This window comes from Bufo bufo, chromosome 2, assembly GCF_905171765.1.
Source record: "Bufo bufo chromosome 2, aBufBuf1.1, whole genome shotgun sequence".
Taxonomy (NCBI): Eukaryota; Metazoa; Chordata; class Amphibia; order Anura; family Bufonidae; genus Bufo; species Bufo bufo.
Genome location: NC_053390.1, coordinates 112,068,244 through 112,212,422, shown reverse-complemented (window position 1 = coordinate 112,212,422; position 144,179 = coordinate 112,068,244). Strand labels below are relative to the sequence as shown.

Genomic DNA, 144,179 nt, shown 5'->3' with positions numbered 1-144,179 from the left:
ATCATGCAGAAGTCATAGCAGTTCTTCCTTTTTTGCCCCGAAGAACATAGTTCGCTCTAGCCCTATCTCTCTCCAAGGACAGAATCTGGAAAATCCCTCCTCGCCCAGACTTGCTGATCCAGAGAGGATTTCTTCACCACAATCCCAACAGCCTACAGCTTGCGGCTTGGAGGCTGAGCGGCAGTCATTAACATCACTTGGTTTTTCTTCTGAGCTAGTTAAAGGGTTTCTACCACTTCGTTTTTCACATAATTAGCTTTCAGACACTAGCGATCCGCTAGTGTCTGCTCTACCAAACAATCCTAATATAATAGCTTTTTGTGCAGCCGTTTGCTAAAAAACTAACTTATATTGATATGCTAATGAGCCTCTAGGTGCTATGGGGGCGTCATTAGCACCTAGAGGCTCGGTCTACCTTCACAAAATGCCGCCGCCCAGCGCGTCCCTCCAGCCCGCCCATCTCCTCCGGAATGCGATCCTCCCTGTGAGCCAGCGGACGAATTCTCGCGCATGCGCCGTGCGCGTCTGTATTCGGCGCAGGCGCAGTTAATGTCTGACCGCTTTCTGCACAGACATCTCCACTGCGCCTGTTCCTCAGAGCACTATGACGTCAGGGAGCGGTCAGACATTCACTGCGCATGCGCCGAATACAGACGCGCACGGCGCATGCGCGAGAATTCGTCCGCTGGCTCACAGGGAGGATCGCATTCCGAAGGAGATGGGCGGGCTGGAGGGACGCGCTGGGCGGCGGCATTTTGTGAAGGTAGACCGAGCCTCTAGGTGCTAATGACGCCCCCATAGCACCTAGAGGCTCATTAGCATATCAATATAAGTTAGTTTTTTAGCGAAACGGCTGCACAAAAAGCTATTATATTAGGATTGTTTGGTAGAGCAGACACTAGCGGATCGCTAGTGTCTGAAAGCTAATTATGTGAAAACGAAGTGGTAGAAACCCTTTAATACCATGCTAGCAGCCCGTAAACCAACAACTATTAAAATATACAATAGAGTATGGAAGACCTTTAACGACTGGTGCCAAAGAACTTCTTCTCTTCCTGAAGATTTAAAATCTGTTCTGCAGTTCCTTCAAGAAGGTTTTAGTAAAGGTTTAAAAACAAACACCTTGAAAGTACAGTTCACTGCGATCAATGCCCAGTTACAAGGGAAATTTTCAAATAATCAAATAATGCGTACATTTTTTAAAGCTTTGAAAAATCTAAGACCTCCTACCATTGTGCCGGTCCCTTCCTGGGATTTGTCTGTGGTATTGTCTGCTATGTTAAAAGAACCTTTTGAGCCAATAGAATCCTCTTCTCTGAAGCATGTATTTATGAAGGCCCTCTTTCTGGTCGCAATCACTTCGGCCAGACGTGTTAGTGAACTTCAAGCTCTGTCACATAAAGAACCATATTTTAGAGATATGGGCGACTGTATTATTCTACGAACCATGACAGGTTTTCTCCCGAAAGTAGCATCAGTAGTAAACATTAACCAAGAGATTTCTCTTCCAGTTCTTCACTCAGATCCTCAAGGAAAAGTGCATTGGCATTTATTGGATGTCAAAAGAGCATTGCAGGCATATCTTCAAAGTACTGCCTCACTTGGTCCTTCTTACAGATTCAAGGACCAAATAAAGGAAAGAGCTAGTAAAGCAACACTAGCAAGATGGATCAAGCGTGCAATTGAAGAGTCCTATAGGGCTGCCGGCCTAGAGTGCCCTATGGGGTTAAAAGCACACTCTACGAAATCTACAGCTTCATCTTGGGCAGAATTGGCACAGGTTTCTCTTGATCAGATCTGTAAAGCGGCTACGTGGTCTTCTGTGTCCACATTTATGAGGAATTACAGACTTGACATATTAGCAGCTGAAGGGTCAACATTTGGCAAAAGAGTGCTTCAAGTGGCAGCCAGTGCTCCCTCCCAATGAGTACTGCTTATCAAGTCCCTTTCGTTATGTGCTGCCAAGGACGATCAGGAAAATGAAAATTTACTCACCGAAATTTTTGTTTCCTGGAGTCCGTATGCAGCACAACTCTCCCCCCCTTTTAATAAATGTATTGCTGCATACAAATACAAGGCTCTGGTGTCATGTGTTATCCTATATAGCCTGCTAATTGCCAATTAATCAAGTCTACTGCTTTCTAATGTGTCTCTATCCTGGTTGTACCTAGGGGACTTAACCCTTTCGTTATGTGCTGCCTACGGACTCCAGGAAACAAAAATTTTGGTGAGTAAATTTTCATTATACTTTTATAATGAGTCAAAAACACATAGATCTATATAGTGATCACCTGGAAGGCAGGGGCCTAGGGGCTAGGGGCTTACTAGGGCCATTTTTATATAGGGTAAGGTTCCGGACGAGGTCGCTCTTATCAGAGCGGGTGGTCTGTGGTTAGGCTATCAGGGCCAGAATAGCACCCCTCTGTAGGGCAATATCAGGGACAGTTCTTTACCCAACCTGTCCTTCAATACCATATCATCATCTAGCCCAGGGATGGATGTTTTTTTGCTTTCCCTCCTGGATTCATCGATGTGCACTGGAACCCCCCAGATTGTGATAGGACATATGGTTTCTGATTTGGTGCCGCCGAGCACCTGATTTAGTGCCGCCGAGCACTTGTTATTGCCTACCACATCTATGCTTTTTGGTTAACTTTAATAATTTAATATATTTTCATTTTGAGGGATATCTTTTCCATTCACACTTCCGCAAAATGGGTCCGCATCTGTTCCGCAATTTTGCGGAACGGGTGCAGACCCATTCATTTTCAATAGGGCCGGAATGTGCTGTCCGCATTTGCGGATCCACATCCGCATTTGCGGATCCGCACTTCCGCATCTGTGCTTCAGTTTCCGCAAAAAATAGAACGTCCTATTCTTGTCCGCAATTGCAGACAAGATTAGGCATTTTCCATTATAGTCCCGGCGTTGTGCGGTCCACAAATTGCGGAATGCACATTGCCGGTGTCCGCAAAACACTTACGGACGTGTGAATGGACCCTCATAGTAAAATTATTAAAGGTTACGTTTTATCTTCATGTACACTGCTCAAAAAAATAAAGGGAATACAAAAATAACACATCCTAGATCTGAGTTAATTAAATATTCTTCTGAAATACTTTGTTCTTTACATAGTTGAATGTGCTGACAACAAAATCACACAAAAATAAAAAAATGGAAATCAAATTTTTCAACCCATGGAGGTCTGGATTTGGAGTCACACTCAAAATTAAAGTGGAAAAACACACTACAGGCTGATCCAACTTTGATGTAATCTCCTTAAAACAAGTCAAAATGAGGCTCAGTAGTGTGTGTGGCCTCCACGTGCCTGTATGACCTCCCTACAACGCCTGTGCATGCTCCTGATGAGGTGGCGGACGGTCTCCTGAGGGATCTCCTCCCAGACCTGGACTAAAGCATCTTCCAACTCCTGGACAGTCTGTGGTGGATAGAGCGAGACATGATGTCCTAGATGTGCTCAATTGGATTCAGGTCTGGGGAAAGGGCGGGCCAGTCCATAGCATCAATGCCTTTGTCTTGCAGGAACTGCTGACACACTCCAGCCACATGAGGTCTAGCATTGTCTTGCATTAGGAGGAACCCAGGGCCAACCGCACCAGCATATGGTCTCACAAGGGGTCTGAGGATCTCATCTCGGTACCTAATGGCAGTCAGGCTACCTCTGGCGAGCACATGGAGGGCTGTGCGGCCCTCCAAAGAAATGCCACCCCATACCATTACTGACCCAATGTCAAACCGGTCATGCTGGAGGATGTTGCAGGCAGCAGAACGTTCTCCACGGCGTCTCCAGACTCTGTCACGTCTGTCACATGTGCTCAGTGTGAACCTGCTTTCATCTGTGAAGAACACAGGGCGCCAGTGGCAAATTTGCCAATCTTGGTGTTCTCTGGCAAATGCCAAACGTCCTGCACGGTGTTGGGCTGTAAGCACAACCCCCACCTGTGGACGTCGAGCCCTCATATCACCCTCATGGAGTCTGTTTCTGAACGTTTGAGCAGACATGCACATTTGTGGCCTGCTGGAGGTCATTTTGCAGGGCTCTGGCAGTGCTCCTCCTGTTCCTCCTTGCACAAAGGCGGAGGTAGCGGTCCTGCTGCTGGGTTGTTGCCCTCCTACGGCCTCCTCCACGTCTCCTGATGTACTGGCCTATCTCCTGGTAGTGCCTCCATGCTCTGGACACTATGCTGACAGACACAGCAAACCTTCTTGCCACAGCTCGCATTGATGTGCCATTCTGGATAAGCTGCACTTCCTGAGCCACTTGTGTGGGTTGTAGACTCCGTCTCATGCTACCACTAGAGTGAAAGCACCGCCAGCATTCAAAAGTGACCAAAACATCAGCCAGGAAGCATAGGAACTGAGAAGTGGTCTGTGGTCACCACCTGCAGAACCACTCCTTTATTGGGGGTGTCTTGCTAATTGCCTATAATTTCCACCTGTTGTCTATCCCATTTGCACAACAGCATGTGAAATTGATTCTCAGTCAGTGTTGCTTCCTAAGTGGACAGTTTGATTTCACAGAAGTGTGATTGACTTGGAGTTACATTGTGTTGTTTAAGTGTTCCCTTTATTTTTTTGAGCAGTGTATATTCTAATGGATTGCCTTCCTTGTACAATGTTATAATATACTTTCTATGTTATAAAGTATATTATAGTGCATTTGTATTGTGCGGCAGTTGTGTGCGGTTCTGCTGCGATACTGCAGGTATATAGAGGGACAAGCGTTATTGGAACAAATAATTTCTATTGGTGTGATATACCAGTCGTCCCCCAAAAAAACTGATTGCAGCGGGGTGTTATATACCAATATACTTTCTTTATAGTGCATTTCGGTACTGTATAGTGCATTTGCGCATGCGCGTACGCGAAAATTGAATTGCCGATATTTCGCATTGAAAAAAAAAATTCGAATAATACATCTGGTATGTCACTGTCCATATTGTGGGACTATTTGTGCACTTCTAGTAATTATTTCTTGCCTACAAATATGAGCTGAAGGTTTTTCAGGTTCGCCTGCTATTAAAATGAATGGGACCTCCCGCGAACTTGCGGTTCAAATGCGATCAAATGTTCGCGTGATCGCTTCGCGAACCGTCCCGGCAGATGTTCATCCATCACTACTCTCCATATATACTCATAGGAGCCTGACTCTGTGGCTGCTCAACCCCAAGACAGGGATCTTGGGTCCCAGTATCTCTGTAACACCTGGGGATTTTGCGGCTGCAGTAGGCACTCTTCTAGCCTATTAGGCGTATTCACATTTATATACATCTATATATTCACGGTATGTGCATATATCATTCTAATGTAGAAATAATCTATTAGTTAGACTTCAAAGTGCCTTCCCAAATTTCCCCAAATTTCCAATAGGGGATGCCTGGGGGCCACAAATTAGCTAGTATTTAGCCATAGGACAAAAGGGACCCAGATGTTATTTACAAGGCCCCATAGGGTTTCCTTCAACTCATTAAGGATTTAGCACAGCTCCAGTGGGCCCTGAGAGATGGTGCAAAGGGGCCTGGCCCCTCCAAAATGTCTGAAGGGTGGGCGGCTGCAATTGGTAAGCCCCTAATCTATTAGATGTAGCTACACAACGCCAAACACTCATATGTATATACCACTTTGTTAATCAACATAACCTATGTGCATCTTTTAGGGTGTTCCAATGGTTCCTCCCCAGAAAAGGGAAGGAGTCACGATCCGGACAGCAGTTAGCCGTAGGCCAGATGTATTCCTGTTTAGAATATCTAGGGCACGGGTCTGAGATGCCAGATCAGATTGCCTTTCTCCCACCCCCCACTCCCACATACTCTCACATAGTATCATCTCAAAGCTTACACATCTACTGGTTTGAGTATAATTTCTTTGGTTGAAAGTTTGTTTATACTGTTTTTGTGTTTTATTACTGTTCAGGTCACTCTCGGGGATTAATATCTCATCTATCAATGTGTCTCCCAACCATGGCTTTCATACCCGTCACATCTTTCAACAATAGAGGTTTTAACACACCGCAAAAAAGGTCCGAAGTACAGACTCTCTTGAGGAAGAGCAAATTTGACATTTGCTTTCTGCAAGAGACCCATTTAAAAACTAACAAAATTCCCAATATGCCGCTCACATACTATAAACAATGGTTCCACTCAACATACAAATCATCAGCAAGGGGAGTTAGCATTGCTATAGCTAAACACATACCCTTCGAACACGTCCTGACTCAGTCAGACCCAGACGGACGATATGTCTTTGTTAAGGGAAAAATCAGTCACATTATGATCTCTCTCGCCAATCTTTACACCCCCAACAGTAAACAGCATTATTGGATTAAAAACACATTATCCAAATTCCATAGGAGGGAGTGAGACTAGTGGGGGGGCGACCTAAATATCCCACTAAACCCAATCATAGACACCTCTAGAGGAACCTCCGCCAATTCGCAAAAGGCCTTGGGAACTATCCAAAGGGCCTTGAGAGAAAGCCATTTAGTGGACTCCTGGAGGACTTTAAACGCCTTCACTAAAGATTTCACATTTTATTCAAAGGTACACCACACTTTTCAGAGACTAGACTATATATTCATCTCAGATACTCACATAGATATGCTCCTGAACTCTACCGTCGGTTCCATGACGATATCAGACCATGCTCCTGTTCACACCTCCCTATCTCTCTCCTCTCTCCCCATCAGAGAATAGACTTGGCGTTTAAATGAGACCCTTTTGGGTTCAGAGGAGGCTATAGAAAATATCTCACAAAAACTTGCCTCCAATTTAAAAAAACATGACCCCTTGGACATCTCCCATGCCATAGTATGGGAGGCACACAAAGCATTTATAAGAGGAGAATTCATAGCTCTGGGGACAAAGGTAAAAAGAGATAGACAAAAAATGCTAAATTCCAAATTGCTGCATTAGAAACTATCCAAAAACAATGTAAAGCAAGAGCTATGCAAGATGAACTATCTGCTTTACGCCAAAAATCTGCTTAACATCCAAACTGCTAAGGCATACCAATATGCAAGGTTCAAATATTATGCCCATGGGAATAAGGGCAATAAAATGATGACCTATCTGATCAAAAAAAGAAGAGAGGCTCAACACATAAAGAGTATCAGAACGAATTCAGGGCCCATAACCACTGAGACTAAGTATATTGCGGAAGAGTTCAGCCGTTTTTATCATCAGTTATATACACTGCCTGTCCAAAAAAAAGTCGCGAGCTGGATTTAACTAAGCAAATAGTTATGAGCCTCCTATTGGATAATTACTGCATGGGCGATTATCTTTCAGCTGGCAACAAGTTATTTAACCCCAACTGGTGCAATGAGTTACTTCTCATTTCTTAAACAACCATGTCGAAAGACACATCTCGTGGTCATGGAAAAGATGTTAGTCTGTTTCAGAAGGGTCAAATCTTTGGCATGCATCAAGCAGAGACAACATCTAAGGAGATTGCAGAAACTACTAAAATGGGGTAAGAACTGTCCAATGCATTATTAAAAACGAGGAAGATATGTGGTGGGAAAAAAAATCCTGAATGATCGTGATCGGTGATCACTTAAACGTTTGGTGAAATTAAATCGAAGAAAAACAACTGTAGAACTATGTAGGCTATGTTTAATAGTCAAAGTAAGAGCATTTTCACATGCACAATGCGAAGGGAACTCAAGGGATTAGGACTGAACAGCTGTGTAGCCGTAAGAAAACTACTAATCAGTGAGGCAAACCAGATAAAAAAGGCTTCAATTTGCTAGGGAGCATAAAGATTGGACTCTGGAGCAATGGAAGAAGGTCATGTGGTCTGATGAGTCAAGATTTACCCTGTTCCAGAGTGATGGGCGCATCAGGGTAAGAAGAGAGGCAGATAAAGTGATGCACCCATCATGCCTCTTGCCTACTGTACAAGCCTGTGGGGGCAGTGCTATGATCTGGGGTTGCCGCAGTTGGTCAGGTCTAGGTTCAGCAACAGTATGTGCTCCAAGAATGAGGCACCTGACTACCTGAACATACTGAATGCCCAGGTTATCCCATCAATGGATTTTTTCTTCCCTGATGGCACGGGCATATTCCAAGATGACAATGCCAGGATTCAACAGGCTCAAATTGTGAAAGAGTGGTTCAGGGAGCATGAGACATCATTTTCACTCATGGATTGGCCACCACAGTGTCCAGACCTTAACCCCATTGAGAATCTTTGGGATGTGCTGGAGAAGGCTTTGCGCAGCAGTCAGACTCTACCATCATCAATGCAAGATCTTGGTGAAAAATTAATGCAACACTGGATGGAAATAAATCTTGTGACATTGCAGAAGCTTATCGAAACAATGCCACAGCGAATGCGTGCCGTAATCAAGGCTAAAGGCGGTCCAACAAAACACCCTGATGTCCCGGTACTTAAGGACACAGGGCGGTGATCGGAACAGAGTGCCTGCTGAAATCATTGCTGTGACAATGCCTAAGGCCCAGAAAAAAAAAATATATATATATATAGCTCTCTAAAACAAAAATATATATTTTTTTTTCCAAAAATGATATTATTTTGTAAAACTAAAATAAATAAAAAAGTAGACATACTAAATATCGCCGCGTCCATAAGAACCTGAACTATAAAAATACCCCATGACCTAACCCCTCAGACCCAACCCCAAAGTAAAAAAAAAACTAAAAAAACGGTGTCACAAAAATAGTGCAATAAAACCGTCCTCTCATCCCGCAAAAAATGAGCCCCTACCTAAGACAATCAGCCAAAAATAAAAATAAAAACGACTCAGACTATGGAGATACTAAAATGTTTTTTTTTGTTTAAAAAAGGATATTATAGTGTAAAACCTAAATAAATTTTAAAAAGTAGACATATTAGGTATTTATGCATCCGTAAGAATCTGCTCTATAAAAATACCCCATGACCTAACCCCTCAAATGAACACAGTCAAAAAAAATTAATAAAAACTGAGCCAAAACAGCTATTTTCTGGCAAATTTTCCATTTTAATCCATTTTTTCCAGTAACAAAGCAAGGGTTAACAGCCAAACAAAACTTAATATTTATTGCCCTGATTCTGCAGTTTACATAAACACCCCATATGTGGTCGTAAACTGCTGTATGACCAAACGGCAGGGCGCAGAAGGAAAGGAACGCCATATGGTTTTTGGAAGGCAGATTTTGCTGGACTGGTATATTTACACCATGTCCCATTTGAAGCCCCACTGATGCACCCCTAGAGTAGAAACTCCATAAAAGTGACCCCATCTAATAAACTACACCCCTCAAGGTATTCAAAACTGATTTTACAAACTTTGTTAACCCTTTAGGTGTTCCACAAAAGTTATTGGCACATGGAGATGAAATTTCAGAATTTCTATTTTTTGTAACCTTGCCTCACAAAAATGTAATATAGAGCAACCAAAAATCATATGTACCCTAAAAATAGTCCCAACAAAACTGCCACCTTATCCCGTAGTTTCCAAAATGGGGTCACTTTTATGGAGTTTCTACTCTAGGGGTGCATCAGGGGGGCTTCAAATGGGACATGGTGTAAATAAACCAATCCAGCAAAATCTGCCTTCCAAAAATCACATGGCGCTCCTTTCCTTCTACACCCTGCTGTGTGCCTGAACAGTAGTTTACGACCACATATGGGGTGTTTCTATAAACTACAGAATCTGGGCAATAAATATTGAGTTTTGTTTGGCTGGTAACCCTTGCTTTGTTACATGAAAAAATGGATTAAAATGGAAAATTTGCCAAAAAATCTAAATTCTGAAATGTTATCTCCATTTGCCATTAACTCTTGTGGAACACATAAAGGGTTAACAAAGTTTGTAAAATAAGTTTTGAATACCTTGAGGGGTGTAGTTTCTAGAATTGGGTCATTTTTGGGTGGTTTCTATCATCATGTAAGCCTCACAAAGTGACATCAGACCTGAACTGGTCCTTAAAAAGTGGGTTTTGGAAAATTCTAAATTTCTAAGCCTTGTAACGTCCCCCCCCCCCCCCCCCCCCCCCCCAAAAAAAAAGGCATTCCCAAAATGATTCAAACATAAAGTAGACATATGGGGAATGTAAAGTAATAACTATTTTGGAGGTATTATTGTATATTATAGAGGTAGAGAAATTGAAACTTGGAAATTTAATTTTTTAAAAAAAAATTAGGTAAATTTGGTATTATTTTATAAATAAAAATGAAATTTTTTGACTCCATTTTACCATTGTCATGAAGTACAATAGGTGACGAAAAAACAATCTCAGAATGGCCTGAATAAGTAAAAGCGTATTAAAGTTATTCACACATAAAGTGGTCAGATTTGCAAAAAATTACCTGGTCCTTAAGGTGAAAATGAGCCCGGTCCTTAAGGGGTTAAACTACCCTCGCTATCCAGAGAGGATTGTTCTACATTACTTTCTCCCATTACGTCAGAAGAAATGTCAAAAATTATCACCACTCTACCACAGGGGAAGGCCCAGGCCCTGACGGCCTACCGGCTGGGTATTACAGAAAGCTTCTACCCACCTTACTGCTCCGCATAACTGCCTGGTGCCAAGTATTTCTGAAAGGAGAGCCTCTCCCAAAAAAAGCGCTTGAGGCAACCATCACGATTTTGGCCAAGGAAGGAAAGCATAGGCTATTATGTTGAAGCAAAATAGATATATCACCCGCAGGGGATATGGGACATAAGCGCTGGTGTACACAATCAGAAACAGCTAGTCCTTTAAGTTGGCACTTTAAATTAGTACCAGCCTGAATGGCTGAGTCGTTAGCTGCAAGAGTAGGTTATGCCAAGATAAATAAATATAAATAAATATGGGGATCGGAGCATATAATCAATTGGTGAGAGTGACAAGAAGCAAGTAAAAGATAATATGAGTATTTGCACTGGGAGTTGAACGGTGAGGGAAAGATTAATATTGATATTACTAATATCGTTGGTACCTTGTCTCTCCTCCAAAATGTTCCCTTGCTTAATGTTCAGCTATGCCGTTTCTTGTTTCTGAGTTTCTCTTGTTGTTCCTATCGAGATGCTGTTATCCTTTCAAATCGCGGCGTCCTTCTTGCTCACCTGCCAGCAGCAGCGCGGCCCCGGCCGGAAGCACGCGCGGCGCGAGGGAGCTTGGTCTGTTACCCGGGAAACCGCTTGCGGTGACGACACCGATACGAGTACAGGGGCCTCCGTAGGACAAAAGACTGTTACCTACGTGTTTCAGAGCCTATCGGGCTCCTTCGTCATTATGTGGAAGCTATAGACCTATATCTCTACTTAATGTAGATATAAAAATATGGGCAAAAATTTTGGCGAATAGACTTAACAAACTCCTTCCCAAGATAATACATCGAGACCAGGCGGGATTTGTGGCAGGGAGGGAAGGGAACTTCCATTCATGTAGAGTGCTGAACGCCATCACATTAGCACTCCCTCAACTATTGACCCTATTCGTAGAATATGGCTTTCTATCCAATTTTAAGATTAATTATACTAAATCAGAGGCACTAAACATTACAGTTCCCTCTCAACAAATCCGCCAGTTCCGAACCACTTTTCCCTTTAAATGGCAACAAGACAAGCTCAAATATTTCTTAACAAATAAACCTTCCAAATTATACTCAATGAATTACTTAACTCTCTTAAAATAGATTAAGGAACAGTTGCATTCATTATCATTACCTTATGTCTCCTGGATGGGTAGGAAAAAATTATTACAAACTTACATTATGCCGAAACTTTTATATTTGTTACAGATGGTTCCAATACACCTACCTCAGTCCTTCTTCGCATCAATACATACTCTATTTATAACTTTTCTACAGTTCAACAGTTTAACAAGAGATCGCCTTCATGGAGGCTTTGGCCTCCCTGATGCAAAACCTTACTACAGAGCGAGACTGCTGGTATTCAGGGAAATAGGGGAGGGGGTACCACCTTTAACTCACCCATGGCCCCTTTACCCAACCTTGACCCATAACAACACCGACAACTGTGTCACTTTATTGCTGGGTGGTGATCGGCCACAGCTTCTTTATTAAAGCGGCAAACCTTAATAAACCATAATATCGGAGCGGTAAGCCAAACGCTGGACTCCCAGCTGGCAAGTTAAACCGTAATCATCAGAGCGGTATGCCACCGCTGGACTCCCAGGGGGCAAGTACGTCATCTGCTACCACCATATCTCCGCTGTACTCAAATGCCGCCAGCTGTGACTTCATAAACTCAACTAGAACTTGCAGCTCTCAAAAGCCGAAATCATCGGAGCAATATCCAAACCGCTGGACTCCCAGCGGGGGCTCTTAAGAATAGAAAAGCAAAACAGAGTAACCAAGTATCCATAACTAAACATAACCGTGCACCTCGACCCGCCTCCCAAGAATAGCCACAAAGGGAGGGAGGGCCAATGCAAGAGGAAGTGACCGGAACAGGGAGGGCTATATGTAACCTTCAGGATTTCCTGCACCGACCCAATCCTGTCTAAGGAGGATCCCCAGTGAATTAACCCTTAATGGCCGTAATCTGCCACCTACTTAACCATTAACGTGACGGGGCCAGACTCCCAAAACGCCCTAGGGGGAAAAAGGGGGGTGGGAGGACCATCAGTCCCTGAGCACCCTCCCTATACAGTCGGGCGCTTGCCATATTGTTGAGAAGATGGCTCCAACTGTGTATCCCACAATATAGAATATTGGGCTCAGACTTAGAACTAGCTAACTTATCTGATTACCAGCTTGCTGGTCTATGGGGCATAGGTGGAACCTTATCTCCTCCGTTAAATAGTCTAACCAGAGGTGTTCATGGTGTTATCAAATTTCTTCAGGTTAGTGGCAAGCCATTCTCTGATCCCCCAAGACATCTACCTTCTTCTCTAATCCCTTTCCTACTCCATCCTAATGCCACAGATGCTCCCTCTTTCTGGTACCGCCTTGGAAATATCAATGTCACTGAGCTTAGAGATAGCTTTGCAACGCCTGTAGACATGGAACGCCTTTGTTCACAACATATAAACAAGCACAATTTCATAGATCAGAGGGAATTTAGGAACTCTTGCCACACCTTACAAACTAAATACAGCCAAATACAAGAAGCAACATGGTTTGAGAAATTAGCGTCTAACCCTACGATTCCTAAACACACGATTTCACTATTATACAAGAATCTGCAATCCATGGTTGCCATGGGAATCCCTGCTTATATCAGGCAATGGGAGAAGGACCTAGAGAGATCCTTTTCTACAGCAGAAATAGACTAAATACATTTAAGATCCCATGGCTTTTCACGCTGCGTCAGAATCCAGGAACACTCATATAAAACAATGACTAGGTGGTACAACGGCCCTCACAAACTTCATAAAATGGGATTACGGGAGTCGGGCGACTGCTGGAGATGTTCTCAGGAAGGGGGCACATTAGGCCACATATTCTGGTTTTGTCCTCAAATAAGGGGATTCTGGGAACAAGTAGAACACAAATTAAACCAAATATGTGACCTCCATTCATCTATCATCCTCGTCGGTCTTATTGTGGATCCCATCAGACAACTGGACCCCAAAGGCATCTGATTTGCATACTTGGATGGTCCAAGCAGCTAGGTACCTAATCCCCTTGCACTGGCTTAGCCCCAACTCCCCAACTATTACTCAATGGCAGCAAAAAATCTGTGCCTCATGGAGGAATTAGCAAGCTGGGCAAATAGAATTTACTCTAGATTCCTAAAAACTTGGGCTCCTTGGAAAGAATACAAAAGCAAAACCACGAGTTAAAAAATGTCCTCACTCTTTCGACGCTCAAAAGTGACCTATCTCACAGACCCTCTGACAAGTTGAAAATATAGAACACACACATGGTTAAATGGAAAATCTGAGAGGGATTTCTCCCTCTTCCACATCTATAAACCACAAAACCTGTAGATTACTTACTTTGTTTGCCTGACTGCCCCGGGTGCGACCACATACCTACTGTCACTCTTTGTTATATGAATAGTTTACTCTGTTATGTTCAAGGGTGTCTACGACTGCTACAAATGAACATTGGCAAAAACCTACAAGGAGCTCCTGCAAGTTACTCTCCTTGACCAGAGGTCTATTGAAAAGTACTGAAAGATCTGTAGTTTGTTCATTCTGCTCCACTACTATTATATGACGCACTCACACCTTTTACATGTTATGTACTCTATATAAAATATCACTAAAAAGATATTTGAGGGGGAAAAAAAGAAAGAAAAAAGAGCCCTGAGCAAGTATCGAGTGCATATACTTGACATAACTTTTTGTCTGCGTTGTTGGGTCTGGTGTCTCTCATCTTCCTCTTGACAATATTCCATAGATTCTCTATGGGGTTTAGGTCAGGTGAGTTTGCTGGCCAATCAAGCACAGTGATACCGTGGCTATCATGTGTCTGTCTTCTGGTCTGCGGCTTGTTTACTTCCTCTCTGGTATGATCATCTGCTCCGCTGCAGCCAATGACTGGATTCAATCCACAAGAGACACATCACCGCTGCAGCAGAGTATATTATAATGCCCATACCGGGAACAAATTAAACAAGCCACGAACCAAAAGATGGACACACAGGAGCTGGCACGCAGGACCAGAACCTACTTACCAGGGAGTAGGTAAGTATGATTCTTTCCATAGTGGATGCAGACTGCAGGTTCCTGTGAAAAGTTACTAATTCGCAGACAATACTTTCATGATGTCTTCCTGCTCTGTCTACCAGTTCTGAAATGACTGCAGGCATGTCCAGCACAGTTTTAGGCACTGTAACTAAGGCCTTGGAGCAGCATGAAGATAGCTGGTATAAGGGATAGAAGAGGTGAGAACTGATTGTCTATCACCACTAGAACAAAGTTAATAAATAAATTATATAATATTAATAACTGCTATATTTTTTTTTAAGCTGGAGCCGGTACATTTCTACCGGCTCCAACAAACACTAACTTTGATTTTGGCTCCACAGCCCTGGTAAGGATGACTAGAAATAAGATGGGTCAGGGTGTCAATACCAATAGTGTTCAACATCTGCATTAGACATGGCACAGTGTACACCAGATGTTCATTGAATGTCTCTTTAATACATTTCTTGGAAGGTAAACTCACTTATCAATCTGCACACAATTCAGAGCAGCCCTGCCCCTAATGTAATTTTACTTCTCAGCAGAAGAGGTAAGTTCAGTTCATGGCAGCACAACTCCCATTACTTAACAAGAATACTATAAAAGAGAAACAATAAATAAAGACACAGACACTTCTATGTGTGGATAAAATTGGCCGCAATGTTTATTTAGGGTTAAATAATTAATAAATAAAAACCGGAATAAAATATTATAAAATATATATAATTTATTAAATAACTAGTTGAAACCAACATACCATACTGCAGTCATAAAACAAGTCTACCCAGCAAAAGCTGGTCGACAACACCTCTACAACTAACATCTCGACTGAACAGGGTGAGGGTGGGCGGGGCACAGTATTTAGAGATGAGCGAATCGAATCCCACGAAGTGGAATTTGATCCGAATTTCAGGATAAATTCAATTCGCCTAGAAGCCGAATTTCTTCTTGCTTCGTGTCAGCGAATCGATTTTACCTGAAATAGTATAAAAAAATAATAATTTCAAACTTACCTCCTCCATTTGCTCGTGACGGGCCACCAGACTCCATCTTGCTTGCAGATCTCATACAAAATCCCTTGTGGTGCGAAATTACATGATCACGCCGGCAGGCGTGATGACGTAATCTTGCGCCACACAGGATTTCGGCCAAGATCTTCAAGCAAGATAGTGGCGGCTGGCCCGTCGCGAGCAAATAGAGGCGGTAAGTGTGGTAAAAAAAAAGTTTATTGCTAATTTTACATTCAGATGCCGCGATCATGTATGAACGTGACATCTAAGGGGTACAATGACGGGGGCGGCACTATCGCAGCTCCCTGTCATTGCACCTGCTACTTACAAAAAAATGCGCTTCGTGACAAAGTAATTCATCACGAAGCAAATTTTTTTGTGAAATTCGTCAAATCAGCCGAATCGAACTTTTAAGAAATTCACTCATCTCTAACAGTATTATAACTCTTCTGCGCCCCAACTGACATGAAACACCAGATAACCGGGTTTAAATAAAGGAATCCTTCCCGCCATTGTTAGATGACAACACATCACAGCTGTCAGATTTTTCCGCTCTGGTTCAAACATCCAATTAAAACCCCTACAACCAGGGGCAGATTAGGACAACAGGCTCCTACTTCAGTACAGCTGACCTCAAGTTGACCCATCTCCTCAGGTTCAATTACCTGCAATAAATGACTCCACATACATATATGAGAATCTGGATGGGGGGGGAGAAATAGCGAGAAACCCGAAAAATGTACAACCATATACATATAGTTCCGAAACCACAAAAAATAGCAAAAGCTCTGAGGGGGCCCTGACATTCATGCAAAATTAAAGAAAACACATAGGGGGTCATTTATTAAGACCGGAGTTTTAGATGCCGGTCTTCATAAGCCTCTGTACTGGCCGCAGATCTGCTAAAGTTATGTAGAGGTGCCAGCATATCCAGCGCCGGTCTAAATGTAAGCCAGCTTCCTAGATGGCTGTGAAAAAAAATTGATGTGTCCTTTATTTTATTTTTGAGACTGGCGGTACTTGACTAGATTATTTTGGTAATAATTATCATCATTTTATAGTTCACAGTAAATGCTGGTAATGAGTTCTTCTCAGTCTATTGAGCTATAGACATAATTATTTCTTATCTTTATCATTCATTATGGTTTTCCAAAATGTTGGTTGCCTGTGATTTTAGGATAAGTTGTCCAGAAAAAAAGAAAAATTCTGGTTGGAATCCCTATCTGGATGGTTTTGGTAAAGGAGGCCTATGTATGTTTTTAGAAGTTATCTACCTTGACCAGAGTTATCACTTATCAGATAAGCATCACATAGTAATCTACACTACTAATGATTGGTTAATTTAGGCAAAAGCCACATATGTTTGCTTTAGTTTTCATAAAGAGGCTTCCATAAAGAAAAGGTATTTTGCTACAGTCAGGCTAGCCCTCAAGTATCCACAGTATTTAACTCTACCATTACTTTTTCTATTACACTTTTTCTGTAGTTAGGGGGCATTCCTGGTTGTGGCCTTAAAAATGAAAGCAAGACTAAAACCTCACTGTGTGGGCCTGGTTAAGGCCTGGTTATTCTTAGGGGCTTCATGGCAGCATATTGACTAAGTGGGTGTATCAGAGTCAGAACCCGAAGTGCGGTTTACAATTAGGCTCCAAATACTGGTGGTGGCACAGTAGTAGTAAAGACCTTTTACTACAAATAGGATAGTTGTCAATACCAACAGTCTTGAACATCTGCATTAGCCATGGCACAGCGTATACCGGATGTCCCTTAAAGGAAATGTGTAAGCAAAATTTTTATCTGCCAGGTAAAACCAGATAGTAACGCCTATACTTTTTTTGTAATCTGTTTTTATTTTCTGATTGCAGATTTTTTTATTCTGTTTCCTGAACACGATTATGGAGGCAGCCATCTTGCCTGAGCCGTTCTTAACAGCATTAAGAAAGCATGAAGAAAATTGCTTTACAGCAGCCCCATGGGCCATAGACCCAATGGTCTGGAGGTGATCACATTAACTTCTATGGGAGAGTTTTCTAGGCCGTTCTGTGCCCTGTGCAGAGGTCATTGTACAAGGAAAGAAGAGATAAGATGTGACAATCATCTATTGTGAATGGAAGATCCTGTCTTATCTGTCATTCTAATCCTGCCTGTAACGATATCACCTCTGTGTATAGATACAAAGATTACTGCAGTAAGGCTACTTTCACACTAGCATTTTTTGCGGATCCGTCATGGATCTGCAAAAACGCTTCCGTTACAATAATATAACCGCATGCATCCGTCATGAACGGATCCGGTTGTATTATGTCTTCTATAGCCAAGACAGATCCGTCATGAACACCATTGAAAGTCAATGGGGGACGGATCCGTTTTCGATTGTGTCAGAGAAAACTGATCCATCCCTATTGACTTACATTGTGTGTCAGGACGGATCCGTCTTACTCCTCACACCACAATGTGGACAGAAAAACGTTGCAGGCAGCGTTTTTTTGTTTGCCTCCAGAGCAGTATGGTGACTGAACGGAGGCAAACTGATCCTTTTCAATTCAGAATGCATTAGGGTAAAACTGATCCATTTTGGACCGCTTGTGGGAGCCCTGAACGGATCTCCCAAATGGAAAGCCAAAACGGCAGTGTGAAAGTAGCCTTTAAGGGAACCTGTCATCAACTTTATGCTGACCTCACTGAGGGCAGTGTAAATTAGTGACAGAAATGCTGATTTCAGCGGTGTGTCACTAATGAGCTTAAAGTAAGTGATTGCCGAGAACCAGCATCATAACCATTGCAGCCCAGACCTTGAGAAGAGTCACATCTACCTAAAAAGAGTCATGATTATTCCTAATCTCCTGCTCTCTCACCCATCTGCTGATGATTGACAGTTCTCTCCTAGAGAGAAAGGGAGAAAACTAGGTAGAAGCCTGTCAGTCATCAGCAGGTGGGCGGGAGAGCAGGAATTCATGAATAACCAGGACTCTTCTCAGGTGGCCGGGACTCTTTTCCAGGACCAGTCTGCAAGGATTGTGATGTTAGTTTTCAGCAACTACTTACTTTTAACTTTTAAATGACAGACCACTGAAATCCACTCACCTGTCTCTACTTTATTCTGCTGTTAGTATGGGCAGCATAAGGCCTCATGCTCGCGGCCGTTATTTTGGTCCGCATCCGAGCCGCAATTTTTGCGGCTTGGATGCAGACCTATTCACTTAAGTGGGGCCGCAAAAGATGTGGCCAGCACTCCGCGTGCTGTCCGCATCCGTTGCTCTGTTCTGTGGCCCCGCAAAAAAAATATAACATGTCCTATTCTTGTCCGTTTTGCGGACAAGAATAGGCATTTCTACAAGGGGCTGCCTGTTTCGCAAATTGCGGAAGGCACACGGGCGGCTTCCGTTTTTTGCGGTTCCGCAATTTGTGGGCCTGCAAAAAACGGATCGGTCGTGTGCATGAGGCCTAAAGTTGATGACAAGTGGCGCTTATTATTAGGTTTAGTGGCCAGTGTGAAAACGATAGGATTTTATCGGTTTTGTTTAAATATAGATAATGATATGGAAAATTAAAAATAACATAATCATAAAATCATTAAAAATATGATTAAAAACATAATGTAAACAATAGGTCATTTCCTGATGACACATTCCCTTTAAATGTCTCTTTAATACATTTCTTGGAAGGTAAGCTCACTTCTCAGTCTGCAGACAATTCAGAGCAGCCCTGCCCCAATGTAATTTTACTTCTCAGCAGAAGAGGTAAGTTCAGTTCAGTTCATTCATTCATTTACGAATGAAGAAAACACATACAGGTGCCCCTCAATAAATTAGAATATCATCGACAAGTACATTTATTTCAGTAATTCAATATTATGTAGATTTATTTCACACAGTTATATTTCAAGTCTTTATTTTTAAATATTGATGATTATGGTTTACAGCTAATAAAAATCCAAAAGTCAGGATCTCAGAAAATTAGAAGATTGTGAAAAAGTTCAACATTGTAGACTCTTGGTGTCACACTAATCAGCTAATCATCACAAAACACCTGCAAAGGTTTCCGAAGCCTTTGAATGGTTCAGTGGGCTACACCAGGGATGCTCAACCTACGGCCCTCCAGCTGTTGTAAAACTACAACTCCCAGCATGCCCGAACAGCTTACAGCTATCAGCCTACAGCAGGGCATGGTGGGAGGAAGGTGAAAACAGGCCCGGGGTTGAAGGGGTTAATTCACCTCCTCCAATTGATCGCGTAGCTGCCGGTCTCCTGTTCTTTCTTCACCACAGGTCCTTTAGCCGGCAGCTCATGATTAAAGAAGTAAGAAGAGACCGGCAACTACGTGATCAAGAGGAGGAGGTGAGTTATTTTTTTTATTTTTTAACCCTCAATTGACCTTCTACTAAGCATTCTGTATTAAAGAATGCTATTATTTTCCCTTATAACCATGTTATAAGGAAAAATAATACAGTGAATAGACTGTCATCTTAGCAACCATGTGTGAAAATCGCACCGCATCTGCACTTGCTTGCGGATGGTTGCGATTTTCTTGCAGCCCCATTCACTTCTATGGTGCCTGCGTTGCGTGGAAAACACACAACATAGAGCATGCTGCGATTTTCACGCAACGCACAAGTGATGCGTGAAAATCACTGCTCATGTGCACAGCCCCATAGAAATGAATGGGTCCGGATTCAGTGCGGGTGCAATGCTTTCACCTCACGCATTGCACCTGCGCGGAAATCTCGCCCGTGTGAAAGGGGCCTTAGTGTCAAAATCACACCATTTTCCCTAAACGCACCCTGAACGCATCCGGCCCCAATCCGCAACGCCCGTTTGAAAGGGGCCTTAGGGGACAGAATATTGCATATTGACTAAGTGGGTGTATCAGAGTCAGGACCCAAGGTGCGGTTTACAATTAGGCTCCAAATACTGGTGGTGGCACAGTAGTAGTAAAGACCTTTTCCCACCAATAAGAATTTCTAGAAATAATATGGGTGTCAATACCAATAGTGTTGAATACCTGCATTAGACATGGCACAGTGAACACCAATTGTTCCTTATACTGTATGTCTCTTTAATACATTTCTTGGAAGGTAAGCTCACTTCTCAGTCTGCAGACAATTCAGAGCAGCCCTGCCCTTAATGTCATTTTACTTCTCAGCAGAAGAGGTAAGTTCAGTTCATTCATGCAAAATTAAAGAAAACATATAATTGGGCTGCGTGTAAAATGTAGAGCAGATAACCAGTGGCACTACACCAAACCTAAAATTGTCAGGATGCGACTGCCGAGGAGTGGTGCCTCACGGAGGTGCTCAGCTTGTAGCTGCAGTGAGCATATGTGATAAAAAGAAAAAGAAAACAAAACGAGCGGCACTCACCGTTGATAGGCAGGTAACTTTATTCCATGGCAGGAGGGGGGTGCAAGGGTTGCAGATACAGCAGCAAATAAGCAACAGCCGTTTCACGCGTGTATGCGCGTGAAACGGCTGTTGCTTATTTGCTGCTGTATCTGCAACCCTTGCACCCCCCTCCTGCCATGGAATAAAGTTACCTGCCTATCAACGGTGAGTGCCGCTCGTTTTGTTTTCTTTTTTCTTTTTATCATATAATTGGGCTGCAGCTAATAGATATTCTCTAGATATAGTAGATAGGTTTTGTTGTCTGGGACTAGAGTAAAGGGTCTTTTTACTCCAGAAACGGTACCACTGTAGTCCATGTGCTGTGCCTTTTTATTGAAGATCAGTGCCTGTTACTGGAATGGGCTTCAGCTGCAGTACCAGGCACAGCCCATGGAAAGTGGTCCTGTTTCTGGGTAAAAGGCAAACATTTTGTTATGTTCCTGTACAACCCCTGAAAACAAGACGCTGGTTAAGGGTTAATTCACACGTCCATGTGTTTTGCGAATCCGCAAAACAGAGACATCGGCAATGTGCTTTCCGCATTTTGCGGACCACACATTGCCTGCACTCTCATAGAAAATGGCTTTTTTTGTCCGCAATTGCAGACAAGAACAGGACATGCACGATAAAAGAAATGCTCCAGCACCAGAAGTACGTAATGAAAAATTCCCGGTCTTTATTCAGATCACCAACATAGCGGTGCATACAGCGACAGTGACACCATGACCCACTTGTCCCCACGATCTACGCGTTTCGGACGATGTTGTCCTTAGATCATGACTAAGGACAACATCGTCCGAAACGCGTAGATTATGGGGACAAGTGGGTCATGGTGTCACTGTCGCTGTATGCACCGCTATGTTGGTGATCTGAATAAAGACCGGGAATTTTTCATTACGTCCTTCTGGTGCTGGAGCATTTATTTTATCGTGCATCTACTTCTGGACTGGCTTGTGTCCGCCCCGTGCACCATCACACAGGATCGGAAAGTGAGCTGGCTGTAACCTTTCACTACACAAGAACAGGACATGTTCTATTTTTTTGCAGAACGGAAGTGCGGATCCGCAAATGCGGATGCGGACGGCACATTCCAGCCCCATTGAAAATGAATGGGTCTGCACCTGTTCCGCAAAATTGCGGAATGGATGCGGACCCATTTTCCTGACGTGTGAATGGACCCTAAGGGCTCATGCACATGAACGTATTTTCTTTCTGTGTCCGTTCCGTTTTTTTCGTGGAACCATTCACTTCAATGGGTCCACAAAAAAACAGAAGTTACTCCGTGTGCATTCCGTTTCCGTATGTCCGTATTTCCGTTCCGCAATAAAATAGAACATGTCCTATTATTGTCCGCTGTTCCGTACCACAAAATACGGAATGCACACGGATGTCATCCTTTTTTTTTGCGTACCGCAAAATACATACGGTTGTGTGCATGAGCCCTAAGGTGGACATACAAGGACTAATGCAGTGTTCAGGCAGAAAGTCAAGGTGCACATGGTGGCAATAGCACTTCTAACAATAAGACATACCTGACATCTGAAGAAGAGCAGTGTGACATGTTGGAAACACTTTACATGTACATTTTCCTTTCTGAAAGGATAAAGATTGTATTCCGGTATCACTAGTGGGTCTGGATGGATTTTTTTTTTTGCCAAACACCATTATCTATAAGGTTGTAAAAAAGTGAGAAAATGGTAAACTGTCAACTGGCAGGAAGTGAAAGGACTTTTCTTCACTCTCACTTCAGTCTGGCAATCATTTGACATATGTTCGACCCTCCCATTTCTTTTCACTCACTTTCCACACTTGAGGGAAACCAGTGATGAAACATCCTATAATTGCCTATGACATCAGTTGTGATGTTAGTTTCTTGAGCTGTTTAGAGAAATTTTGCATGTAACCTACAGATAGACAGATGCACTAATAAATTTGGACAGGACAAAAATGAAAAGATTGAAAATAATTTAGCCATAGGGACATGTTCAACTAAGATGTGTCTTGTAATTAGCATCACAAGTGTCTTCAAACTTGTGATAAGTCAGTCTGCATATAAAGGGCAAAAAGTAGTCACTGTGCTGTTTGGTATCATGGTGGGCACCACACTGAACATGGACCAAAGAAAGCTAAGGAGACTAGAACGAAAAAATTATAGACAAACATGTTAAAGGTAAAGGCTGTAAGACCATCTCCAAACAGCTTGATGTTCCTCTTACTACAGTTTCACATATTATTCAGAAATTTAAAGGAGTTTTTTGGGCTTTTAATATTGATGACCTAGCCTCAGGATAGATCATCAATATCAGATCGGCGGGGTCCGACACCCAGCACCTCCACCGATCAGTTATATGAAGGGAAGGCAAGCAGTGTGAACCCCTTTAATGTCTGTTTACACCTGATAAATCTCCACAAACGTTATTAACCCATGACTGGTTACCATATGCAACTATTTGACTTTTCCTGTCTACCAGTTTTAACACATTAGGTCCTATTTATCAAAACGGTGTACTATCTTAGCAGCGCACAGCAACCAGTCAGCGCTTAGCTTTCATTTTTCCTGAGCAGTTTAAGAAATGAAAGCTGAGCTCTGATTGGTTGCTATGGGCAACAAAGACAGTTTGACTGTTAGACAGCTTTTATGAATCTTTTATGAAGATGTGTTTTTCTTTTCCGGCATAGAGTTCCGTCCTAGGGGCTCTATACCGGAAAAGAACTGATCAGTTTTATCCCCATGCATTCTGAATGGAGAGCATTCCATTCAGGATGCATCAGGATGTCTTCAGTTCAGTCTTTTTGACTGATCAGGATGGAGATAAAACCGCAGCATGCTACGGTTTTATCTCCGGCCCAAAAAACTGAACACTTGCCTGAATGCTGGATCCGGAATTTTTTCCCATAGGAATGTATTAGTGCCGGATCCGGCATTCAAAATACCGGAATGCCGGATCCGTCCTTCCGGTCTGCTAGCTTAATAGGGTTAATTCTGATGACAGAAACCCTTTAAAAAAAATATATATATTTAAGTTTATATACACACATACTATAAATATATATATATATATATATATATATATATATATATATATATAGGAAAAAAAAGGAGACAATGCGGCAGCACTCTGCAAATCAGACAAAGTACAACAATGCTTACAAAAATTATGGTGCTAATACTACGCTTAAAAAGCGAGATGCTTGGTCAATGCATTTAGTACAAAACCATCTAAGCCCGTATGCCAAACGTCAAGGCGATCTCTGTTACACGGGTCCTAACACTAAATACTACCTGTTATGCGCCATAATGACCGCCATAAAATTCAGGGAGTGTTGGACCCACATGCATGTTGGATCCACTCTGCCTTTTTCCGTTTTTTGTGCCAAAATGGCCTCCATTACAAGGGATGCAGGTACCAACATGCATGCTGAGCCCACTCTATACCCTTCCTGGTGCTAAACAGCTTCCAATGAATGTAGTGAGAGCAGGCCACAGCTTTATACTGAAAATAATTAAAATCAGCCTATGGGGCAGACAGGCTAATCAGGAGTGCACGACTCGCTGGAGTGCCACATCTCCAGCATTGTAAATCTGCAAAAAAAGAGGGTTAGTCAGCACCTCCCAGTGCGCAGGTGCACGCCGCCATGGCAAAGACCTAGAGGAAAAAAAAGGAGACAATGCGGCATCCCTTGTAATGGAGGCCATTTTGGCACAAAAAACGGAAAAAGGCAGAGTGGATCCAACATGCATGTGGGTCCAACACTCCCTGAATTTTATGGCGGTCATTATGGCGCATAACAGGTAGTATTTAGTGTTAGGACCCGTGTAACAGAGATCGCCTTGACGTTTGGCATACGGGCTTAGATGGTTTTGTACAAAATGCATTGACCAAGCATCTCGCTTTTTAAGCGTAGTATTAGCACCATAATTTTTGTAAGCATTTGTCTGATTTGCAGAGTGCTGCCGCATTGTCTCCTTTTTTTTCCTCTAGGTCTTTGCCATGGCGGCGTGCACCTGCGCACTGGGAGGTGCTGACTAACCCTCTTTTTTATATATATATATATATATATATATATTTGTGGTCGTGGCTGCGGAAGATGAGACACTGTGGTGAAAGGAACGGCTGGGTAGCTAATAGTAAACTAACTGAATGGCTGGTGGTGTGCCCTTAGCAAAGTGCGTGGGTAGGCCTATAAGGGGGCAAAAAATCTAACGTAGGAGATATATATATATATATATATATATATATATATATATATATATATATATATAAAAGAGAAAAAAGGGCAGCACTCCACTGGATTAAAAAAATAAACTTTATTTACCCAAAGGCTGTGGCGACGTTTCGGCTCTTACACAGGAGCCTTCCTCAAGCACTGCTTGAGGAAGGCTCCTGTGTAAGAGCCGAAACGTCGCCACAGCCTTTGGGTAAATAAAGTTTATTTTTTTAATCCAGTGGAGTGCTGCCCTTTTTTCTCTTTTATATTTGTTGGATTGGCTTATATCCACATTTGGGCCTGTGCACCCTTCTCTTCCAAGTTCTATTGTGACGGTGCTGCCATCCCCCTTTTTTCTTTTTATATATATATATATATATATATTTTTTTTTTTTATTTTTTTTTATTATTATACATGCATGCTCAGAGAGCCAATTGACAGAAGGCTTTGGATATTTCTACATATGGGTTAGGGATATAAAGGACAAAACATGAGGATTTCCAGCGACCCAACTTTCGGATGACATGCCTGGGCACCCCATGCCTGGAGGCTGCAGAAGCTGCTCCGATTCAGAAGGAATGCCCGGATATGACATTAGGATCAAAACCTAAACCGGAAACTAAGGATCGGATATGCGAGATGAACTGTGAGGATGTGAGTGAGCCATTTTGAATGGAAGTAAAGGAGTAGCAGGCGGAGCGTCACCTAACACGGTGAGAAGTTTTTTCAACACTTGAACGGGGCACCATGCATTGAAGGTCTGAAAATATTTAATCGCCACCGGGGAACCGGTTTGGGAAGTTTTGGAAGATGCAAGATGGAGAACAAAGTGATCGGACTGCCATTCTAATTGGTCCTTTGTCAATCCTCTATTCCTGAGTGAGGTGCTGGTAAATTCCCCGGGTCTTAAGAAACCATAAAAACTTAAATACATGGCAGCCTTAATAATGGTGCTAGGATATGGCCCAAAAGGATTCCCGTCTAGTGAATTAGATAGCTACCTGAACAGGTCGCCTGATACTGGCTGTCTAATGGAGGTGGAACCCTTGCAACTTTTCTGAATACCCCTTAGGGTTGCTTTTACTGCCTGAGACGAAAAAACTGAAGCACTATCCGGATGCTTGAGCATAAAATAATGCTGGACTCCAGCCAAATACAATCTGATGGTATTGTAGGAGAGCTTAAGCTCCGTGTGACAGTAAGCCAGAAACGCCAGAATGTATGTAGTTTTATCGGTGTTGGCCCCAGGATATGAAAGCGAGAATTTGTTAAATATTTTCCATGCAGATCCGTAGTTCCTGGCGGTATTGGCTGACAGTGACCTATGGATGAGAGCTTTTGCGGAAGCAATGTGGGAATTTAGTCCATTGTCAGGGTAGGGAAGGCTGGCGGGGTTAGTCCTGTTCGATCCGCTTCTGGCATTACCTGGAAAAAAGCGGGAAAGTTAAATCGTGAAAGGGCGTCTACCGTCAGGTTCTTAGAGCCCTGGATATGCCTGCAGGAAAAATGGAAATTGTAACTCATTGAAAGCCAGACCAACTTGCGCAAAAATACATAATTAGAGGGGATCTGGATCTTCCCTTGGCGAGTATTTCAACTATAGACTGGTTGTCTGTAATAAAGACAACTGGGGAATTAGCCCAGTGCCTACCCCAAACTTGGGCTGCTGCTACGTTAGGATAAATTTCTAGCAACGGTGAAGATTTTAGGGCTTCCTCGTCTGACAATATTTCTGGTGGCCAAGGACCTGCGAACCACTGTCTGTCAAAGATTGCAGCAAATCCGCAGGAAGCGGCTGCATCCAAGAAAACAGTGGAGGAAGCAGGGCTCCATTGTGGAACGAACAGGAAACACCATTCCATTGGGACAAAAATCTATCCCACATTGCCAGGTCGGCTAAGGCTTGTGAATCCAAATGAATGGGAGAGTCCTGTTCGGCGGCCGTGGGAAGTAACGGGAGCAGCCTGGAAATGAAGGCCCTGCCTTGGGGCATGACTCTCGTGGCAAAGTTTAACATGCCTAATAAGGACTGCAGATCTGCCTTGGTGAGGGTATTAGATGTTACTGATTTGGATATGGTCTCTTTAATTTTTGCCAACTTTTCTTCCGGAAGCCTTGCTTCCATCTTGAGGGAATCCAGAACGATGCCCAGAAATGTGACGGTTGTGGAAGGACCCTCTGTTTTTGAATCTGCGACTGGAACGTTAAGTTTTGAAAAAAGTTGCAGTAGGGACACTAGCCTGTCGGGCTCATGACCTGGTTCTTCTATCAAAAGAAAGTCATCTAGATAATGAATAACCATTGGGCAGTGGCAATGGTTAACCAAAATCCAGTGCAGTGCTTGCGCGAACTGGTCGAACAACCATGGACTACTTTTGGATCCTAAAGTCAACCTGTTCGTGAAGTAATATTTATCCATCCATTTGATACCATAAAATTTCCAAAGCTGTGCCTGAACAGGCAGCAGCTTGAAGACATCTGCGATGTCTACTTTTGTTAACCATGCGCCTCTTCCTGCCAGCAGGATCAACTGGGTAGCTTTGTCTACTGAGGAATAGTGCATGGAAAACTCTTCGGATGGAATCAAAAAGTTAAGACTGGGTATGTGAGAACCGTGAGAAGCTGAAATGTCATAAATTAAGCGTTTTTTATTTGAAAATTTCTTTGTGACAATTCCGATAGGGCTAACCCTCCAGTAGTCGAAAGGAACTGTAGAAAAAGAACCGATAAGAAAGCCCTTTTAGAGCTCGGACTGTAGCAGGGTACTTACAGAATCAGGATCCCTAACTGCAGACAGAAGATTATTCCCCTCCCAGGTGGACTGAGGCAGGGCTACGAGCCCCGTGTGAAAACCCCCCGTGAAGCCAGAAACCAAAAATTGGACGAAGGAAGGATAGTGGTGATTCAGCAGAAGGGATGCTAACAGCTCTACATTGACCCCGACTAGTCAGGAATGCTTGGAAGATCTATGAGGGCAGGTGGTTTGGGGGTGGGCCCTGAAGCAAACTGAGCAGACATGGAGAGCTCGACACTTGTTAAAATTACAAACTGCGAGATTATAGTTATTACAGATTTGACTTTTGCCTAGAAAAACTATGGGTCTACCCAATTTATCCACTGCTGGAGCCTGCCTTTGGAGGCCGGATGGACCAGGGACGTGCCTATCTTGAGAAGCGGAGGCTAAATTGGGGTACCAATCGGACGAATGGAGAATGGACTGGCAAGATGCGCAGGAAGGAGCCTTGAGACCTGCAAAGTGCCGGCAGAAAAGCTCCATATCTAATACGGCCCAGTTGGTGACGTGCCTAAACTGAGCTAAGGCGGCGGCGGCTTTGGCTGAGAAGGAGGGGTGGTAGTCGTAGAAAGCAAAACTACCATACTTATGCCCCAGGTCGGTGACCCTGTAGAGGTAAATGTCCAGTTCCTCCCGTCTCTATGGCTGGGCAGAGCAAACAATGTACCTGAAGAGACTGAAAGCCAGAACAAATTCTGGTATAGACAGCTTCTTATTTAGACCGGCGTCTTTAGACTTGAGGATTATGGACACATCGCCGCAGGCGATTGTCTTATTCTCCATGGTATCATGGGTGGCGAGATGTATGGAGGCTAGATTGACATCCTTCCCTGCCAAAATATCCTTCCTAATATTCTCGTGAACAAATGGGAAGGTGCGATGGCAGGGGTACTGGGAATCCTACTTGGAGAGAGGCAGCGGGAAGTGGAGGGGACTGAAACAGGTGGTACTGAAGTATCGGCCGTGGAGATGCGGGACTCGACAGCAAGCAGCCGAGACTGCATATCTGATACCGCGCAGGAAATGCTTTTAATGGATGTGTGCAACTGTTGCAGGGAGAGTTGGATAGAGGACATGGACACTTGATCCTCAGCAGGAGCTGATGTGCTGGTAACCAAAAGTCTATATAGTTCAGCCTTCCGAGCGGAAGCCGGATGGCGAATGCCTCAATGGTTTAGTTCCGCAATTAACCTAGGTACAGTCCAGCTTCGCAGGGACATGCAGCTAGCATGATCAGAGGGTTGAGATTCCGGAACTGAGACAGCGTCCTCGATATCAGATACGTGCGACATGACTGCAACTGTGAAGCAAGAAAGAATTAAGCCTAGGCGTGACCTCAAATGAACTAGAGCAACCCCGAAAAGTGCAATAGAATAGAAGATGAATTGGTTTGATAGCTTAGAGCAGACGGTAGCGAACCCACAAGACTGCGAGATAGCGACTCGGGAGGACGTGGAAGTAAGAAAATTAAGGCGAAGAGAGGAGAGTGACCGGCTGTTGGGTGCACTGTTACCTGGGTTGAGATTAGCTGAAACCTGGAGAAAAAACACGAATTCAGGACCCGGCTAGAGGGACGGCCATACTGGACTTAGTATTAACCAATAGGCCTGACAGAACAACAGACATGCAGGTTGGGGGACACCTGGGAAATAGTGACCATAAAGTACAAACCGGATTCCCAAAAAGTTGGGACACTATACAAATCGTGAATAAAAACTGAATGCAATGATGTGGAGGTGCCAACTTCTAATATTTTATTCAAAATAGAACATAAATCACGGAACAAAAGTTTAAACTGAGAAAATATACCATTTTAAGGGAAAAATATGTTGAATCCGAATTTCATGGTGTCAACAAATCCCCAAAAAGTTGGGACAAGGCCATTTTCACCACTGTGTGGCATCTCCCCTTCTTCTTACAACACTCAACAGACGTCTGGGGACCGAGGAGACCAGTTTCTCAAGTTTAGAAATAGGAATGCTCTCCCATTCTTGTCTAATACAGGCCTCTAACTGTTCAATCGTCTTGGGCCTTCTTTGTTGCACCTTCCTCTTTATGATGCGCCAAATGTTCTCTATAGGTGAAAGATCTGGACTGCAGACTGGCCATTTCAGTATCGGGATCCTTCTCCTACGCAGCCATGATGTTGTGATTGATGCAGAATGTGGTCTGGCATTATCTTGTTGAAAAATGCAGGGTCTTCCCTGAAAGAGATGACGTCTGGATGGGAGCATATGTTGTTCTAGAACCTGAATATATTTTTCTGCATTGATGGTGCCTTTCCAGACATGCAAGCTGCCCATGCCACACGCACTCATGCAACCCTATACCATCAGAGATGCAGGCTTCTGAACTGAGCGTTGATAACAACTTGGGTTGTCCTTGTCCTCTTTGGTCCGGATGACATGGCGTCCCAGATTTCCAAAAAGAACTTTGAATCGTGACTTGTCTGACCACAGAACAGTCTTCCATTTTGCCACACTCCATTTTAAATGATCCCTGGCCCAGTGAAAATGCCTGAGCTTGTGGATCTTGCTTAGAAATGGCTTCTTCTTTGCACTGTAGAGTTTCAGCTGGCAACGGCGGATGGCACGGTGGATTGTGTTCACTGACAATGGTTTCTGGAAGTATTCCTGAGCCCATTCTGTGATTTCCTTTACAGTAGCATTCCTGTTTGTGGTGCAGTGTCGTTTAAGGGCCCGGAGATCACGGGCATCCAGTATGGTTTTATGGCCTTGACCCTTACGCACAGAGATTGTTCCAGATTCTCTGAATCTTCGGATGATGTTATGCACAGTTGATGATGATAGATGCAAAGTCTTCACAATTTTTCGCTGGGTAACACCTTTCTGATATTGCTCCACTATCTTTCTGCGCAACATTGTGGGAATTGGTGATCCTCTACCCATCTTGGCTTCTGAGAGACACTGCCACTCTGAGAAGCTCTTTTTATACCCAATCATGTTGCCAATTGACCTAATTAGTGTTAATTGGTCTTCCAGTTCTTCGTTATGCTCAAATTTACTTTTTCCAGCCTCTTATTGCTACTTGTCCCAACTTTTTGGGGATTTGTTGACACCGTGAAATTTTGAATCAACGTATTTTTCCTTTAAAATTATACATTTACTCGGATTAAACGTTTGATCTGTCATCTACGTTCTATTACAAATAAAATATTGACATTTGCCATCTCCACATCATTGCATTCAGTTTTTATTCACAATTTGTTTAGTGTCCCAACTTTTTTGGAATCCGGTTTGTAATAACCTTCCAATTATTATTCAAAAGAGCATTTCTACAGGGAGGAGCAAAAATACCAAACTTCAAAAAAGCTAAATTTAGCCAACTTAGAGAGGCCATAGGCCTAACTAACTGGGACAAAGTCCTCAAAAATAAAAATACAGCCACAAAATGGGATATCTTTAAAAGCATCCTAAATCCTAAAATCTCTTTGTGAGAGGTACATACAGTATGGGAATAAAAGGTTAAGGAACAAAATGAAACCAATGTGGATAAATAGAACTGTAAAGAAAGCAATAAAGGACAAACAAAAAGCATATAAAACACTAAAACAAAAGGGTAGCACGGAAGCACTGAAAAACTATGAGGAAAAAAATAGAACAGGTAAAAAACAAATAAAAGCGGCCAAACTAGTGACCGAAAGATTAATTGCCAAAGAGAGTAAAACTAACCCCAAAATGTTCTTCAATTATATAAATGTTAAAAAGTATAAATCTGAAGGTGTGGGCCCTTTAAAGAGTAATGAGGGGGTAGTCGCAGAGAGTGACGAGGAGAAAGCAAAGCTGTTAAATATTTTTTTTCTCCAATGTATTCACTGAGGAAAATAAACTCTGTCAGATGACATGCAGAATGTAAAAATAAATTCCCCATTAAAAGTGTCTTGTCTGACCCAGGATGAAGTACAACAGCGACTTAAAAAGATTAAAATAGACAAATCGCCAGGACCGGATGACATACATCCCTGTATCCTAAGGGAATAAGTAATGTCATAGCCAGACCCTTATTTCTGATATTTCGGGACTCTATACTGACAGGGAATGTAACACAGGATTGGCGCATGGTAAATGTGGTGCCAATATTCAAAAAGGGTCAAAAAACAGAGCCTGGAAACTATAGGCCGGTAAGTTTAACATCTGTTGTGGGTAAACTGTTTGAAGGTTTTCAGAGAGATGCTATCTTAGAGCATCTCAACGGAAATAAGCAAATAACGCCATATCAGCATGGCTTCATGAGGGATCGGTCATGCCAAACTAATTTAATCAGTTTCTATGAGGAGGTAAGTTCTAGACTTGACAGCGGCGAATCAATGGATGTTGTATATCTGGACTTCTCCAAAGCATTTGACACTGTACCAAATAAAAGGTTAGTATATAAAATGAGAATGCTCGGACTGGGAGAAAACGTCTGTATGTGGGTAAGTAACTAGCTCAATGATAGAAAACAGAGGGTGGTTATTAACGGTACATACTCAGATTGGGTCACTGTCACTAGTGGGGTACCTCAGGGGTCAGTATTGGGCCCTATTCTCTTCAATATATTTATTAATGATCTTGTAGAAGGCTTGCATAGTAAAGTATCAATTTTCGCAGATGACACTAAACTGTGTAAATCTGTAAAGAATAAATCAAGGCAACTGGACTTACTGTAGATTTCTTGAAAACGTTTCACTCGTTATTCCAACGAGCTTTCTCAATTCTGAGTGACTGTACAAGAAGTCTCTGGGAATAAATATGTAACTGAATCAACATCTGGTAATTATTCCCAGCATGGGGTCAGAGGTGTTGATCCCATTATCCTAATTGGAGTCAGTAGGTGATAATGACCTCCCAGAAAAAGGTGTCAAGACAGCATTGTATGTGACAGACAATAGATGTCTAACCCCCCCCCCCCCCCTCCGCCTCTATTCAAGCTTGGCTTCTCCATTTTTACGTAGATGGGCTCCTTCACACCTCGTTTGTACCAATCGGCCTCCTTATCCAAAACACGTACTTGACTGTCTTCAAAGGGGTGACCTGTTTCTTTTAGATGTAAGTACACGGCTGAATCTTGACTAGAGGTTTTGGCTCTTCTATGCTGAGCCATACGCTGATGTAGTTATTGTTTTGGTTCGCCGATATACGGTTCTCAGCATTCCTCATTGCACTGGACTGCGTACACAATGTTGTCCATCTTGTGTTTAGGCGTTGGGTCTTTTGGGTGTGTAAAGTAATTAACACTGAAGAGGACAGTATACTACTACAGAGGGATCTGGATAGATTGGAGGCTTGGGCAGATAAGTGGCAGATAAGGTTTAACACTGACAAATGTAAGGTTATGCACATGGGAAGGAATAATGCAAGTCACCCGTACATACTAAATGGTAAAACACTCGGTAACACTGACATGGAAAAGGATCTAGGAATTTTAATAAACAGCAAACTAAGCTGCATAAAACAGTGTCAGGCAGCTGCTGCCAAGGCCAATAAGATAATGGGTTGCATCAAAAGGGACATAGACACACATGTATATATATTTATATGCTGTGTTTATATATATATAGTTGGTAAAATCTAGACTCCGCTCAGTTTTCGTTAGCCCCGCCTATTTTCGCGTCAGGACAGCGACCCAAAAAAATCTATCAAATGCCTACTGTATGCAGGGGCTCAGGAGGGTTTTGTGGCAGGGAACTTCGGGGAAGTGCTTGTCCTCCTCCTCCTCCACTAACTGCTGATTTCTTTCACACTCGGAGGGCACCAGTGATGGGAGCAGACTATGCATGCTCTGCTCTTACAGGTTAGGGAGAAGTGCGCAGGCGCAGATTGACTGAACAGATCATCTGGCATGGACGACCTTGTTGAAGCTCCTCCATGTCGCGTGCAGCTATGGAAGGTTTCGGCTGCAAGACAGAGCGGGCTCAGGGGGCGTGGCTTCAGATAATAGAAAAAAACTGGCAGATCTGCTTAATGACATATATTAGGAAATTAAGGCCTCTTTCACACGGGCGAGATTTCCGCAATGCGTGAGGTGAACGCATTGCACCCGCACTGAATCCGGACCCATTCATTTCTATGGGGCTGTGCACATGAGCGGTGATTTTCACGCATCACTTGTGCGTTGCGTGAAAATCGCAGCATGCTCTATTTTGTGCGTTTTTCACGCAACGCAGGCCCCATACAAGTGAATGGGGCTGCGTGAAAATCGCAAGCATCCGCAAGCAAGTGCAGATGCAGTGCGATTTTCACGCATAGTTGCTAGGAGATGATCGGGATGGGGACCCGATCATTATTATTTTCCCTTATAACATGGTTATAAGGGAAAATAATAGCATTCTTAATACAGAATGCTTAGTAAAATAGGGCTGGAGGGATTAAAAAAATAATAATAATAATAATAATAATTTAACTCACCTCATCCACTTGTTTGCGCAGCCCGGCTTCTCTTCTGTCTTCTTCTTTGCTGTCCAGGAGGAAAAGGACCTGTGGTGACGTCACTGCGCTCATCACATAGTCCGTGCAACAATGGTCTTTGAGACCTAGAATTCCTATAGGGGTCCCTAACTAATATTAAAATTATATCTTTATTAGTTAATTTAAAAAAAAAACCTTGGTAAACACACACTCTAAAGAAGGAAAATTGTTAAAATTATCAGTGTCTAGTGTCATATGGGATTATTTTGATTGGAGTTGTGTTGTTACATTCACAATTGCTTTGTCAGGGTCCCTTAGTTGGTGTATCTCATCCCACCTTTTTCTTATGGGATGGTATTCATACTGTCAATGTATTAGTATTGATTTGTCATGTAATCACATACGGAGCACTGGTGGAGGTGTCGCTCCTGCAGAGATTCTCCACTGTCTGTCCCCTGTGCCCAGGTTGACAATTCAACTGACAATGTTGCTATCCTTTGATAGTTGCCGCTGCTTATCTCCACCGCAGGTCTACCTCTGGCTCCCTAGTCTCTCTCTCTACTAAGGCTGCGCTGGATCCTCTATTACTATTCATAGAGGTCTAGTTGACACTGTGGATACCTATTTGCCTCACTCTAACACTCTCCTGTTTGCTATGCTGCTGCTACAGCGTGCTCTAAACGGTTACTCCCTGCAACTAGACACTGTATAAAATGTATCACACTATACCACCCCTCCCGACATGTTTCGCCACATGCTGTGGCTTCGTCAGGGGATGTGGGGTATATGTGTGCGCCCGCTCACTACGACCTTCCTTTATGCTTTTACAGGTCCCGCCCTCCTATCCAAACTCTCACTTGCGGCCAATCACAGCCACTTCCTCCGGTCAGCTCCACCATGCGCAGACTGGACCCGTCTGACGACGCATATCCTGTGCGCTCCCCTGTTTCTCCTCGTCACTTGTGCCGCCAGGTAAACAAGGCATATTGCATGGATGGGGAGGGGGGTTGCGGTCTATCTATGATGGATATAATCGCAACGAATCTCCACCCCTTTTTCTCATCGTGCCCCCTCCTCCTCCTCGGTCGAGCTTTAACCCATTCAATACCGGTCAGTAACGTTAGCCTACACGTATTGAGTATTATCCTACACGTATTGTATATTATTACTCAAACTAAGTTGTCAATGGCAGTTCTCAATCACCACTATTGCTCCAAATTCCGGAGAGATTTGTATGTTGCAATTAATCAGGTATCAGATTGGAACTGTCATTCACCTGTAGGTAAATCAGGTGTCAGATTGATACTGTCATTCACCCGAAGGTAAAGACATATATCAGATGGGGCTTGTGATGTCACCTAATGGTTGGGGAGAGATCCAAATTTTTTATCAGAGCTGCCAGGGTATAGTCCATCCTCCATACTTTATACTATTCTATGGACGTGACACTGTGACTGGCCTTTTTTGACATATATGACTGTCCTACGATTGTTCGGCGGTACCAATCTGTAAATAAGCTGAGGTCTATAGTAATATTCCTTCTAATTTGTTGTTTTGCTATAATATTTTTTGCTTTTTGCTTTTTGTGCTTTCTTATTGTGCTATATTCAATTTAAATGAAGGCCGTATATGAAAAGCCCTCATTTAGGCCGCCTGGGCTCAGGGTCTGTAGTTTGTATATCCATCTGGCCTCTTCCTGCAGAAGTTTTACATCTAAATTACCTCTTCTTGGTCCCAGAGTTTTTTTCTCCAGTCCCCAGAATCTTAGGACCATGGGCATATGTAATATGCCTATATAGTGACGTGTCTTTGCCCGTGTTTATGGCACTTATGTGACCAGATATTCTCCGCCTCAGCTCCTGTGTGGTTTTGCCCACATACAATTTGGGGCAATTGCAAGAGGCGATGTAAATGATGTCACTACTACGGCAGTTGAAAAACTCTCTGATCACATACTCACGTCCATCTATGGGGTTTTTAATTTTTTTTACTCTAGGTAGATATTTACAAAAGGTACAACCTCCGCAAGGAAAAGAGCCAGTGATACTGGATTTTAACCAATTCGCATTTGTCACCTGTCTTTCCGGAAGGAAGCTATGAACAAGCTTGTCCCTAAGATTTGGTCCTCTCCTATATGTGACGCTGGGATATGATGGTAGTACAGTTCTCAATTGTTCATCACTGGTAAGTACCTTCCAATGCTTCTTTAGAATCTTCATCACCTGTTGATTACCACAATCATAGGTCCCTATGCACCTAATCCTTTTATCTTTTCCTTCTTTCCTCTGATTTGCTTTGTAATCCTGAGATATTAAATCATCCCTATTTATGCTTTTGACACGATTAAATGCCTTTTTTAGGCATTTTCATGGGTAACTTCTGCTCCTGAATCGATTATAGAGCTCATGAGCCTCTTTCTTAAATGTCTCTTCTGTGGTGCAGTTCCTTCTGGCTCTCAAGTACTGCCCCACTGGTATTCCTTTCCTTAAAGGGTTTCTGTCACCCCACAAAACTAATTTTTTTTTTTTTGGATAGTTAGATTCCTTATAGGGCGATATAGGAGAATACAATAGTCTTACTTACTTTCATGCGGCCGATTCTTTATAAAACGAAGTTTTATAATATGTAAATGAGGGCTCTACCAGCAAGTAGGGCGTCTACTTGCTGGTAGCCGCAGCAGCAATCCGCCCCCTCGCCGTGTTGATTGACAGGGCCAGCCGGGATCTCCTCCTCCGGCCGGCCCTGTCAGTATTTCAAAAATCGCGCGCCTCTGGTCATTCGGCGCAGGCGCTCTGAGATGAGGAGGCTCGTCTCCTCAGCACTCCCTCAGTGCGCCTGCGCCGATGACGTCTTCTCTTTCGGTGATGTCATCGGCGCAGGCGCACTGAGGAGACGAGCCTCCTCATCTCAGAGTTTTGTGGGGTGACAGAAACCCTTTAATGCCACTGGATGCCAGCTTGTCCAGTGGAGAAGACTGTTGTTGAGGTGGGTTTTCGGAATATTTGCGTAAGGATTTGCCCATCCATGTCTTTCTGGATCAACAGATCCAAAAAGCATATTTGACTAGGGTGGATTTCGAAAGTAAAGTGCATACCTATTTCATTGTGGTTTAGCCTATCAACAAAGGTGACGAACTCCCATTCCTCCCCCTCCCAAAACAACAGAACATCGTCGATGAATCAACCCCAAAATAAAACTTGACTAGTGAATTGTGCCATTCTGTCAATAAAAACAATAGTGTCTTCCCACCACCCCAAAAACAAATTAGCAAAAGTCGGTGCACAAGGAGTCCCCATCGCGGTACCCTTCATCTGTTGATAGAAGGCACCGTTACAGAGGAAATAGTTGTGAGTTAAAATAAATCTTAATAGAGATATAATAAACTCGTTGTGCTCGTGAAAATTAGTGCTCTTAGGGCCCTTTCACACTTGCGTTCTTTTCTTCCGGCATAGAGTTCCGTCGTCGGGGCTCTATGCCGGAAGAATCGTGATCAGTTTTATCCTAATGCATTCTGAATGGAGAGAAATCCGTTCAGGATGCATCAGGATGTCTTCAGTTCCGGACCGGAACGTTTTTTGGCCGGAGAAAATACCGCAGCATGCTGCGCTTTTTGCTCCGGCCAAAAATCCTGAACACTTGCCGCAAGGCCGGATCCGGAATTAATGCCCATTGAAAGGCATTAATCCAGATCCGGCCTTAAGCTAAACGTCTTTTCGGCGCATTGCCGGATCCGACGTTTAGCTTTTTCTGAATGGTTACCATGGCTTCCAGGACGCTAAAGTCCTGTTTGCCATGGTAAAGTGTAGTGGGGAGCGGGGGAGCAGTATACTTACCGTCCGTGCGGCTCACCGGGCGCTCCAGAGTGACGTCAGGGCGCCCCACACGCATGGATGACGTGATCGCATGGATCATGTGATCCATGCGCATGGGGCGCTCTGACGTCATTCTGGAGCGCCCCGGGGGCCGCACGGACTGTAAGTATACTGCTCCCCCGCTCCCCACTACTACTATGGCAGCCAGGACTTTAATAGCGTCCTGGCTGCCATAGTAACACTGAACGCATTTTGAAGACGGATCCGTCTTCAAATGCTTTCAGTTCACTTGCGTTTTTCCGGCAAATGGAGTACACGCCAGATCCGGACAACGCAAGTGTGAAAGAGCCCTTAGTGTCCAGAAAGTGCTTTGTAGCCTGAATGCCCAAATCATGATCTATATTACTATAGAGGGCTTCCACATCCAAGCTTGCCAGGAATGTGGATGGAGATAAAGAGATTCCCCTAATTCTTGTTAGTACATCGGTCGTATCTTTGATATACGAAGGGAGAGATGACACAAAAGGCCTCAATATCTCATCCACATATTCGCTGGCAGGTTGGCTTAGAGCAGTGATGTCGAACCTTTTAGAGGCCGAGTGCCCAAACTGCAACCCAAAACCCACTTATTTATCGTAAAGTGCCAACACAGCAATTTAACCTGAATACTATAGTTTAATATAGTATATATTCCATGTACTTTATCATTTAGCTATTAAAGCCTGCCTACATTCAGTGCCCTGCCTGTGCTGTTCATAGTGCGCCCTGCGCTGATGAATGGCAAGAAAAGTCTAAGGCATATTGGTACACCATAGACTTTTTTCACAGTGCAGGTGCCCACAGAGAGGGCTCTGAGTGCCGCCTCTGGCACCCGTGCCATAGGTTTGCCATCACTGGCTTAGAGAGTCATTCCCCGAAACTATCGGGCGCCCAGGTATTGGGTGCTTCCTCTTATGCACCTTCGGTAGTGCATAGAAGGTAGGGATCGTGGGGCTTTTATTATATAGGTAATCCAACTCATCTTTGGATATGAGATTATTTACTCTGGCTGTTCCCAAAATCCCTTTGAGGTCCTCCAGGTATCTCCTGGTTGGATTTTCCTGTAGGATCTGATATACTTCTTTATCCTCCAATAGCCTGTTTACCATATCTTCATAGTCATCCCTATCCAAGATAACTATGTTACCCCCCTTGTCACTCGGTTTCACTATTATATCTTTGTTGGCTCTCAGTTCATCCAATGACTCTCAAGTTCTTCCTTCGTTAAATTCCCAGGAATCAGGTCCTTGTTTATTCTAACTTTATTGATGTCCTGAGATACCAACTGTACAAAGGTGTCAATCTTTTCAAACTGTGAGAAGGAGGGGGGGGGGGGGGTCCACTTGGACCTTGGTTTGAGATCTGTTAGTGGAGGTGTGATCTCTACACTAAAGCCCTCACTTTCCAATTGTAGGCTCTCCAATATATCTAATGCTTGTTGCTCTTTCTGGATTAGTTTTCCAGTTTCTGTATTTGTACTGGAAAATTGCTTGTGCAGTGCTAATTTACGTGTGAAGAGGTTAATATCTTTTATCCAGTTGAATTTATCAAAATTCGGTACTGGCGTGAATGTGAGTCCTTTTTCCAATAAAGTGACTTGTGCTTTTGTGAGAGACTGTGATGAAAGGTTTATAATTTGGGTAGATTCAACATTTCCATTCTGTGCTATTTCGTGTTGTATCCCCACTTGTCCCTGTCCCTCAACTGGACATTGCTCTGTCCTAAAAAAAGAGGGGCTATGGGTGGTGTGCCAAATAGGTTTGATTGCCCTGGCATAATTGGGCCTTGATTTTGTGATGCCACTGCATTTGTACCACTCATGCTTACATGTGTGGGTACTGATGATGTTGTTTCCAAGAGGGTCGGTGTGGCGGAAGGTATTTTTGACCTCACTGAGACCACCTGGTCTATCTTGTTCTGAGCTCCCATGTTTGCATTGGAAAATGCAAAACCACCCAAGAAAGAAGGTGCCCCACTTATTTGGGGCTGAGTACATTCCGATATATAATTTTTTGGATTACCAGTTTTTTTCTGGTTTCTGAATCTGTTATATCGCACCTTTCTTTTAGTTCCCCCCCTAATTCTGGGGTCTTGATTGTTTATACGTTCGGTGCCAGATGTATCAGACTCAAAATAATCTGTGTATCGTGTACTTCTAGTCGGGTAGTTCTGCCTATTTCTCCAGTTGTAAATACGATTAGTGTCAAAATCCAGTCTATCCCGGATGTATTTACGGTGTTTCCTTTCTTTTATTTCCTCTTTTAGGATTTCCAAGTTTTTCTGCAATTTTAATTCCTGATTTTTAAATTCCGGATGTTCTCCAAAGGTAAGTATCTCTTTTACTTCCTGGTTTAATTGTTCTACTGTACGTTCGAAGCACTGTTTTTCATACTCCACCATATATCTCATGAGCTTCAGCGAGCTCTCTGTCAGGATATCATCCCACCCCTTTATATATTCAGGGTCCTCAGTGTGGATGTTAGGTCTCAGGGTGCTTCTTAGGCCTCTATATACTATTTTCTGGTTCAAATAGGTCTCAAGACTAGCTATTTCCCACCAGGATCGGTAATATTGTTTATAGGTTTTGCTGAGATTTTTGAAACCTGTTGAAATATCCGTACTATTGAGAGGAATTGCCTGCTGTGAAAATACCTGTGTAGCTTCTAGATTAAATATATCTTTACTTATGCCCTGGGCTAGGAAACCTGCCATAGCACGGCTATTATACTGGAATTGATTTTCCAAAAGGTAGGGCTCAATTTTAATGGGGGGTAACCCCTGTTTCACAATCTATTGAACAAAGTCCCTTTTAGACACCCTCGGGATATTTATATTAGTGCAACAATGGTCTTTGAGACCTAGAATCCCTATAGGGGTCCCTAACTAATATTAAAATTATATCTTTATTAGTTCATTTAAAAAAAAAACCTTGGTAAACACACACTCTAAAGAAGGAAAATTGTTAAAATTATCAGTGTCTAGTGTCATATGGGATTATTTCGATTGGAGTTGTGTTGTTACATTCACAATTGCTTTGTCAGGGTCCCTTAGTTGGTGTATCTCATCCCACCTTTTTCATATGGGATGGTATTCATACTGTCAATGTATTAGTATTGATTTGTCATGTAATCACATACGGAGCACTGGTGGAGGTGTCGCTCCTGCAGAGATTCTCCACTGTCTGTCCCCTGTGCCCAGGTTGACAATTCAACTGACAATGTTGCTATCCTTTGATAGTTGCCGCTGCTTATCTCCACCGCAGGTCTACCTCTGGCTCCCTAGTCTCTCTCTCTACTAAGGCTGCGCTGGATCCTCTATTACTATTCATAGAGGTCTAGTTGACACTGTGGATACCTATTTGCCTCACTCTAACACTCTCCTGTTTGCTATGCTGCTGCTACAGCGTGCTCTAAACGGTTACTCCCTGCAACTAGACACTGTATAAAATGTATCACACTATACCACCCCTCCCGACATGTTTCGCCACATGCTGTGGCTTCGTCAGTGGATGTGGGGTATATGTGTGCGCGCGCTCACTACGACCTTCCTTTATGCTTTTACAGGTCCCGCCCTCCTATCCAAACTCTCACTTGCGGCCAATCACAGCCACTTCCTCCGGTCAGCTCCACCATGCGCAGACTGGACCCGTCTGCCGACGCATATCCTGTGCGCTCCCCTGTTCCTCCTCGTCACTTGTGCCGCCAGGTAAACAAGGCATATTGCATGGATGGGGAGGGGGGTTGCGGTCTATCTATGATGGATATAATCGTAACGAATCTCCACCCCTTTTTCTCATCGTGCCCCCTCCTCCTCCTCGGTCGAGCTTTAACCCATTCATACCGGTCAGTAACGTTAGCCTACACGTATTGAGTATTATCCTACACGTATTGTATATTATTACTCAAACTAAGTTGTCATCACATAGTCCATCACATGATCCATCACCATGTGATGAGCGCAGTGACGTCACCACAGGTCCTTTTCCTCAAAGAAGAAGAAAGAAGAGAAGCCGGGCTGCACGAACAAGTGGATTAAGGTGAGTTAATTATTATTATTTTTTTTAACCCTTTCAGCCCTATTTTACTAAGCATTTAGAATTAAGAATGCTATAATTTCCCTTATAACCATGTTATAAGGGAAAATAATAAAATCTACACAACACCTAACCCAAACCCGAACTTATGTGAAGAAGTTCGGGTTTGGGTACCAAACATGCAGTTTTTTCTCACGCGCGTGCAAAACGCATTAAAATGTTTGCACTCGCGTGGAAAAATCGCGACGCACCCGCATCTTATCCGGCCTAAATCCATGACGCCCGTGTGAAAGAGGCCTAACTTTTTTTCTGCCTCCCATACAGTAGTAGCAAATACTTGGAGAGTGGCAAACCCCTTTAAATAATGATTTACTGCAGCCCTAGTCAGGAGCATGTAATGATCTGTCAGAAGCTTCCTGACCGTGTCCTGTGACAGACGGCTCCAGACCAGCTCCTCCAGCCTGTAATCTAGGAAACTGGGGAAGTCCAATTCTCCTTTGTATTTCTAATCCCTCGGAGCTGCTGAGTGGAGAGAACATGACAGCATTTGGATATCTTAGAGCTGAACTTTCCATCACTGGGAATCCCCGACCTCTGGTCCCTTATGCACAGATTATTCAGAATTTAACCCCATCCATTCCTAGAGGGCTTCAGTTAAAGTATTTGACTCAGTGTGGGCAATTTTAGACCGATTTGGGGTGCCAGAAGAATTAGTTAGGTGGGTGAGGCTGATGTTTGACTATCTATGGGCTAGGGTAAGGGGAGAAGGGTGTTTTTGGCTCTTTTTCTATTTTATTTTCTATTATAAGAGGCACACGAAAGGGATGGGTTCTGCCCCCTTATTGTTTTGTGTAGTTGTTGACGCTTTTTTCCCTGGTGGTGATACAGCATCAAAGCATTCAGGTAGGGGTGGTGACAGACCCTTAGGGGCCCTTGTGCAAGAACCATATACGGGCCCCTGGGTCATCATAGATCACCCTCTTAAATCTCTCTAACAATCCACTAGTTCAGGGATCAGCAACCTTCGGCACTCCAGCTGTTGTGAAACCACAACTCCCAGCATGCTCCATTCTCTTTTATGGGATTTCTGAGAAAAGCTGAGCAAGTATACATGCTGGGAGTTGTAATTTCACAACAGCTGGAGTGCCAGAGGTTGCTGATCCCTGCACTAGTTACTATGAGCTATGAAACTAATTAGTTCAGTCCCTTACGTACAATCTGTTGAACGGTAGGAAGATGCTTTTACGGTGGTGTTATATCAGCAGCAAGTGAACACCTCCTCTCCTCTAAAGTAAGGAGGAGGGGAACCTCTCTGCCCTTATAGGGTTCTCTGGGCCAACCCCCTTAGGTGGCCTTTTAAACTAACCTGTTCAAGAGAAAGCTTCTATACTTACCCTCCGCGACGCTGTTGATTTCTCGTTCCGGAGTCCGGTCACGTGGCCTCACTCCAGATGAACTCTCCTTCTGGCAGTGTCCCGTTCTCTGCCTCCCTGGCCGTTGCAGGCCCTGCAGTACAATGTATCATAAATGATAGGTTTAGATACCCACTGCACAAGACTGTATCAAACGATAGGATTAGATACACAGCTAAGCAGTTGATATCTAACATGAGCAGCTTTGATACAGGCTCATGTTTTGCACATGATAGAGACACTGCGGACAGTATTGGACATGACAGACTTGGATACAACCTTCAGCAGGCAGTAGCAAACAAGATGGGATTAGATACACAGATCAGCAGGCAGTATCACACATGATAGAATTAGATACAGATGTGTTTTGGTGTGCTGGGTGGTTCAGGCTGTTCAGTGCAGTTGGTGAGGGAATCACCTGTGGGGGGGCACTGATGTTATCCAGCAATGCATATAAGGATAATAGCAGTATTCATGTTAGGGTTTGGTTACATGGCCACATAAGATAAAGCGGGGTATGGCTGCTGCATACTGGACCGTATGGCAGGCGGTGCCAGCCTGTGGCTCCTCACTCTGCACAGCAAGTTAGGTTTGTTTTTCCCTGTGGTAAACAGGAAGTGCTGAATGTAAACATTCCTGCTGAGCCGCTCTGATGCCCAGAAAGGGAGAGGCACCACATGAAAAACAGGTGTTTGGGGGCATAAATATGCATTTTTAGGGGCCTTAGGAGCACATAAAAAAATTACCTCGGGACCACAGAACCTCTTAAAGCTAGAATGTATTTTTTTTTTTGGCTATGCAGTTAAAAGGGGTTGTCAGTTCAATTTATTCTATGGCTGACAGCAGGGATGGTGTTGAAATAATAAAAAAAAAACTGAAAGGGTTGTTCCACCTGGACATTTATGTGACAGAATATCCCATAACTGTCCAGTAGGTGCAGGCCCACTTCTGGCCCTGCCCCTGTCTCAAGAACGGGCCCCCCATAAATGAAAAGAATGCTGGGAATTTGTGGTTACCTTTCTGACATGGGTGATGTAGAAATTATAGAGAAGATTCAATGGGGGGACATTTGTGCCACAATTGTCTGCCGTAATTTGTAACTTTTTAAGTGTCAAGAAAGAAGCAGGGCTGCTTTGTGTGGCCTGCTGGATTTACTGTAAGGCCTCATGCACATTACTGTGCCGTTTTTTTGTGGTCCGCAAACAGAGGATCCGCAAAAAATGGAAGCTGCCCGTGTGCCTTCCGCAATTTGCGGAACTGAACGGGCAGCCCATTGTAGACATGGCTATTCTTGTCCGCAAAACGGACAAGAATAGGACATGCTATTTTTTTTTGCGAGGCCTCGGAACGGAGCAACGGATGCGGACAACACAGGGAGTGCTGTCCGCATCTTTTGCGGCCCCATTGAAGTGAATGGGTCCACACCCGAGCAGCAAAAACTGCGGCTCGGATGCGGACCATAACTACAGTCGTGTGCATGAGCCCTAACTTTTACCAGAAACTAACGGAAGTTATAGCTGAAGTTTGTCCCAACATTTCTGGCACTCTTCAAACACCTAATGTATTAAAGAGATTGTGCAGGCAGTATATATTGGTGACCTATCCTCAGGATCCATGGGGCTTCGCCACATCTGTTTGAAGAGGAGGCAGCACACAATGCAAGTGCTGCTTCCTCTTCTCCCTTTTATTATTTATTTTATGCACTTATATAGCGTTACTATATTCCGCAGTGCTTTACAGACATTAGCATCCAACTGTCCCCAGTGGGGCTCACAATCTAAGGTCCCTATCAGTATGTTTTTGGAGTGTGGGAGGAAACCGGAGGAAACCCACGCAAACGCAGGGAGAACATACAAACTCCATGCAGATGTTGTCCTTGGTCGGATTCAAACCCAGAACCCTAGCGCTGCAAGCCACCAGTGCTAACCACTGAACCACCGTGCTGCCCATGCATTTTAGTGGTGCTCCATTCAAGTAAACGGAGTAATTACACTGCGTCGCCAAGACATCTGAGACAATGGGCATTGTAATGAAGAAGCAGTAGTCCTCCTTTGGAGCGCCACCTACTTTTCAAACAGCTGATCAGCGGGGGTACTGGATGTCGGATCACCAAAGATCAGATATTGATAACCGATCCTGAGGATAGTAGTAACAAATAATACAGAGCAGCACCATGTACTTTATATGACTCCCTCGGAATGCATCAGCTTGTCCAAACCACCGATCTTCAATGGTTAACAGATCAGCGAAAAAAACAGAAGATGACAGCAGCATGTCCAAATGAGGGTCCTTTATTAACCGAACTTCCATGTTCAAAAAAGTGCAACGTTTCAGCTACTCAGTAGCCTTTATCAAGCATTGCTCATTTGGACATGCTGCTGTCAGCTTCTGTTTTTTTTTCGCTATCCTGAGGATAGGTCATCAATACAAACTGCCTGCACAACCCCTTTAAAGGGAACCTGTCACATGGATTTTGTGTATAGAGCTAAGGACATGGGCTGCTAGATCTCCGCTAGCACATCCACAATATCCAGTCCCCATAGCTCTCTGTGCTTTTATTGGGTCAAAAAAACAATTTTATAGATATGTAAATTAACCTTAGAGGAGTCCTGTCTCTTCCATGCTTGAGAGATGAGTCCAGCGTTCTCTGACTCTGAGCCCAGCCACGTCCACTGTGCAGGAGCCCAGCACCGCCCCGCATCCTCCGAATCTCCTCCTTGCTCCCCGACGTCACAAAGCTAGAACGCCGTAATCTCGCGATGCGTGAGCTAGCGCATGCGCAGTTCATCCCCTGAGGCTGATGCCAGCACAGGGAAGGAACACTATGCCGACACTGTGCATGCGCTAGCTCGCACATCGCGAGATTACGGCGCTCTAGCTTTGTAATGTCGGGGAACAAGGAGGAGATTCGAAGGATGCGGGCGGTGCTGGGCTCCCTCACAGTGGGCGTGGCTGGGCTCCGGAAATGTTAGTAACAGCTCCTTGGGCTTCTTACTTGCCTCATTTACATATATATAAAATAGTTTTTTTGACACAATAAAAGCACACAGAGCTATGGGGAATGGATATTCCGGATGTGCTAGCGGCGATCTAGCAGCCCATGTCCTTAGCTCTATACCCAAAATCCAGGTGACAGGTTCCCTTTAAGAGGTATTTGCATCTTAAAAAATAGACCCATCTGAGGCCAGTGCAGGAATATCAAGGTTGGCATATGGGCATGCCAGTCTATGTGAATGTCCCTCATTAATTATTGGTGAGGGTAATAAGATACAGTGTATATCTAATGTAGTAATGATAAAAATGCAGCAGTTCCATACATAAAGTCATATACGGTGTAGATTTTTTCGCCCAGGTTCACAGGCAACGTTTCAGCTCCTCATTGTTAGCATTTTTATGCAGAGTGTTACGGCACTGCTATATACACCCATAGGACAAAATGTAATTCCAAATAAGTGTGCAAACAGGATAAAAATACTTGTTCCTTATTCAAATGTCTAATGTATTTAATATTTATATAGAGCGTCCATATCATATTTTGTTGTAATCGTCATTATCATACATTTATCCAATACAAAAAGTGTTAAAGGGGTTTCACGGTCCTTCAATATCTGATCGGTGCTAGTCCAACGCCCCACACCCCTGACTGAGTTGAAAAAATTAGTGCTGGGGGTTCACTTTGTATTACCAGTTGTGTCCGGAAAACATGTAACACCAAACTGCGCTCATCTAGAGAGGTTCGCAGAAATCCCTGCTGCGCATGCTTGATCCAATGTATGGAGACGTGATAAACTACGCCTGCTCAGTAACAAAACTGAGGGGCCGCGAGCCATGTTTATTATGGAATTTCGGATCAGACATTTATGGTAATGGCACTCTGATACAGATCACTCTTATATACCAGCAATATGGTGCTCGATTCAATAAAGGTTAATGAGGTTAGGTTAACGGTCCCCATTATAGTTTAGGGCTCATGCACACTAACGTATTTTCTTTCCATGTCCGTTCAGGGTTTTTTGCGGACCGTATGCAGAACGATTCATTTCAACGGGTCAGCAAGAAAATGGAAGTTACTCCATGTGCATTCTGTTTCCGTATGTCCGTTCCGCATTACGGACAAGGATAGGACTGTTCTATTAGGGGCCAGATGTTCCGTTCTGCAAAATAGGGAATGCACACGGACGTCATCCGTATTTTGCGGACCACAAAATATATACGGTTGTGTGCATGAGCCCCTAATGGGGCTGGGCCGCAGCGTTTAAAGGGGTTGTGTCACTTCAGCAAATGGCATTTATCATGTAGAGAAAGTTAATACAAGACACTTACTAATGTACTGTGATTCTCCATATTGCCTTCTTTGCCATTTGTCATGGTCTTACCTTCTTGCTGTTCTCCTTCGTTTGACATGTGCTGGCGGCCATCTTGGTTTCTGGGTTTCTTGTAGCCTTCCACCCTGCGGCTCCTCCTTCCCACTGGGAGGAGCTGGATGCCTAGCTCATATATATAGGAGGTCTGTGGCTTCAGTTCCTTGCTTGGTCCTCCTGTGTTCACATGCTTCTAAGACTGCTGCTGCTTCTGGTTCCTGATCCTGGCTTCGTCTGACTACCCTGCTGGTTCCTGATCCTGGCTTCGTCTGACTACCCTGCTGGTTCCTGATCCTGGCTTCATCTGACTACCCTGCTGGTTCCTGATCCTGGCTTCGTCTGACTACCCTGCTGGTTCCTGATCCTGGCTTCGTCTGACTACCCTTCTGGTTCCTGATCTCTGGCCTCTCAAAGACTCTGCTTCGGTTTCACCATTTGTTTGGACTTTTGCTTTACAGCTTTATTTTCAATAAAGCCTTCTTATTTTCACTTATCTCTTGTTGTACGTCTGGTTCATGGTTCCGTGACATTAGGACCAAGACATGAGTTCTGACGGTACAGGGCCATCCTCGCTACCCATGCTGGTTGCCAGACTTGATCAGCAGGATCACCTGTTGGGTCGGTTCGCTGTGGCGTTGCAAACCCTGCTTGAACGCACGGCTCATTTCGCTCCCGTTGCTGATGGGTCGGTTGTCGCTCCTACTGCCGCTCCGGTTGTTGCGCCAGAGTCTACCCCGACACCTGTTGTTGCGCCTGCGGTGTTTCGGGGTATGACCGGTTCTGCCCCTCTTCCACAGCGCTTTGGGGGAGAGCCAACTCAGTGCCGAGGTTTCCTTAACCAGGTGGGCATTTATTTCGAGTTGCTGCCACATGCCTTTCCTACTGAGAGATCAAAGGTGGGCTTCTTGATCTCGCTGCTCTCGGACAAGGCCTTGGCCTGGGCCAGCCCTTTATGGGAGAGCAACAATCCGGTGTTTGCCGAGTTTTCCGGTTTTGTTGCTTCTCTTCGGAAGGTATTCGATGTGCCGGCTCGTGCTGCCTCTGCTGCGAAGCTCCTTATGTCCATCAGACAGGGTTCACGATCCGTAGCTGAATACGCCATTGAGTTTCGTACCCTGGCAGCAGAGGTGGGCTGGAATAATGAGGCTCTGGTCGCTGCTTTCTCTCATGGTCTCTCGGATGCCTTGAAGAATGAGGTTGCAGCTAAGGACCTACCAGTGGAGCTCGAGTCTCTTATTTCTTTCCTGATTTTGATTGACACCAGACTCAGGGAGAGACCTTCCTTTAAGGAGAGCCTGCGGAGGTCTTCTAACAGATTGGCACCTACGTTTGCTGTCCCACCCGTGCCTCCCTCTCCTCCCACGCCTCCTGGGGATGACTTGTCTGGGGGTGAACCCATGCAGCTGGGGTTTGCTCGCCTGTCCGAGGGGGAGAGGGTACTCCGGAGACGCGAGGGTCGATGCATGTACTGTGGTCTCGGTGGGCATTTTCGGTTGGCATGTCCGAACCGTCCGGGAAACGCTCGTACCTGAGATCCTGTCGGGGGCAGATCTTGGGTGGAGTCTCCTCGTCCCCGGTTTCCCGTGTTGACAAACCACTGATCACTGTTGTCCTCTCCTGGGTCGGGGGCTCGGTGACGACCCAGGCGTTGGTGGACTCTGGTGCTGGTGGTTTGTTCATTGATAGTGTGTTCGCTGCCGCCAATTCCATTCCTCTGCAGGCTCGAGGTTCCCCACTGGCTCTTGAGGCGATAGACGGCAGACCCCTTCTGTCGTCACACGTGACTCATGAGACCCTTCCAGTGGGGATAGCCATTGGTGCCGTTCACAGAGAGTCGGTCTGCCTCCAGGTTATTTCGTCTCCACACTACTCGGTGGTCTTGGGGTACCCCTGGCTCCAGAAGCATAATCCGACTTTCGATTGGAGATCGGCCGAGATCCTCTCGTGGTCACCGCAGTGTGGGGCTAGTTGCATCCATGGGTCTGTCAAGTTGCTGTGTACTTCCTCGGACTCTCTGTTGCCTCCTGAATACGAGGAGTACCGGGATGTATTCGATAAGGTGCGCGCGGTTGCCCTACCTCCGCACCGCCCATACGATTGTGCCATAGAGTTACAACCTGGTGCCGTTCCTCCTCGTGGCAAAATCTATCCACTGTCGGTAGCGGAGAATGAGGCCATGGAGGAGTACGTGAGGGAGGCGCTTTCACGCGGACACATTCGCAAATCCTCGTCCCCGGCAGGGGCTGGATTTTTCTTTGTGAAAAAGAAGGGCGGTGAGTTGAGGCCTTGCATCGATTACAGGGGTCTCAATCGCATCACGATCAAGAACGCTTACCTGATACCCTTGATTTCCGAGCTGTTCGATCGCCTTAAAGGGGCCACGGTCTTTACCAAACTCGACCTGAGGGCGGCATATAACCTGGTAAGGATCAAGGCGGGCGATGAGTGGAAGACCGCGTTTAACACCAGGACCGGTCATTATGAATCCTTGGTTATGCCCTTTGGGTTGTGCAATGCGCCCGCAGTCTTTCAGGAATTCATCAACGATGTTTTCCGTGACCTGTTGCAGCAGTGTGTGGTGGTCTATTTGGATGACATCTTGGTATATTCTGAATCCATGGAGGCCCACATTCTGGATGTCAGACGAGTGTTGCAACGGTTACGAGAGAACAAGCTGTTCGGTAAGCTTGAGAAATGCGAATTTCACCGATCCCAGGTAACCTTCTTAGGTTACATCATTTCCGCTGAGGGGTTCTCCATGGATCCTGAGAAGGTTTCGGCTGTCTTACAGTGGCCCCAGCCCAGTGGTCTTCGTTCCCTGCAGCGCTTTTTGGGCTTCGCCAATTATTATCGGAAGTTCATCAGGGACTTTTCCATGCTGGCCAAGCCTCTCACGGATCTGACCAGGAAGGGCAGTAATTCCCAGGTCTGGCCGCTCGAGGCCATCCGAGCTTTTGAGGCCCTAAAGTCCGCTTTTGTGTCGGCTCCGATTCTGTCGCATCCCAACCCTGGGTTGCCCTTTGTCCTCAAGGTGGACGCGTCTGAGACGGGAGTAGGCGCCCTTCTGTCTCAGCGTAGAACACCAGAGGGTCCTCTGCTTCCTTGTGGGTTTTACTCCCGGAAACTGTCTTCCGCGGAGTGCAACTATCAGATTGGTGACAGGGAGTTATTGGCCATCGTGCAGGCCCTTAAAGAATGGAGTCACTTGCTCGAGGGTTCGGTGGTTCCGGTTCTCATCCTGACGGACCATAAGAATCTGACCTACCTTTCTGAGGCCAAGAGATTGACACCACGTCAGGCCAGATGGGCTCTGTTCTTGTCACGTTTTAATTACGTGGTCTCCTACCTACCCGGTTCCAAGAACATCAGGGCGGATGCCCTATCACGGCAGTACTCCGAGCTGTCCAGGGAGGAGTCGATTCCGACTTCGGTCATACCTCCGAATCAGATCCTGGCCGCCATTCGCACCAGCCTGACCTCTCCCCTGGGTGAGCAGATTTTGGCGGCTCAATCTGGTGCTCCCTCTGGGAGACCCAACGGCAGATGTTTTGTGCCTGAGGAGTTGCGCACTCGGTTGTTGCGAACCTACCATAACTCCAAGACCGCGGGGCATCCTGGAAAGAATCAGCTGTCCTGGGCTGTTTCACGTCTGTTCTGGTGGCCTTCCCTACGTTCCGACATCGCCGCATATGTAGCGGCATGCTCCGTTTGTGCCCAGAGTAAGTCCCCTCGGCACCTTCCGTTGGGCCTTCTGCAACCCATAGCCACCGGGGAGCGCCCATGGTCACACCTGGGGATGGATTTCATTGTGGACCTCCCTGCATCCCGAGGCCATACGGTTATTCTCATGATTGTGGATCGGTTTTCCAAAATGTGCCACTGTGTTCCTCTCAAGAAGTTACCCTCTGCACAAGAGTTGGCCACGATTTTTGCCAGGGAGGTCTTCCGGTTGCACGGTTTGCCCAAGGAGATTGTGTCGGATCGGGGGAGTCAGTTTGTGTCCAGGTTCTGGCGCGCCTTTTGCTCCCAGTTGGGGATTCATCTCTCCTTCTCCTCGGCCTACCACCCTCAGTCCAATGGGGCCACAGAACGATCCAATCAGGCCTTGGAGCAATTCCTTCGTTGCTATGTCTCCGATCACCAAGACAATTGGGTTGACCTTCTGCCTTGGGCTGAGTTTGCCAGGAACACGGCGGTGAACTCTTCCTCTGGGACGTCTTCCTTCATGGCCAATTATGGGTTCCAACCTGCCGTGTTACCGGAGGTATTCTCTCCCCAGGATATTCCGGCTGTGGAGGATCACCTTTCCGTCCTACGTGCTTCTTGGGTACAGATCCAGAAGTCCCTTGAGGCCTCTGCGCAGCGCCAGAGACTCCAGGCTGATCGCAGACGAGCGCCTGCTCCTTCCTACCAGGTCGGAGACCGTGTATGGTTGTCCACCCGCAACCTCAACCTTCGAGTGCCCACTCCCAAGCTGGCGCCTCGCTTTGTTGGTCCCTTCCGAGTGCTTCGCAGGGTAAACCCGGTAGCCTATGCCCTTGCGCTTGCTCCTGGCATGCGGATCTCTAACGTGTTTCCTGTCTCCCTGTTGAAGCCACTGGTGTGTAATCGTTTCACTTCCTCGGTTCCTCGGCCTCGTCCGGTCCGAGTGGGCAATCATGAGGAGTATGAGGTGAGCAATATCCTGGACTTGCGCCTGGTCCGCGGTCGGGTGCAGTTTTTGGTCCATTGGCGTGGTTATGGTCCAGAGGAGCGTTCCTGGGTTCCCTCCGCAGATGTCCATGCTCCTGCCTTGCTCCGAGCCTTCCACGCACGCTTCCCTCAGAAACCGTTTTTTGCTCCGCGGAGGAGGGGCCCTTGAGGGGGAGGTACTGTCATGGTCTTACCTTCTTGCTGTTCTCCTTCGTTTGACATGTGCTGGCGGCCATCTTGGTTTCTGGGTTTCTTGTAGCCTTCCACCCTGCGGCTCCTCCTTCCCACTGGGAGGAGCTGGATGCCTAGCTCATATATATAGGAGGTCTGTGGCTTCAGTTCCTTGCTTGGTCCTCCTGTGTTCACATGCTTCTAAGACTGCTGCTGCTTCTGGTTCCTGATCCTGGCTTCGTCTGACTACCCTGCTGGTTCCTGATCCTGGCTTCGTCTGACTACCCTGCTGGTTCCTGATCCTGGCTTCGTCTGACTACCCTGCTGGTTCCTGATCCTGGCTTCATCTGACTACCCTGCTGGTTCCTGATCCTGGCTTCGTCTGACTACCCTGCTGGTTCCTGATCCTGGCTTCGTCTGACTACCCTTCTGGTTCCTGATCTCTGGCCTCTCAAAGACTCTGCTTCGGTTTCACCATTCGTTTGGACTTTTGCTTTACAGCTTTATTTTCAATAAAGCCTTCTTATTTTCACTTATCTCTTGTTGTACGTCTGGTTCATGGTTCCGTGACACCATTGCATTATACACTGCTCGTTTCCATGATTAAAACCACCCTGCAATCCAGCAGCGTTGGTCGTGCTTGCACATCGGCTCTGGTGGTCGGGACCAGGGGAATGCACACAGCCTGGTGCTTTTTCCTATAGTTTGTAAGCACGGCCACTGCTGATGGATTGCAGGGTGGTCATAACAATGGAAACGAGCTGTGTATAATGTGATGGAAAAACCAATCCAGCCAGCAGAAGTAAGCAATATGGATAATAACAATACATTAGTAAGTGCCTTGTATTAACTTTCTCTACATGATAAATGCCATTTGCTGAAGCGAGACAACCCCTTTAAGCCTCCGGCAATGCCAGAGTACAGAGAGATCCGGAGGGCTGTTCCTCTGCCGGATCCTGAGCTCCGTGTGAAACCAGACTAAGTTGACTTTGCATGTGAAGATGCACGTGGTAGCTGAGAACTTACCCTGGGATATGACATCTGTATTCATACTATTATATTATACTGATTTATTCTTATTTTTTATTTGATTGATTGAATACAGAGAAAAATTAACCGATCAACTCTGCGCTTCCTTAAAATGCATTCAGGTGAATTTATGATGCGTCCTCTTATCATGAAGAGCAATTATGTATTATGTACTACAGTTTATTGGTACATCTTTTTGTCATTATAATTCGTCACATGGGTGTGACTGTAAGCTGTAACATTGATTTACTTTGCATGTAAATGTCTCCAATGAGGAGCTGAAACGTAATTTGTGAATAAATTTGCACAGTATTTAGCCTTCTACGTGGAGCTGCTTATTTCACTTGTCTTATACCTTGGAGTTCAGTCTTTGGGAAGCACGCACCCTCATCTTGGTGACTACTCACAGTTCTGCTCCTTTATTACCGATTGGGGATATGCGTCTAAGGTATTGATATGATATCATGTATCCTATGATCTAAGATCTCGTTTAGGGTGATTTGTCACTAGTGAAGAGAGTTATTAGAAATGTATTATCTCTTTCATGGAATATGATTGCTTTTACATTGGGTGTCTACCACTTGTCCTTCAGTAGAGGAGAAGGTTACATATGTCTCCAGAATGAATTTTTTTTTATTGCAATTTAGATGGAACAAAAAAGGCCAAGATTAAATACAAAAATGTGTTTGCTGGAAAGGCGTCATCAATGAAAAAGAAATACGTTGGCATTCAGGACGACTCTGACTCTGATGGGACATAATTGTCCTCCACCAATCTTATACAGCACCTTTGAGATATAGTCACGAGCACTGATGTGCCATTTATGTCTGTTACATAGTTACATAGTTAATACGGTTACAAAAAGACATATGTCCATCAAGTTCAAAAAGGGATAGGCGGGGATGCGAATCCCAGAAGGAAGTGAGACTCAGATTTCTACACATTTTCATAAGCATTAATGTTGTTTACTTTTAAGAATTCGTCTAAACCCTTTTTAAAACTATCCACTGTTCCTGCTGTGACCACGTCCTGAGGAAGTCTATTCCACAGTTTCACAGTTCTTACAGTATAGAAGCTTTGATGCTTCTGGAGACTGAACTTTTTCTTCTCCAGTTGGAGGCAGTGCCCCCTTGTCTTTTGAGGGCATTTTACATGGAACAGTTTTTCACCCTATTTTTTGTATGGCCCATTTATGTATTTGTATAGGTTAATCATGTCCCCCCTTAGACGTCTCTTCTCAAGATTAAATAAATTTAATCTTTTCATCTTTCTTCAGAACTAAGACCCTCCATGCCCCTTATCAGTTTAGTCGCTCTCCTCTGTACTCTTTCCAGATGTCATAGGGGAAAGTGATGAGCTCTATAATGTTGTCCTCGTAGATCAGATTAACAAGAATTTCTAAGTATGACCCCAGTGTTCATTGGGAATCTGTATGTTCTTGAACTTGGTGCAGGTTGGGTCCAAGGACAAAATGATAATGATTAGTATTTAGAAAGGTTCCAGTAATGCAGGGATGGCCAACCTGCGGCTCTCCAGCTGTTGCAAAACTACAACTCCCAGCATGCCTATACTGCCTACAGCTATCAGCTTACAGCAGGGCATGGTGGGAATTGTAGTTTTTTCAACAGCTGGAGAGACGCAGGTTGGCCATCTCTGCATTAATGTATAACTGTACGTATCTCTGTTATATGTAAGCCAGGTGAAAAGTACAGACTTCAAGGCCCTGAGTAGTCACTCGTAAAGGTGGATTGTGTATTCAGATGAATGTAGATGATATCTGATGCAGACAGGAGGTCCTGAAGGACAAACTGATGTTACGTCCAGGAGAGAAAGTGAAAGTCATTGGGATCTTGGACTGAAAGCCCTGCTGTAAACTGAGCAAGTTTGCAGTAAAGCCTGACCGCCTCCTGTTCACAAACTATAAGAATACTTTACTGTGGACGTCAGCCTTTATCATTATAAAAGGGGTATTCCCAACTCCGGAATTTAAAGTGGCTGGGTCCAGCAGTGGGGTGTAGAAGTAGCACTGTACATTTGATCTTCTGAGATTAGATGCTGTGGTTGTAAGTAAGCAGTCTCTGGTTTCTCCTGTTCATACAGGGCATGTGAGGTTATTGAACTCGAAGGAAATAATCCTCTCCTCTTTCCCTAGGTCACCAGTAGCCGTGAAGATGTTGTCCAGATTGTTTCGTATGCATGGCCAGTTTGTGGCTACCCATCCCTGGGAGGTCATCGTGGGTACGGTGACCATCACCATCTGCATGATGTCCATGAACATGTTCACAGGGAATGATAAGATCTGCGGCTGGAACTATGAGTGCCCCAAGTTTGATGAAGTAAGTTCTGACACTTTGCCATATAAAGTCTTACTTTACATTACTGTAGGGCTCTAGAAATCCTAGCAGAAGCCACCTAAAAATTGGCTAGATCCCCATTCATGTGTGTGGAAGTTATTATAGAGTAATTTGGCATCCCTGCATTATTCTCTGTACTTAGTTTTATATGGGTATGACATGGACGTTGGTATTTTCTGCTATTATAGTGTGAATCCAGCCTCCAGATAATGCTTTATATGCATTTCTGTAAAATACACTCATGGGCATGTAACGCTTTTGTGTGAGATGTCAGACAGGATGATATCGGGTGAAATAAGCCTTTGTGAGGAAGAGATAGTCTTAAAGGCTTTGGGGGCATTTATATTATTGCATTTTACTCATTTGGGGCTAAAAATCATTTTCTCAGTTGGTCTTTATTAAACATTTAACAGTTGTCCTTCTACAGCTTTCAGTTTCAGCACAGGCTCCCTGCTTCACACTTACTCCATCAGAAGGCTGCTTTGTCACCTGGATCTGTAGCCTTTATCTCTGAACTCCTGACAGTACATAAACACTTGTTTAAGCTAAATTCTTATCGAACCGATACCAGTTTAGCACTAGTTAGTGTTTATGAGCTGTAAGGGCTACAGATCAGACCATCAGAGCAGTTCTCTGATGGAGTCAGAGTGAAGCAGGGAGCCTGTACTGAAACAGAAAACTGTAGAAGGGAAACTGAAAATTTCTAATATTGTTAAAAAAAACTGTTAAAAAATAATTTTTTATTAGCCCCAAATTATTAGATTGCAATAATAATAATGCTCCCAAAAGTGTCCACAACCTTTGGTGCTAATACTTTAATATGGAGGAGCATATTATGTATTACTTCTTCTACAGTGTGTATTTATTTAGCATGACTTGCCTGTGGCCTCTTCACATGTTTTTGTTTTTTTCCACTTTACAGGATGTACTAAGCAGCGACATCATCATCTTAACCATCACACGGTGCATTGCCATCCTCTACATCTACTTTCAGTTTCAGAACCTCAGGCAGCTTGGATCTAAATACATTTTAGGTGAGTATATGTGTCCTTTGAGCTCCATAATCCAGTGTGATTGATCTGCTTCTGTCATTGACATTTAATCACGTTTCAGGTATTGCTGGCCTCTTCACCATCTTTTCAAGCTTTGTCTTCAGCACAGTGGTCATTAATTTCCTGGATAAAGAACTGACAGGCTTGAAGTAAGTATAGCACCCAGGTCACTGTTGGTTCATTTTATCTTTTTGCCATCTATATGTATATGTAACTTTTTTCTTTTTTGTCTTCTGCAGTGAGGCTCTTCCTTTTTTCCTGCTGCTTATTGATCTCTCAAAGGCCAGTGCATTAGCTAAATTGCCCCTTAGCTCCAACTCACAGGTGAGCACCTAAATCATGCCAGTAAGCAAACATTTGGGTTCACTGTATGTAAATCACGCTTGTAATTTTACCTGATTCCTTTTCCAGGACGACGTTCGAGACAACATTGCTCGTGGCATGGCCATCCTGGGGCCTACATTCACCCTGGATGCGCTTGTTGAATGTCTAGTGATTGGAGTGGGAACAATGTCAGGTTAGTAGCAGAATAATACACACAACATCTTCCTTTAGCATCGTCTTGCCTGAGAAGCGTCACCTGGGGGGGAGAGTGGGGGGATGGATTCTCCAACATACTTTCGACAGATGCCACGGTATAGGCATACAGTGGCATTTGTCACCCGTGGGCCCCCATGTTAACAGGCGCATGCCATGCAGTGTATGATTTAATTTTTTTGCTGGCAGCCTCTGTATGTGCTATAATTACAACGTTAAAAAAAAAAGTATACCCGACTAACGGAGGCCAAACAGATGCTTTTTTGGCTTCGTCGGGTAAGATGGAGGGCCTGTAGATACATTTGACACAAATGTACACTGTGACAGCAGCCTTAGAGTTTTCTTACATCCAGTTATAAGTTAGTCTTGGCTTAACAGTCTCAAAATGTATCAAGGAATTGTTCAGAGTACATAGGGTCGGTGCACATATAGAATTGTTCTAGGTTTACAATTCACATGCAATTAAAGCAAAGGCAGCCAAAGATATGATGGCTTGTGACAACTGACGTTTGCACATTGTTACCCATTATCCATTTTCTAACGAGTCTATGAACGCAGGTGTGATATCTGCATTAAAGGGGCTCAATTACATTAAAGGATTCTAGAGCTTAAATTTTTTTCAGTCTTCATATCTTCGTTGTGATTATGTTTATATTGTTCATCCTGTTATTACCTGTAATTTATATGTGAAATTATCCTCATTATGCAGGCGTTCGCCAGTTGGAGATAATGTGCTGTTTTGGCTGCTTGTCGATCCTAGCAAACTATTTTGCCTTCATGACGTTTTTCCCAGCCTGCGTGTCATTGGTGCTGGAGGTGAGTGTTTTAAAGCTGCAGTCCCTCATCTTATGCTGGATTTACACGGCCCGATAATCTCCCAGTCTAAAGGGGCCACAAATCACAAAAACAAAGCGGCTGTATGAGGACGAGCAATGGCCATAGACGTCACTCGTCCTCCTACTGCTCAGGCGATCACTGTATGTAAATGCAGCGCTTCACCTTCACTGAACAGCAGCCCATTGTCGAGAAGGAACGCCTCCTTCCCAAAAATCATCTGCTTGTCGGCGCAGTGTAAACGCACCTTAACAACAGCTAATAATCACGCATGATAGTTGTCCTAGTTTATTCTGTAGCCTGGAGGTATACGTATTGTAGATGAAGAACTTTCTTTCATCTTTTAACAGCTTTCCAGGGAAAGCAGGGAGGGGCGTCCAATCTGGCAGCTTACTCAGTTTGGAAATGTGTTGGAAGAGGAGGAAGACAACAAGCCAAACCCTGTCACACAGAGAGTGAAGATGATCGTGGTGAGTGTCGCTCCTCTTCAGCTGCATCCATTTTTGGGAATGGATTTTGTCTTTGACTTGTGTACTTTGTGGTAAGGATTCTGTAGTAATCTTTAATTGCTATCTGCGAGCACATTTGCATTTTGTTGTGGGACCACCGTTTTACCGTGACAGAAAATAGATGATCATTGTAATTTTTTCTGTATTTTTTTTTTATTAAAGCAATTTGGTTAAAATTAAAAAAATTCTGCTACAATTCAGTCCCTAGGTCTGGTCCTGGTCCACGCTCACAGTCGGTGGATAAGTGAACCGTCCCCTCAGAACAGCACTGCCATTTCAGATCACAAGATTACCATTGGCTTAGACGATTCAATGCCAAAATGGATTGAGCCCAACATGCCTTTCTGGCAATTCTATCTGTCTAGGTGAGTGCAGTATTTTTATTATTATTATTATTATTATTATTATTATTATTTTTAATTCGTCACACAGGTAAAAATTATGCATTTTATGAAATTGTCCACCAAAGTTAACAAGAATCAGCTTTAAGCCTAAACATCTGACAGTGCTTTATCTGTATTCCACAGGATGATCACCATGGACATCGAACAGGTCATAACACTGGGTCTTGCGCTTCTTCTGGCAGTCAAGTACATATTTTTTGAGCAGACGGAGACCGAGTCTACCCTGTCCTTGAAGAACCCTATCACCTCTCCAGTCACTGTGCAGAAGAAGCAGGTGGAGCATTGCTGCAGAATGGAATCGGTGCCAGAAACAACCCCAAAAGAATGTAAAGTAGAAGACGTTTCATCAAAGGAAGAGAAAGGTATACCTACAACCATGATTACAAACTTTTTTTCTTGTTTCTAATCTAAAATGCTTTTGAGTTGCCTATTATTTTTAATTAACTAAATTCTGTCTGTGCATTCTCAGAAGCGGTCATAAAGCCATTGCCACTTGAAAATTCACCTAAGGGTAACTTTATGCTGGATGACTCCTCATCGTCAGCTGATTCAAGTGAAGAGGAAAAGGAAACAAACTTTGAGATACCAACAGAGCCCCGACCCATTGATGAATGTCTTCGTATCCTGAAAAACCCAGAGGTAAGAGGGCAGAGGGTAATTGCATGAGAAAAAATAAAATCTAAAACTAGTTACGTTCATTTTACATGTACCGCTATATGGTGTGTGTGTGTGTGTGTCTGTGTATATATATATATATAATCTTAAAGATGTATGAGTCTCTCAATAACCCGCCCCCGCTTCAGGGCTAGAAAGGCAGTGGTATAAAAGAGAAATGTTGATGTGATGTAAAGTGGACGTGTCTGACTTGAACAAGATCTCAGCTCCAGGATAATCACTTTTTATAATCCCTCTTAATATTTGCTTACTAATGAAGAGGTGCAAGCATGAACATCTCTCTGCCGATGGGATCAGTAGAGAAAAAGCTTCACATACACGCACTTAGGCCTCATGCACTCGACCATTTTTCGGGTTCGCATCCGAGCCGCAGTTTTTGCTGCTCGGGTACGGACCCATTCGCTTCAATGGGGCCACAAAAGATGCGGACAGCACTCCGTGTCCTATTCTTGTCCGTTTTGTGGACAAGAATAGGCATGTCTACAATGGGCCGCCCATTCCGCAAATTGCGGAAGGCACACGGGCGGATTCCATTTTTTGCGGATCCGCGGTTTGCGGTCCACAAAAAACAACACGGTCGTGTGCATGAGGCCTTAGTCAGAGGAGATTAGTGACGTAATACATTTAAAAAGGAGAGATGTAGCTTTGTATTTTGCAGTTTCCTTAAATGAATCACTTACCAGATTTCTCACTCTGTTCTTTGTAGCAAGGCGCCCAGTACTTGAGTGATGCGGAAGTGATCAAGCTGGTGAATGCTAAACACATCCCATCCTATAAGCTGGAGTCCATGATGGAGTCACCGGAGAGAGGAGTTGCTATTCGCAGGCAAATGCTGGCTCCCAAGCTGCCTCAGTCATCGGCCCTCTTGAACTTGCCTTACAAAAACTACAATTACTCCTTGGTAAGTCGATATTTTTACATCTGTGTCTGGTTCTTTTTTATAGGTCATACATTTATTTTGCTAGTATTTACATGCTATAGTTCATGTGTTAATATTAAGCCTGCATTATTTTGTTTTCCAGGTAATGGGTGCATGCTGTGAGAATGTAATAGGGTATATGCCAATCCCTGTTGGTGTGGCAGGTCCTCTCCTCCTGAATAATAAAGAGTTTCAGGTTCCTATGGCTACAACAGAAGGTTGCCTTGTGGCTAGCACCAACCGAGGCTGCAGAGCCATATTGGTGAGATTTATTCAAAGAACCTTCTTTAGAAAGTCCTTTTCAATTTTGAGCCAGTAAGTGGCAAATACTGAGCTTCTATTGTCCTTTCTTCATAGCTGGGTGGAGGTGCCCACAGCCGTATCCTTGCTGATGGCATGACTCGTGGACCAGTTGTCAGGTTGCCTTCTGCATGCGATGCTGCTGAAGTTAAGAACTGGCTTGACAGTCCTGAGGGTTTTAAAGTTATAAAAGATACCTTTGATAGCACAAGCAGGTAAGTGGAAATGTAGTCCATATTTCATGCGCACACATTTTACTAAATCGAGTAAAAGTAAACATTAGTCACCTAAAACCACAAGAATTTTACCTTGGGATCGACACAAACTTTTCTTAACTAAGTTTTCCTACAATGGACATTTGTAGGGAATCTGTCACCTTGATTTTGGACAATTATCTACAGTAATATATGTGTAGTACTACAGATACGGAGTCCAGATCACAATTTTTTTTCCCTATTGACCCCCCGCTGCTGTCAGCACCAATAGCAGCAGTGAAATACACTGCTCAAAAAAATAAAGGGAACACAAAAATAACACATCCTAGATCTGAATTAATTAAATATTTTTCTGAAATACTTTGTTCTTTACATAGTTGAATGTGCTGACAACAAAATCACACAAAAATAAAAAAATGGAAATCAAATTTTTTAACCCATGGAGGTCTGGATTTGGAGTCACACTCAAAATTAAAGTGGAAAAACACACTACAGGCTGATCCAACTTTGATGTAATGTCCTTAAAACAAGTCAAAATGAGGCTCAGTAGTGTGTGTGGCCTCCACGTGCCTGTATGACCTCCCTACAACGCCTGTGCATGCTCCTGATGAGGTGGCGGACGGTCTCCTGAGGGATCTCCTCCCAGACCTGGACTAAAGCATCTGCCAACTCCTGGACAGGATGTGGTGCAACGTGACGTTGGTGGATAGAGCGAGACATGATGTCCCAGATGTGCTCAATTGGATTCAGGTCTGGGCAACGGGCGGGCCAGTCCATAGCATCAATGCCTTCGTCTTGCAGGAACTGCTGACACACTCCAGCCACATGAGGTCTTGCATTGTCTTGCATTAGGAGGAACCCACGGCCAACCGCACCAGCATATGGTCTCACAAGGGGTCTGAGGCTCTCATCTCGGTACCTAATGGCAGTCAGGCTACCTCTGGCGAGCACATGGAGGGCTGTGCGGCCCTCCAAAGAAATGCCACCCCACACCATTACTGACCCAATGCCAAACCGGTCATGCTGGAGGATGTTGCAGGCAGCAGAACGTTCTCCACAGCGTCTCCAGACTCTGTCACTTCTGTCACATGTGCTCAGTGTGAACCTGCTTTCATCTGTGAAGAGCACAGGGCGCCAGTGGCGAATTTGCCAATCTTGGTGTTCTCTGGCAAATGCCAAAAGTCCTGCACGGTGTTGGGCTGTAAGCACAACCCCCACCTGTGGACGTCAGGCCCTCATATCACCCTCATGGAGTCTGTTTCTGACCGTTTGAGACACATGCACATTTGTGGCCTGCTGGAGGTCATTTTGCAGGGCTCTGGCAGTGCTCCTCCTGTTCCTCCTTGCACAAAGGCGGAGGTAGCGGTCCTGCTGCTGGGTTGTTGCCCTCCTCCACGTCTCCTGATGTACTGGCCTGTCTCCTGGTAGCGCCTCCATGCTCTGGACACTACGCTGACAGACACAGCAAACCTTCTTGCCACAGTTCGCATTGATGTGCCATCCTGGATAAGCTGCACTACCTGAGCCACTTGTGTGGGTTGTAGACTCCGTCTCATGCTACCACTAGAGTGAAATCACCGCCAGAATTCAAAAGTGACCAAAACATCAGCCAGGAAGCATAGGAACTTAGAAGTGGTCTGTGGTTACCACCTGCAGAACCACTCCTTTATTGGGGGTGTCTTGCTAATTGCCTATAATTTCCACCTGTTGTCTATCCCATTTGCACAACAGCATGTGAAATTGATTGTCACTCAGTGTTGCTTCCTAAGTGGACAGTTTGATTTCACAAACTGATTGACTTGGAGTTACATTGTGTTGTTTAAGTGTTCCCTTTATTTTTTGGAGCAGTGTACATTGTCAGGACTGCTGTGCATGCGCATGAGTCCTCTCCATTATGTTAGAACAGCGCACTAGTCCGGGCTGTGTATTTGAGTGCTGACCCTGGGGGATGGGGGGCAGTGAGAAAAAAAAAAAAAACGGTGATCTGGAGTCTTCTTCTGAAATACTATACACTTACTACTCTATCTAAGGGCTCGTTCACACAAACGTTTTTTGCGTTCCATATATGGTCCATATACAGAACCATTCATTTCAATGGGTCCGGAAAAAGAAAAAGGAATGTACTCCTTGAACCTTCCGTTTCCGTATGTCCGCATTTCCGTTCTGCTACATTTTGAGTCTTGTTCTATTATTGTCTGCAAATCACGTTCCGTGGCTCCATTCAAGTCAATGGGTCCGCAAAAAAAATGGAACACATACGGAAATGCATCTGTATGTCTTCCGTATCCGTTCCGTTTTTGCGGAACCATCTATTGAAAACTTTATGCCCAGCCCAATTTTTTCTATGTAATTACTGTATACTGTATATGCCATACAGAAAAACGGAACGGAAAAAGAAACACAACGGAAACGAAAAACGAACAACAGATCCATGAAAAACGGACCGCAAAACACTGTAATAGCCATACGGTCGTGTGAAAGAGGCCTAATAGTCCAAAATCAGGGTCACAGATTCCCTTTATTACCAAGAAATGGATTTAGCGGTCTTAGTCAGCCCCTTGTGTGTTTTTTTATTTTTTTTAACCCACTTCATTATTATGAACCATTATAACAAAATGTGGTTAAAATGCTCACAAAAATTCACTGGTTCTCTTGGTGTCTCTTTTCTGCTAGGTTTGCTCGTCTTGGGAGACTGCAGACCAGTGTCGCTGGACGAAATCTTTATATTCGCTTCCAGTCCAAAACCGGAGATGCTATGGGGATGAACATGATATCAAAGGTATGTTAACTAACACACGCTACTTCTGGAATTGTGACACTTCTTGTTTGCTGAATGTAATGAAGATTTTGATGTAATTGGTACAGGGCACTGAGAAGGCTCTTTCCAGATTACAAGAAGAATTTCCTGAGCTCCATGTCCTTGCTGTTAGCGGTAACTACTGTACGGACAAGAAGCCAGCTGCAATCAACTGGATAGAGGGCAGAGGAAAATCTGTTGTTTGTGAAGCTACTATACCAGCAAATGTGGTGCGAGAGGTAAAAATCTATTTCATCCCATTCCAAAATTAGGGGATGAAGACAAAGTAGTGTCATTGCTCATTTTGGAGCATTAATTTGTATTTTTTAGATTTTTTTCTGGGAGGTTTTGAGTATTTGTACAGGATTTTAAAGATCTTGAATGTATCTGAGCTGCAATACCAGACATTCACCATGTATAAGAGTGGCGCTGTTTCTGGGGAAACGTGGACCCTTTCTTCTAATCTTGTACAAATTCTCTAATGTCTCATGGTTTTGGTGTCTGACATTAAATTGCGTTCTTATCTGCAGCTACTGAAGACATCTACAGCCGCCTTGGTTGAAGTGAACATCAGCAAGAACTTGATTGGCTCTGCAATGGCTGGCAGTATCGGAGGTTACAATGCACAAGCGGCCAATATTGTGACTGCAATTTACATTGCCTGCGGACAGGTCAGTTGTTGGAAATATCCAAAATACAAAAATAAAATCTTACTGTGTTATTTCTACATTATAACAGCATTTTCAATCTTGTTTTGCAGGATGCCGCTCAAAATGTTGGAAGCTCAAACTGCATCACCCTGATGGAGGCCACAGGTCCCACAAATGAGGACTTGTACATCAGCTGCACAATGCCTTCTATAGAGATCGGAACTGTGGGAGGAGGGACCACCCTGGGCCCACAACAGGCTTGCCTACAAGTACGCACATTCATTTTTTAAACTCATTTTACAACATTTTGTTCAACTACCGGCAGATCTCTACTTTTAACAATTATGTGATGTTTTATATCGGTATCCTTCTAATACTAATTTCTCATTCTCCTGGAAGTTACCACCCTTCATTTCTGTTGCTGCAGACTTAATATAGTATTACCTGGCTGCATTTAGATGAATGTCCATCCTTATATAATGCATGGCTCATAGCAGCAGTTTCCGGGCAGAGGACCTTCCTCTGATCATATTCACTAACACGGCTTAAGAAAAAGGGATCATCCTGGTGCGACAATCCTTATAATGATTGACCCCTGACTGAAGCATGCAGCATTTTTCACACCCCCCAACCATTTGCATTTTTATGCAACTATTGTCTTTAAAATACGTGTGTAAGTGTGTATTTAGACCAGATTACGAACAAATCTCCCCATGTAAAGCTACTGTAGATAACCCATTGAACTTAACAAAACATTCGTTCATCAGTTTCAATCGTTGTTTCTGGGCAGCAGATCAGGCAGCACTTCACCTCCACTGACAGGCGGGCAGTTCTCTGCTTGTTGGCGCAGTGTAAATGCACGATGTGATCTGGTGGTGGTGTTGATTGACATTAGTTAAACCAAAAATGAGGAAATATGTCACGTAATGCATTTTTTTTTTTTTTATAGAACAGCTTAAATCGTACTATATTCATAAACTCTTCCTTATTCTATTTTTATGTACAGATGCTAGGAGTCCAAGGAGCAAGCTCTGAATACCCTGGCAAAAATGCCTGTCAGCTTGCACAGATTGTCTGTGGCACAGTATTGGCAGGAGAGCTTTCCCTTATGGCTGCCTTGGCAGCTGGACATCTAGTCAAGAGCCACATGGTCCACAACAGGTAATACTGCATAGAATTTTCATTTCATAAAATATATAAATGAACTAGATAAATGGTCCCTAACCTGTACTAAAAGTACTTTGGTTTCCCCACTGTTGGTGTTAGGGCTGCAGTAAACGATTATTTTAGTAATCGAGTATTCTACCGTTTATTTTTACAATGAATCAAGTAATCTAATAAGAAAAAATGAATTAATAGACTGTTTTCCTTTATAAAAACTCTTCAGACCCCCTGCCAACACCCTTCGTTCCCCCCTGTGCGATCAGCCCAAGTGCATCAGTTCCCCCCACTGCCATCAGCTCCCCCTCCAATTCCACCAGCTTCTTCCCCTTCCACTGCCATCAGCTCCCCCCACTGCCATCAGTTCTCCCACTCCCCTTCCTAGCCATCAGTGCCCAGCTTCAGCGCCCGTGAACTAAAATGTCCTGACGATGTGTGTACGTCAGGATCCAAGGAAGTGTTGTGCGAGCAGGCGGGTGACCACGGAGCGTGAGTAATAGCAAGCTCTTCACTTACACTCTGTGGTCACATGGCACAAACGAGTCATCGATTCGAGGATTTTTTTTGTGTCGAGTTAATCGATTAATTCGAGTAATCGTTTCAGCCCTAGTTGGTGTAATCATTTTATGGATCACTATTTTGTGTTCTGTATTTTTATGTTCTGTCACACTGGAAAAATCTGAAATAGTGTTTGAACATTTTGAGACTTTTTTTCTACAACTGTTTCTATAGAAAACTGAATTTCTGATACCACATCTGTTAGGCCCCTTTCACACGGGCGAGTATTCAGCGCGGGTGCAATGCGTGAGGTGATCGCATTGCACCCGCACTGAATCCGGACCCATTCATTTCTATGGGGCTGTGCACATGAGCTGTGATTTTCACGCATCACTTGTGCGTTGCGTGAAAATCGCAGCATGCTCTATATTCTGCGGCAAGTGCGGATTTTCACATATGTTTGCTAGGAGACAATCGGGCTGGGGACCTGATCTGTATTATTTTCCCTTATAACATGGTTATAAGGGAAAATAATAGCATTCTGAATACAGAATGCAAAGTAAAATAGTGATGGAGGGGTTATAAATTAAAAAAATTAACTCACCGAGTCCACTTGATCGCGTAGTTGCGGATCTCTGTCTTCTTCTGTAATGTTGAGCTGCCGGCTAAGGATCTGTGGTGACGTCACATCGCATGGTCCAATCACATGGACCCTCACCATGGTGATGAACCATGTGATTGGACCATGTGATGAGCCAGGTCCTGAAGATAGAACAGAGACCGGCAGCTTTGGAGCAGGTAAGTTAACTTTTTTTTTTTTTTAACCCCTCCATCCCTAATTTACTATGCATTCTGTATTAAGAATGCTACTATTTTCCCTTATAATCATGTTATAAGGGAAAATAATAAAATCTACACAACACCTAACCCAAACCTGAACTTCAGTGATGAAGTCCGGGTTTGGGTCTGGGTACCAAACATGGCGATTTTTCTCACGTGCGTGCAAAACGCATTAAAACGCTTTGCACTCGCGCGGAAAAATTGCGCATTTTAAGGCAACGCACCCGCAACGCCACGCTCGTGTGAAAGAGGCCTAAGTGATACTCATTTAAAAATGTAAAAAAAAATATGTAAATGCCGCAGGTGAACCCAAAATGTTCCACCACCTGATATTTGTTATCTCTCATGACATCACACCCAGCACTCGCGTGACGGCACTGTACAGTGATCAAGGAAGGGAAGACTTTCAAGATTGCATTACTATCACTGGATTTAATATTTTAATATGTCTATTCTCTTGATTACATGTGGGATCTCTGTTTATTAAGAAATGCACTTTTTTTTTTTCCTAGGTCCAAAATTAACCTTCAAGACATGCCAGGCACATGCACGAAGAAAGCTGCATGATCCATTACCTCCTGCAGCAATTTCACTTGGATCTTAGATGGACCATAGCGGGAAATCTAAGGAAAAGAGCAGAATATTTAACGAAAACATTCTATATTGTACAGGTGCTTTGTCACCAGTGGGAAAAGAAAGTTGTGCAGGCAACATGAGAAGAAGACTTAAGCCAGCCTCAACCTGTGTTAAATGAAGCTCTATGTGCCTCATGTCCGCTTTGTTAAGTCTTAAAGGGTCCAGTAATCACTGTTGGCGATGTGTTTGCTGCTGAGGCAAAAGCCAAATCAATGGAGAGCTTGGATCTCATTTTGTTTGCTTTTCTGCTCACAATGAACCTTTCTTTAAAGGGGTATTCTCAGCGTGGTCATTTATAGCATATCCACACATATGCTATACATTTCTGATAGATGTGGGTCCTGCCCTGTCTCCATGTCCTGACTGCTGTGGACGGAGAGGTGGCGGCACATCCTTGGCGCTCTGAAGTCTTTTCTATGCGAGTTCCAAGTACAGCCAAGCAAGTGTGTGGTGACAGATCATGTAACCTGTTAGGCCTCTTTCACAAGGGCGTGTGCGCCCCGCTGCCGTATTGCAGACCGCATTTGCGGATCCACAATACACGGGTGCCGTTCTGTGGGCATTCCGCTTCACGGATGCGGACCCATTTTACTTTAATGGGTCCGCAAATCTGGAGATGCGGAATGGTGCGGAATTAAGCACAGAATGGAACCCTACGGAAGCACTACGGAGTGCTTCCGTGGAGTTTCGTCCCATACTTCTGTTCCACAAAAAGATAGAACATGTCCTATCTTTTTGCAGAATGGCTGGATAGCGGACCCATTCAAGTAGCTGCCCCACGGACTATGCTCGTGCAAAATGCGGGCCGCAGCACGACCACGGGGCGCACACGCCCGCGTGAAAGAGGCCTTATACGACGCCAGGTCTCTAATCTGTCTGTCTCCAGCTGTGGTGGCAGGGCATGCTGGGAGTTGTGATTCCACTTTAGCTGAAGTACATGGGTTGGAGAGCAATGATATACACTAATAAAAATACAACGGGTCCCTATGACTGCATGTACTTGCATAGCCATTTTTCTTTACAATCGAAATACGTTACTTCCAGCCATACATATGCTGTTGTTGTGAGTTTTCTTATAAAAAATCTTTTACTATCCAGGCCTATTTTTTAATTCCTCCTAATTTGTTCCTGCAGGTGTTACTGAAAAAAAACACCCCCAAAATATACAATTTTACCCACATGAGTACTGAATGTGACTTCTCAGGTATTGGCAGCCAAAATTTTCTTGGTGGTCTGTCGCTACCTCAGTTAGAATAGTTGTGACCATCTCCTGCCATACCAGGTGCAATGTCGCAGCCTGTGTCATACTCCGATTCCAGATTTGGCCGTGGTAGAAATGAGTACGGTTTTATACAGCTTTCTAACAAAAACTGTTAAGTTAATATTTAATTTTAATTTAATTTTGTACCTTTTTTTTTATTTAATCATTTTTATTTTCCTGTTTGTACCTCATTACTTGTTTGTACAGTACTTGGCATCTACATCAGAGGCATCTATTGGTTTTGTGGTGTATAAATGACCTGAAAACAATGTGTTGACTACTGTAGCCGGTGCTTGTGTCCTCTTCTCATGTTCGTGAAGAGGTGACATCTTTACGAATAAAGCATCTGTTTCCGTTTTAATAATCCCCTTGTATTTCTTGTATTATCTTGGATCTTATCTTGTATTTCTTGGAACATGAACTAAAAGGTCAGAATTATCTTGTATATAAAATCGTAAGCTATCTTTAAGATACTGGAATAAATGTAACTATTTTTCTAAGTTTTGTTGTTTGCTGTGGTGCCTGTCTTACTTTACCAATAGTGGTGTCTTAAAGAAAGGAACAAAGGATCTAATACACATCAGAAGCACAAAACATATGTAACAGTTAGGACCATAAATCTCATAATGAGGATTAGGGCTGTGGAGTCGGTAAGCCGAAGCTCTGACTCCTGCATTTTATCACACTCCGACTCCTTCATTAATGGCCAATAATTTAGTAATAATTTTACTGTAATAAAGTGGTAACATTGGGCTCTTTCTGACCAACATGTAAGTAATTGGGCTACTTAGAATTTAAAGGGGTATTCCAGTTGTTTAAAGTTATCCCCTAGCCACAGGATAGGGGATAACTATTAGATTGTGTGGGTCCTACCACTGGGACCCCCACTGATCTCGTGATAGGTAGGGGTACCAGTGGTAGGACCCCCGCTGATCTAATAATCCCCTATCCTGTGGCTAGGGGATAACTTCAAACTGGAATTTAAACCATATTTATTGGAATATAATTTCTGAAATTACTGACCTTTTCTAAATTCCTGGAAGTAAATATGTAATGCACTATGCATTTTATAACTGGAAAACATACTTAATACTTGTAAGAAATCTATGAATTTAAAGTGAGAAAAGCTCTATATGGATGTCCTGGAAATGCAGAGAATCATGTGCAAGTGTAAATGGGAAAAAAAGAAACGCAAAAGGTGGAGGTGCTATATTCAGTGCTTGCCTTAAAGGGGTTGCAACTTTTTTCCAATCAGCGTCCCTTCCTTGAAGTTTCATTACAAGAGCTCAGGACCATTCCAGTAAGTGGAACTGATCTTCCATATTGTAGACTACAGTGCCATGGTTTCTGGAGTAAAAATACCCTTTTCTCTAGTCCCAGGCAACAAGAACTATCTACTATATTAAGACAATATTTAGCAGCTGCAGCCCAATTACTAGTGCATCTCAATAAATTAGAATATCATCAAAAACTTATTTCAGTAATTAAATTTTTAAAAACAAAACTCATATTTTATAGATTCATTACACACCAGAGTGATCACAGCTAATGAAAACCCAAAAGTCAGTATCTCAGAAAATGGGAATATTGTAGAAGACCAATTAAAAAAAGTTTTTTAATACAGACATGTTGGCCTACTGAAAGGTATGTCCAGTATATGCACTCAATACTTGGACAGGGCTCCTTTTGCATGAATTACTGCATCAATGCAGCGTGGCATGGAGGTGATCAGCTTGTGGCACTGCTGTGGTGTTATGGAAGCCCAGGTTTCTTTGATAGCAGCTTTCCTGGGCTTCCATAACACTTCAGCAGTGCCATAAGCTGATCGCCTCCATGCCACGCTGCATTGATGCAGTAATTCATGCAAAAGGAGCCCTGACCAAGTATTGAGTGCATATACTGGACATACTTTCGTCTGTGTTGTTACGTCTGGTGTCTCTCATCTCCTATTGACAATATTCCATAGATTCTCTATGGGGTTTTGGTCAGGCGAGTTTGCTGGCCAATCAAGCACAGTGATACCGTGGCTATCATGTGTCTGTCTTCTGGTCTGTGGCTAGTTTACTTCCTCTCTGGTATGATCATCTGCTCCGCTGCAGCCAATGACTGGATTCAATCCACAAGAGATACATCATCGCTGCAGCAGAGTAGATTATATTGCCTATGCCGGGAACAAATTAAACAAGCCACAAACCAAAATATGGACATACGGGAGCTGACACACATGACCAGAACCTACTTACTAGGGAGTAGGTAAGTATGATTCTTTCCATAGTGGAGGCAGACTGCAGGTTCCTGTGAAAAGTTACTCATTCCCAGACAATACTTTCATGATGTCTTCCTGCTCTGTCTACCAGTTCTGAGATGACTGCAGGCATGTCCAGCACAGTTTCAGGCACTGTAACTAAGGCCTTGGAGCAGCATGAAGATAGCTGGTATAAGGGATAGAAAAGGTGAGAACTGATTGTCTATCACCACTAGAACACCCTGCTTATCACGGATTTCGATAAGTAGGGGCCTTCGATTGATAGAACAGTGTTCCTCAACTCCAGTCCTCAGGGCCCACCTGCCGGTCATGTTTTCAGGATTTCCTTAGTATTGGGCAGGTGATATAATTAGTGTCAGTTCATCAGGATTTACCACAGGTATTTATTCTGTGGGATATTCTCAAATCATGATCGGCAGATGGGCCCTGAGGACTGGAGTTGGGGAACACTGTGATAGAACATGAAATATATTTATGATTAACATTTCTAAACTTTTCTAAATTTATATAAAAGTTAATAAATTAATTATATAATATTAATAACTGATATATTTATTTTAAGCTGGAGCCGGAACATTTCCACCGGCTCCAACAAACACTAGCTTTGACTTTGGCTCCACAGCCCTGGTAAGGATGACTAGAAATAAGATGGGTATCAATACCAATAGTGTTCAACATCTGTATTATACATGGCACAGTGTACACCAGATGTTCATTGAATGTCTCTTTAATACATTTCTTGGAAGGTAAGCTCACTTATCAATCTGCACACAATTCAGAGCAGCCCTGCCCCTAATGTAATTTTACTACTCAGCAGAAGAGGTAAGTTCAGAACATGGCAGCACAACTCCCATTACTTGTATAGATCATCAGCATCTGATCGGCAGGGGGTCCGACACCCGGGACCCCCGCCGATCTGCTGTTTGAGAAGGCAGCGGCGCTCCAGCAGCGCCGCGGCCTTCTCACTGTTTACCGCAGGCCCAGTGACATCACGACTAGTATCACTGGCCTGGGCGCGGATAAGCTCCGTTCCCTTGAATGGAGCTTAGCCCCGCCCAGGCCAGTGATACTAGTCATGACGTCACTGGGCCTGCGGTAAACAGTGAGAACGCCGCGGCGCAGAGTCGGACCCCCGCCGATCAGATGCTGATAATCTATCCAGAGGATAGATCATCAGTTTAATCAAAGTGCAGAGCCCCTTTAACAAGAATACTATAAAAGAGAAACCATAAATAAAGACACAGACACTTCTATGTGTGGATAAAATTTGCCGAGATGTTTATTTAGGGTTAAATAAAAAATTAATAAAAACCTGAATAAAATATAATAAAATATATATAATTTAATAAATAACTAGTTAAAACCAACATACCATACTGCAGTCATAAAACAAGTCCACCCAGCAAAAGCTGGGCGACAACACCCCTACAACAAACATCGCGACTGAACAGGGGGAGGGTGGGCCGGGCACAGTATTTAGAGATGAGCGAATTGAATCCCACGAAGTGGAATTCGATCCGAATTTCAGGATAAATTCAATTCGCATAGAAGCCAAATTTCTTCGTGCTTCGTGTCAGCGAATCGATTAACCTGAAATAGTATAAAAAACTAAAAAATTCAAACTTACCTCCTCCATTTGCTTGTGACGGGCCGCCAGCCTCCATCTTGCTTGAAGATCTCATACGAAATCCCTTGTGGCGCGAGATTACATCATCACGCCGGCTGGTGTGATGACGTAATCTTGCGCCGCACAGGATTTCGGCCGAGATCTTCAAACAAGATAGTGGTGGCCGGCCCGTCGTGAGCAAATGGAGGCGGTAAGTTTCATAAAAAAAAATGTATTGTTAATTTTACATTTAGATGCCGCGATCATGTACAATGACGGGGGCGGCATTATATCGCAGCTCCCTGTCATTGCACCTGCTACTTACAAAAAATTGGGCTTCGTGACAAAGTAATTCATCATGAAGCAAATATTTTTGTGAAATTCGGCAAATCAGCCGAATCGAACTTTTAAGAAATTCACTCATCTCTAACAGTATTATAACTCTTCTGCGCCCCAACTGACACGAAACACCAGATAACCGGGTTTAAATAGAGGAATCCTTCCCGCCATTGTTAGATGACAACACATCACAGCTGTCAGATTTTTCCGCTCTGGTTCAAACATCCAATTAAATCCCCTAGCAACCAGGGGCAGATTAGGACAACAGGCTCCTACTTCAGTACAGCTGACCTCAAGTTGACACATCTCCTCAGTTTCCATTACCTGCAATAAATGACTCCACATACATATATGAGAATGGGGATGAGGGGGGGGAGAAATAGCGAGAAACCCGAAAAATGTACAACCATATACATATAGTTCTGAAACCACTAAAAATAGCTTATAGGGAGTGTGCCGCCATGTGTCCCCACGAGCAAAAGCTCTGAGCGGGCCCTGATATTCATGCAAAATTAAAGAAAACACATAGGGGGTCATTTATTAAGACTGGAGTTTTAGACGCCGGTCTTCATAAGCCTCTGTACTGGCCGCAGATCTGCTAAAGTTATGTAGAGGTGCCAGCATATCCAGCGCCGGTCTAAATGTAAGCCAGCTTCCTAGATGGTTGTGAAAAAAAATAGATGTGTCCTTTATTTTATTTTTGAGACTGGCGGTACTTGACTAGATTATTTTGGTGATAATTATCATCATTTTATAGTTCACAGTAAATGCTGGTAATGAGTTCTTCTCAGTCTATTGAGCTATAGACATAATTACTTCTTATCTTCATCATTCATTATAGTTTTCCAAAATGTTGGTTGCCTGTGATTTTAGGATAAGTTGTCTAGAAAAAAGAAAAATTCTGGTTGGAATCCCTATCTGGATGGTTTTGGTAAAGGAGGCCTATGTATGTCTCAGAAGTTATCTACCTTGACCAGAGTTATCACTTATCAGATAAGCATCACATAGTAATCTACACTACTAATGATTGGTTAATTTAGGCAAAAGCCACATATATTTGCTTTAGTTTTCATAAAGAGGCTTCCATAAAGAAAAGGTATTTCGCTACAGTCAGGCTAGCCCTCAAGTATCCACAGTATTTAACTCTACCATTACTTTTTCTATTACACTTTTTGTAGTTAGGGGGCATTCCTGGTTGTGGCTTTAAAAATGAAAGCAAGACTAAAACCTCACTGTGTGCATAAGGCCTGGTTATTCTTAGGGGCTTCATGGCAGCATATTGACTAAGTGGGTGTATCAGAGTCAGAACCCGAAGTGCGGTTTACAATGAGGCTCCAAACACTGGTGGTGGCCCTGAACAGATCTCACAAATGGAAAGCCAAAACGCGAGTGTGAAAGTAGCCTTAAAGGGAACCTGTCATCAACTTTATGCTGACCTCACTGAGGGCAGTGTAAATTAGTGACAGAAATGCAGATTTCAGCGGTGTGTCACTAATGAGCTAAAAGTAAGTGGTTGCTGAGAACCAACATCATAATCATTGCAGCCCAGACCTTGAGAAGAGTCACATCTACCTGAGAAGAGTCCTGATTATTCATAATCTCCTGCTCTATCACCCATGATTGGCAGTTCTCTCCTAGAGAGAAAGGAAGAAAACTAGGTAGAAGCCTGTCAGTCATCAGCAGGTGGGCGGGAGAGCAGGAATTCATGATAACCAGGACTCTTCTCAGGTGGCCGGGACTCTTTTCCAGGCTCAGTCTGCAATGATTGTAATGTTGGTTCTCGGCAACCACTTACTTTGAAATCAACTCACCTGTCTCTACTTTATTCTGCCGTTAGTATGGTCAGCATAAGGCCTCATGCACGTGGCCGTTGTTTTGGTCCGCATCCAAGCCGCAGTTTTTGCGGCTCGGATGCAGACCCATTCACTTAATTGGGGCCGCAAAAGATGTGGACAGCATTCCGTGTGCTGTCCGCATCCGTTGCTCTGTTCTGTGGCCCCGCAAAAAAAAATATAACATGTCCTATTCTTGTCCGTTTTGCGGACAAGAATAGGCATTTCTACAAGGGGCTGCCCATTCCGCAAATTGCAGAAGGCACACGGGCGGCTCCCGTTTTTTGCGGTTCCGCAATTTGCGGACCGCAAAAAACGGATCGGTTGTGTGCATGAGGCCTAAAGTTGATGACAAGTGGCGCTTATTATTAGGTTTAGTGGCCAGTGTGAAAACGATAGGATTTTATCGGTTTTGTTTAGATATAGATAATGATATGAAAAATTTAAATAACAATCATAAAATCATTAAAAATATTATTAAAAACATAATGTAAACAACAGGTCATTTCCTGATGACACATTTCCTTTAAATGTCTCTTTAATACATTTCTTGGAAGCTCACTTCTCAGTCTGCAGACAATTCAGAGCAGCCCTGCCCCAATGTAATTTTACTTCTCAGCAGAAGAGGTAAGTTCAGTTCATTCATTCATTCATGCACGATTGAAGAAAACAAATACAGGTGCCCCTCAATAAATTAGAATATCATCGACAAGTACAGTAATTCAATTCAATATTATGTAGATTTATTTCACACAGTTATATTTCAAGTGTTTATTTTTATTTTTTAAGTATTGATGATTATGGCTTACAGCTAATGAAAATCCAAAAGTCAGGATCTAAGAAAATTTGAATATTGTGAAAAAGTTCAACATTGTAGACTCTTGGTGTCACACTCTAATCAGCTAATCATCACAAAACACCTGCAAAGGTTTCTGAAGCCTTTGAATGGTTTAGGCCTCTTTCACACTTGCGCTGTCCGGATCCGTCGTGTACTCCATTTGCCGGAGGTGCCCGCCGGATCCGTAACACCGCAATTGAACTGAAAGCATTTGAGGACGGATCCGTCTTCAAAATGCGTTCAGTGTTACTATGGCAGCCAGGGCGCTATTAAAGTCCTGGCTGCCATAGTAGTAGTGGGGAGCGGGGGAGCAGTATACTTACCATCCGTGCGGCTCCCGGGGAGCTCCAGAATGATGTCAGAGCGCCCCATGCGCATGGATGATGTGATCCATGCGATCCCCTCATCCATGCGCGTGGGGCGCCCTGACATCACTCTGAAGCGCCCCGGGAGCCGCACGGACGGTAAGTATACTGCTCCCCCGCTCCCCACTACACTTTACCATGGCAAACAGGACTTTAGCGTCCTGGCAGCCATGGTAACCATTCAGAAAAAGCTAAACGTCGGATCCGGTAATGCGCTGAAACGACGTTTAGCTTAAGGCCGGATCCGGATTAATGCCTTTCAATGGGCATTAATTCCGGATCCGGCCTTGCGGCAAGTGTTCAGGATTTTTGACCGGAGCAAAAAGCGCAGCATGCTGCGGTATTTTCTCCGGCCAAAAAAACGTTCTGGTCGGGAACTGAAGACATCCTGAACGGATTTCTCTCCATTCAGAATGCATTGGGATAATCCTGATCAGGATTCTTCCGGCATAGAGCCCCGATGATGGAACTCTATGCCGGAACACAACAACGCAAGTGTGAAAGAGCCCTTAGTGGGCTAGTAGGCTGTCCAGGCATACTGGGAGTTGTAATTTTGCAACAGCTGGAGAGCCACAGGTTGGGCATCCCTGGACTATACAATCCTGAGAAGGCTGCTGAATTAGGCTCCTATCACACAAGCAAGTTTTATGCACGGATGCAATGAGCAGTGATGGCCAGTTCCCCCGCGAACACATGCGGGCTGCCATCTTTTCTCACAAGTCTGGTGAGGCACAGGTAAGGGCTTACCTGTGCCTCGCCGGGCTTGTGAGAAAAGATGGCAGCCCGAATGTGTTCGTGGACGAACAATGCAAACTGGCCATCACTGGCAATGAGTGACGTTAACGCATAACACCCGCACTGAATCCTGACCCATTCATTCCAATGGGTCTGTGCACATGAGCGTTGTTTTTCACGCATCATTTCTGCATTGCATGAGAAGCGCAGCATGTCTATATTCTGCATTTTTCACGCAGCCCTGGTCCCATAGAAGTAAATGGGGCGTCAGTGAAAAACACATTGCATCCGGATGTAATGCGTTTTTCACTGATGGTTACTAGGAGATGTTGTTTGTAAATCTTCATTTTTTTTTTACGTGAGTGAAAAACGCATCAAAACTGATTGCACCCGCACGGAAAAAACTGAAACACCGAACGCAATTACAGACAAAACTGACTGAACTTGCTTGTGAAATGGTGCGAGTTTCACTGAACACTTCCTGACACAATCCATATAGTTTGTGTGAAAGAGGCCGTAAGGTGCACAAGCAACAGGGATAACCCCAGCCTAGAAGGAATTGTCAAGAAAAGGCCATTCAGGAATTTGGGTGAGATTCACATAGAGTGGAGTCTGTGCTTTAAGAGCCACCACACACGTGTATCCAGGTCATAGGCTACAACTGTTGCATTCCGTGTGGATTGGGTGGGTTTGGCATCCTAAACCCCAGCTGTATAATAGCATGCTGGTGTTGTGGTGACCCCCAAAATAGGTGACGGGTTCCCTTTAGCAAAACATTAAAACCTAGCAAACAGGGCCGGCGCCACCAGTAAGGCGATCTAGGCAGTCGCCTAGGGCGCCATTTAGCAGGGGGCGCCCGTTGCGGTTTAAAAATAACCCAAAAAACGTTGGTTATATAAGATCGGGCGGCCGGCCGGCGGCGCCCCTCATGCTGCGCCGGCTGAGCGGCTGAGACTGAGCGCTTGTCGCTCTAAAGAATCTCCGGCCGCCGGCTCAGTGCTGCGCAGCCTGCCTGCGCCTGCTGTCTCTGTGTCTGCTCTGTACTGTTGTTAATGTAGCGTGGCCGAGCTCTGTTTGGTCCGCGGTACAGGAGCTTTTGTTTCCTGTACCCAGCCGGACTGACAGGAAGTGCTCACTTTATGTGCACTTCCTGTCAGTCCGGCCGGGTACTGAAACAAAAGCTCCTGTACTACCGCGGACCGAACAGAGCTCGGCCAAGCTACACTAGAGGTGGGGGGGGGGGAGTAAATGAGAGTGACAAGGGGGGGAGTAAATGAGAGTGACAAGGGGGGGAGTAAATGAGAGTGACAAGGGGGAGGAAAGTAAATGAGAGTGACAAGGGGGGGAGTAAATGAGAGTGACAAGGGGGGGAGTAAATGAGAGTGACAAAGGGGGGAGTAAATGAGAGTGACAAGGGGGGGGAAGTAAATGAGAGTGACAAGGGGGGGGGGAAGGAAATGAGAGTGACAAGGGGGGGAAGGAAATGAGAGTGACAAGGGGGGGAAGGAAATGAGAGTGACAAGGGGGGGAGGAAATGAGAGTGACAAGGGAGAGGGGGGAGAAAATGAGAGTGACAAGGGAGGGGGAGGAAATGAGAGTGACGAGGGGGGGGGGAAATGAGAGTGACGAGGGGGGGAATGAGAGTGACGAGGGGGGGGAAATGAGAGTGACGAGGGGGGGGAAATGAGAGTGACAAGGGGGGAGGAAATGAGAGTGACAAGGGAGGGGGGAGGAAATGAGAGTGACGAGGGGGGGAAATAAGAGTGACGAGGGGGGGGGATGAGAGTGACAAGGGAGGTGGGGATGAGAGTGACAAGGGAGGGGGGAAGTGAGTGACAAGGGAGGGAGGGGGGAGAGAGTGACAATGGAGGGGGGGAAGAGAGTGACAAGGGAGGCGGGGAGAGAGTGACAAGGGAGGGAGGGGGGAAGAGAGTGACAAGGGAGGGAGGGGGGAGAGAGAGTGACAAGGGAGGGAGGGGGGGAAGAGAGTGACAAGGGAGGGGGGGGAGAAGAGAGTGACAAGGGAGGGAGGGGGGAGAAGAGAGTGACAAGGGAGTCCCCAGAGCCAGACTGCAGCCAGAGACCAGATCATTTCATTGTCCTGGTGGTAAGTAGAGAATGCAATATGTTTATTATTTAATTGTTTAGTTATTACTACATTGGAAACTAATTTACCTCACATTTAGGGTCCATTCACAAATTCCGTTCCGCAAAAAAAGACAGCTACAAGAAGCTTGATTAACCCTAAGGGAAACAGCAGTTCTTTTAATTTAAAAGCTGAGAAAGGGGTGGAACATATGTGATGTCATGATATGGGCAGATCATCTGATAGGGGGGGGGGGGTGGCAATTTTTATCTTGCCTAGGGCGGCAAAAAAATCCTTGCACCGGCCCTGCTGGCAAATCTTTTCAAAGAAAGGATTTCATCAATTTTTGCTCTAGTTTTCATACAGAAGCCTCTATAAGAAAAGGGTATTTGAATATGGTCAGACTAGCCTTCAAGTATCTTTAGGGTTTAAAGGGGGTTTCCAAGTGCTTTTTAGGGATGACAATGGAGGGGGGGAAGAGAGTGACAAGGGAGGGAGGGGGGGGAGAGAGGGACAAGGGAGGGAGGGGGGGAGAGAGGGACAAGGGAGGGAGGGGGGGAAGAGAGTGACAAGAGAGGGAGGGGGGTGAGAGAGTGACAAGGGAGGGAGGGGGGGAAGAGAGTGACAAGTGAGGGGGGGAGAAGAGAGTGACAAGGGAGGGAGGGGGGGGGAGAAGAGAGTGACAAGGGAGGGAGGGGGGAGAAGAGAGTGACAAGGGAGTCCCCAGAGCCAGACCAAGAGCCAGACTGCAGCCAGAGACCAGATAATTTTATTGTCCTGGTGGTAAGTAGACAATGCAATATGTTTATTATTTAATTGTTTAGTTATTACTACATTGGAAACTAATTTACCTCACATTTAGGGTCCATTCACACATCCGTGTGTGTTTTGCGGATCCACAAAACACGGACAGCGGCAATGTGCGTTACGCATTTTGCGGACCGCACATTGCCGGCACTAAGAGAATATGCCTATTCTTGTCCGCTATTGCGGACAAGAATAGGACATGTTCTATTTTTTTCAGGATCGTAATTGCGGATCCGGGTCCGCAATTCCGGATCGGGGCCGCACGTTGTGTGGCCCCATAGAAATGTATGGGTCCGCAATTCCGTTCCGCAAAAAGAGACAGCTACAAGAAGCTTGATTAACCCTAAGGGAAACAGCAGTTCTTTTAATTTAAAAGCTGAGAAAGGGGTGGAACATATGTGATGTCATGATATGGGCAGATCATCTGATAAGGGGGGGGGGGGGCGGCAATTTTTATCTTGCCTAGGCCGGCAAAAAAATCCTTGCACCGGCCCTGCTGGCAAATCTTTTCAAAGAAAGGATTTCATCAATTTTTGCTCTAGTTTTCATACAGAAACCTCTATAAGAAAAGGGTATTTGAATATGGTCAGGCTAGCCTTCAAGTATCTTTAGGGTTTAAAGGGGGTTTCCAAGTGCTTTTTAGGGATGACAAGGGAGGGGGGGGGGGAAGAGAGTGACAAGGGAGGGAGGGGGGTGAGAGAGTGACAAGGGAGGGAGGGGGGAAGAGAGTGACAAGGGTGGGGGGGGAAGAAAGTGACAAGGGAGGGAGGGGGGGAGAAGAGAGTGACAAGGGAGGGAGGGGGGAGAAGAGAGTGACAAGGGAGGGAGGGGGGAGAAGAGAGTGACAAGGGATTCCCCAGAGCCAAACCAAGAGCCAGACTGCAGCCAGAGACCAGATCATTTTATTGTCCTGGTGGTAAGTAGACAATGCAATATGTTTATTATTTAATTGTTTAGTTATTACTACATTGGAAACTAATTTACCTCACATTTAGGGTCCATTCACACATCCGTGTGTGTTTTGCGGATCCACAAAACACGGACAGCGGCAATGTGCGTTACGCATTTTGCGGACCGCACATTGCCGGCACTAAGAGAATATGCCTATTCTTGTCCGCTATTGCGGACAAGAATAGGACATGTTCTATTTTTTTCAGGATCGGAATTGCGGATCCGGGTCCGCAATTCCGGATCGGGGCCGCACGTTGTGTGGCCCTATAGAAATGTATGGGTCCGCAATTCCGTTCCGCAAAAAGAGACAGCTACAAGAAGCTTGATTAACCCTAAGGGAAACAGCAGTTCTTTTAATTTAAAAGCTGAGAAAGGGGTGGAACATATGTGATGTCATGATATGGGCAGATCATCTGATAAAGGGGGGGGGGCGGCAATTTTTATCTTGCCTAGGGCGGCAAAAAAATCCTTGCACCGGCCCTGCTGGCAAATCTTTTCAAAGAAAGGATTTCATCAATTTTTGCTCTAGTTTTCATACAGAAGCCTCTATAAGAAAAGGGTATTTGAATATGGTCAGACTAACCTTCAAGTATCTTTAGGGTTTAAAGGGGGTTTCCAAGTGCTTTTTAGGGATGACCTATCCTCTGGTACCGTGCTGTGCTTAGTAAGTAATAAGAAGGCTGCAGCAGTGCTAATTAGAAAACCCCTTTAACTCTACCATTACCTTTTCTGTTGCACTTATTTTTTGTATTCAGGGGACATTCCTGGTTGTGGCTTTAAAAACCAAAGAAAAATACAGACTAAAACCTCACTGTGTGCATAAGGCCTGGTTATTGTTCTGCTGGGGCTTCATGGCAGCACCTAAATCGTGGTTCCCAGTGGGGCTCCAGGTGTTAAGACCTTTTCCTACAAATAAGGCCGAGTTCACATGAACGTGTGTGACCCGTGCCCGTGCTGCGGCCCGCAAATTGCGGGCCGCAATGCACGATCGCCGGCCGTAGGTCAGCCGCATCGGATCCGCCTGTTCCGCAAAAAGATGGGACATGTTCTATCTTTTTGCGGAACGGAAGTACGGGACGCAACCCCACGGAAGCACTCCGTAGTGCTTCCGAGGGGTCCCATTCCGTGCGGCCGTTCCGCAATTCCGGATTTGCCGACCCATTGAAGTGAATGGGTCCGCATCCGTAATGCGGAATGCACAGGGAACTGTGGCCGTGTATTGCGGCGCGCAATTTGCGGGCCGCAATACGGCCACGGATCACACACGCTCGTGTGAACTAGGCCTAAGAATTACTAGAAATAATATGGGTGTCAATACCGATAGTGTTAAACATCTGTATTAGACATGGCACAGTGTACACCAGTTAATCCAATCTGCACACAGTTCAGAGCAACCAATCACAAAACAGCTTACATTTTCCAAGAGCATCATATAAAATGAAAGCTGTGCTGTGACTGGTTGCTATGGGCAAGGTTTGCTTTTAGCCAGTTTCATAAATCTTCCCCATTAAACTGTGCAGCTTTCATTTCCTAAACTATGTCCAGCAATCCACATATTTTTGCTGGTATTTGGATATGGTCAGGCTAGCCCTCAAGCATCTTCAGGGGTTATCTCTACCATTCATTTTTCTATAACTTTTTTTTCAGCATTAGGGGACAGAATCTTGCATATTGACTAAGTGGGTGTATCAGAGTCAGGACCCAAGGTGCGGTTTACAATGAGGCTCCAAAAACTGATGGCGGCACAGTAGTAGTAAAGACCTTTTCCCACCAATAAGAATTTCTAGAAATAATATGGGTGTCAATACCAATAGTGTTGAATAGTAAAGTATAGAGAATAAACGTGACTTAAAAAATACCTTTAATGATTAAGTAATGGATATTGGTACGGCGGTACCTGATAACTAATAATAAGTGATGTAATCCTCCAGAGGAGAAAAAATGGAATGGCAACGGGAAAAAGATAAATCAAAAAGAGGATGATCAGGGGACCACAGGGGATACTCACCCTGTCAAGCCCTAGTCTATCCTCAACCCAGGGTTGCCCCCTAGTGGTGGAGGTTCCCTGTCCCCGTGCCTACTCCTAGAGTATCCCTGTAAAAACCCTATAGATATGGGATATAACAAATACCAAAAAGATAGAGAATCAGCAAAAATAGTGATATATAATTAGACATGGCACAGTGTACACCAATTGTTCCTTAAATGTCTCTTTTTCTTGGAAGGTAAGCTCACTTCTCAGTCTGCAGACAATTCAGAGCAGCCCTGCCCCAATGTAATTTTACTTCTCAGCAGAAGAGGTAAGTTCAGTTCATTCATGCAAAATTAAAGAAAACATATAATTGGGCTGCAGCTAATAGATATTCTCTAGATATAGTAGATAGGTTTTGTTGTCTGGGACTAGAGTAAAGGGTCTTTTTACTCCAGAAACGGTACCACTGTAGTCCTGTTTCTGGGTAAAAGGCAAACATTTTGTTATATTCCTGTACAACCCCTGAAAACAAGACTGTACGCTGGTTAAGGGTTAATTCACACGTCCATGTATTTTGCGAATCCGCAAAACACGGACATCGGCAATGTGCATTCCGCATTTTGCGGACCGCACATCGCCGGCACTCTCATAGAAAATGCCTTTTCTTGTCCGCTATTGCGGACAAGAATAGGACATGTTCTATTTTTTTGCAGAACGCAAATGCGGATGCGGACAGCACATTCCAGCCCCATTGAAAATGAATGGGTCCGCAGCACCTGTTCCGCAAAATTACGAAACGGATGCGGACCCATTTTGCTGACGTGTGAATGGACCCTAAGGGCTCATGCACATGAACGTATTTTCTTTCCGTGTCTGTTCAGTTTTTTTTGTGGAACCATTTACTTCAATGGGTCGACAAAAAAAACAGAAGTTACTCCGTGTGCATTCCGTTTCTGTATGTCCGTATTTCCGTTCCGCAATAAAATAGAACATGTCCTATTATTGTCCGCATTACGGACAAGGATAGGACTGTTCTATGAAGGGCCAGCTGTTCCGTTCCGCAAAATACGGAATGCACACGGATGTCATCCTTTTTTTTTGCGGACCGCAAAATAAGGTGGACATACAAGGACTAATGCAGTGTTCAGGCAGAAAGTCAAGGTGCACATGGTGGCAATAGCACTTCTAAAAATAAGACATACCTGACATCTGAAGAAGAGCAGTGTGACATGTTGGAAACACTTTACATGTACATTTTCCTTTCTGAAAGGATTAAGATTGTATTCCTGTATCACTAGTGGGTCTGGATGGATTTTTTTTTTTGCCAAACACCGTTATCTATAAGGTGGTAAAAAAGTGAGTAAATGGTAAACTGTCAACTGGCAGGAAGTGAAAGGACTTTTCTTCACTCTCACTTCAGTCTGGCAATCATTTGACATATGTTCGACCCTCCCATTTCTTTTCACTCACTTTCCACACTTGAGGAAAACCAGTGATGAAACATCCTAGAATTGCCTATGACATCAGTTGTGATGTTAGTTTCTTGAGCTGTTTAGAGAAATTTTGCATGTAACCTACAGATAGACAGATGCACTAATCAATTTGGACAGGACAAAAATTAAAAGATTGAAAATAATTTAGCCATAGGGACATGTTCAACTAAGATGTGTCTTGTAATTAGCATCACAAGTGTCTTCAGACTTGTGATCAGTCAGTCTGCATATTTAAAGGGCAAAAAGTAGTCACTGTGCTGTTTGGTATCATGGTGGGCACCACACTGAACATGGACCAAAGAAAGCTAAGGAGACTAGAACGAAAAAATTATAGACAAACATGTTAAAGGTAAAGGCTGTAAGACCATCTCCAAACAGCTTGATGTTCCTCTTACTACAGTTGCACATATTATTCAGAAATTTAAAGGAGTTTTTAGGGCTTTTAATATTGATGACCTAGCCTCAGTATAGATCATCAATATCAGATCGGCGGGGGTCCGACACCCAGCACCTCCACCGATCAGTTATATGAAGGGAAGGCAAGCAGTGTGAACCCCTTTAATGTCTGTTTACACCTGATAAATCTCCACAAACGTTATTAACCCATGACTGATTACAATATGCAACTATTTGACTTTTCCTGTTTACCAGTTTTAACACATTAGGCCCTATTTATCAAAACGGTGTACTATCTTAGCAGCCCACAGCAACCAGTCAGCGCTTAGCTTTCATTTTTCCTGAGCAGTTTAAGAAATGAAAGCTGAGCTCTGATTGGTTCCTATGGGCAACAAAGACAGTTTGACTGTTAGACAGCTTTTATGAATCTTTTATGAATATTGTGCCTTATAGGCTACTTTCACACTTGTGTTTTTTTTTTCCGGCATAGAGTTCCGTCCTAGGGGCTCTATACCGGAAAAGAACTGATCAGTTTTATCCCCATGCATTCTGAATGGAGAGTAATCCGTTCAGGATGCATCAGAATGTCTTCAGTTCAGTCTTTTTGACTGATCAGGATGGAGATAAAACCGCAGCATGCTACGGTTTTATCTCCGATCAAAAAAACTGAACACTTGCCTGAATGCCGGATCCGGCATTTTTTCCTATAGGAATGCATTCCGGAATGCCTGATCCGTCCTTCCGGTCTGCTAGCTTAATAAGGTTAATTCTGATGACAGAAACCCTTTTAAAAAATCAAATGTAGGAGATATATATATATATATATATATATATATATATATTTTATTATACATGCATGCTCAGAGAGCCAATTGACAGAAGGCTTTGGATATTTCTTCATGTTGGTTAGGGATATATCGAAAAAAACATGAGGATTTCCAGCGACCCATCTTTCGGATGACATGCCCGGGCACCCCATGCCTGGAGGCTGCAGAAGCCGCTCCGATTCGGAAGGAATACCCGGATATGACATTAGGATCAAAACCTAAACCGTAAACTAAGGATCGGATATGCGAGAGGAACTGCGAGGATGTGAGTGAGCCATTTTTGAATGGAAGTAAAAGACTAGCAGGCGGAGCGTCACCTAACACGGTGAGAAGTTTTTTCAACACTTGAACGGGGCACCATGCATTGAAGGTCTGAAAATATTTAATCGCCACCAGGGAACTGGTTTGGGAAGTTTTGGAAGATACAAGATGGAGAACAAAGTGATCGGACTGCCATTCTAATTGGTCCTTTGTCAATCCTCTTTGGTCCTTTGTCAATATTCCTGAGTGAGGTGCTGGTAAATTCCCGGGGTCTTAAGAAACCATAAAAACTTAAATACATGGCAGCCTTAATGATGGTGCTAGGATATGGCCCAAAAGGATTCCCGTTTAGTGAATTAGATAGCTTCCTGTACAGGTCGCCTGATACTGGCTGTCTAATGGAGGTGGAACCCATGCAACTTTTCTGAATACCCCTTAGGGTTGCTTTTACTGCCTGAGACGAAAAAACTGAAGCACTATCCGGATGCTCAAGCATAAAATAATGCTGGACTCCAGCCAAATACAATCTGATGGTATTGTAGGAGAGCTTAAGCTCCGTGTGACAGTAAGCCAGAAACGCCAGAATGTATGTAGTTTTATCGGTGTTGGCCCCGGGATATGAAAGCGAGAATTTGTTAAATATTTTCCATGCAGATCCGTAGTTTCTGGCAGTATTGGCTGACAGTGACCTATGGATGAGTGCTTTTGCGGAAGCAATGTGGGAATTTAGTCCATTGTCAGGGTAGGGAAGGCTGGCAGGGTTAGTCCTGTTCGATCCGCTTCTGGCATTACCTGGAAAAAAGCGGGGAAGTTAAATTGTGAAAGGGCGTCTGCTGCCAGGTTCTTAGAGCCCTGGATATGCCTGCAGGAAAAATGGAAATTGTAACCCATTGAAAGCCAGACCAACTTGCGCAAAAAAGACATAATTAGAGGGGATCTGGATCTTCCCTTGGCGAGTATTTCAACTATAGACTGGTTGTCAGTAATAAAGACGACTGGGGAATTTGCCCAGTGCCTACCCCAAACTTGAGCTGCTGCTACGATAGGATAAATTTCTAGCAACAGTGAAGATTTTAGGGCTTCCTCGTCTGACAATATTTCTGGTGGCCAAGGACCTGCGAACCACTGTCTGTCAAAGATTGCAGCAAAGTCGCAGGAAGCGGCTGCATCCAAGAAAACAGTGGGGGAAGCAGGGCTCCAGTGTGGAACGAACAAGGAAACATTGGAACAAAAATCTATCCCACATTGCCAGGTCGGCTAAGGCTTGTGAATTCAAATGAATGGGAGAGTCCTGTTCGGCGGCCGTGGGAAGTAACAGGAGCAGCCTGGAAATGAAGGCCCTGCCTTGGGGCATGACTCTCGTGGCAAAGTTTAACATGCCTAATAAAGGACTTCAGATCTGCCTTGGTGAGAGTATTAGATGTTACTTATTTGGATATGGTGTCTTTAATTTTTGCCAACTTTTCTTCCGGAAGCCTTGGTTCCATCTTGAGGGAATCCAGAAGGATGCCCAGAAAAGTGACGGTCGAAATGACCTGGTTCTTCTATCAAAAAAAAGTCATCTACAGTGCTGTCCATAATTATTCATACCCTGGCAAATTTTGACTTAAAGTTACTTTTATTCAACCAGCAAGTAATTTTTTGACGGGAAATGACATAGGTGTCTCCCAAAACATAATAAGACGATGTACAAGAGGCATTATTGTGGAAAAAAAGATTTCTCAGCTTTTATTTACATTTGAGCAAAAAGTGTCCAGTCTAAAATGATTCATACCCTTCTCAATAATCAATAGAAAAGCCTTTATTGGCTATTACAGCAATCAAACGCTTCCTATAATTGCAGACCAGCTTTTTGCATGTCTCCACAGGTATTTTTGCCCATTCATCTTTAGCAATGAGCTCCAAATCTTTCAGGTTGGAGGGTCTTCTTGCCATCACCCTGATCTTTAGCTCCCTCCACAGATTCTCAATTAGATTCAAGTCTGGACTCTGGCTGGGCCACTCCAAAACGTTAATGTTGTTGTCTGCTAACCATTTCTTCACCACTTTTGCTGTGTGTTTTGGGTCATTGTCATGCTGAAATGTCCACTGGTGCCCAAGGCCAAGTTCTCTGCAGAATGCCTGATGTTGTCGTTGAGAATCCTCATGTATTGCTCTTTTTTCATGGTGCCGTTTACTGTGATTAGGTTCCCTGGTCCATTGGCTAAAAAACACCCCCAAAGCATAAGGTTCCCACCACCATGTTTGACAGTAAGGATGGTGTTCTTTGGGTTGAAGGCTTTTCCTTTTTCATTGTGACCAAAAATTCAATTTTTGTTTCATCTAACCATAACACAGAAGACCAGAAGTCTTCTTCTTTGTCCAGATGAGCTTTTGCAAAGGCCAAGCGAGCTTTTGTGTGCCTTATCTGGAGAAGTGGAACCCAGCAGTGTGCAGTGTCCGTTGGATTGTCTGCCTTGAGACATTGCCACCAGCAGAGCCCAGATTCACCAGGATGACCTTGGTGGTGATCCTTGGATTCTTTTTCACCTCTCTAACTATCCTCCTGGCCAGCACAGGTGTCACTTTTGGCTTCCGACCACGTACTCTGAGATTTTCCACAGTGCGGAACATCTTGTATTTTTTGCTTAAATGTAAATAAAAGCTGCGAATTTTTTTTTTCCACAATATTGCCTCTTGTACACCGTCTTATTATCTTTTGGGAGACACCTATGTCATTTCCCGTCAAAAAATTACTTGCTGGTTGAATAAAAGTAACTTTAAGTCAAAATTTGCCAGGGGTATGAATAATTATGGGCAGCACTGTAGATAATGAATAACCATTGGGCAGTGGCAATGGTTAACCAAAATCCAGTGCAGTGCTTGCGCGAACTGGTCAAACTACCATGGATTACTTTTGGATCCAAAAGTCAACCTGTTCGTGAAGTAATATTTATCCATCTATTTGATACCATAAAATTTCCAAAGCTGTGCCTGGACAGGCAGCAGCTTGAAGGCATCGGCGATGTCTACTTTTGTTAACCATGCGCCTCTTCCTGCCAGCAGGATCAATTGGGTAGCTTTGTCTACTGAGTAATAGTGCATGGAAAACTCTTCGGATGGAATCAAAAAGTTAAGACTGGGTATGTGAGAACCGTGAGGAGCTGAAATGTCATAACTTAAGCGTTTTTTATTTGAAAATTTCTTTGTGACAATTCCAATAGGGCTAACCCTCCAGTAGTCGAAAGGAACTGTAGAAAAAGGACCAATGAGAAAGCCCTTTTGGAGCTCGGACTGGAGCAGGGTAATTACAGAATCAGGATCCCTAACTGCAGACAGAAGATTATTTTCCTCCCAGGTGGACTGAGGCAGGGCTACGAGCCCCGTGTGAAAACCCCCCGTGAAGCCAGGAACCAAAAATTGGACAAAGGAAGGATCGTGGTGATTCAGCAGAAAGGATGCTAACAGCTCTACATTGACCCCGACTAGTCAGGAATGATTTGAAGATCTATGAGGGAAGGTGGTTTGGGGGTGGGCCCTGAAGCAAACTGAGCAGACATGGAGAGCTCGACACTTGTTATAATTACAAACTGCGAGATTATAGTTATTACAGATTTGACTTTTGCCTAGCAAAACTATGGGTCTATCCAATTTATCCACTGCTGGAGCCTGCCTTTGGAGGCCGGATGGACCAGGGACGTGCCTATCTTGAGAAGCAGAGGCTAAATTGGGGCACCAATCGGACGAATGGAGAATGGACTGGCAAGATGCGCAGGAAGGAGCCTTGAGACCTGCGAAGTGCCGGCAGAAAAGCTCCATATTAAATATGGCCCAGTTGGTGACGTGCCTAAACTGAGCTAGGGCGGCGGCGGCTTTGGCTGAGAAGGAGCGGTGGTAGTTGTAGAAAGTGAAACCACCATACTTATACCCCAGGTCGGTGACCGTGTAGAGATAAATGTCCAGTTCCTCCTGTCTCTCTGGCTGGGCAGAGCAAATGATGTCCCTGAAGAAACTGAAAGCCAGAACGAAAGACGGGCGTCTTTAGACTTGAGGATTATGGACACATCGCCGCAGGTGATTGTCTTATTCTCCATGGTATCGTGGGTGGCGATAAGTATGGAGGCTAGATTGACATCCTTCCCTGCCAAAATATCCTTCCTAATATTCTCGGGAACGAAATGGGAAGGTGCGATGGCAGGGGTACTGGGAACCCTACCTGGAGAGAGGCAGCGGGAAGTGGATTGGACTGAAACAGGTGGGACTGAAGTATCGGCCGTGGAGGTGCGGGACTCGACAGCAAGCAGCCGAGACTGCATATCTGATACCGCGCTGGAGATGCTGTTAATGGATGTGTGCAACTGTTGCAGGGAGAGTTGGATAGTGGACATGGACACTTGATCCTTAGCAGGAGCTGATGTGCTGGTAACTAAAAGTCTATATAGTTCAGCCTTCCGAGCGGAAGCCGGATGGCGAATGCCTCAATGGTTTAGTTCCGCAATTAACCTAGGTACGGTCCAGCTTCGCAGGGACATGCAGCTAGCATGATTGAAGGGGTGGGATTCCGGAACTGAGACAGCGTCCTCGATATCAGATACGTGCGACATGACTGCAACTGTGAAGCAAGAAAAAATTAAGCCTAGGCGTGACCTCGAATTAACTAGAGCAACCCCGAAAAGTGCAATAGAATAGAAGATGAATTGGTTTGATAGCTGAGAGCAGACGGTAGCGAACCCACAAGACTGCGGGAGAGCGACTCGGGAGGACGTGGAAGTAAGAAAATTAAGGCGAATAGAGGGGAGTGACCGGCTGTTGGGTGCACTGTTACCTGGGTTGAGATTAGCTGAAACCTGGACAAAAAACACGAATTCAGGACCCGGCTAGAGGGACGGCCATACTGGACTTAGTATTAACCAATAGGCCTGACAGAACAACAGACATGCAGGTTGGGGGACACCTGAGAAATAGTGACCATAAAGTAATAACCTTCCAATTGTCATTCAAAAGAGCATTTCTACAGGGAGGAACAAAAATACCAAACTTCAAAAAAGCTAAATTTAGCCAACTAAGAGAGGCCATAGGCCTAACTAACTGGGACAAAGTCCTCAAAAATACAAATACAGCCACAAAATGGGATATCTTTAAATGCATCCTAAATCCTAAAATCTCTTTGTGAGAGGTACATACAGTATGGGAATAAGAGGTTAAGGAACAAAAAGAAAGCAAATAAATCACTAAAACAGGGGGGGGGGGTAGCACGGAAGCACTGAAAAACTATAAGGAAACAAATAGAACATGTAAAAAACAAATAAAAGCGGCCAAACTAGAGACCGAGAGATTAATTGCCAAAGAGAGTAAAACTAACCCTAAAATGTTCTTCAATTATATAAATGTTAAAAAGTATAAATCTGAAGGTGTTCGGCCCTTTAAAGAGTAATGAGGGGGTAGTTGCAGAGAGCGACGAGGAGAAAGCAAAGCTGTTAAATATTTTTTTCTCCAATGTATTCACTGAGGAAAATAAACTGTCAGATGACATGCAGAATGTAAAAATAAATTCCCCATTAAAAGTGTCCTGTCTGACCCAGGATGAAGTACAACAGCGACTTAAAAAGATTAAAATAGACAAATCGCCAGGACCGGATGGCATACACCCCCGTATCCTAAGGGAATTAAGTAATGTCATAGCCAGACCCTTATTTCTGATATTTGTGGACTCTATACTGACAGGGAATGTCCCACGGGATTGGCGCATGGCAAATGTGGTGCCAATATTCCAAAAGGGTCCAAAAACAGAGCCTGGAAACTTTAGGTCGGTTAGTTTAACATCTGTTGTGGGTAAACTGTTTGAAGGTTTTCTAAGAGATGCTATCTTAGAGCATCTCAACGGAAAATAAGCAAATAACGCCATATCAGCATGGCTTCATGAGGGATCGGTCATGCCAAACTAATTTAATCGGTTTCTATGAGGAGGTAAATTCTAGACTTGACAGCGGCGAATCAATGGATGTCGTATATCTGGACTTCTCCAGAGCATTTGACACTGTACCGCATAAAAGGTTAGTATATAAAATGAGAATGCTCGGACTGGGAGAAAACTTCTGTATGTGGGTAAGTAACTGGCTCAATGATAGAAAACAGAGGGTGGTTATTAACGATACACACTCAGATTGGGTCACTGTCACTAGTGGAGTACCTCAGGGGTCAGTATTGGGCCCTATTCTCTTCAATATATTTATTAATGATCTTGTAGAAGGCTTGCATAGTAAAGTATCAATTTTCGCAGATGACACTAAACTGTGTAAAGTAATTAACACTGAAGAGGACAGTATACTACTACAGAGGGATCTGGATAGATTGGAGGCTTGGGCAGATAAGTGGCAGATGAGGTTTAACACTGACAAATGTAAAGTTATGCACATGGGAAGGAATAATGCAAGTCACCCGTACATTCTAAATGGTAAAACACTCGGTAACACTGACATGGAAAAGGACCTAGGAATTTTAATAAACAGCAAGCTAAGCAGTAAAACCCAGTGTCAGGCAGCTGCTGCCAAGGCCAATAAGATAATGGGTTGCATCAGAAGGGGCATAGATGCCCGTGATAAGAACATAGTCCTACCACTTTACAAATCGCTAGTCAGACCACACATGGAGTACTGTGTACGGTTCTGGGCTCCTGTAAACAAGGCAGACATAGCAGAGCTGGAGAGGGTCCAGAGGAGGGCAACTAAAGTAATAACTGGAATGGGGCAACTACAGTACCCTGAAAGATTATCAAAATTAGGGTTATTCACTTTAGAAAAAAGATGACTGAGGGGAGATCTAATTACTATGTATAAATATATCAGGGGTCAGTACAGAGATCTATCCCATCATCTATTTATCCCCAGGACTGTGACTGTGACGAGGGGACATCCTCTGCGTTTGGAGGAAAGAAGGTTTGTACACAAACATAGAAAAGGATTCTTTACGGTAAGAGCAGTGAGACTATGGAACTCTCTGCCTGAGGAGGTGGTGATGGTGAGTACAATAAAGGAATTCAAGAGGGGCCTGGATGTATTTCGGGAGCGTAATAATATTACAGGCTATAGCTACTAGAGAGGGGTCGTTGATCCAGGGAGTTATTCTGATTGCCTGATTGGAGTCGGGAAGGAATTTTTAATCCCCTAAAGTCAGGAAAATTGGCTTCTACTTCACAGTTTTTTTTTGCCTTCCTCTGGATCAACTTGCAGGATAACAGGCCGAACTGGATGGACAAATGTCTTTTTTCGGCCTTATGTACTATGTTACTATGAATGCAAATAACTATAGAAGGAATTGAATGACGGGACGTTGCGATGACATGTAAACACGAGTACCGGCAGCAATTTAATAGACAATGGAACTTGAATAATGACCTGCCGGGCGGAGGCCCAGTTGTGATATGAGCTATGTGGCCTGGGTGATGAACCAGGCTAATGACCTAGAAGCGTAAACCTGGCGGTATGGCAGGTTAGCCCTGAGCATATTTATACTACGTGGCCTGAGTAACGTGATAGGCGGTTAACATTAACAAACGTGACCTGGCCGACGTGGCAGGTTGACCCTGATCGATTTGAGCTAGATGGCCTGGGAAAGGCAGTGGATATTAACCGCCTAACGCATATACGCGTCATCTCGCGAGACGCGAGATTTCGCTCAAAGCCGGCCCGCGCATCGCATGCGCATCGCGGGCCGGCAAAAGTTAGAGGACAAGTTCGTCACCAGCCTGCCAGCCACGATCATTGGCTGGCAGGTTGGCGATTTTCAAAAAAACGAATCACAAGCCATATAACAGATCATATTAGTAAATATGATCTGTTATATGGCTTGTCTGCTCCTCTGCTGGTCCTTTTCGTCGGTTGGTTCCAGCAGAGGAGCAGAGATCACTGTGAGTACCCACCAACACTACACCTTAGCCCCAGATCACCACCATCACCCGAATTAACCCCTTGATCACCCCTTGATCGCCCCTGTCAATCACCTAGTGAAAGGAAAAAAGTGATCAGTGTAAACTGTCACTTTTTTTGTTTCCACTGGTATTGACTGTTAGGTTTTAGGATAGTTTAGGCCCCTTGGTTAGGTAGATTAGCGATTGTTTAGCGCCCAGCCCACCGCACCGCAGTCACTTATTCGCTGTTTAGCGTATCGCTAATCAGCATTTGTACATTTATAGTATCTGTAAGTGATCAAAACTGATCACAGTCAGATCTATAATTGTATTAGTGTCACCTTAGTTCGCCCTCCACCCAAAACGCAGTGTTTGCCCGATCAGGCCTGATCGGTCGCCCACACGTGCGTTCACCCACACCCGCCCCACCGCAGTGACAAAAAATATATATTTTTTTGATCACTGCACAATCACTTTCCAAGCGCTGCGGCGATAAAAAAATCAGTTTTGATATTTTTTATCAACCGCAGCGGCCTCCGGTACTTCGCTAGCCTCCCCTTTGTAAGACAGGCTTGCTTTTTTTCTTGGGTAGTCTCAGGGAATACCCCTAAATTTAGTAGTCCAAATGTCAAACAGGGGGTATTCTTCTGAAGAGGCCTACAGGATTCTGACCCAGTCGGATGAGGAATGGGAACCCTCATCTGACGAATCTAGCGGGTCAGAATATGAACCTGTAGAAAGCAGTGGCACTCTGACCCAAAGTTCGGACGAGGAGGTGGAGGTCCCTGATAGCACCAGGCGTACCTGGCCCCGTGTCGCTAGACCACAGGTTACGCAGGATCCGCTTCAAGAGCAGCAGAGTGGGGCTGGCGCTGTCGGATCACGTGGTGAGGCATACACCAGCAGCGCAGCCCTCCCTGGACCTAGTACCAGCACTGCCGTACAACATGGTGAAGTGGCGAGCACCAGAAGGGCAGTTGAAGCTGGTACGGTGGCACGTGCAGTAGTTACCCCGTCGCAGCCACCGCACAGACAGGCCCGTAGAGCCCCTAGAATCCCTGAGGTGCTGGCAAACCCTGATTGGCAGTCACCAACTTCAGCCGCACCATTAGTTCCCCCTTTCACCGCCCAGTCTGGAGTTCGGGTTGAGACGGCTCAGATCGGTTCGGCCCTGGGATTTTTTGAGCTGTTCTTGACTGCGGAGCTCTTGGACTTAGTCGTGGCAGAGACAAACCGGTATGCCACACAATTTATATCCGCCAACCCGGGAAGCTATTATGCCCAGCCTTTCCGGTGGAAACCAGTCCAAGTTTCCGAAATTAAAATTTTTCTGGGCCTTCTCCTCAACATGGGTCTAACTAAAAAGCATGAATTGCGGTCATATTGGTCCACGAACCCGATTCATCACATGCCCATGTTCTCTGCTGCTATGTCCAGGGCACGATTTGAGGCCATCCTGCGTTTCCTGCATTTTAGCGACAAAACCACCTCCCGTCCCAGAGGCCACCCAGCTTTTGACCGGCTCCACAAAATTCGGCCCCTCATAGACCACTTCAACCAGAAATTTGCAGATTTGTATACCCCAGAGCAAAACATCTGCGTAGAGGAGTCCCTAATACATTTTACCGGGCGCCTTGGCTTCAAACAATACATCCCAAGCAAGCGTGCCCGGTATGGGGTCAAATTGTATAAGCTCTGTGAAAGGGCCACAGGCTATACCCACAAATTTCGGATCTATGAGGGAAAAGATCAGACCCTGGAGCCGGTCGGTTGCCCTGACTACCTGGGGAGCAGTGGGAAGACAGTCTGGGACTTGGTGTCACCCTTATTTGGCAAGGGGTACCATCTTTATGTGGACAATTTCTACACAAGTGTGGCCCTCTTTAGGCATTTGTTTCTAGAACAGATTTGCGCCTATGGCACCGCGTGAACTAGTCGCGTGGGCTTCCCCCAACGGCTCGTTACCACCCGTCTTGCAAGGGGGGAGAGGGCTGCATTGTGTAAGGAAAAACTGCTCGCGGTGAAATGGAGAGACAAGCGTGACGTTTACATGCTCTCCTCCATTCACCCAGACACGACAATCCAAATTGAGCGAGCAACCCGTGTCATTGAAAAGCCCCTCTGTGTCCACGACTATAATTTTCTCATGGGAGGGGTGGGCTTCAATGACCAGATGTTGTCTCCGTATTTAGTTTCCCGACGCACCAGACGCTGGTATAAGAAGGTGTCTGTATAATTAATTCAATTGGCTCTGTACAATAATTTTGTTCTCTACAGTAAGGCTGGGAGAACACGATCCTTCCTCAAATTTCAGGAAGAGATCATTGAGAACCTCCTGTATCCAGAAGGTTCCGTGGCCCCATCCACCAGTGTAGTTAGCCGTCTACACGAGCGACATTTCCCCAGTGTCGTTCCTGGTACCTCAACCCAACCGTCACCCCGAAAAAGATGTCGTGTCTGTAGCAGGAGTGGAATAAGGCGTGACACCCGCTATTTCTGTCCTGACTGTCCTGACCACCCTGCCCTATGCTTTGGAGAGTGTTTCCGGAAGTACCACACACAGGTACACTTAGCATAGGGATTGCATCTCACAGGACAGGCACACAGGGCTATTAGGGCCCTTTCACTCACAGCTACTGCAAACCTCTCCTTTCACCTGGGATAAAGTGCATAATGTACTTCGCCACATCTTTAGGGATTTGCGCTTTGCACATTGTCCCATGGGGAAGGAGAGGTTTGTCCTATAAAAGGTAAAAAAATAAAAAAAATTAAAAAAAAGGTAAGCAAAAAAGTTTACTTCAGTTCAAAAAGTTAATAAAAAGTTTATATGTTCAGTTCAAAAGTTATTATAAAGTTAATAAAATTTATTGTGTTGCGGCCTGGTTTTTTCTTTTTTGTTTTGTTTTTTTTACCTTCCAGGTGGACCAACCGATGAACGAGCTGCAGCACTGATGTGCATGCTGACAGAAGCATTGCGCTGCTGTCAGATTACACACAAGTCAGTGTATGCGGCGCTGCAAGACGAGATTTCTCCTCTGCAGTAAAAGATACGTTTGCTGAGGCATATGAGCTGAGGAGGTGGCGGTGTTCATATGCTTTGGCAAACACTTTGTATATATATAAAAAAAAAATTATCCCGGCAATGATTTATTCATCCACATCGATTGATGTGAATGGATAAATCTGGTTTGCCAGGGCATACAAGCTAAGTGGGTATGGATGTTGGGCGAAGCTCCTATGTCCTGGCAGACGCCTTTCCCCTCCTTTTTCTTTTTTTGGCAGAGATTTTTTCATCCACATTGATCGATGCAAATGAAGAAATCTGTGCCGTTCATTTTTTTCTTTCAGCCCAGAGGCTGAACGGAAAAAAAAATCTCATTACCCGTATGCTCAATATAAGGAGAATAGCAGAAACTCCTAATGCTGGCCATACATGTAATGATTGCGGAGACCCTCAAAAGCCAGGGCAGTATAAACACCCCACAAATAACACCATTTTGGAAAGAAGACACCCCAAGGTATTCACTGAGGGCCATATTGAGTCCATGAAAGATTGAAATTTTTGTCTCAAGTTAGCGGAAAGGGAGACTTTGTGAGAAAAAACCCCAAAAAATCAATTTCCGCTAACTTGTGCCCAAAAATCTTTTTTATATGAACTCGCCATGCCCCTCATTGAATACCTTGGGGTGTCTTCTTTCCAAAATGGGGTCACATGTGGGGTATTTATACTGCCCTGGCTTTTTAGGGACCCTAAAGCGTGAGAAGAAGTCTGGGATCCAAATGTCTAAAAATGCCCTCCTAAAAGGAATTTGGGCACCTTTGTGCATCTAGGCTGCAAAAAAGTGTCACACATGTGGTATCGCCGTATTCAGGAGAAGTTGGGGAATCTGTTTTGGGGTGTCATTTTACATATACCCATGCTGGGTGAGAGAAATATCTTGGTCAAAAGACAACTTTGTATAAAAAAATTGGAAAAGTTGTCTTTTGACCAAGATATTTCTCTCACCCAGCATGGGTATATGTAAAATGACACCCCAAAACACCTTGCCCAACTTATCCTGAGTATGGAGATACCAGATGTGTGACACTTTTTTGCAGCCTAGGTGGGCAAAGGGGCCCACATTCCAAAGAGCACCTTTCGGATTTCACCGGCCATTTTTTACACATTTTGATTTCAAATTACTTACCACACATTTGGGCCCCTAGAATGCCAGGGCAGTATAACTACCCCACAAGTGACCCCATTTTGGAAAGAAGACACCCCATGGGCATAGTGAGTTCATGGAAGTTTTTATTTTTTGTCACAAGTTAGTGGAATATGAGACTTTGTAAGAAAAAAATAAAAATAAAATAAAATCATCATTTTCCGCTAACTTGTGACAAAGAATAAAAAATAAATGAAATACCACCAAATGAAAGATCTATTAGTGAGAAGAAAAGGAGGTAAAATTCATTTGGGTGGTAAGTTGTATGACCGAGCAATAAACGGTGAAAGTAGTGTAGGTCAGAAGTGTAAAAAGTGGCCTGGTCATTAAGGGTGTTTAAGCTATAGGGGCTGAGGTGGTTAAAGAGGACGTTTCATGGGTCCAGACATTATAAAATAAGTGGCACTTTAGGTAGGGCATCAAACAGGGATCTAATAGAGCTTACTAATATTCCTGGGTGCCACTCCGTTCGCCCGCTGTGGCCCCTGTTAATTTTCGCGACTGGTATACTAATTACTAGTATCAGAGCAATGAGGAGGAGACGCCAGGGTCTCTTAATGGGCGTCTCCTTCTCCCTGGCTGTATCGCTGTCCAATCACAGCGCGTCACAGCAAGGGAGAAGCAGACACCCATTCAGAAACCCTGGCGTCTCCTCCTCATTGCTCCGATACTAGTAATTAGCATACCAGGTGCAGGAATTTACAGGGGCCACAGCGGGCGAACGGAGCGGCGCCCAAGTAAAATAGTAAGCTCTATTAGATCCCTGTTTGATGTCCTACCTAAAGTACCACTTATTTTATAATGTCTGGACCCATGAAAGGTCCTCTTTAATTTGTTCTTGACATTGGCACGATAATGTACTCTGCTGCAATGGTGATATGTCTATTGTGGACACATCATCGCTGAATCCAGTTACTGGCTGCAGAGGAGCAGATGATCATGCCGGACAGGAAGTAAACAAGCCGCAGACTGGAAGAGACACACAGAATAGAGTGTGCAGGACCAGAGCTGCGGAGAGCAGGCAAGTATGAATCTTTCCATAGCTGAAGGCACCTGTGAAAAGTTATCTATTCCCAGACAACCCCTTTAAGGCAAGCACTGAATATAGCACTTCCACCTTTTGCGTTTCTTTTATTCCCATTTACACTTGCACATGATTCTCTGCATTTCCAGGACATCCATATAGAGCTTTTCTCACTTCAAATTCATAGATTTCTTACAAGTATTAAGTATGTTTTCCAGTTATAAAATGCATAGTGCATTACATATTTACTTCCAGGAATTTAGAAAAGGTCAGTAATTTCTGAAATTATATTCCAATAAATATGGTTTAAATTCCAGTTTGAAGTTATCCCCTAGCCACAGGATAGGGGATTATTAGATCAGCGGGGGTCCTACCACTGGTACCCCTACCTATCACGAGATCAGTGGGGGTCCCAGTGGTAGGACCCACACAATCTAATAGTTATCCCCTATCCTGTGGCTAGGGGATAACTTTAAACAACTGGAATACCCCTTTAAATTCTAAGTAGCCCAATTACTTACATGTTGGTCAGAAAGAGCCCAATGTTACCACTTTATTACAGTAAAATTATTACTAAATTATTGGCCATTAATGAAGGAGTCGGAGTGTGATAAAATGCAGGAGTCAGAGCTTCGGCTTACCGACTCCACAGCCCTAATCCTCATTATGAGATTTATGGTCCTAACTGTTACATATGTTTTGTGCTTCTGATGTGTATTAGATCCTTTGTTCCTTTCTTTAAGACACCACTATTGGTAAAGTAAGACAGGCACCACAGCAAACAACAAAACTTAGAAAAATAGTTACATTTATTCCAGTATCTTAAAGATAGCTTACGATTTTATGTACAAGATAATTCTGACCTTTTAGTTCATGTTCCAAGAAATACAAGATAAGATCCAAGATAATACAAGAAATACAAGGGGATTATTAAAACGGAAACAGATGCTTTATTCGTAAAGATGTCACCTCTTCACCAACATGAGAAGAGGACACAAGCACCGGCTACAGTAGTCAACACATTGTTTTCAGGTCATTTATACACCACAAAACCAATAGATGGCTCTGCTGTAGATGCTAAGTACTGTACAAACAAGTAATGAGGTACAAACAGGAAAATAAAAATGATTAAATAAAAAAAAAAGGTACAAAATTAAATTTAAATTAAATATTAACTTAACAGTTTTTGTTAGAAAGCTGTATAAAACCGTACTCATTTCTACCACGGCCAAATCTGGAATCGGAGTATGACACAGGCTGCGACATTGCACCTGGTATGGCAGGAGATGGTCACAACTATTCTAACTGAGGTAGCGACAGACCACCAAGAAAATTTTGGCTGCCAATACCTGAGAAGTCACATTCAGTACTCATGTGGGTAAAATTGTATATTTTGGGGGTGTTTTTTTTCAGTAGCACCTGCAGGAACAAATTAGGAGGAATTAAAAAATAGGCCTGGATAGTAAAAGATTTTTTATAAGAAAACTCACAACAACAGCATATGTATGGCTGGAAGTAACGTATTTCGATTGTAAAGAAAAATGGCTATGCAAGTACATGCAGTCATAGGGACCCGTTGTATTTTTATTAGTGTATATCATTGCTCTCCAACCCATGTACTTCAGCTAAAGTGGAATCACAACTCCCAGCATGCCCTGCCACCACAGCTGGAGACAGACAGATTAGAGACCTGGCGTCCTATAAGGCCTCTTTCACGCGGGCGTGTGCGCCCCGTGGTCGTGCTGCGGGCCGCAATGCACGAGCATAGTCCGTGGGGCAGCCACTTGAATGGGTCCGCTATCCAGCCATTCCGCAAAAAGATAGGACATGTTCTATCTTTTTGTGGAACAGAAGTACGGGACGAAACTCCACGGAAGCACTCCATTCCGTACTTAATTCCGCACCATTCCACATCACCAGATTTGCGGACCCATTGAAGTGAAATGGGTCCGCATCCGAGAAGTGGAATGCCCACAGAACGGCACCCGTGTATTGTGGATCCGCAAATGCGGTCTGCAATACGGCAGCGGGGCGCACACGCCCGTGTGAAACAGGCCTAACAGGTTACATGATCTGTCACCACACACTTGCTTGGCTGTACTTGGAACTCGCATAGAAAAGACTGCAGAGCGCCAAGGATGTGCCGCCACCTCTCCGTCCACAGCAGTCAGGACATGGAGACAGGGCAGGACCCACATCTATCAGAAATGTATGGCATATGTGTGGATATGCTATAAATGACCACGCTGAGAATACCCCTTTAAAGAAAGGTTCATTGTGAGCGGTGTAAAAAACAAACAAAATGAGATCCAAGCTCTCCATTGATTTGGCTTTTGCCTCAGCAGCAAACACATCGCCAACAGTGATTACTGGAGCCTTTAAGACTTAACAAAGCGGACATGAGGCACGTAGAGCTTCATTTAACACAGGTTGAGCTGGCTTAAGTCTTCTTCTCATGTTGCCTGCACAACTTTCTTTTCCCACTGGTGACAAAGCACCTGTACATTATAGAACGTTTCTGCAAAATATTCTGCTCTTTTCCTTAGATTTCCCGCTATGGTCCATCTAAGATCCAAGTGAAATTGCTGCAGGAGGTAATGGATCATGCAGCTTTCTTCGTGCATGTGCCTGGCATGTCTTGAAGGTTAATTTTGGACCTAGGAAAAAAAAAAAAGTGCATTTCTTAATAAACAGAGATCTCACATGTGATCAAGAGAATAGACATATTAAAATATTAAATCCAGTGACAGTAATGCAATCTTGAAAGTCTTCCCTTCCCTGATCACTGTACAGTGCCGTCACGCGAGTGCTGGGTGTGATGTCATGAGATATAACAAATATCAGGTGGTGGAACATTTTGGGTTCACCTGCGGCATTTACATATTTTTTTTTACATTTTTAAATGAGTATCACTTAGGCCTCTTTCACACGAGCGTGGCGTGTGAGGGCCCGATAAGATGCGGGTGCGTTGCCTTAAAATGCACAATTTTTCTGTGCGAGTGCAAAGCGTTTTAATGCGTTTTGCGCGCGCGTGAGAAAAATCGCCATGTTTGGTACCCAGACCCAAACCCGGACATCATCACTGAAGTTCAGGTTTGGGTTAGGTGTTGTGTAGATTTTATTATTAATTAACATGATTATAAGGGAAAATAATAGCATTCTTAATACAGAATGCATAGTAAATTAGGGATAGAGGGGTTAAAAAAAAAAAAGTTAACTTACCTGCTCCATAGCTGCCGGGCTCTGTTCTATCTTCAGGACCTGGTTCATCACATGGTCCAATCACATGGTTCATCACCATGGTGAGGGACCATGTGATTGGACCATGCGATGTGACGTCACCACAGATCCTTAGCCGGCAGCTCAACATTACAGAAGAAGACAGAGATCCGCAACTACGCGATCAAGTGGACTCGGTGAGTTAATTTTTTTTATTTTTAACCCCTTACATCACTATTTTACTTAGCATTCTGTATTCAGAATGCTATTATTTTCCCTTATAACCATGTTATAAGGGAAAATAATACAGATGGGGTCCCCAGCCCGATTGTCTCCTAGCAAACATGTGTGAAAATTGCACATCATCCGCATATGCTGCAGAATATAGAGCATGCTGCGATTTTCACGCAACGCACAGCTCATGTGCACAGCCCCATAGAAATGAATGGGTCCGGATTCAGTGCGGGTGCAATGGGATCACCTCACGCATTGCACCCGCGCGGAATACTCGCCCGTGTGAAAGGGGCCTAACAGATGTGGTATCAGAAATGCAGTTTTCTATAGAAACAGTTGTAGAAAAAAAGTCTCAAAATGTTCAAACACAATTTCAGATTTTTCCAGTGTGACAGAACATAAAAATACAGAACACAAAATAGTGATCCATAAAATGATTACACCAACTAGGGCTGAAACGATTACTCGAATTAATCGATTAACTCGACACAAAAAAAATCCTCGAATCGATGACTCGTTTGTGCCATGTGACCACAGAGTGTGAGTGAAGAGCTTGCTATTACTCACGCTCCGTGGTTACCCGCCTGCTCGCACAACACTGCCTTGGATCCTGACGTACACACATCTTCAGGACATTTTAGTTCACGGGCGCTGAAGCTGGGCACTGATGGCTAGGAAGGGGAGTGGGAGAACTGATGGCAGTGGGGGGAGCTGATGGCAGTGGGAGGGGAAGAAGCTGGTGGAATTGGAGGGGGAGCTGATGGCAGTGGAAGGGGGAGCAGCTGGTGGAATTGGAAGGGGAGCTGATGGCAGTGGGGGGAACTGATGCACTTGGGCTGATCGCACAAGGGGGAACGAAGGGTGTTGGCAGGGGGTCTGAAGAGTTTTTATAAAGGAAAATAGTCTATTAATTCATATTTTCTTATTAGATTATTTGATTAATTGTAAAAATAAACGTAGAATACTCGATTACTAAAATAATCGTTTACTGCAGCCCTAACACTAACAGTGGGGAAACCAAAGTACTTTTAGTACAGGTTAGGGACCATTTATCTAGTTCATTTATATATTTTATCTTCAAAATTTAATGCAAAAGAAATGAAAATTCTATGCAGTATTACCTGTTGTGGACCATGTGGCTCTTGACTAGATGTCCAGCTGCCAAGGCAGCCAAAAGGGAAAGCTCTCCTGCCAATACTGTGCCACAGACAATCTGTGCAAGCTGACAGGCATTTTTGCCAGGGTATTCAGAGCTCGCTCCTTGGACTCCTAGCATCTGTACATAAAAATAGAATAAGGAAGAGTTTATGAATATAGTACGATTTAAGCTGTTCTATAAAAAAAAAAAAAATATGCATTACGTGACATATTTCCTCATTTTTGGTTTAACTAATGTCAATCAACACCACCACCAGATCACATCGTGCATTTACACTGCGCCAACAAGCAGAGAACTGCCCGCCTGTCAGTGGAGGTGAAGTGCTGCCTGATCTGCTGCCCAGAAACAACGATTGAAACTGATGAACGAGTGTTTTATTAAGTTCAATGGGTTATCTACAGCAGCTTTACATGGGGAGATTCGTTCGTAAACTGGTCTAAATGCACACTTACACACGTATTTTAAAGACAATAGTTGCATAAAAATGCAAATGGTTGGGGGATGTGAAAAATGCTGCATGCTTCAGTCAGGGGTCAATCATTATAAGGATTGTCGCACCAGGATGATCCCTTTTTCTTAAGCTGTGTTAGTGAATATGATCAGAGGAAGGTCCTCTGCCCGGAAACTGCTGCTATGAGCCATGCATTATAAGGATGGACATTCATCTAAATGCAGCCAGGTAATACTATATTAAGTCTGCAGCAACAGAAATGAAGGGTGGTAACTTCCAGGAGAATGAGAAATTAGTATTAGAAGGACACCGATATAAAACATCACGTAATTGTTAAAAGTAGAGATCTGCCGGTAGTTGAACAAAATGTTGTAAAATGAGTTTAAAAAATGAATGTGCGTACTTGTAGGCAAGCCTGTTGTGGGCCCAGGGTGGTCCCTCCTCCCACAGTTCCGATCTCTATAGAAGGCATTGTGCAGCTGATGTACAAGTCCTCATTTGTGGGACCTGTGGCCTCCATCAGGGTGATGCAGTTTGAGCTTCCAACATTTTGAGCGGCATCCTGCAAAACAAGATTGAAAATGCTGTTATAATGTAGAAATAACACAGTAAGATTTTATTTTTGTATTTTGTATATTTCCAACAACTGACCTGTCCGCAGGCAATGTAAATTGCAGTCACAATATTGGCCGCTTGTGCATTGTAACCTCCGATACTGCCAGCCATTGCAGAGCCAATCAAGTTCTTGTTGATGTTCACTTCAACCAAGGCGGCTGTAGATGTCTTCAGTAGCTGCAGATAAGAACGCAATTTAATGTCAGACACCAAAACCATGAGACATTAGAGAATTTGTACAAGATTAGAAGAAAGGGTCCACGTTTCCCCAGAAACAGCGCCACTCTCATATATGGTGAATGTCTGGTATTGCAGCTCAGATACATTCAAGATCTTTAAAATCCTGTACAAATACTCAAAACCTCCCAGAAAAAAATCTAAAAAATACAAATTAATGCTCCAAAATGAGCAATGACACTACTTTGTCTTCATCCCCTAATTTTGGAATGTGATGAAATTCCTTTTTACCTCTCGCACCACATTTGCTGGTATAGTAGCTTCACAAACAACAGATTTTCCTCTGCCCTCTATCCAGTTGATTGCAGCTGGCTTCTTGTCCGTACAGTAGTTACCGCTAACAGCAAGGACATGGAGCTCAGGAAATTCTTCTTGTAATCTGGAAAGCGCCTTCTCAGTGCCCTGTACCAATTACATCAAAATCTTCATTACACTCAGGAAACAAGAAGTGTCACAATTCCAGAAGTAGCGTGTGTTAGTTAACATACCTTTGATATCATGTTCATCCCCATAGCATCTCCGGTTTTGGACTGGAAGCGAATATAAAGATTTCGTCCAGCGACACTGGTCTGCAGTCTCCCAAGACGAGCAAACCTAGCAGAAAAGAGACACCAAGAAAACCAGTGAATTTTTGTGAGCATTTTAACCACATTTTGTTATAATGGTTCATAATAATGAAGTGGGTTAAAAAAAAAAAAAAACACACGAGGGGCTGACTAAGACCGCTAAATCCATTTCTTGGCAATAAAGGGAATCTGTGACCCTGATTTTGGACTATTAGGCCGATTTCACACGACCGTATGGCTATTACAGTGTTTTGCGGTCCGTTTTTCACGGATCTGTTGTTCGTTTTTCGTTTCCGTTGTGTTTCTTTTTCCGTTCCGTTTTTCTGTATGGCATATACAGTATACAGTAATTACATAGAAAAAATTGGGCTGGGCATAAAGTTTTCAATAGATGGTTCCGCAAAAACGGAACGGATACGGAAGACATACAGATGCATTTTCGTATGTGTTCCATTTTTTTTGCGGACCCATTGACTTGAATGGAGCCACGGAACGTGATTTGCGGACAATAATAGAACAAGACTCAAAATGTAGCAGAACGGAAATGCGGACATACGGAAACGGAAGGTTCAAGGAGTACATTCCTTTTTTTTTTTCCGGACCCATTGAAATGAATGGTTCTGTATACAGACCATATATGGAACGCAATAAACGGGCCGTATATGGAACGCAAAAAACGTTTGTGTGAACGAGCCCTTAGATAGAGTAGTAAGTGTATAGTATTTCAGAAGAAGACTCCAGATCACCATTTTTTATTTTCTCACTGCCCCCCATCCCCCAGGGTCAGCACTCAAATACACAGTCCAGACTAGTGCGCTGTTCTAACATAATGGAGAGGACTCAAGCGCATGCACAGCAGTCCTGACAATGTATTTCACTGCTGCTATTGGTGCTGACAGCAGCAGGAGGGGGGGGGCAATAGGGAACAAAAATTGTGATCTGGACTCCGTATCTGCAGTACTACACATATATTACTGTAGATAATTGTCCAAAATCAAGGTGACAGATTACCTACAAATGTCCATTGTAGGAAAACTTAGTTAAGAAAAGTTTGTGTCGATCCCAAGGTAAAATTCTTGTGGTTTTAGGAGACTAATGCTTACTTTTACTTGATTTGGTAAAATGTGTGCGCATGAAATATGGACTAAATTTCCACTTACCTGCTTGTGCTATCAAAGGTATCTTTTATAACTTTAAAACCCTCAGGACTGTCAAGCCAGTTCTTAACTTCAGCAGCATCGCATGCAGAAGGCAACCTGACAACTGGTCCACGAGTCATGCCATCAGCAAGGATACGGCTGTGGGCACCTCCACCCAGCTATGAAGAAAGGACAATAGAAGCTCAGTATTTGCCACTTACTGGCTCAAAATTGAAAAGGACTTTCTAAAGAAGGTTCTTTGAATAAATCTCACCAATATGGCTCTGCAGCCTCGGTTGGTGCTAGCCACAAGGCAACCTTCTGTTGTAGCCATAGGAACCTGAAACTCTTTATTATTCAGGAGGAGAGGACCTGCCACACCAACAGGGATTGGCATATACCCTATTACATTCTCACAGCATGCACCCATTACCTGGAAAACAAAATAATGCAGGCTTAACACATGAACTATAGCATGTAAATACTAGCAAAATAAATGTATGACCTATAAAAAAGAACCAGACACAGATGTAAAAATATCGACTTACCAAGGAGTAATTGTAGTTTTTGTAAGGCAAGTTCAACAGGGGGGATGACTGAGGCAGCTTGGGCGCCAGCATTTGCCTGCGAATAGCAACTCCTCTCTCCGGTGACTCCATCATGGACTCCAGCTTATAGGATGGGATGTGTTTAGCATTCACCAGCTTGATCACTTCCGCATCACTCAAGTACTGGGCGCCTTGCTACAAAGAACAGAGTGAGAAATCTGGTAAGTGATTCATTTAAGGAAACTGCAAAATACAAAGCTACATCTCTCCTTTTTAAATGTATTACGTCACTAATCTCCTCTGACTAAGGCCTCATGCACACGACCGTGTTGTTTTTTGTGGACCGCAAACCGCGGAACGGGCGGCCCATTGTAGACATGCCTATTCTTGTCCACAAAACAGACAAGAATAGGACATGCTATATTTTTTTTGCGGGGCCTCGGAACGGAGCAACGGATGCGGACAGCACACGGAGTGCTGTCCGCATCTTTTGCGGCCCCATTGAAGTGAATGGGTCCGCACCCGACCAGCAAAAACTGCGGCTCGGATGCGGACCCGAAAAATGGTCGTGTGCATGAGGCCTAAGTGCGTGTATGTGAAGCTTTTTCTCTACTGATCCCATCTGCAGAGAGATGTTCATGCTTGCACCTCTTCATTAGTAAGCAAATATTAAGAGGGATTATAAAAAGTGATTATCCTGGAGCTGAGATCTTGTTCAAGTCAGACACGTCCACTTTACATCACATCAACATTTCTCTTTTATACCACTGCGTTTCTAGCCCTGAAGCGGGGGCGGGTTATTGAGAGACTCATACATCTTTAAGATTATATATATATATATACACACACACACCATATAGCGGTACATGTAAAATGAACGTAACTAGTTTTAGATCAGCAATGTTATTTTTTCTCATGCAATTACCCTCTGCCCTCTTACCTCTGGGTTTTTCAGGATACGAAGACATTCATCAATGGGTCGGGGCTCTGTTGGTATATCAAAGTTTGTTTCCTTTTCCTCTTCACTTGAATCAGCTGACGATGAGGAGTCATCCAGTATAAAGTTACCTTTGGGTGAATTTTCAAGTGGCAATGGCTTTATGACCGCTTCTGAGAATGCACAGACAGAATTTAGTTAATTAAAAATAATAGGCAACTCAAAAGCATTTTAGATTAGAAACAAGAAAAAAAGTTTGTAATCATGGTTGTAGGTATACCTTTCTCTTCCTTTGATGAAACGTCTTCTACTTTACATTCTTTTGGGGTTGTTTCTGGCACCGATTCCATTCTGCAGCAATGCTCAACCTGCTTCTTCTGCACAGTGACTGGAGAGGTGATAGGGTTCTTCAAGGACAGGGTAGACTCGGTCTCCTTCTGCTCAAAAAATATGTACTTGACTGCCAGAAGAAGCGCAAGACCCAGTGTTATGACCTGTTCGATGTCCATGGTGATCATCCTGTGGAATACAGATAAAGCACTGTCAGATGTTTAGGCTTAAAGCTGATTCTTGTTAACTTTGGTGGACAATTTCATAAAATGCATAATTTTTACCTGTGTGACGAATTAAAAATAATAATAATAATAATAATAATAATAATAAAAATACTGCACTCACCTAGACAGATAGAATTGCCAGAGAGGCATGTTGGGCTCAATCCATTTTGGCATTGAATAGTCTAAGCCAATGGTAATCTTGTGATCTGAAATGGCAGTGCTGTTCTGAGGGGACGGTTCACTTATCCACCGACTGTGAGCGTGGACCAGGACCAGACCTAGGGACTGAATTGTAGCAGAATTTTTTTAATTTTAACCAAATTGCTTTAATAAAAAAAAAAATACAGAAAAAATTACAATGATCATCTATTTTCTGTCACGGTAAAACGGTGGTCCCACAACAAAATGCAAATGTGCTCACAGATAGCAATTAAAGATTACTACAGAATCCTTACCACAAAGTACACAAGTCAAAGACAAAATCCATTCCCAAAAATGGATGCAGCTGAAGAGGAGCGACACTCACCATGATCATCTTCACTCTCTGTGTGACAGGGTTTGGCTTGTTGTCTTCCTCCTCTTCCAACACATTTCCAAACTTAGTAAGCTGCCAGATTGGACGCCCCTCCCTGCTTTCCCTGGAAAACTGTTAAAAGATGAAAGAAAGTTCTTCATCTACAATACGTATACCTCCAGGCTACAGAATAAACTGGGACAACTATCATGCGTGATTATTAGCTGTTGTTAAGGTGCGTTTACACTGCGCCGACAAGCAGATGATTTTTGGGAAGGAGGCGTTCCTTCTCGACAATGGGCTGCTGTTCAGTGAAGGTGAAGCGCTGCATTTACATACAGTGATCGCCTGAGCAGTAGGAGGAAGAGTGATGTCTATTGCCATTGCTCGTCCTCATACAGCCGCTTTGTTTCTGTGATTTGTGGCCCCTTTAGACTGGGAGATTATCGGGCCGTGTAAATCCAGCATAAGATGAGGGACTGCAGCTTTAAAACACTCACCTCCAGCACCAATGACACGCAGGCTGGGAAAAACGTTATGAAGGCAAAATAGTTTGCTAAGATGGACATGCAGCCAAAACAGCACATTATCTCCAACTGGCGAACGCCTGCATAATGAGGATAATTTCACATGTAAATTACAGGTAATAACAGGATGAACAATATAAACATAATCACAACAAAGATATGAAGACTGAAAAAAATTTAAGCTCTAGAATCCTTTAATGTAATTGAGCCCCTTTAATGCAGATATCACACCTGCGTTCATAGACTCGTTAGAAAATGGATAATGGGTAACAATGTGCAAACGTCAGTTGTCACAAGCCATCATATGTTTGGCTGCCTTTGCTTTAATTGCATGTGAATTGTAAACCTAGAACAATTCTATATGTGCACCGACCCTATGTACTCTGAACAATTCCTTGATACATTTTGAGACTGTTAAGCCAAGACTAACTTATAACTGGATGTAAGAAAACTCTAAGGCTGCTGTCACAGTGTACATGTGTGTCAAATGTATCTACAGGCCCTCCATCTTACCCGACGAAGCCAAAAGAGCATCTGTTTGACCTCCGTTAGTCGGGTATACTTTTTTTTTTAACGTTGTAAGAATAGCACATACAGAGGCTGCCAGCAAAAAAATAAAATCATACACTGCATGGCATGCGCCTGTTAACATAGGGGCCCACGGGTGACAAATGCCACTGTATGCCTATACAGTGGCATCTGTCGAAAGTATATGTTGGAGAATCCATCCCCCCACTCTCCCCCCCAGGTGACGCTTCTCAGGCAAGACGATGCTAAAGGAAGATGTTGTGTGTATTATTCTGCTACTAACCTGACATTGTTCCCACTCCAATCACTAGACATTCAACAAGCGCATCCAGGGTGAATGTAGGCCCCAGGATGGCCATGCCACGAGCAATGTTGTCTCGAACATCGTCCTGGAAAAGGAATCAGGTAAATTTACGAGCGTGATTTACATACAGTGAACCCAAATGTTTGCTTACTGGCATGATTTAGGTGCTCACCTGTGAGTTGGAGCTAAGGGGCAATTTAGCTAATGCACTGGCCTTTGAGAGATCAATAAGCAGCAGGAAAAAAGGAAGAGCCTCACTGCAGAAGACAAAAAAGAAAAAAGTTACATATACATATAGATGGCAAAAAGATAAAATGGACCAACAGTGACCTGGGTGCTATACTTACTTCAAGCCTGTCAGTTCTTTATCCAGGAAATTAATGATCACTGTGCTGAAGACAAAGCTTGAAAAGATGGTGAAGAGGCCAGCAATACCTGAAACGTGATTAAATGTCAATGACAGAAGCAGATCAATCACACTGGATTATGGAGCTCAAAGGACACATATACTCACCTAAAATGTATTTAGATCCAAGCTGCCTGAGGTTCTGAAACTGAAAGTAGATGTAGAGGATGGCAATGCACCGTGTGATGGTTAAGATGATGATGTCGCTGCTTAGTACATCCTGGAAAAAATGTGGGGTAAAAAAAAAAAAAACATGTGAAGAGGCCACAGGCAAGTCATGTTAAATAAATACACACCGTAGAAGAAATAATACATACGGTAATATGCTCCTCCATATTAAAGTACTAGCACCAAAGGTTGTGGACACTTTTGGGAGCATTATTATTATTGCAATCTAATAATTTGGGGCTAATAAAAAATAATTTTTTAACAGTTTTTTTTTTAACAATATTAGAAATTTTCAGTTTCCCTTCTACAGTTTTGTGTTTCAGTACAGGCTCCCTGCTTCACTCTGACTCCATCAGAGAACTGCTCTGATGGTCTGATCTGTAGCCCTTACAGCTCATAAACACTAACTAGTGCTAAACTGGTATCGGTTCGATAAGAATTTAGCTTAAACAAGTGTTTATGTACTGTCAGGAGTTCAGAGATAAAGGCTACAGATCCAGGGGACAAAGCAGCCTTCTGATGGAGTAAGTGTGAAGCAGGGAGCCTGTGCTGAAACTGAAAGCTGTAGAAGGACAACTGTTAAATGTTTAATAAAGACCAACTGAGAAAATGATTTTTAGCCCCAAATGAGTAAAATGCAATAATATAAATGCCCCCAAAGCCTTTAAGACTATCTCTTCCTCACAAAGGCTTATTTCACCTGATATCATCCTGTCTGACATCTCACACAAAAGCGTTACATGCCCATGAGTGTGTTTTACAGAAATGCATATAAAGCATTATCTGGAGGCTGGATTCACACTATAATAGCAGAAAATACCAACGTCCATGTCATACCCATATAAAACTAAGTACAGAGAATAATGCAGGGATGCCAAATTACTCTATAATAACTTCCACACACATGAATGGGGATCTAGCCAATTTTTAGGTGGCTTCTGCTAGGATTTCTAGAGCCCTACAGTAATGTAAAGTAAGACTTTATATGGCAAAGTGTCAGAACTTACTTCATCAAACTTGGGGCACTCATAGTTCCAGCCGCAGATCTTATCATTCCCTGTGAACATGTTCATTGACATCATGCAGATGGTGATGGTCACCGTACCCACGATGACCTCCCAGGGATGGGAAGCCACAAACTGGCCATGCATGCGAAACAATCTGGACAACATCTTCACGGCTACTGGTGACCTAGGGAAAGAGGAGAGGATTATTTCCTTCCAGTTCAATAACCTCACATGCCCTGTATGAACAGGAGAAACCAGAGACTGCTTACTTCTTACAACCACAGCATCTAATCTCAGAAGATCAAATGTACAAATGTACAGTGCTACTTCTACACCCCACTGCTGGACCCAGCCACTTTAAATTCCGGAGTTGGGAATACCCCTTTTATAATGATAAAGGCTGATGTCCACAGTAAAGTATTCTTATAGTTTGTGAACAGGAGGCGGTCAGGCTTTACTGCAAACTTGCTCAGTTTACAGCAGGGCTTTCAGTTCAAGATCCCAATGACTTTCACTTTCTCTCCTGGACGTAACATCAGCTTGTCCTTCAGGACCTCCTGTCTGCATCAGATATCATCTACATTCATCTGAATACACAATCCACCTTGACGAGTGACTACTCAGGGCCTTGAAGTCTGTACTTTTCACCTGGTTTACATATAACAGAGATACGTACAGTTACACATTACTGCAGAGATGGCCAACCTGCGGCTCTCCAGCTGTTGTAAAACTACAATTCCCACCATGCCCTGCTGTAAGCTGATAGCTGTAGGCAGTATAGGCATGCTGGGAGTTGTAGTTTTGCAACAGCTGGAGAGCCGCAGGTTGGCCATCCCTGCATTACTGGAACCTTTCTACATACTAATCATTATCATTTTGTCATTGGACCCAATCGGCACCAAGTTCAAGAACATACAGATTCCCAATGAACACTGGGGTCATACTTAGAAATTCTTGTTAATCTGATCTACGAGGACAACATTATAGAGCTCATCACTTTCTCCTATGACATCTGGAAAGAGTACAGAGGAGAGCGACTAAACTGATAAGGGGCATGGAGGGTCTTAGTTATGAAGAAAGATGAAAAGATTAAATTTATTTAATCTTGAGAAGAGACGTCTAAGGGGGGACATGATTAACCTATACAAATATATAAATGGGCCATACAAAAAATAGGGTGAAAAACTGTTCCATGTAAAATGCCCTCAAAAGACAAGGGGGCACTGCCTCCAACTGGAGAAGAAAAAGTTCAGTCTCCAGAAGCATCAAAGCTTCTATACTGTAAGAACTGTGAATCTGTGGAATAGACTTCCTCAGGACGTGGTCACAGCAGGAACAGTGGATAGTTTTAAAAAGGGTTTAGACGAATTCTTAAAAGTAAACAACATTAATGCTTATGAAAATGTGTAGAAATCTGAGTCTCACTTCCTTCTGGGATTCGCATCCCCGCCTATCCTTTTTTTAACTTGATGGACATATGTCTTTTTGTAACCGTATTAACTATGTAACTATGTAACAGACATAAATGGCACATCAGTGCTCCTGACTACATCTCAAAGGTGCTGTATAAGATTGGTGGAGGACAATTATGTCCCATCAGAGTCAGAGTCGTCCTGAATGCCAACGTATTTCTTTTTCATTGATGACGCCTTTCCAGCAAACACATTTTTGTATTTAATCTTAGCCTTTTTTGTTCCATCTAAATTGCAATAAAAAAAAATTCATTCTGGAGACATATGTAACCTTCTCCTCTACTGAAGGACAAGTGGTAGACACACAATGTAAAAGCAATCATATTCCATGAAAGAGATAATACATTTCTAATAACTCTCTTCACTAGTGACAAATCACCCTAAACGAGATCTTAGATCATAGGATACATGATATCATATCAATACCTTAGACGCATATCCCCAATTGGAAATAAAGGAGCAGAACTGTGAGTAGTCACCAAGATGAGGGTGCGTGCTTCCCAAAGACTGAACTCCAAGGTATAAGACAAGTAAAATAAGCAGCTCCACGTAGAAGGCTAAATACTGTGCAAATTTATTCACAGATTACGTTTCCGCTCCTCATTGGAGACATTTACATGCAAAGTAAATCAATGTTACAGCTTACAGTCACACCCATGTCACGAATTATAATGACAAAAAGATGTACCAATAAACTGTAGTACATAATACATAATTGCTCTTCATGATAAGTGGACGCATCATAAATTCACCTGAATGCATTTCATGCGAAGCGCAGAGTTGATCGGTTAATTTTTCTCTGTATTCAATAAAAATAAAAAAAAAGAATAAATCAGTATAATATAATAGTATGAATACAGATTTCATATCCCATGCAAAGTCAACTTAGTCTAGATCAGGGGTGTCCAAACCTTTTTGAAAGAGTGCCAGATTTGATGAAGTGGACATGTGCGAGGGCCAACCATTTTGCCTGACATTCTTTGAACCATTAAAATTAAATGCAAATTAACATTTTCATTTGACTCACAGGCTCTTCAACTTTTCACTGCGGTCGCGCCCTGTAAGCGTGTCGTATGTGCTATGTCTCGACTGGTAGTGTCCCTTGACATTAAATTCCTTATAAACAGCCACAGTCTCTATTCCACTTTCCACCTGTCCTGGAACCGCGTCCCTCACTGTCAACTTTTCGTTTCTTATTTGTAGTTGCCATTATAAAAATTGGCCGGAAGGGGAGAAGTTATGGGGAGAGTACTAGGAGCACAATCAGATAATCAAATTATAGCACAGTGACGGACAGTGAGGGGTTAATGAAGGGTATGACAGCTTGCTACCACAGATTCCTATAATGCTCCCTTGTCTGCTTTATTATACAATTATCCTGAGTTCATAGCCCTTATGGTCGCCCTTGTGGCTGTGTGAGGGGAGAAGGAAAGGCCAAATATAGATCTTATGGCCCCCCAGTGAGTCCCCGAGCGCTGCTTAGGACCTTGGATCTCTCTCAGCGGGACTTGATGTTATCAGCCGGCGCAGGGAGAAGGAAAGCCCACATACAGTATATATCTTACAGATGCCCCCAGTGAGTCCTCAAGCACTGCTCAGGACTCCTTTGATCTCTTACCGCGGGACTTGACGTCATCAGCCTGCACAGGGAGAAGGAAAGCTCAAATCTCGCGACGTCCGAGATCTCGCAAGATTAGGGCTTTCCTTCTCCCTGAGCCCAAAGCCCAAATCTCGCGATATCTCGGACGTCGCGAGATTTGGGCTTTCCTTCTCCCTGAGGCGGCTGACGTCAAGCCCCGCGGTGAGAGATCAAAGGAGTCCTGAGCGGTGCTCGGGGACTCACTCCGGGGGCCATAAGATCTATATTTGGCCAACTTAGCTGTGGGGCCTTATCAATCCGGAACGCGGGCCGCAATTGGCCTGTGGGACGGACTTTGGACATGCCTGGTCTAGATTCACACGGAGCTCATGATCCGGCAGAGGAACAGCCTTCCAGATCTCTCTCTTCTGGCATTGCCGGAGGCTTAAAGGGGTTGTCTCGCTTCAGCAAATGGCATTTATCATGTAGAGAAAGTTAATACAAGGCACTTACTAATGTATTGTTATTATCCATATTGCTTACTTCTGCTGGCTGGATTGGTTTTTCCATCACATTATACACAGCTCGTTTCCATAGTTATGACCACCCTGCAATCCATCAGCAGTGGCCGTGCTTACACACTATAGGAAAAAGCACCAGGTTGTGTGCATTCCCCTGGTCCCGACCACCAGAGCCGATGTGCAAGCACGACCACCGCTGCTGGATTGCAGGGTGGTTTTAATCATGGAAACGAGCAGTGTATAATGCAATGGCAAAGAAGGCAATATGGAGAATCACAGTACATTAGTAAGTGTCTTGTATTAACTTTCTCTACATGATAAATGCCATTTGCTGAAGTGACAGAACCCCTTTAAACGCTGCGGCCCAGCCCCATTAGGGGCTCATGCACACAACCATATATATTTTGTGGTCCGCAAAATACGGATGACGTCCGTGTGCATTCCCTATTTTGCAGAACGGAAAATCTGGCCCCTAATAGAACAGTCCTTTCCTTGTCCGTAATGCGGAACGGACATACGGAAACAGAATGCACATGGAGTAACTTCCATTTTCTTGCTGACCCGTTGAAATGAATCGTTCTGCATACGGTCCGCAAAAAACCCTGAACGGACATGGAAAGAAAATACGTTAGTGTGCATGAGCCCTAAACTATAATGGGGACCGTTAACCTAGCCTTGTTAACCTTTATTGAATCGAGCACCATATTGCTGGTATATAAGAGTGATCTGGATCAGAGTGCCATTTACCATAAATGTCTGATCCGAAGTCCATAATAAACATGGCTCGCGGCCCCTCAGTTTTGTTACTGAGCAGGCGTAGTTTATCACGTCTCCATACATTGGATCAAGCATGCGCAGCAGGGAGTTCTGCGAACCTCTCTAGATGAGCGCAGTTTGGTGTTAAATGTTTTCCGGACACAACTGGTATTACAAAGTGAACCCCCAGCACTAATTTTTTCAACTCAGTCAGGGGTGTGGGGCGTTGGACTAGCACCGATCAGATATTGAAGGACCGTGAAACCCCTTTAACACTTTTTGTATTGGATAAATGTATGATAATGACGATTACAACAAAATATGATATGGACGCTCTATATAAATATTAAATACATTAGACATTTGAATAAGGAACAAGTATTTTTATCCTGTTTGCACACTTATTTGGAATTACATTTTGTCCTATGGGTGTATATAGCAGTGCCGTAACACTCTGCATAAAAATGCTAACAATGAGGAGCTGAAACGTTGCCTGTGAACCTGGGCGAAAAAATCTACACCGTATATGACTTTATGTATGGAACTGCTGCATTTTTATCATTACTACATTAGATATACACTGTATCTTATTACCCTCACCAATAATTAATGAGGGACATTCACATAGACTGGCGTGCCCATATGCCAACCTTGATATTCCTGCACTGGCCTCAGATGGGTCTATTTTATTAAGATGCAAATACCTCTTAAAGGGAACCTGTCACCTGGATTTTGGGTATAGAGCTAAGGACATGGGCTGCTAGATCGCCGCTAGCACATCCGCAATATCCATTCCCCATAGCTCTGTGTGCTTTTATTGGGTCAAAAAAACTATTTTATATATATGGAGTGCAACCACACTATCATCCAATAAAAAGATCAATTTTATTCATATCTCAATTAAAAAATGACATATTATACAAAACATAAGTATAAATTAGCATTAACAACATGTCTAACATTAAGCTCTCCTTTAAAGCAGGACGTGAAATGGAATTTTTGGATATAAAAATCAAGGCCGATGACGAGGGAAAACTGCACACTGAGATATACAGGAAAACAACTGCTGTTAATTCTTTGTTGCACGCTAACTCCGCGCATCCGAGATCCACAATTGATGGGATTCCAAAGGATCAGTTTATACGACTCAAAAGGATATGTTCGAATGAAATCAATTACCTTGAGGAATCTGAGAAATAAAAAAATCGGTTCAAGGAAAGAGGGTACAGCAATAGACAGATAAAAAAGGGAGTCCAAATAGCGAAAACACGCAAAAGGGATAAACTACTATGCCCGAATGAGGAGAATAAGATCGGAAAAATGACATCCACCTTTAACCAAGATATAAGGTTCATTACCAACTATAATAACCAGTGGAAACACCTACATGAGATTTTGAATAGGCATTGGAGTATTCTTAGGACTGACATAAAACTAACCAAATGCATCCCAGAGAGACCTTTGCTGACGGCAAGACGCTCTAAAAATTTAAAAGACACATTAGTCCGCAGCCATTATATACCTGGGCGAAAAATTGATTCCCGAACAATGATCAAGGGGTCTTATCCTTGTGGCGCATGCAAGGCAAGCGCCAACATTGATAAGTCGACTCAATTCACAGACTCTGATAAAAGTAAAATCTATGAAATCAGAGAATATATTTCCTGTCTGTCCACTGGGATTATATACTATGCGGTCTGTCCATGTGACAAAATTTATATTGGTCTAACTACAAGAGAGTTTCGCAAAAGGATACGAGAACATGTGCGGGACATAGAAAAGGTCAAAGAGATCACAGACCTTAATGAATTAAAAACCCTCCCCAAACATTTTAAAATCCACCATCAAAGTAATCCAAGTGGACTACGGTTTAGAGGCATAGATAAAGTACATTTGGGGATCAGAGGGGGCAATTACAGTAAAATCTTGGCCCAGATTGAGACGAGATGGATATTTTGTCTCAAAACTCTGACCCCCAAGGGACTAAAAGAAAGTTTTGACTTTGGTTCCTTTCTCTGAACAGTGACATTGTTTTAGGGGTGGAATGGGATTTATACCCATTTTTTATTATATAATTTCTTTTGTTTTTGGATGAATTTATATGCATATTAATATTTGTTTTATGTCTTTCTAGTTTGCCGACTCATTGTGAATATTGATGTTCTCCATGATCTATCATTACTTGGAACCTCATATAATATTTGATGATCCATGGTTTTGGAGTCTTAAGCTGTGGTCCTTTTAAATATGTATTTATTAAATTAGTAATAGACTATTATTATAATCATGTATGCACAGTTTTTAGTATTACTATTTGTTATAATTTAGATTTCATCAATATTATGCACTGTATAATTATGCACTTATAATTGTGATTTATATATCTAGCACTTTAAATTAATCAATTTGTATTTTGGTCATAATCAAATTAATATATAATATGTGGTAATCATGGTATTTATGAATTGTCAATAATAATATATGCACTGTAGGGCAGGAATATTGTAATTTTAATATTGTTGCTATACCTAATATTGCACTTGCACTTTTGTATTATATTATGGCAATAATTGCCTTGTGATTTGTAATGGATACTATTGGAGTCTTCTGTAACATATAGGATCCAAGTATTAGACCTTCCCAAATGCACTGAACAGATACATATGAATGTTTCTAATGGTTACAACTGTTGCGATTTACCCGCGTCATGTGTGCGCATGTCCACTCGGTCCGCGCGGCTGCTTCGGCCGTTCCTCTCTTGCGTAGGTCTGGTGGTGGCGATGGCGATCAGCATCATAGCTGTGTGACCGCCCTCTCCTCCATTGGCCTCAGGGGAAGGGCGGAAGTTTTAGGACGTGGCGGACGCTGACTGGCCATGCGCCGCTCTAGTGACGTAGGATCATGGGATACATCATATGATCGAAATCAGAGCACTTGATAGGTGAGTGGCCGCTTTTTAAACCTTCCCCTTCCCCCCGATTATCAACTCCTCCTGAGGAAGCAAATTGTACGCAAAACGCGCGTTGAGGAGCGCCTTCACCCTGCCAGCAGCCCCTGCTACATTGGTATGTCTCACCTTGATTCTGTGCACCCCTCGGTTTTTTTGACCCATGCGCTTTGAGCCCTGGCAGTGTGGCTATTAGTTGTAAGGGAGGCTCACCTGTATTTGAGATAGGCTTTTGCATCGCATACCCCTGTTTTTGACTATACACTAGGAAATTTTGTTCCATGGATAACAGATTAAGGGGGTATATTATTGAACATTATTAATATGGGTGTGCTGACAGGGTGATGCATGACTGTGTTATGTCCCTGCTAATTTATACTTATGTTTTGTATAATATGTCATTTTTTAATTGAGATATGAATAAAATTGATCTTTTTATTGGATAATAGTGTGGTTGCACTCCATTTTCGTTGTGTAGTTTCATGTATTGAGGGAGTGTACCTCCATGGTTAGAGACCCCATGTGATTTTAATATTTTATATATATGTAAATGAGGCAAGTAAGAAGCCCAAGGAGCTGTTACTAACATTTCCGCAGCCCAGCCACGCTCACTGTGAAGGAGCCCAGCAACGCTCGCATCCTTCGAATCTCCTCCTTGTTCCCCGACATTACAAAGCTAGAGCGCCGTAATCTCGCGATGTGCGAGCTAGGGCATGCACAGTGTCGGCATAGTGTTCCTTCCCTGTGCTGGCATGAGCCTCAGGGAACGAACTGCGCATGCACTAGCTCACGCATAGCGAGATTACGGCGCTCTAGCTTTGTGACGTCGGGGAGCAAGGAGGAGATTCGGAGGATGCGGGGCGGTGCTGGGCTCCTGCACAGTGGGCGTGGCTGGACTCAGAGTCAGAGAACGCTGGACTCATCTCTCAAGCATGGAGGAGACAGGATTCATCTAAGGTTAAATTACATATCTATAAAATCGTTTTTTTGACCCAATAAAAGCACAGAGAGCTATGGGGACTGGATATTGTGGATGTGCTAGCGGAGATCTAGCAGCCCATGTCCTTAGCTCTATACACAAAATCCAGGTGACAGGTTCCCTTTAAAGCGGTTGTGCAGTCAGTTTGTATTGATGACCTATCCTCAGGATAGCAAAAAAAACAGAAGCTGACAGCAGCATGTCCAAATGAGCAATGCTTGATAAAGGCTACTGAGTAGCTGAAACGTTGCACTTTTTTGTATATGGAAGTTTGGTGAATAAAGGACCCTCATTTGGACATGCTGCTGTCAGCTTCTGTTTTTTTCGCTGATCTGTTGACCATTGAAGATCGGTGGTTTGGACAAGCTGATGCATTCCGAGGGAGTCATATAAAGTACATGGTGCTGCTCTGTATTATTTGTTACTACTATCCTCAGGATCGGTCATCAATATCTGATCTTTGGTGATCCGACATCCAGTACCCCCTGCTGATCAGCTGTTTGAAGAGTAGGTGGCGCTCCAAGGGAGGACTACTTCTTCTTCATTACAATGCCCATTGTCTCAGATGTCTTGGAGACGCAGTGTAATTACTCCGTTTACTTGAATGGAGCACCACTAAAAGGCATGGGCAGCACGGTGGTTCAGTGGTTAGCACTGGTGTCTTGCAGTGCTAGGGTTCTGGGTTTGAATCCGACCAAGGACAACATCTGCATGGAGTTTGTATGTTCTCCCTGCGTTTGCGTCGGTTTCCTCCCACACTCCAAAGACATACTGATAGGGACCTTAGATTGTGAGCCCCACTGGGGACAGTTGGATGCTAATGTCTGTAAAGCACTGCGGAATATAGTAGCGCTATATAAGTGCATAAAATAAATAATAAAAGGGAGAAGAGGAAGCAGCACTTGCATTGTGTGCTGCCTCCTCTTCAAACAGATGTGGCGAAACCCCACGGATCCTGAGGATAGGTCACCAATATATACTGCCTGCACAATCTCTTTAATACATTAGTGACCAAGCACATTTTTTAAAAATTGCATTCCAAGAGCTAGAACTTTTTTGTTTTTTCATAAATGTACTTGTAGGAGGTCTTATTTTTTGCAGGACAAGTTATAGTTTTTAATACACCATTTTAAGTACATGTAATGATTGATTAAAGCCAGCCGTTTAGCTAAAACCCCCTTTGTTTACGTCAGTAAAAACACGTATGGGTGGTCACTAAGGGGTTAATACATTAGGTGTTTGAAGAGTGCCAGAAATGTTGGGACAAACTTCAGCTATAACTTCCACTAGTTTCTGGTAAAAGTTAGGGCTCATGCACACGACCGTAGTTATGGTCCGCATCCGAGCCGCAGTTTTTGCTGCTCGGGTGTGGACCCATTCACTTTAATCGAGCCGCAAAAGATGCGGACAGCACTCCGTGTGTTGTTCGCATCCGTTGCTCCGTTCCGAGGCCCCGCAAAAAAAATATAGCATGTCCTATTCTTGTCCGTTTTGCGGACAAGAATAGGCATGTCTACAATGGGCTGCCCGTTCAGTTCCGCAAATTGCGGAAGGCACACGGGCAGCTTCCATTTTTTGCGGATCCTCTGTTTGTGGACCACAAAAAACGGCACGGTTGTGTGCATGAGGCCTTACAGTAAATCCAGCAGGCCACACAAAGCAGCCCTGCCTCTTTCTTGACACTTAAAAAGTCACAAATTACGGCAGACAATTGTGGCACAAATGTCCCCCCATTGAATCTTCTCTATAATTTCTACATCACCCATGTCAGAAAGGTAACCACAAATTCCCAGCATTCTTTTCATTTATGGGGGGCCCGTTCTTGAGACAGGGGCAGGGCCAGAAGTGGGCCTGCACCTACTGGACAGTTATGGGATATTCTGTCGCATAAATGTCCAGGTGGAACAACCCTTTCAGTTTTTTTTTTCATTATTTCAACACCATCCCTGCTGTCAGCCATAGAATAAATTGAACTGATAACCCCTTTTAACTGCATAGCCCAAAAAAAAATACATTCTAGCTTTAAGAGGTTCTGTGGTCCCAAGGTCATTTTTTTATGTGCTCCTAAGGCCCCTAAAAATGCATATTTATGCCCCCAAACACCTTTTTTTCATGTGGTGCCTCTCCCTTTCTGGGCATCAGAGCGGCTCAGCAGGAATGTTTACATTCAGCACTTCCTGTTTACCACAGGAAAAACAAACCTAACTTGCTGTGCAGAGTGAGGAGCCACAGGCTGGCCCCGCCTGCCATACGGTCCAGTATGCAGCAGCCATACCCCGCTTCATCTTATGTGGCCATGTAACCAAACCCTAACATGAATCCTGCTATTATCCTTATATGCATTGCTGGATAACATCAGTGCCCCCCCCCCCCATCCCCACACAGGTGATTCCCTCACCAACTGCACTGAACAGCCTGAACCACCCAGCACACCAAAACACATCTGTATCTAATTCTATTATGTGTGATACTGCCTGCTGATCTGTGTATCTAATCCCATCTTGTTTGCTACTGTCTGCTGAAGGTTGTATCTAAGTCTGTCATGTCCAATACTGTCCGCAGTGCCTCTATCATGTGCAAAACATGAGCCTGTATCAAAGCTGCTCATGTTAGATATCAACTGCTTAGCTGTGTATCTAATCCTATCGTTTGATACAGTCTTGTGCAGTGGGTATCTAAACCTATCATTTATGATACATTGCACTGCAGGGCCTGCAACGGCCAGGGAGGCAGAGAACGGGACACTGCCAGAAGAAGAGTTCATCTGGAGTGAGGCCACGTGACCGGACTCCGGAACGAGAAATCAACAGCGTGGCGGAGGGTAAGTATAGAAGCTTTAAGTGACTGAACTAATGAGTTTCATAGCTCATAGTAACTAGTGCAGGGATCAGCAACCTCTGGCACTCCAGCTGTTGTGAAATTACAACTCCCAGCATGTATACTTGCTCAGCTTTTCTCAGAAATCCCATAAAAGAGAATGGAGCATGCTGGGAGTTGTGGTTTCACAACAGCTGGAGTGCCGAAGGTTGCTGATCCCTGAACTAGTGGATTGTTAGAGAGATTTAAAAGGGTGATCTATGATGACCCAGGGGCCCGTATATGGTTCTTGCACAAGGGCCCCTAAGGCTGGGTTCACACTTGAGCGCATTTTATATGCGCGTTTAACGCGCGTTTTTGTCGCACGTTTTTATGTGCGTTTTTTGCAATAGTAAACGCGCGTTTGACGCGCGTTTGTGTGATTGACTGCAGTGTCCTATGGCCACAAACGCGCGTCAAAACGCCCCAAAGAAGCTCAAGAACTTGTTTGAGAGTAGGGCGTTTTTCAGCGCGTTCAAACGCGCTGTAAAATGCTCACGTGAGAACCAGGGCCATAGGGAAGCATTGGTTTTCATGTGTTGAGCGTTTTACAGCGCGTTTGAACGCGCTGTAAAACGCTCAACACATGAAAACCAATGCTTTCCTATGGCCCTGGTTCTCACTTGAGCGTTTTACAGCGCTGAAAAACGCGCTGTAAAACGCCCTACGCTCAAACAAGTACTTGAGCTTCTTTGGGGCGTTTTGACGCGCGTTTGTGGCCATAGGACATTGCAGTCAATCACACAAACGCGCGTCAAACGCGCGTTTACTATTGCAAAAAACGCTCGTCAAAAACGCACGTCAAAAACGCGCGTTAAACGCGCATATCAAAGACGCTCAGGTCTGAACCCAGCCTAAGGGTCTGTCCCCACCCCTACCTGAATGCTTTGATGCTGTCTCACCACCAGGGAAAAAAGCGTCAACAACTACACAAAACAATAAAGGGGGCAGAACCCATCCCTTTCGTGTGCCTCTTATAATAGAAAATAAAATAGAAAAAGACCCAAAAAAAACCTTCTCCCCCTTTCCCTGGCCAATAGATAGTCAAACATCAGCCTCACCCACCTAACTAATTCTTCTGGCACTCCAAATCGGTCTAAAATTGCCCACACTGAGTCAAATACTTTAACTGAAGCCCTCTAGGAATGGATGGGGTTAAATTCTGAATAATCTGTGCATAAGGGACCAGAGGTCGGGGATTCCCAGTGATGGAAAGTTCAGCTCTAAGATATCCAAATGCTGTCATGTTCTCTCCACTCAGCAGCTCTGAGGGATTAGAAATACAAAGGAGAATTGGACTTCCCCAGATTCCTAGATTACAGGCTGGAGGAGCTGGTCTGGAGCCGTCTGTCACAGGACACGGTCAGGAAGCTTCTGACAGATCATTACATGCTCCTGACTAGGGCTGCAGTAAATCATTATTTAAAGGGGTTTGCCACTCTCCAAGTATTTGCTACTACTGTGTGGGAGGCAGGAAAAAAAGTTAGGCCTCTTTCACACGGGCGTCATGGATTTGGGCCGGATAAGATGCGGGTGCGTTGCGGGAAAATGTGCGATTTTTCCACGCGAGTGCAAAACATTTTAATGCGTTTTGTACGCGCGTGAGAAAAATCGGCATGTTTGGTACCCAAACCCGAACTTCTTAACAGAAGTTTGGGTTTGGGTTAGGTGTTGTGTAGATTTTATTATTTTCCCTTATAACATGGCAAATTATAGCATTCTTAATTAAAAATGCTTAGTAAAATAGGGCTGAAAGGGTTAAAAAAAATATTATTTAACTCACCTTAATCCACTTGTTCGTGCAGCCCGGCTTCTCTTCTTTCTTCTTCTTTGAGGAAAAGGACCTGTGGTGACGTCACTGCGCTCATCACATGGTCCGTCACATGATCCATCACCATGGTGATGGATCATGTGATGGACTATGTGATGAGCGTAGTGACATCACCACAGGTCCTTTTCCTCCTGGACAGCAAAGAAGAAGACAGAAGAGAAGCCGGGCTGCGCGAACAAGTGGATGAGGTGAGTTAAATTATTATTATTTTAACCCCTCCAGCCCTATTTTACTAAGCATTCTGTATTAAGAATGCTATTATTTTCCCTTCTAACCATGTTATAAAGGAAAATAATAATGATCGGGTCCCCATCCCGATCATCTCCTAGCAACTATGCGTGAAAATCGCACCGCATCTGCATTTGCTTGCGGATGCTTCCGATTTTCACGCAGCCCCATTTACTTGTATGGGGCCTGCGTTGCGTGAAAAACGCACAAAATAGAGCATGCTGCGATTTTCACGCAACGCACAAGTGATGCGTGAAAATCACCGCTCATGTGCACAGCCCCATAGAAATGAATGGGTCCGGATTCAGTGCGGGTACAATGAGTTCACCTCACGCATTGCGGAACTCTTGCCCGTGTGAAAGAGGCCTTAATTTCCTAATATATGACATTAAGCAGATCTGCCTGTTTTTTTCCATTATCTGAAGCCACGCCCCCTGAGCCCGCTCTGCCCTGCAGCCGAAACCTTCCATAGCTGCAAGAGCAGAGCATGCACAGTCTGCTCCCATCACTGGTGCCCTCCGAGTGTGAAAGAAATCAGCAGCTAGTGGAGGAGGAGGAGGACAAGCACTTCCCCGAAGTTCCCTGCCACAAAACCCTCCTGAGCCCCTGCATACAGTAGGCATTTGATAGATTTTTTTGGGTCGCTGTCCTGACGCGAAAATAGGCGGGGCTAACGAAAACTGAGCAGAGTCTAGATTTTACCAACTATATATATATATATATATAAACACAGCATATAAATATATATACATGTGTGTTATATATTGACAGTATATACATAATTATATATGTGTATATATATATATATATATATATATATATACAGTACAGACCAAAAGTTTGGACACACCTTCTCATTCAAAGAGTTTTCTTTATTTTCATGACTATGAAGGCATCAAAACTATGAATTAACACATGTGGAATTATATACATAACTAGAGGTGGGACGAATCCAATTTTTTTCGAATCCGAATCCGAAAAGGTTCTCGAATATATCGAATCTTTCGAATCTCGAATCCTACGAATCCTGTACATAATTGTGTGAACGGTGTAAGAAACAAAGTCAGACCGCGTCAGTTTGTCTGAACCTCCACCTCCCAGTCACGGTTGCACCCTATATGACCGCGATGACCCCTGCTATGACCCCTGCTCCTATCACTACAGAACATACAGGGTAATACAGCGCCACATACCTCTTACATCCAGTGACGTCTCCTTTGATGTAGATGTTCTCTTTCCTCATCTTCTCCTTTCAGACTTTCAGACCAGACACCATTTTTCGGCCATTTTTCGTCTCTGCAGCTTGACAAAAAAAAATCTTAGTTTACTACTTTTCCATCATCCTCCCATCTTCTGGACAAATCATCCTAACACCCCCAATACTGTTCCGCTGTGCTCCCCAATACTATACTGCAGAAACAGATAATACCCCTGATAATACTAGTACCACACAGAGCCCCCCATATAAAATACCCCTTCTTTGTGGCCTCAGTAGATGCCCCCATAGTGCCCCCCAATAATGTGCCAATAAGAAGTGGCCCCACAGTGCCACCCAATAATGTGCCAGTAAGTGTCCCCATAGATGCCCCCCTAATCATGTGCCAGTATCAAGTGCGGAGTGCCTCTCTCCCCCCCCCCATGTGCCGGTATCATAGTGCCATCTCCCCCCAATGTGCCATTATTATAGTGCCATCTCCCCCCATAATGTGCCAGTATCATAGTGCCATCTCCCCCCATAATGTGCCAGTATCATAGTGCCATCTCCCCCATAATGTGCCAGTATTATAGTGCCACCTCCCCCCATAATGTGCCAGTATCATAGTGCCATCTCCCCCCATAATGTGCCAGTATTATAGTGCCACCTCCCCCCATAATGTGCCAGTATCATAGTGCCATCTCCCCCCATAATGTGCCAGTATCATAGTGCCATCTCCCCTCATAATGTGCCAGTATCATAGTGCCTCCCCCCCCAATGTGCCAGTATCATAGTGCCTCTCACCTCTCCCCCTGGCATCCACAGATCCCCCATCCTATAACAGTGCCATCCACAGACCCCCCATCCTATAACAGTGCCATCCACAGACCCCCCCACCCCATAACAGTGCCATCCAGAGACCCCCCCACCCCATAACAGTGCCATCCACAGACCCCCCACCCCATAACAGTGCCATCCACAGACCCCCCCACCCCATAACAGTGCCATCCACAGACCCCCCCACCCCATAACAGTGCCATCCACAGACCCCCCCACCCCATAACAGTGCCATCCACAGACCCCCCCACCCCATAACAGTACCATCCACAGACCTCCCCCCCACCCCTTAACAGTGTAATCCACAGACCCCCCATTGCCGCTCCAGTACAGTTATAAAATGTGTAATTTAATTAATAATGAATGATTCACGCTGCCCCCTCTGTCTGTAGTACATTCAATATATCCTACTTACAGGGCTACTGATATCGTAATGCAGGCCGGCCGGGCAGACGAGCGGCAGAGTGACTGACTGACGTCACGTGCCTGCGCCGCCTGCTTTATGAATTTTTATATCTACATTAAGTAGAGATATAGGTCTATAGCTTCCACGTAATAGCTTATCCTTCCCTTTCTTGGCCAAAATCGTGATGGTTGCCTCAAGCGCTTGTTTTGGGAGAGGCTCTCCTTTCAGCAATACTTGGCACCAGGCAGTCATGCGGGGCAGTAAGGTGGGTAGAAGCTTTTTGTAATACCCAGCTGGTAGGCTGTCAGGGCCTGGGGCCTTCGACCTGTGGTAGAGTGGTGATAATTTTTGACATTTCTTCTGACGTAATGGGAGAAAGTAATGTAGAACAGTCCTCTCTGGATAGCGGGGGTAGTTTAAGTTTCAATAGGAATTGGTCTATCTTAGAATGGCTGGTATCTTTCTGTAAGTTTGATGGAATATTATATAACTGATGATAAAAATGGCTGAACTCTTCCGCAATATACTGAGTCTCAGTGGTTATGGGCCCTGAATTCGTTCTGATACTCTTTATGTGTTGAGCCTCTCTTCTTTTTTTTATCAGATATGTCATCATTTTATTGCCCTTATCCCCATGCCCTTATCCCCATGGGCATAATATTTGAACCTTGCATATTGGTATGCCTTAGCACTTTGGATGTTAAGCAGATCTTTCAATTTTTGGCGTAAAGCAGATAGTTAATCTTGCATAGCTCTTGCTTTAGATTATTTTTGGATAGTTTCTAATGCGTCAATTTGGGACAGTAGAGAATTTAGCATTTTTTGTCTATCTCTTTTTACCTTTGTCCCCAGAGCTATGAATTCTCCTCTTATAAATGCTTTGTGTGCCTCCCATATTTTCTATAGCCTCCTCTGAGCCCAAAAGGGTCTCATTTAAACGCCAAGTCTATTCTCTGATGGGGAGAGAGGAGATAGGGAGGTGTGAACAGAAGCATGGTCTGATACCGTCATGGAACCGACGGTAGAGTTCAGGAGCATATCTATGGGAGTATCTGAGATGAATATATAGTCTAGTCTCTGAAAAGTGTGGTGTACCTTTGAATAAAACGTGAAATCTTTAGTGGAGGACTCCAAGAGTCCACTAAGTGGCTTTTTCTCAAGGCCCTTTGGATAGTTCCCAAGGCCTTTTGCGAATTGGCGGAGGTTCCTCTAGAGGTGTCTATGATTGGGTTTAGTGGATATTTAGGTCGCCACCAACTAGTCTCCCTCCCTCCGCGAACGTATGAAATTTGGATAATGTGTTCTTAATCCAATAATGCTGTTTACTGTTGGGGGCGTAAAGATTGGCGAGAGAGATCATAATGTGATGTGATTTTTCCCTTAACAAAGACATATCGTCCGTCTGGGTCTGACTGAGTCAGGACGTGTTTGAAGGGTATGTGTTTAGCTATAGCAATGCTAACTCCCCTTTCTGATGATTTGGATGTTGAGTGGAACCATTGTTTATAGTATGTGAGCGGCATATTGGGAATTGTGTTAGTTTTAAAATGGGTCTCTTGCAGAAAGCAAATGTCAGATTTTCTCTTCCTCAAGAGAGTCTGTACTTCGGACCTTTTTTGCAGTGTGTTAAAACCTCTATTGTTGAAAGATGTGACGGTTATGGTAGCCATGGTTGGGAGACACATTGATAGATGAGATGTTAATCCCAGAGAGTGACCTGAACAGTAATAAAACACAAAAACAGTATAAAAAAACTTTTAACCAAAGAAATTATACTTAAACCAGTAGATGTGTAAGCTTTGGGATGATACTATGTGAGAGTATGTGGGAGTGGGGGGTGGGAGAAAGGCAATCTGATCTGGCATCTCAGACCCGTGCCCTAGATATTCTAAACAGGAATACATCTGGCCTACGGCTAACTGCTGTCCGGATCGTGACTCCTTCCCTTTTCTGGGGGGGAACCATTGGAACACCCTAAAAGATGCACATAGGTTATGTTGATTAACAAAGTGGTATATACATATGAGTGTTTGGCGTTGTGTAGGTACATCTAATAGATTAGGGGCTTACCAATTGCAGCCCTTCAGACGTTTTGGAGGGGCCAGGCCCCTTTGCCCCATCTCTCAGGGCCCACTGGAGCTGTGCTAAATCCTTGATAGTAAATAGCTATCTGGAAGTGACCGCTCAGTTTTTATCTTTATTCCTCCTGATGTTTATGGACTTGTGCCTTGTGACCGTGGACCATGGCTCTATTCGAGGAAGTGATGGGAGCTTCATTGCTGTGTTGTCTAGTGGAAGCCAAGATTCAATGTGCAGCGGTTCAATTCCAAGAGCACCCCATATTGCTGGTAGGTCCGCAGGTTTGTGAATTGCACAGCGTTTGCCACGGATGCTAAATGTGAGGCCGAAAGGATATAGCCACCTGTACATTATTTTTTGGGCTCTCAGGTAGTCCGTGATGGGCTTGAGATTGCAGCGTTTATTCAATGTGGACGGAGCTATGTCCTGGAACAACTGTATAGGTGCACCATCATGTGTTTATTCCTTCCTCCCTCTTGCAGCAGGGCCTCTGTGTCCCTGTAACTGAGCAGAAATCACTGCAAAAAATGCACCAAAATGATATGCAACTGACAATACTAGCTAATTCCTCAGGCCGATGTTAAAAGCTGAGAACTTTGCCAATATCTTTCAGTCAGGAACATATCGGAGCCCCTCATGCACCACATCACGGTGTCTCAGCACGCATGGGGTCCTACCACTCAACTGCCCGTGGTGTGTGAACAGAGTCTGAACAGTGCTAGAAACCAACTCGTATAAATTTGGTGCATTTTTTGCAGTGATTTGTGTATGTATATTTTTTCATCTGCACAATGTATCATTTTGTGTAAGATGTCCTTGTGGTGCATGCGCTCCGCCCCGTCATCCTCCATTGTACTCATTTTTTGCTGGGGATTGCCGTTATCTGCGGACCGCATGCGGAGGAATTGCTCCCCCGGTTATAGACACGCTACAGTGTCTGGGTTTGGAGCATTTTCACCCGTTTAGGCCACTTTTTTCAGTGAGTTTTTGTCCCTGTAACTGAGCAGGCCACAGATCACATCTCGTGGCAGCTCATCTATCCCTGGGGCCTGGCCCAGGGACCTATGGATGCACTCTATAGTGATGAGCTGTGCTCTGTCGACACCAAGGAGATCTGTGAATAAGTGTAGGGCAGCTTCTTGGAGGGCGTTCGGTACAATGGATTCCGGAAATCCTTTTATCCAAATATTTTTCCTCCTACTTCTATTCTTCTGATCTTCTATCAGGAGGAAGGCGTTATTGAGGGAATCAATTTGCATGTCTATCCACTGCGACACAGCCGCTCCGTGGCTTGTTAATAGTCCCTGGTTGCACTCCAGGGTTTCTACCCGGTGACCGACTGATCTCAAGTCCTGCCTCATATCTTTTATCTCCTGAACCAAGGGAGTTAAGGCTTGTGAGAGGGAGTCTTTCAAGAAGGACCTTGTTAAAGTATAGTTGTCCTCTACCTTCTTTGACCTCTGCTAGCACCGGCGTCCTCCCTGTCTTCTTCTTCCTCTGATTCAGGCCTCGAGGACTGTAGCACCATCTTGATTGTTTGCGCTGGTGAGAGTGCTAGTTGTCTCCTCACAAAGCGGTCCATCTCGGCTTGCCCTCTCTTTTGCTTGGGAGTCATAGGTTGTTCCCTGACCTTGTCTCCCCCTATTTTCACCATTATGGCCGAACTTAGGGCGTCTTATTTGTCTAGGCACGGGTTTGTAGAGCAGGAGCTCTTCAGACCTTCATCGCATTCAGCAGTCAGGCTCTGCCCCCCCCCCCCCCCCCCCCCCCCCCCTTGGTCAGGGCTCATTTTGCATTTATTTCTGCATCAATGCAGCGTGGCATGGAGGCGATCAGCTTGTGGCACTGCTGAGGTGTTATGGAAGCCCAGGAAAGCTGCTATCAAAGCAACCTGGGCTTCCATAACACCACAGCAGTGCCACAGGCTGATCACCTCCATGCCACGCTGCATTGATGCAGTAATTCATGCAAAAAGTGCATATACTGAACATATTTTCCAGTAGGCCAACATGTCTGTATTAAAAATCATTTATTAATTGGTCTTCTACAATATTCTCATTTTCTGAGATACTGACTTTTGGGTTTTCATTAGCTGTGAGCCATAGTTATCAACATGAAAAAAAAAATAAACACTTGAAATAGATCACTCTGTGTGTAAGGGTACTTTCACACTAGCGTTTTTCTTTTCCGGCACTGAGTTCCGTCAAAGGGGCTCAATGCCGGGAAAAAACTGATCAGTTTTATCCCCATGCATTCTGAATGGAGAGCAATCCGTTCAGGATGCATCAGGATGTCTTCAGTTCAGTCATTTTGACTGATCAGGGAAAAGATAAAACAACAGCATGCTACGGTTTGATCTCAGGCCAAAAAAACGGAAGACTTGCCTGCATGCCGGATCCGGCATTTTTTTCCATAGGAATGTATTAGTGCCGGATCCGGCATTCAAAATACTGAAATGCCGGATCCGTCCTTCCGGTCTGCGCATGCGCAGACCGAAAAAAAGGTGAAAAAAATAAATGCCGGATCTGTTTTGCCGGATGACACCAGAAAGACGGATCCGGCATTTCAATGCATTTTTCTGACTGATCAGGCATTTGTCTTACAAATGCCATCAGTTGGCATACATTTTGCCAGAAGAGAGGCTCAACACATAAACAGTATCAGAACGAATTCAGGGCCCATAACCACTGAGATTAAGTATATTGCGGAAGAGTTCTGCCATTTTTATCATCAGTTATATAATATTCCATCAAATTTACAGACAGATACCAGCCATTCTAAGAGAGATCAATTCCTATCGAAACTTAAACTACCCCAGAGAGGACTGTTCTACATTACTTTCTCCCATTACGTCAGAAGAAATGTCAAAAATTATCACCACTCTACCACAGGCGAAGGCCCCAGGCCCTGACGGCCTACCGGCTGGGTATTACAAAAAGCTTCTACCCACCTTACTGCCCCGCATAACTGCCTGGTGCCAAGTATTGCTGAAAGGAGAGCCTCTCCCAAAACAAGCGCTTGAGGCAACCATCACAATTTTGGCCAAGAAAGGGAAGGATAAGCTATTATGTGGAAGCTATAGACCTATATCTCTACTTAATGTAGATATAAAAATATGGGCAAAAATGTTGGCGAATAGACTGAACAAACTCCTTTCCAAAATAATAAATCCGGACCAGGCGGGATTTGTGGCAGGGAGGGAAGGGAACTTCAATTCATGTAGAGTGCTGAACGCCATCACATTAGCAGTAAACAAAAAGTTCCCACTCATACTCCTGGGCACAGACGCTGAAAAGGCGTTCGATAGAGTCAGTTGGCTGTTTATGCAGCGTGTTTTGCACAAATTCGGAATTCCGAGCCCTTTTACTCGAGCAATAATGTCTTTATATCGCCACCCCAGCGCCAGAGTCTGTGTTAACGGAACGCTATCGCCACCCTTTGAAATAAACAATGGTACCCATCAGGGATGCCCTTTGTCCCCAACCTTTTTTATCATTACCCTAGAACAGGGATGCCCAACCTGCGGCCCTCCAGCTGTTGCAAAACTACAACTCCCAGCATGCCCAGACAGTCTACAGCTATCAGCCTACATCAGGGCATGATGGGAGTTGTAGTTTTACAACAGCTGGAGGGCCGCTGGTTGAGCATCCTTGCCCTAGAAGCTTTATTACAAGCAATTAGAGACAATCCATCCATTAAGGATGGTCAAAGGGGTGGAACATAAATGTGCTGCTTTTGCGGATGATCTTTTAGTGTTGATCACAAATCCTGCACAAGCACTCCATCAACTATTGACCCTATTCGAAGAATATGGCTTTCTATCCAATTTTAATTATACTAAATCAGAGGCACTGAACATTACAGTTCCCTCTCAACAAATCTGCCAGTTCCGAGCCACTTTTCCCTTTAAATGGCAACAAAACAAGCTCAAATACCTGGGGATCTTCTTAACAAATAAACCTTCCAAATTATACTCAATGAATTACTTGACTCTCTTAAAACAGATTGATGAAAAGGTGAAGAAAAATAAATGGCGGATTCGGATGACACCGGAAAAACGGATCCGGCATTTCAATGCATTTTTTTGACTGATCAGGCATTTTTAAGACCTGATCAGTCTTACTAATGCCATCAGTTTGCATACGTTTTGCCGGATCCGGCAGGCAGTTCCGGCGACGGAACTGTTTGCCGAATCACTCTGTGGCAAGTGTGAAAGTAGCCTAAGGAACAGTTGCATTCATTATCATTACCTTATGTCTCATGGATGGGTAGGAAAAATGTATTACAAACTTACATTATGCCCAAACTTTTATATTTGTTACACAGATGGTTCCAATACATCTACCTCAGTCCTTCTTCGTATCAATACGTACTCTATTTATAACTTTTCTATGGAAAGGTAAAAAGACTAGACTGGCATACAACAGTTTAACAAGAGATCGCCTTCATGGAGGCTTTGGCCTCCCTGATGCAAAAACTTACCACAGAGCGATATTGTTGAGATGGCTCCAACTGTGTATCCCACAATATAGAATATTGGGCTCAGACTTAGAATTAGCCAACTTATCTGATTACCAGCTTGCTGGTCTATGGGGCATAGGTGGAACCTCATCTCCTCCGTTAAATAGTCTAACCAGAGGTGTTCATGGTGTTATCAAATTCCTTCAGTTTAGCGGCAAGCCATTCTCTGATCCCCCAAAACATCTACCTTTATCTCTAATACCTTTCCCACTCCATCCTAATGCCACGCCTTGGAAATATCAATGTCACTGAGCTTAGAGATAGCTTCGAAACGCCTGTAGACATGGAACGCCTTTGTTCACAACATATAAACAAGCACAATTTCATAGATCAGAGGGAATTTAGGAACTCTTGCCACACCTTACAAACTAAATACAGCCAAATACAAGCAGCAACATGGTTTGAGAAATTAGCGTCCAACCCTACGATTCCTAAACACACGATTTCACTATTATACAAGAATCTGAAATCCATGGTTGCCATGGGAATCCCTGCTTATATTAGGCAATGGGAGAAGGACCTAGAGAGATCCTTTTCTACAGCAGAAATACACCAAATACATTTAAGATCCCAAGGCTTTTCATACTGCGTCAGAATCCAGGAACACTCATATAAAACAATGACTAGGTGGTACAACGGCCCTCACAAACTTCATAAAATGGGATTACGGGAGTCGGGCGACTGCTGGAGATGTTCTCAGAAAGGGGGCACATTAGGCCACATATTCTGGTTTTGCCCTCAAATAAGGGGATTCTGGGAACAAGTAGAACACGAATTAAACCACATATCCATTCATCTATCGTCCCCGTCGGTCATATTGTGGATCCCGTCAGACAACTGGACCCCAGAGGCATCTGATTTGCCTACTTGGATGGTCCAAGCAGCTAGGTACCTAATCCCCTTGCACTGGCTTACCCCCAACCCCCCAACTATTAGGCCTCTTTCACACGGGTGTCGCGTGTGAGGGACGGATAGGATGCCGGTGCGTCGTGGCAAAATCGTGCGATTTTGCCTGCGAGTGGGGTGTATGCGAATGCGTTGCGTTCTTCAGGTTTTTTTTCACATGAGTGCAATGCATTTTGCATGCTAGTGAGAAAAAACTGAATGTGGTACCCGGGTTTGGGTCTGGGTACCACATTCAGTTTGTTTTCACGCGCGTGCAAAATGCATTGCACTCGCACGGAAAAAAACTTAAGAACGCAACGCAATCGCATACAAAATTCGCCCCACTCACAGGCAAAATCGCATGATTTTCCCTCGACGCACCCGCATCCTATCTGGCCCTCACACGTGACGCCCATGTGAAAGAGGCCTTACTCAATGGGACTCAAAAATCGACCAGCTGTGCCTCATGGAGGAATTAGCAAGCTGGGCAAATAGAACTCACTCTAGATTCCTAAAAACTTGGGCTCCTTGGAAAGAATACAAAGGCAAAACCACGAGTTAAAAAATGTCCTCACTCTTTCGACGCTCAAAAGTGACCTATCTCACAGACCCTCTGACTAGTTGAAAATATAGAACACAAAGACAAAAGACAAGCGACACAACAATTACTTTGCAGTGCTGGAACTTCATTTATTATTTTTTTGCTACCAAAGGACTCTTTTACTTGTTCCGTGCACCAGGGGCTGATTGAATCTACAAAAGGTGAGCTGGAATTTTACAATGGACGTTAAATGGAAAATCTGAGAGGGATTTCTCCCTCTTCCACATCTATAAACCACAAAACCTGTAGATTACTTACTTTGTTTGCCTGACTGCCCCGGGTGCGACCACATACTTACTGTCACTCTTTGTTATATGAATAGTTTAATCTGTTATGTTCAAGGGTGTCTACGACTGCTACAAATGAACATTAGCAAAAACCTACAAGGAGCTCCTGCAAGTTACTCTCCTTGACCAGAGGTCTATTGAAAAGTACTGAAAGATCTGTAGTTTGTTCATTCTGCTCCACTACTATTATATGACGCTCTGACACCTTTTATATGTTATGCACTCTATATAAAATATCACAAAAAAGATATTTGATTAAAAAAAAGGAGCCCTGTCCAAGTATCGAGTGCATATACTGGACATACTTTTCGTCTTCGTTGTTGGGTCTGGTGTCTCTCATCTTCCTCTTGACAATATTCCATAGATTCTCTATGGCGTTTAGGTCAGGTGAGTTTGCTGGCCAATCAAGCACAGTGATACTGTGGCTATCATGTGTCTGTCTTCTGGTCTGCGGCTTGTTTACTTCCTCTCTGGTATGATCATCTGCTCCGCTGCAGCCAATGACTGGATTCAGTCCACAAGAGACACATTACCGCTGCAGCAGAGTAGATTATAATGCCTATGCCGGGAACAAATTAAACAAGTCACGAACCAAAAGATGGACACACGGGAGCTGGCACGCAGGACCAGAACCTACTTACCAGGGAGTAGGTACAGTTGTGTTCAAAATAATAGCAGTGTGTTTAAAAAAATTAACAAAGCTCAAAATCCTTCTAATAGCTTTTATTTCCATACACACAAATGCATTGGGAGCACTACACATTCTATTCCAAATCAAAACATGAAGACAAATATATCAAATTTGTGTTGTTCCTCTTAAAAAATTGAAAAGTGAATATTAGACTGTTCAAAAAAATAGCAGTGTTTGTATTCTTCTTTCCAAACTCAGACATTTACTATATAAATTGAAAAATGTTTGAAGATTTTGCTTTCCTTTGAATCCCTTAATTAATATTTAGTTGTATAACCGCTGTTTCTGAGAACTGCTGTACATCTGTGTTGCATGGAGTCAACCAACTTCTGGCCCCTGTGAACAGGTATTCCAGCCCAGGATGACTGGACTACATTCCATAGTTCTTCTCTATTTCTTGGTTTTGTCTCAGAAACTGCATTTTTGTCACCCCACAAGTTTTCTATTGGATTAAGATCCGGGGATTGGGCTGGCCACTCCATAACGTCAATCTTGTTGGTCTGGAACCAAGATGATGCACGTTTACTGGTGTGTTTGGGGTCGTTGTCTTGTTGGAACACCCATTTCAAGGGCATTTCCTCTCCAGCATAATGCAGCATGACCTCTTCAACTATTATGATGTATTAAAACTGATCCATGATCACTGATATGCGATAAATAGGCCCAACACCGTAGTATGAGAAACATCCCCATATCATGATGCTTGCGCCACCATGCTTCACTGTCTTCACAGTGTACTGTGGCCTGAATTCAGTAACTGGGGGTCTGTCAAACTGTCTTCGGCCACTAGACCCAAAAAGAACAATCTTACTTTCACTGGTCCACAAAATGTCTCTTTAGGCCGGTCAATGTGCTCTTTGGCAAATTGTAACCTCTTCAGCACATGTCTTTTTTTCAACAGTGGGATTTGCGGGGGCTTCTTGCAGATAGCTTGGCTTCATATAGGCGTCTTCTAATTGTAACAGTTCTCACAGGTAACTTTAGACCTTCTTTGATCTTCCTGGAGCTGATTGTTGGCTGAGTCCTTGTCATTTTGTAATTTTGGCTATTCTTCTATCCATTTGAATGGTAGTTTTTAGCTTTCTTCCACATCTTTCAGGTTTTGGTTGCCATTTTAAAGCATTTGCGATCATTTTAGCTGAGCAGCCTATCATTTTCTGCACTTCTTTATATGTTTTCCCCTCTCCAATCAACTTTGTAATCAAGGTACGCTGTTCTTCTGAACAATGTCTGGAACAACCCATTTTCCTCAGAATTTCAGAGAGAAATGCACTGCAACCAGCATTTACAACATTTGCTGCCTTCCTTCCTTAAATAAGGGCAATAATTGCCACCTGTTTTTCAAAGAATGAATGACCTCACTCATTGAACTCCACACTGCTATTATTTTGAACATGCCCCTTTCAATTAGTGATTCAATTACACAGAATCAGCAGCATGCATGTCATGACTGTTGAGTCTGTTGGATTTCTATTACTCTACTACACCTGCTAGTAAATTATTTGCCATGTAGAAATATAATTTCTACCAAAAACAGTGATTGATCAGGTTAGTGATGTCTGACTGCTATTATTTTGAACACAACTGTAAATATGATTCTTTCCATAGTGGAGGTAGACTGCAGGTTCCTTTGAAAAGTTACTCATTCGCAGACAATACTTTCATGATGTCTTCCTGCTCTGTCTACCAGTTCTGAGATGACTGCAGGCATGTCTAAAAGTGAACTTCCTCCTCTGGTCTTCACCACTGAGCATGTCCAGCACAGTTCCAGGCACTGTAACTAAGGCTTTGGAGCAGCATGAAGATAGCTGGTATAAGGGATAGAAGAGGTGAGAACTGATTGTTTATCACCACTAGAACACCCTGCTTATCACTGATTTTGATAAGTAGGGGCCTTCGATTGATAGAACATGAAATATATTTATGATTAACATTTCTAAACTTTTCTAAATTTATATATAAGTTAATAAATAAATAAATTATATAATATTAATAACTGATATATATATTTTTTAAGCTGGAGCTGTTACATTTCTACCGGCTCCAACAAACACTAACTTAGATTTTGGCTCCACAGCCCTGGTAAGGATGACTAGAAATAAGATGGGTGTCAATCCCCATAGTGTTCAACATCTGCATTAGACATGGCATAGTGTACACCAGATGTTCATTGAATGTCTCTTTAATACATTTCTTGGAAGGTAAGCTCACTTATCAATCTGCACACAATTCAGAGCAGCCCTGCCCCAATGTAATTTTACTTCTCAGCAGAAGAGGTAAGTTCAGTTCATGGCAGCACAACTCCCATTACTTAACAAGAATACTATAAAATAGAAACAATAAATTAAGACACAGACACTTCTATGTGTGGATAAAATTGGCCGCAATGTTTATTTAGGGTTAAAAAACTTATAAATAAAAACCATAATAAAATATAATAAAATATATATAATTTAATAAATAACTAGTTAAAACCAACATACCATACTGCAGTCATAAAACAAGTCCACCCAGCAAAAGCTGGGTGACAACACCCCTACAACAAACATCGCGACTGAACAGGGGGAGGGTGGGCCGGGCACAGTATTTAGAGATGAGCAAATCGAATACCACAAAGTGGAATTCGATCCAAATTTCAGGATAAATTCGATTCGCCTAGAAGCTGAATTGCTTCGTGTCAGCGAATCGATTTAACCTGAAATAGTATAAAAAACTAAAAAATTCAAACTTACCTCCTCCATTTGCTTGCGACGGGCCGCCAGCCTCAATCTTGCTTGAAGATCTCGGCCGAAATCCCTTGCGGCGCGAAATTACATATTACATTACGCAATCTCACGCCGCACAGGATTTCGGCCGAGATCTTCAAGCAAGATAGCGGCGGCTGTCCCGTCGCGAGCAAATGGAGGCGGAAAGTTTGATAAATTATTTTTTTATTGTTAATTTTACAATCATGTATGAACGCGGCATCTAAGGGGTACAATGACGAGGGCGGCGCTATTGCAGCTCCCTGTAATTGCACCTGCTACTTACAAAAAAATGCGCTTCGTGACAAAGTAATTCGTCACAAAGCAAATTTTTTCTTGAAATTCGGCAAATCAGCCAAATTGAACTTTTAAGAAATTCGCTCCTCTCTAACAGTATTATAACTCTTCTGCGCCCCAACTGACACGAAACACCAGATAACCCGGTTTAAATAGAGGAATCCTTCCCGCCATTGTTAGATGACAACACATCACAGCTGTCAGATTTTTCCGCTCTGGTTCAAACATCCAATTAAATCCCCTAGCAACCAGGGGCAGATTAGGACAACAGGCTCCTACTTCAGTACAGCTGACCTCAAGTTGACCCCATCTCCTCAGGTTCAATTACCTGCAATAAATGACTCCACACACATATATGAGAATGGGGATGAGGGGGGGAGAAATAGCGAGAACCTTATACATACAGTTCCGAAACCACAAAAAATAGCTTATAGGGAGTGTGCCGCCATGTGTCCCCACGAGCAAAAGCTCTGAGGGTGCCCTGACATTCACTCAAAATTAAAGAAAACACATAGGGGGTCATTTATTAAGACCGGAGTTTTAGACGCCGGTCTTCCTAAGCCTCTGTACTGGCGGCAGATCTGCTAAAGTTATGTAGAGGTGCCGGCATATCCAGCACCGGTCTAAATGTAAGCCAGCTTCCTAGATGGCTGTGAAAAAAAATAGATGTGTCCTTTATTTTATTTTGAGACTGGCGGTACTTGATTAGATTATTTTGGTGATAATTATCATCATTTTATAGTTCACAGTAAATGCTGGTAATGAGTTCTTCTCAGTCTATTGAGCTATAGACATAATTACTTCTTATCTTTATCATTCATTATGGTTTTCCAAAATGTTGGTTGCCTGTGATTTTGGGATAAGGCTACTTTCACACTCGCGTTTTGGCTTTCCGTTTGTGATATCCGTTCAGTTTTGCCCTAATACATTCTGAATGGAAAATGATCCGCTCAGAATGCATCAGTTTGCCTCCGTTCCGTCTCCATTCCGCTCTGGAGGTGGACACCAAAATGCTGCCTGCATGGTTGTCAATACCAACAATCTTGAACATCTGTATTAGCTATGGCACAGCGTATACCGGATGTCCCTTAAAGGAAATATGTAATCAAAAACTTTATCTGCCAGGTAAAACCAGATAGTAACACCTATACTTTTTTCGTAATCTGTTTTTATTTTCTGAATGCAGATTTTTCATTCTGTTTCCTGAACACGATTATGGAGGCGGCCATCTTGCCTGAGCCGTTCTTAACAGCATTTAGAAAGCATTAAGAAAATTGCTTTACAGCAGCCCCATGGGCCATGGACCCAATGGTCGGGAGGTGATCACATTAACTTCTATGGCAGAGTTTTCTAGGCCGCTCTGTGCCCTGTGCAGAGGTCATTGTACAAGGAAAGAATAGATAAGATGTGACAATCACCTATTGTGAATGCTGGATCCTGTCTTATCTGTCATTCTAATCCTGCCTGTAACGATATCACCTCTGTGTATAGATACGAAGATTACTGCAGTAAGGCTACTTTCACACTAGTGTTTTTTGCGGATCCATCATGGATCTGCAAAAACGTTTCCGTTACAATAATACAACCGCATGCATCCGTCATGAACGGATCCGGTTGTATTATGTCTTCTATAGTCAAGACGTCATGAACACCATTGAAAGTCAATGGGGGACGGATCAGTTTTCTATTGTGTCAGAGAAAACGGATCTGTCCCGATTGACTTACATTATGTGCCAGGACGGATCCGTCTTGCTCCGCAGCACAATGTGGACATAAAAACGCTGCAAGCAGCATTTTGGTGTCTGCCTCCAGAGCAGAATGGTGACTGAACGGAGGCGAACGGATGCATTCTGAGGGGATCCTTTTCCATTCAGAATGCATTAGGACAAAACTGATCCGTTTTGGACCACTTGTGAGAGCCCTGAACGGATCTCACAAACGGAAAGCCAAAACGCGAGTGTTAAAGTAGCCTTAAAGGGAACCTGTCATCAACTTTATGCTGACCTCACTGAGGGCAGCATAAATTAGTGACAAAAATGCTGATTTCAGCAGTGTGTCAGTCATGAGCTAAAAGTAAGTGGTTGCCAAGAACCAGCATCATAATCATTGCAGCCCAGACCTTGAGAAGAGTCACATCTACCTGAGAAGAGTCCTGGTTATTCCTAATCTCCTGCTCTCTCACCCATCTGCTGATGATTGGCAGTTCTCTCCTAGACAGAAAGGGAGAAAACTAGGTAGAAGACTGTCAGCCATCAGCAGGTGGGCGGGAGAGCAGGAATTCATGAATAACCAGGACTCTTCTCAGGTGACCGTGACTCTTTCCAGGCCCAGTCTGCAATGATTGTGATGTTGGTCCTCGGCAACCACTTACTTTTAACTTTTAAATGACAGACCGCTAAAAGTCTGCATTTCTGTCACTAATTTATGCTGCCCTCAGTGAGGTTAGCATAAAGTTGATGACAGGTTCCCTTTAAGTGATCTGTACAGAAGAAGTGGAGCCTATTAGGTTTAGTGGCCAGTGTGAAAACGATAGGATTTTATGGGTTTTGTTTAAATATAGATAATGATATTAAAAATTTAAAATAACATAATCATAAAATCATTAAAAATATGATTAAAAACATAATGTAAACAACAGGTCATTTCCTGATGACACATTCCCTTTAAATGTCTCTTTAATACATTTCTTGGAAGGTAAGCTCACTTCTCAGTCTGCAGACAATTCAGAGCAGCCCTGCCCCAATGTAATTTTACTTCTCAGCAGAAGAGGTAAGTTCAGTTCATTCATGCAAAATTAAAGAAAACATATAATTGGGCTGCAGCTAATAGATATTCTCTAGATATAGTAGATAGGTTTTGTTGTCTGGGACTAGAGTAAAGGGTCTTTTTACTCCAGAAACGGTACCACTGTAATCCATGTGCTGTGCCTTTTTATTGAAGATCAGTGCCTGTTACTGGAATGGGCTTCAGCTGCAGTACCAGGCACAGCCCATGGAAAGTGGTCCTGTTTCTGGGTAAAAGGCAAACATTTTGTTATATTCCTGTACAACCCCTTAAAACAAGACAGTACGCTGGTTAAGGGCTCATGCACATGAACGTATTTTCTTTCCGTGTCCGTTCTTTTTTTTTTTTTTGCGGAACCATATACTTCAATGGGTCCGCAAAAAAACCTGAAGTTACTCCGTGTGCATTCCATTTCCGTATGTCCGTATTTCAGTTCCGCAAAAAAAAAAATAGAACATGTCCTATTATTATCCGCATTACAGGCAAGGATAGTACTGTTCTATGAAGGGCCAGCGGTTCCGTTCCGCAAAATACGGAATGCACAAATTTTTTGCGGATCCGTTTTTTGCGGACGGCAAAATGCATACGGTTGTGTGCATGAGCCCTAAGGTGGACATACAAGGACTAATGAAGTGATCAGGCAGAAAGTCAAGGTGCACATGGTGGCAATAGCACTTCCCTTTCGTCCTAACCAGCAGCACAAGTGGGGTATTCGCCCCTGTGAAGCTGGTCAGGACAGGCGGAATTTTTGCTGAATAAAATTCTGCATCTCTAGTAATTAATTAATTAATTAACTCCCCCCTCCTTATATAGGCCACCCTCACACAGGGCTAGTTGCTTTTATTTTGTCCTGTGTGTTGGTCTGACAGGCTCGACTCTATTCAGAGTCTCTCCCTCAGTAGTTGGGGGGAAAAACTTGCTGAAGTTCTGCTTTTATTTTGTCTTAATGTTACAATTTTCTTTTACAGGGTCCCCTGCCTGGCTGGGAGCGTAAGTATGGAGACGGTCTGGCTGCAGGTAGCCGGTAAGTTCTGACAGGGTGTACTCAGTAAGCGGAGCTGTGAGCTCCCTCCCCCCT

The 144,179-nt window shown here is 43.8% G+C and overlaps 2 protein-coding genes and 1 long non-coding RNA gene across 4 annotated transcripts; 2 read left to right on the top strand and 1 right to left on the bottom strand.

The window, feature by feature from the left end:
* The first annotated feature begins 54,381 nt into the window (after positions 1 to 54,381).
* LOC120992439 (3-hydroxy-3-methylglutaryl-coenzyme A reductase-like) lies at positions 54,382 to 68,729 on the top strand. 2 transcript variants are annotated; one of them, XM_040421422.1, is made up of 20 exons: positions 54,382 to 54,407; positions 56,112 to 56,295; positions 57,236 to 57,347; positions 57,427 to 57,514; positions 57,605 to 57,689; positions 57,777 to 57,882; positions 58,612 to 58,718; positions 59,087 to 59,206; positions 59,447 to 59,610; positions 59,773 to 60,011; positions 60,119 to 60,288; positions 61,031 to 61,225; positions 61,347 to 61,505; positions 61,601 to 61,758; positions 64,432 to 64,537; positions 64,624 to 64,794; positions 65,086 to 65,226; positions 65,316 to 65,474; positions 66,212 to 66,366; positions 68,217 to 68,729. In XM_040421422.1, exons 1-20 carry the CDS (start codon positions 54,397 to 54,399, stop codon positions 68,269 to 68,271), a joined length of 2,685 nt encoding a protein of 894 aa, XP_040277356.1. In that variant the 5' UTR covers positions 54,382 to 54,396; the 3' UTR covers positions 68,272 to 68,729. The 2 variants fall into 2 exon arrangements, with proteins under 2 accessions (XP_040277356.1, XP_040277355.1); XM_040421421.1 differs by lacking the exon at positions 54,382 to 54,407 and adding an exon at positions 55,934 to 56,022.
* Positions 68,730 to 69,195: 466 nt separating this feature from the next.
* LOC120992445 lies at positions 69,196 to 84,336 on the top strand. Its single transcript, XR_005776978.1, has 3 exons — positions 69,196 to 69,373; positions 77,577 to 77,582; positions 84,327 to 84,336. It is a non-coding gene; the product is annotated as an uncharacterized LOC120992445 (long non-coding RNA).
* Positions 84,337 to 101,565: 17,229 nt separating this feature from the next.
* On the bottom strand, positions 101,566 to 114,514 carry LOC120992442 (3-hydroxy-3-methylglutaryl-coenzyme A reductase-like). The gene is made up of 20 exons (XM_040421423.1): positions 114,504 to 114,514; positions 112,606 to 112,789; positions 111,539 to 111,650; positions 111,372 to 111,459; positions 111,197 to 111,281; positions 111,004 to 111,109; positions 110,166 to 110,272; positions 109,678 to 109,797; positions 109,273 to 109,436; positions 108,875 to 109,113; positions 108,598 to 108,767; positions 107,658 to 107,852; positions 107,384 to 107,542; positions 107,131 to 107,288; positions 105,893 to 105,998; positions 105,636 to 105,806; positions 105,204 to 105,344; positions 104,956 to 105,114; positions 104,064 to 104,218; positions 101,566 to 102,146 (listed from the first exon to the last, which is right to left on the bottom strand). The coding sequence occupies exons 1-20, from the start codon at positions 114,512 to 114,514 to the stop codon at positions 102,092 to 102,094; spliced, it is 2,685 nt and encodes an 894-aa protein (XP_040277357.1). The 3' UTR covers positions 101,566 to 102,091.
* Between the last annotated feature and the right edge of the window lie 29,665 nt (positions 114,515 to 144,179).

Excerpts from the sequence above, each read along its gene's own strand:
- LOC120992442 (XM_040421423.1), bottom strand. Across the intron at positions 107,853-108,597 it reads GTATCCTGAAAAACCCAGAG|CAAGGCGCCCAGTACTTGAG; the intron begins GTAAGAGGGCAG and ends TGTTCTTTGTAG. Across the intron at positions 102,147-104,063 it reads AGCCACATGGTCCACAACAG|GTCCAAAATTAACCTTCAAG; the intron begins GTAATACTGCAT and ends TTTTTTTCCTAG.
- LOC120992439 (XM_040421422.1), top strand. Across the intron at positions 61,226-61,346 it reads AAAACTACAATTACTCCTTG|GTAATGGGTGCATGCTGTGA; the intron begins GTAAGTCGATAT and ends TTTGTTTTCCAG. Across the intron at positions 61,506-61,600 it reads GAGGCTGCAGAGCCATATTG|CTGGGTGGAGGTGCCCACAG; the intron begins GTGAGATTTATT and ends CTTTCTTCATAG.